Consider the following 144,179-nt stretch of genomic DNA (forward strand, 5'->3'; position numbering starts at 1 on the left):
ATATTTGATGCATGCAAAATCAATAAGTAATTTGTACACGCTTTGAAAGACTATTCTTCGTACTTTAAAGGTCATGTGTATAAGTTATGCTAAGATACCAGCACAATCTAGCGGAAGAAGTTCAATACGAGATTTGATGAATGCAAAATCAATAAGTAATGTGTACACGCTTTGAAACATGGCTATTCTTTGTACTTTAAGTTCATGTGTATAAGTTATGCTAAGATAGCAGCACAACCTAAAGGAAGGAGTTTAGTACGAGAATCAATGCATGCAAAATCGATAGGTAATGTGTACACGCTTTGAAACACGGCTATTCTTTGTACTTTAAATGTCATGTGTATAAGTTGTGCTAAGATACCAGCACAATCTAGCGGAGGAAGTTCAATACGAGATTTGATGAATGCAAAATCAATAAGTAATGTGTACACGCTTTGAAACATGGCTATTCTTTGTACTTTAAGTTCATGTGTATAAGTTATGCTAAGATAGCAGCACAACCTAGCGGAAGAAGTTTAGTACGATATTTGATGCATGCAAAATCGATAGGTGACGTGTACACGCTTTGAAACATGGCTATTCTTTGTACCTTAAGGTCATGCGTATAGGTTATGCTAAGATAGCAGCACAATCTAGCGGAAGAAGTTTAGTACGAGAGTCGATAAATGCAAAATCGATAGGTAATGTGTACACGCTTTGAGACATACAGTAGCTATTCTTTGTACTTTAAGTTCATGCGTCTTAGTTATGCTAAGATAGCAGCACAATCTACCTGCAGAAGTTTAGTACGAGACTCGATACATGCAAATTCGATAGTTGGTGTGTACACGCTTTGAAACATGACTATTCATTGTACTTTAAGTTCATGGGTATAGGTTATGCTAAGATAGCAGCACAATCTAGCGGAAGAAGTTCAGTACGAGATTCGATGCATGCAAAATCAATAAGTAATGTGTACACGCTTTGAAACATGGCTATTCTTTGTACTTTAAATTCATGGGTATAGGTTATGCTGAGATAGCAGCACAACCTATCGGAAGAAGTTTAGTACGATATTTGTTGCATGCAAAGTCGATAGGTAATGTGTACACGCTTTGAAACATGGCTATTCATTGTACTTTAAGGTCACGCGTATAGGTTATGCTAAGATAGCAGCACAATCTAGCGGAAGAAGTTTAGTACGAGAGTCGATGCATGCAAAATCGATAGGTAATGTGTACACGCTTTGAAACATGGCTATTCATTGTACTTTAATTTTGTGGGTATAGGTTATGCTAAGATAGCAGCACGATCTAGCGGATGAAGTTTAGTTCGATGGTCGATGCATGTAAAATCGATAGGTGATGTGTACACTCTTTGAAACATGGCTATTCATACTGCTGCTCTGTCCCCAAGACTTTTAAGCATAGCAAATCCTAATGCTGCTCTTAGCGACGCCGAGCTAAGGATTGATTACGTAACCGTGACGTCACGACCACGTGCTCTTGTTTGGTAAACATAGCCACGTGCTTTTTTGACAGCTGTCTTCTTGACGAACCCTAACCTCACTTTGAAGGACAATAGAGCGTCGCTAACCTCACTGCTGTCATCTTTATGGCGGTAAACCTCAAGGCTGCCACCTTATGCATGTTATAGCGTGGAATTTAAAATCCAACAACGGAACATTGTTAACCTCACTCTTGTCATCTTTACGGCAGTAAACCTCAAGGACTGCCACCTTATGCATGTTGTAGCGCGGAATTTATAATCCAACAACAGAACATTGCTAAACTCTCTGCTATCATCTTGAAAAGTTCAGTGTTCCAAACACTAGTTCGAAAAACGTAACTCATCGCACCTCGGGGATTTTATTAGGTAAGACGTAACCCCTAGGTTCCATTCCTTGTTCTGAACATGAAACCATTTACAAATAAAGATTAATTTTCTACACTTAACAAAGTACAAGCGTTCTTGCTGATAGCGATCGATGAGGTTGTTGCTCCTTTAGCCCTTTAGCCCATTAGCCCTTTAGCCCTTTTGCCCATTAGCCCTTAAGCCCATTAGCTCTTTAGCCAAGGAATGTGCGGTAAACTAATCTTCTTAGAACAAAGATATCCCCTGACATGTTGTATCGAGTACAGTGTTCGGTTCTACTTATTTAGTGTTCTAAACACTTCAATCAATGTTCCGATCACATGATAAAGTTAACGGCATAGAGTGCAGTTTTCGATTCCAGCCTTGTTACGTTTCTTCTGTGATTTGCAAGTCTAAACATGCTTAATGACGTCATCACTGCAGTACGTGCTTACTCTAGCTATTCCGATGCAGGTTTAAACTTGTTCGATAGAGCTATGCCTTGACATAAGAGGAGGCCTTAACAGCTTATGTATAGCCGCTATTGTCTAAAGATAGCCGCTGTGAAGAAAAAGCACGTCGAATTTTTCAAATTACCCGCCACCACATTTCAAAGGTATGAGGTTTAGTGCTGTAAAAATACCTGCACGATGCAAAGCTAGCTTTCTTCATCAGAGCAGCCACCATCTTGTGTAAGCACCTCTAGGCCGTATCATGAGCAGCTGTGTATAGTCATCGTCTTGTCGCTGCTACCTCCCGCAAGCACCCCTAGGGCGTCTCATAAGAGCAGCAGCCATCTTGTGCAAGCGCTCTTAAGCTGTCTCATAAGAAGCTATGTATAGCCGCCATCTTATAGAAATAGATAGCTGCCAATGCCAAAGGGCCTAAGTAGGAATCGAACCGTTGATCTCATCATTAGGCTACGTTTTTTTCTTGTTCCTGATACTGCAAACCTAGGTATCAGGTGGAAAAATTTTGTCCGTTTTCGAGATATTTAACATTTTGCATTTAAGCCCCAAATGTAATGAATCGAACCTGCACGGTACGTTATACTCTCTACCATAGTTAGACCTGATCATGTTACGAAGACTTGCTTCATTACAAGCTGAAACAGAGCTAATGCCAAAGGGCCTAAGTTAGAACCGAACCGTTGATCTCATCATTAGACTATGTTTTACTTGTTCCCCATACTGCTAACCGAGGTATTGGGTAGAAAACTTTTGTCCGTTTTGCTCTACGATGCACCGTTTTCGAGATATTTAACATTATGCATTTAAGCCCCAAATTTAATGAATCGAACTAGCACGACACGTTAGCCTCTAAGCTAAGAGCAGCAGCTATCTTGCGCAAGCACCCTTAAGGCGTCTCATAAGGAGTCGTGTATAGCCGCCATCTTGCGTCCGCCATCTTGCGTCCGCCATCTTGCGCAAGCATCCTTAGGGCGTCTCTAGTCATCTTGTGCAAGGACCCTTAAGCCGCCTCATAAGAGCAACCACCATCTTGCGCAAGCATCTCTAGGGCGTCTCATAAGGAGCCTTGTATAACCGCCATCTTGCGCAAGCATCCCAAGGGCATCTCATAAGAACCTATGTATAGCGGTCATCTTGCATAAGCACCTTTAAGGAGTCATGTATAGCCACCATCTTGTGCAATTAGCGTTGAGAGATGGCTGATGTAGAATTTTTCTTTTTAAATTATCCGCCACCATATTTCAAAGGTATGTACCTAAAGAGTGTAGCACTGAGCTCTATAGATTAAAGATGGCGGATGACAGCTGACAAAAAAGCGCGTGAGTTTGTTTACTAAACAAGAGCACGTGGAATTTTTCAATTTTCCGCCACCACATTTCAAAGGTATCTAGCCAACGATGGCAGCACGGTGCTCTCTTGATTAAAGATGGCGGATGACAGCTAACAGAACTTTTCAAATTGCCCGCTACTACAGAGAGCAGCACGGTGCTCTGTAGATTAAAGATGGCGGATGACAGCTGACGAAATTGCCCGCATGATAGCAGCACAGTGCTCTATTGATTAAAGATGGTGGATGACAGCTGTCAAGAAAAGCACGTGGCTTTGTTTACTAAACAAGCGCACATAGAATTTTTTCAAATTGCCGCCAGCACATTTCAAAGGTATCTAGCTAAAGAGCGCAGCACTGAGGTTTGTGATGAAAGATGGCGGATGACAGCTGTCAGAAAAAAGCACGTGAGTTTGTTTCCAAACAAGAGCATGTAGAATTTTTCATTTGCCGCCACCACATAGAGGGCAGCACGGTGCCCTCTTGATTAAAGATGGCTGCTGTCATGTGGAATTGCCTGCCACCGCAGGTATCTAGCTAAAGAGGGCAGCACGGTGCTCAAAGATGGCTGCTATCAAAAAGCATTTTTCAAATTATCCGCCACCACATTTCAAAGGTAAGTAGCTAAAGAGGGCACCACTGTGCTCTATGGATTAAAGATGGTGGATGACAGCTCCACGTGGATTTGTTTATCTCGCGCTAGTGAGGTTAAGTTGGTAGCACTAAGGTTTAGGCCCGTTAAGATGGCAGCACTGCGGATGACAGCTGTGACGAATTTACATCTACTACGATAAAGAGTGCAGCAATGTGCTCTATAGATTAAAGATGACGGATGTCAGCTGTCAAAAAAGCACATAGCTTTGTTTCCAAACAAGAGCACGTGGAATTTGCCGCCACCACATTTCAAAGGTAAGTAGCTAAAGAGGGCAGCACGGTGCTCTCTGGATTAAAGATGGCGGATGATAGCTGTCAAAAAAGCGCATGGGTTTGTTTCCAAACAAGAGAATGTAGAATTTTTCAAATTGCCGCCACCACATTTCAAAGGTATCTAGCTAAAGAGTGCAGCACTGAGGTTTGTGATGCAAGATGGCGGATGATAGCTGTCAGAAAAAAGCACGTGAGTTTGTTTAAGAGGGCAGCACGGTGCTCAAAGATGGCTGCTGTCAAAAAGCATTTTTCAAATTATCCGCCACCACATTTCAAAGGTAAGTAGCTAAAGAGAGCAGCACTGTGATTAAAGATGGCGGATGACAGCTGCACGTGGATTTGTTTATCTCACGCTAGTGAGGTTAAGTTGGTAGCACTAAGGTTTAGGCCCGCCAAGATGGCAGCACTGCCGATGACAGGTGACGAATTTTACATCTAAAGAGGGCAGCACAGTGCTCTGTAGTTTAAAGATGGCGGATGACAGCTGTCAAAAAAAGCACGTGGCTGTCAAAAAGCACGTGGCTTTGTTTACCTCGCGCTAGTGAGGTTACGTTGGTAGCACTAAGGTTTAGACCCGTCAAGATGGCAGCACTGCCGATGACAGGTGACGAAAGAGGGCAGCACAGTGCTCAAAGATGGCGGATGACAGCTGTCAAAAAAGGGCATAGGTTTGTAAAGCATTTAGAATTTGCCGCCACCACATAGAGGGCAGCACTGCTTAAAGATGGCGGATGACAGCTGTCAAAGGTAAGTAGCTAAAGAGGGCAGCACTGTGCTCAAAGATGGCGGATGACAGCTGTCAAAAAGCACGTAGCTTTGTTTACCTCATGCTAGTTAGGTTAAGTTGGTACCACTAAGGTTTAGGCCCGTCGAGATAGCAGTACTGAGGTTAGCGATGCGTTGTTGTCTGTCAAAAAGCACGTGGCTTTGTTTACAAATCTGTCAAAAAGCAGGTGGCTGTCAAAAAGCACGTGGCTTTGTTTACCTCATGCTAGTGAGGTTAAGTTGGCACTACTGAGGTTTAGGCCCGTCAAGATGGCAGTACTGAGGTTAGCGATGCGTTGTTGTCTGTCAAAAATCACGTGGATTTGTTTACCTCACGCTAGTTAGGTTAAGTTGGCACTAGTGAGGATTAGGCCCGTCAAGATGGCAGCAGTGAGGTTAGCGATGTGTTGTTGTCTGTCAAAAAGCACGTGGCTTTGTTTACCAATTCAAATCTCGCGCCAAAATTCAAATTTCCCGCGGGAGGAGGAGGAGGAGGCGGGCGGAGGCGGAGGCCGCCGAACCATCCAATTATACTACTGCCGAGAGATGACTTAGTCCAGCTGACGTTCTCATATTGACTCGTAATGCCGATGTATCTTAATTTAGGGAATAAAATAGTATGTTACATTGACTAATATTGTAAAAATGATTAATCCTAAAGGCTGCCTTCATTGATTTGTGCCAAAATAACTCCGTGAAATGAAACTGCGGAGGATGGAGTAGTCCAACTGACGTTCCTTAATTGTGAGGAATAATAGTAATCGTTTTTATTATCATGGCATTTAGATACATAGCAGAACATACCACAATTCTTTTGTCTTCTGGTGATACTGAGATTAAGTCATTGTTCAATTAGAGTTTTAAATTTCTTCAAGCGCTGCTCTCAGGAAAGGGGCTGGACAAAACATAAAAGTCTTACTTTTTCCATATTCGTTGTATGCACAACTACTATGAAAAGGACCCCAAGAGAGCAGATTGAGACCCACTTACAGTTGATGGAAGATGGCACCTGCATGGAAGCGGAAGTTATCCCTGCTGATGGCCGAAGCTAATACATATAATAAGTTGGCCACGTCTGTGACCCTTCATTCGGGAGATGGTAGATTTGACCTGCACTGTTGAAAGTCTTGAAGATGGTTTTCCATGGTTTCCCCAATTTCACCTTCTCATACTTGCCAGATGTTTGATATGTGTTCCTTAATCCTTTCAATGATAGTTTAAAATAATGTATTTGTACTCCCTCTGTGCTGGTTTTTATTCTTTTCTATTTTCAAGAATATGCAGTTATTTATAAATACAAGGCATATTTTTTAAGTAAAGGCCATTTGAAAATAACTACACAACGAAAGAATTTTCAAACACCACATTTATTTGCAGATTTTCCATACTTTACTCTATTTTTCAACATAGCCGCCAAGTTTACAACTAAGTTTTGAATACCCTCTTCATAGAAATTTGCCGCCTGCTCCGATAACCAAAACACGGGCGCCATGATCTTGCGCTAGGACAGAGTTGGTTTGGCCTCCACTTTTACAGAAGAATGTGTGTGTCTCCATTCCATGCTCTGTTGCTTCGATTCAAGTGTGATGTGTGAAATCCATGCTTTGTCTCCCATTACGATCTGCAAGTAGGTCTTCAGTTTATTTCCACTGTGTAGAGAGTTATTATTTAATATACAGTAATATACAGTCCCTGTAAAAATTAAGAGGGAAATTCCTCAAGGCCGCATTATTGGAGCTTTATGTTTTCTAATATATATCAATGATATGTGTAAAGAAGTGGAATCAGAGATAATGCTTTTCGCAGATGATGTTATTCTGTACAGAGTAATAAATAAGTTACAAGATTGTGAGCAACTCCAAAATGACCTCGATAATGTTGTGAGATGGACAGTAGGCAATGGTATGATGATAAACGGGGAAAGAAGTCAAGTTGTGAGTTTCATAAATAGGAAAAGTCCTCTCAGTTTTAATTACTGTGTTAATGGGGTGAAAGTTCCCTTTTGGGATCATTGTAAATACCTACGTATTAATATAAGGAAAGATCTTCTTTGGGGTAATCACATAAATGGAATGGTACCGGTAAATAAAGGGTACAGATCTCTGCACGTGGTTATTGAGTATTTAGGGGTTGTAGTAAGGATGTAAAGGAGAGAGCATATTTGACTCTGGTGAGACCCCAAATACAGTATGGTTAAAGTGTATGGGACCCTTACCAGGATTACTTGATTCAGGAACTGGAAAAAATCCAAAGAAAAGCAGCTCGATTTGTTCTGGGCGATTTCCGACAAAAGAGTAGCGTTACAAAAATGTTGCAAAGTTTGGGCTGGGAAGACTTGGGAGAGGGGAGACGAGCTGCTCGACTAAGTGGTATGTTCCGAGCTGTCAGTGGAGAGATGGCGTGGGAGGACATCAGTAGACGAATAAGTTTGGATGGTGTCTTTAAAAGTAGGAAAGATCACAATATGAAGATAAAGTTGGAATTCAAGAGGACAAACTGGGGCAAATATTCGTTTATAGGAAGGGGAGTTAGGGATTCGAATAACTTACCAAGGGAGATGTTCAATAAATTTCCAATTTCTTTGCATTCATTTAAGAAAAGGCTGCCGGGCTGAGTGGCTCAGACGGTTGAGGCGCTGGCCTTCTGACTCTAATGTAGCAGGTTCGATCCTGGCTCAGTCCGGTGGTATTTGAAGGTGCTCAAATACGTCAGCCTCGTGTCCGCAGATTTACTGGCACGTAAAAGAACTCCTGCGGGACTAAATTCCGACACCTCGGCGTCTCCGAAAACCATAAAAGAGTAGTTAGTGGGACGTAAAGCAAATAGCATTATTATTATTATTATTATAAGAAAAGGCTAGGAAAACAACAGATAGGGAATCTGCCACCTGGGTGACTGCCCTAAATGCAGATCAGTAGTGATTGATTGATTGATTGATTGATTGATTGATTGATTGATTGATTGATTGATTGATTGATTGATTGATTGATTGATTGATTGATTGATTGATAAATATTTTGACTCAAACATGTTTAAATTTTAATTTCAAATATATTGTACCGGTAACGGCGGTACGAAACTTAAGTCCCCGTAATGAAAATTTAAAAACTTACGTGTTACGCTCCAGACCGACAGCGAAAGACTGACTGAACCATAGAGTTAGTAAATTATACACTACAGGTAGCATTGGCGCCACCGTCTACGAGAGAATCACTGTAGCGAGCGGAGCATGTTGAAATCGCAGCTTTTTGACAAAAAGCTCACTCAGCTGTACTCATCAATGTAAATAAAGGACTTTTAAAACTGTGTGGATACAGATATGGTTTAAAATTCTTACAGGCAAACATTCTCAGATATTACAGTATACTTGCGATGCTTCTCTCCAGTAAAAAAAGAAAGCCCTAAAAGCATTAATACAGGAGAAATGCGTGATAAAAGAGCACGGCGTTCAGGTGCAGTTAAGAAACACAAAATCAATATACTGTTCATATTAAGTCTTCTAACAACATAGGTTTAGAAGGAGGGCACGTATATTTCGCTATCTTTTGTGTAAATGACCAGGACTTTGGTATGGTTCTGCCCAACGACCGAAAAAATCCTCTCTTGTACGAAGCGGATGAGCGAGTTTTTAGGCCTTAAAAGCGTTGTCGAGATTTGGGGGTAAAGTAAACAAAATATTGTTATCGCTGGTTTAGACGCTGGCTTTCTAAACCCAAGTTGGCAGGTTTGAGAATGGCTCAGTCCGATGATACTTGAAGATGCTCAAATATGTCAGCCTCTTGTAGATAAATTTACTGGCACATGAAAGAACTCCCGTGGGAAAAAATCTGACACCTCAGCGTCTCCGAAAACCGTGTAAGTAGGTAGTGGGACGTAAAGCCATTATTATTATTATTATTATTATTATTATTATTATTATTATTATTATTATTATTATTATTATTATTATTATTATTATTCGTTTTGGCCTACTAGGGACCACGGGGCTCGTCTTAACTCTTAGTTAAGGTCTTCTGCTTTTTCTTGGCCCAGTATGATTTCATTTTCTGATTATTATTATTATTATTATTATTATTATTATTATTATTATTATTATTATTATTATTATTATTATTATTATCGATGTTTTCTAAACGCAATTACAAGTGGAAATACGACACTCGGTTGTGGTTTCAGACTATTATGGCGTTTTTATTTAGTTTTTCCTGAAATGCATGATTGCTTTAAGATTTTAACTTATAAAATGATTTCCGTTAATGGAAAGGGAGAGTGGTAAATTATATGATTGAAGACAACTGAAAAAATACTTATAATAATTTTTACAATTTGTTTAACATCGCACCGACACAGATAGGCCTTATGGCGCCGATGGGATAGGAGTGGGAAGGAAGCGCCCGTGTGCTTAATTAAGGTACATCCCCGGCATTTACCTGGTGTGAAAATGGGAAGCCACGGAAAACCATCTTCGGGGCTGTCGACAGTGGGGTTTGAACCCACTATTTCCCGAAAGCAAGCTTACATCTGCGTGGCCCTAACCGCGCGGTAAACTCGCTTGGTCAATAATTTATTATGCTTATATCTCTATATGACATTTCAGGGAAAAATATTGACGAAAGTAAAGGACTCAGATGTTCACACGGTGCAGGACATCTATAATAGTCTCTATATTTTAAAATCTGGTAAGGTATGAATGGGGACTGCTACACGTATTGTAAAGCAACTAACTGTATATACAGAAAATATATTCAATAGCTTTTAATGCTATAAATACACACAGAAAGTGAAAAACGAAGCACAATTCCAGGCTATCATGTACATCTTTTCTTATTTTCTTTTTTGTACCAATTTGCTTTATGTCGCACCGACACACATAGGTCTTACGGCGACTATGGGACAAGAAAGGGCTGGGAGTGGGAAGGAAACGACTAATAATAATGTTATTTGCTTTATGTCCGACTAACTAATCTTTTACGGTTTTCGGAGACGCCGAGGTGCCGGAATTTAGTCACGCAGGAGTTATTTTACGTGCCAGTAAATCTACCGACACGAGGCTGACGTATTTGAGCACCTTCAAATACCACCGGACTGAGCCAGGATCGAATCTGCCAAGTAGGGGTCAGAAGGCCAGCGCCTTAACCGTCTGAGCCACTCAGCACGGCAAGTTGTCCGACTCGTTGGCTGAACGGTCAGCGTACTGGCCTTCGGTTCAGAGGGTCCCGGGTTCGATTCCCGGCCGGGTCGGGGATTTTAACCTTAATTGGTTAATTCCAATGGCACGGGGGCTGGGTGTACGTGCTGTCTTCATCATCATTTCATCCTCATCACGACGCGCAGGTCACCTACGGGTGTCGAATAGAAAAACCTGCACCTGGCGAGCCGAACTTGTCTTCGGACACTCCCGGCACTAAAAGCCATACGCCATTTCATTTTCAGCACGGCAAGAAACGACTGTGGCCTTAATTAGGGTACAGCCCCAGCATTTGCCTCGTGTAAAAATTGGGAACCATCTTCAGGGCTCCCGACAGTGGGGTTCAAACCCACTATCTCCTGAATGCAAGCTGACAGCTATGTGACCTAAAGCCTAAAGCCACTCGCTCGGTATCATGCACATGATTTTTCTGGATATTCGCTTTCAGTGAAAGGAAAATGTCATCCCTTATATTTCCTAAAACATTAATTTCAGTCTTCAAGCACGCCGACAGGGGAATCAGTCATTAAGTCAGCCCACGTAGGCCAATTCATATGACAATAAGTGTAACGCAAAGTATTATTTTATACGCACGGAAATGAATTTCAAGGAAACGTACCTGTGAAATGATACGCCACTGCCCTTTATGGACCTCTCTTATGCAGCCATAAGCTGCACAGGAGAGTGGCATTTTCCTTCAGAGAAGTATATACTTAAATTTAGCGGGAAGCTCCAGTAATGACAGTGCCAAACAATCCAGCTTTTGCCAAACAGCGCGCTCGTTCAACTTCGCCAAGGTCTGTCTAGGGAGGTCTGGTCACGCTACCACAATCCTTTGCGGTGACGGCCATATTGGGTCTTAAATATCGTTATGTGGGCGTGCCCGATGTAATGATGTGAGTTATTACTTGTATTTTGAAGGAAAATGGGATACTGTGCCGCACCAAATTGTCAAAATAAGACAACTGACGGAATTAGAGTGTTTCGCTTCCCGAGCGATAAGCAAAGGAGAGCACAGTGGGTACAAAACTGTAGGCGTGACAAATGGCCATCTACAGATAATTCCGTCTTGTGCGCAGTTAGTGAAGTTATACACTCGTATTATTCCTGAATAATAATATGTTTATATGAACGATGTTTTATATTTATAGGTCTTCTTATGTATTTTCTTCTAGCATAATTTTGAAGAATCGCAATTTGAACTAAAGAGGGCAGATGGACGGAGACTACTCAAGTGGAATTCCATCCCAACAATTTTCAACGTCCCTAATCCACCCAAGTCTTTGACATATGATAGGAAACCTCCCTAAAGGAAGGGAATTGTCTTTCAAAACAAGCAAGAAAAGTAACAGGAAATGTGTAATAGTAGTATTGATGTTAATGAAAATTTCCGTTTCATGAGTCCGGCTCCATGGCTAAATGGTTACCGTGCTGGCCTTTAGTCATAGGGGTCCCGGGTTCGATTTCCGGCAAGGTCGGGAGTTTTTGCTTTACGTCGCACCGACACAGATATGTCTTACGGCGACGATGGGATAGGGAAGGCCTAGGAATTGGAAGGAAGCGGCCGTGGCCTTAATTAAGGTACAGCCCCGGCATTTGCCTGGTGTGAAAATGGGAAACCGCGGAAAACCATCTTCAGGGTTGCCGACAGTGGGGCTCGAACCCACTATCTCCCGATTACTGAATACTGGCCGCACTTAAGCGACTGCAGCTATCGAGCTCGGTGGTCAGGAATTTTAGCCGTAATTGGTTAATTTCGCTGGCCTATCTCTTCAAACCAACAATTTGTGTCCAGCTTGCCATCATTACAACAATAATTGTTAGTAGCAGACTTATACGGTACTGTAGTTATTATTTACAGCTATATTTCATTAATCTTAAATGCCCTATAGAATACATTTTATGGCTGGACAAATACTTAAAGATCACAACACTCGCTCTAACGAAGTACTATAATTTAACGTACAGTAGCCTAACATAATATCCTAATGTAATACCTAAAATAGCCTAACCTACGTTAACTCAACTGAATGACTGAATTTCTATTTTTTTTTTTTTTTTTTTTTTTTTTTTTTTTTGCTATGGGCTTTACGTCGCACCGACACAGATAGGTCTTATGGCGACGATGGGTTAGGAAAGGCCTAGGATTTGGAAGGAAGCGGCCGTGGCCTTAATTAAGGTACAGCCCCAGCATTTGCCTGGTGTGAAAATGGGAAACCACGGAAAACCATTTTCAGGGCTGCCGATAGTGGGATTCGAACCTACTATCTCCCGGATGCAAGCTCACAGCCGCGCGCCTCTACGCGGAATTTCTATTTTTAAAGGAATCGTGTCTACCAATGGCTGTTATTTTCTTAACCATTATTATTATTATTATTATATGCATGAATGTTAGGACTCAGTTAAGAGCCCCGTGGTCGCCAACCTACGCTCCCTAGTTAGGAGCTCCTGACGCCCCTTTCAGTCACTTCTTATGACAGGCAGGGGATACCGTGGGTGTTGTTCTGTTGCCCCCACCCACAGGGAGAAATCAATTTGCGTTGTGACTACGAGGCCCTTAGCTGAGTCTTTATATTGTTTTCACTTACTTGTGTTAGGCTCTCACCTATTCTAGACCATCCGACCTCCCCTGGTCAACACTTGTTCTTTTCCGACCGCGACGGCATTAGCGCATTCGAGGCCTAGGAAGTTTTTCATTTCCAGCCACTTTGTGGCCTTCATCTTTCTTTTGCCGATAACTTCATTTTTCGAAGTGTTGGACCCCTTCCATTTGTTTTCTTCTGATTAGTGTTTATAGAGGATGGTTGCCCAGTTGTACTTCCTCTTAAAACAATAATCACCACCAACACTTGGTACTATATTGCTGCATGGGTTATCAAACTAGTTAAGAGTAGCTAAGAACATCACTCTTGTTGCACATGTGCAGACTATTTTTGCCTTTGAACCCAAAGAAATACCACATGAATGGATAACAACAGTTACCATACACAATTTAATGACTCAACTCAAGAGGCATTCAGTGTTTGTCAACTTACTGGGGTAACCTTTTAGAAACCCAGTATCGGTAATTACTTTCTTAATAAAGAAAACTTTGAAGGTAGTTTATTACAATTGTCTTTTAGTACTTTAAATACAGTACTTCAAGTTCAGTATTTCATGTATGGGTAATCATAATATGACACAGGTACTGTACAGATTTCTATGTTTCTGTCAATAAGATTACGTATTTGACAGATGATATTAATAAGAAACACAGTGAGACAAAGGTGTAAGGAAGTAAAAGAGCAGGACATGAGCTTTTCTGTTGATTCTTGTTTCTCAAAAAAAAAAAAAAATAATAATAAAATAAAAATAAAAAAATCAGGCTCTGTTAATTATCTTCCTATTCAAATAGCTGTGAATGTATTAATGTCATTTAAGTGTTATACAGTTATATATACATGAACAGTAGATGACTAATTAAATTCTTTATGAAAAATAGTTGGTATTTGGTTTTTATTTCAATGTACAGCACCGAAATCCTCTAAATTCGAATGCACTTGCCTTTAGTTACGCTCGCGTAAAGACCCAATATGGCGGCTCCATAAGAAGCATTCGTGACTTGACCTCCCTAGACAGACCTTGAACTTCGCACGCGACTGCAGCGCCAATGCTACCTCTAGTGTATTATTTACTAACTATGGACTGAACAGCGAGCAACAGCTGTGTGCGTGTGACGTAGAGAGCGGGTGACGTCACAGCATGCCTCACCACAACACAGAGCCTAGACTGGTGTGGAATGTTCCTCGAGCTTCTATGGATAATAACTTTCCCCGTAATAACAATTAGACAAATTTAACCATATCATCGTGCAGCCAGATCATTTATCTACATTCCTGCAAAGTTTCACGTAAATCCGACATGAGACAACGAAGTTATGGAACGAGATGTGAAGGCACGGATCGGATATAAATACAGTACTGTTTCGCTTAGTAGAACAACTAGTCAGGCAGCTGTACTTGTTAGTACATCTCCGAAAGAGCATTGTCTACTGTCTGTACTTTTAAGTACGCAGTACGAGCATTGCCAGGAAGCACTTTTTAGTGCTATTCTCTTTCAGATTTTTATTTCAGGAAGCGACAGGTACGATGGAACTTCGAGACGACCTACCAGAGAACTTCAATGATGCAGTAGGGGAGATTGTTCTCTGGGTCGACCACAGGACCGTCCCACTGAACCACGCCGCCCCTGCGCTGCTGGTGCAGTACCGACCTGGGGAGGACACCTACAAGGAGGCCTACCTCATCCTCGAGCTCCTCACGAGGCTCGAGGGGGCCACAAGGAAGGAGCTCTCCCCCGACGCCGTCGAGAACATCGAGACTTGGGCGATAATTATTCGCCCCACGGACCCAGGCCAGATCAGCTGCTACGAGAGGAGCTTCTCTGCTTACTTTCAGGTCACCCGAATACCAGGCAAGAGGAACCACACTACCGGCAACGGCAGCCAGGAGACTGCCAACAGACGGAGCCGAGGAATGAACAAGACGGCGCGACCCCAGTTGGAAAGCTGTACTTTACGAAGTATACGCAGACCAACAAGGCCGCCAACCAGGATCGCCGACCCAACCAAGATGAAGTGGACGCAGACGCAGGCCTACCAGGAAGGGCCTGTTACCCGGGCGCAAACCAGGATAGCGCTCGTCATGGTGGAAAGCAGCACAGCAGTGGAGAAGGACGCCCCTTGGTGTTCTGATGCTGCTGCCCAGGCACAGCCTGCCTGCATGTCTGTCGAGATGCAGACCTCGATGTGCGCCCCACAGGACAGGGAACGCAGTCGAGCGTTAGCATTGACCGACGCCGCCGCCGCCGCCAGTCAGGGAGAAGAGGCAGATGGCAACGCAGCGGTACCACCAGCCACCCCGGGGTCACCAGGACGGGAGGAGGGCCACCAGGACGAGGCCTCTTCCTCTGCCGAGAAGAAACCCCCGGGAAGAAGAAGAAGACGACGCCGGACCAGGAAGCAGAAGGCGACGCCGGCCCATCAGGAGAGGACCGCCCAGCCGCAACCCAGGACTGCTCCCAGGACAGCAGTCAACCGAGGAGCCAATCAGGAGAGGACCTCAGCGGGTAGCGGCAGTCAGGTGAGAGTCAAACGTCCCCCTCAGCAGCTCTTGCAGTGTTTCCGCTGTCTGAGGTGGGGCCACCGTCAAGTTAGCTGTGGACTCCAAGTGAAGTGCAACCGCTGTGGTGGTGATCACCACTACACGGCCTGCGCAACACTTAAGGAGGCGCCGGTGTGCGCCAATTGCGCGGGGGGCCACCCGGCCTCCCACCGCAGTTGCCCAGCCTACAGGGCCATGGCGCGGGCAGAGAGGAGGGAGGCCCGGCGCCATGACCCACCCCATTCCAGGAGGCCCCCGCCTCGGCGGGCTTGGCCTCATTCTCCGGGATTGGAGACTGGGTACGAGGGACCTCAAGGGGGTCGGGCGGTGCGGCGGGCCCTAGTGGCTATTGCCGCATGGCTCGGCAACCGGCACGTCCCGCGCTAGACACAGCAGTGCCCAGAAGGACTGATCCACTGAATAACTGGCATGGCGAGGAATAGGCTTATGACTGTGCATGATACCTATTCCCAACTAACATAATTACATGGACCTCTCCAGAACCACATCCTTGCATGTGCTATCTACAAAATGTCAGGTTTCACATGCAGGCATCTTTCTATTTCTGCCTATGTGGTTTTGTCCTGACCCTTACTACCTGATTACACCACTATTGATACCCACCACCACATCTGGCCTGGTAGCATGCTGAGCATGGGGACAGGCAGATACTCCCGTAGTATCACACTTCCACTCCTCCCTGCTATCTTTCTCTTCTTAGAACTAATAGCATGTCGGAGGCCATGTAGATTGAGTCGATGGTCACGCGGGGGGAGCGGACTTCGGGGGCCCCCCCGAAAGAAAAAAAAAAGCTTAGCAGAGCAGTGCGTGACCAGCGTGTGTATGTGCACACATGGCAGTGGAATTCGTGCAGTCGGTTCGCGAGGACCGCGATATAGCGTGAAGCGGCCGTCATACTTTGAGTCCGTGGACTTTAACTCAATCGCGACGAGTATGAACTTGAACGGATTTCTTTCAACTGTGAGTGATAAACTTCTGCTCCAACGGGGCGTGATATAAATTGTGCTTCATCTGAACATCATCAAGTGACTGTTTATTCTACACGAGTGTCTAAGACTTGTGAATATTTTTCAAGTACTCAAAGTTTACTGTTGTGCACAGGATTTGGAACAGTTCGCTCCTTACAAAGTAATGAATACTTCAGGTTAACGAGACTGTGCTTTAATTCAGAATTACTCAAACTGCAAGCATGACTACGCCACTAATTTACCATTTCATGAACTGTGTAAATATTTGTAGGTAATGAACTGTAGACTGCGTGCGTGAACCGTGCATTTCAATTCTAATAAGAACTGTACATTTCAATTCTACGAATATTCAGCTGTGCGTTTCGATTCAATGAACAGTCGAATCGAGGACTATTAATGCATGACTAATTTCGTTTTATTTTTTTATGTCATTACCAATGCGTGAACAAGTCTGAATTCACGAGTGAAACACCCTTATTTTTCCCAATCCAAGTGATTACATTGAACAATGCTTCAAACTAAGACCTAAGCCGTGTGGCGTAACTTCACATTATGCCAAGTGCTACAAACTTTAAGCGACTATTTCGAATTTCGATGAGTTTCGAGTGGACTTTCATTTTATGAATGTTAAACTTATATACTCATTCAAGTTTAATGACCTTTTTCATTTCAAATGATTGAGGATTTAACACGGGATAGATTTCTACCGTGTGATAGACCTTCAAACATACATTCTCTCGTGTCATGAACCTTGTTAAAACCAGTGATAAACCTTTCTCTCATCTGTGCAGAAGCAGTTTTTGCATTAACTCGCCCCAAGGCTTAACGGTGTTCATTCACGTAGTCTGTCTCAACGCCCTTCATCAGCACCGTATGGATCTTCTAGAACTTCCATCGAGGGACAAATGGTGGTCCACTGGTATGGAAGGGAGAGGAGCTGCCGGAATCCAAGGACGTCGCCAGCCCTAGGACGGGGATACTTCTACTATATCTGCTGTACAGAGGTGACATGGTTTTGAACTTATTAATAAATTCAGAAAAAAATTTGAAAGATTTTCTTCTAAACACACCCTCTCCCTCTGTGTGCACTTCAACAGATTGGTACACGCCCTGCGTTTCTCGTGCTCACCGAAGTACCACATTTACTGTTACAATATAGTTTCATATTACATTTCATTCATACCTTTCACTAGAATATTAAATACCGCGCCAGTTGACTGTGCCAAGTTCAGACAATAATTTTTACTTGAAATGCAGGACGGTGGAACAAGTTGGCCGCGCGGCGTGCAGCTGTGAGCAGATAGTGGGTTCGAAACCACTGTCAGCAGCCCTAGAGATGGTTTTCCGTGGTTTCCCATTTTCACATCAGGCTGCAAATTAGTTGAGGCCACGGCCGGTTCCTTCCCACTGCTAGCCCTTTCCTATTCCACCGGCGTCATAAGATCTATCTGTGTCGGTGTGACTTAAAACAAAGAGCAAAAAAGGAGAATAAGAATTTAAAAAAACAGTGAGAGAAAAGTACTTTGAGTAAATAAACTGTAAACTGTTCTCTGCTCGATGATGATGCTTGTTGTCTAAAGGGGCCTATCATCTAGGTCATAGGCCCCATTGCTCAGGTAATGACACTTCATACGTTGGCCTTACCGTCGTAGCAATAGTGATTCTTACTTGTCAATCTTTACATGTTAAAATTCAGATTATCTTGGATAAAAATGTGTTGTGTTGCTGTCATCTGGCAAATACGACACCGCCTAAAGGATTATTCTATGAAAGAAAATTCATGGGTAAAAATACGTGATTAGCCTGATTTGCTGCCACTCCCGGAGGCCCGGGTTCAATTCCTGGCCCTGCCACAAAATTTCAAAAGTGGTACGAAGGCCGGAACGGGGTCCACTCAGCCTTGGGAGGTCAACTGTGTAGAGGGGGGGGGGGGGGTATTGATTCGCATCTCGGACATCCTCGAAGTGGTTTTCTATAGTTTCCCACTTCTCCTCCAAGCAAATGCCGGGATGGTAACTAACTTAAGGCCACGTCTGCTTCCTTCCCTCTTCCTTGTCTATGCCTTCCAATCTTCCCATCCTCAACACAAGGCCCCTGTTCAGCATAGAGGTTGCGGCCGCCTGGGCGGGGTACTGGTCATCCTTCCCAGTTGTATCCCACGACCCGCAGTCTCATGCTCCAGGACACTACCCTTGAGGTGGAATCCCTCACTTGAGTCCGAGAGAAAAGCCAAGCCTGGTGCGGTAAACAGAGTAAGAAAGAAAGAAAGAAAGAAAGAAAGAAAGAAAGAAAGAACGAAGGTAAATACCACTCCGTAGTTTTGTCCTGGTCTACAGAGAATTCGTGAAATGATGGTGTCCCTTTGCTCTTGTTTTCCTGTTCGGAAGAAAAGCAAATCACCGCACCATTAAAAAATGAATTAGCACATAAATTAAAATCTTTTTCAGGACGAAATTACAGCGAGAAATCACTTTGTCCTTGTTTCCATGAAATTTCTGCTCAAAGTACGAAAAGGTGCACAAGAATGTCACAAATTCCAAGATTTGTAAACACAATTTAAAAAATATAATCACATTACACAATGAAAAATAAACTCATTAGCGCATAACTATCAGATCTCAATATCAAGCACCTCATTGCGAACACATTGCCAACATTTACGACAGCAAAACCGTATAAATAAAACTGGAAATGCGGTAATTCGCGGTATAGATCTTCCTGTCAGTGGGTAGTAGCCCAGCGCTCCAGCGGCATTATGCTGAAACTTTCCAATTACAGCTTTATGCTGGGCTTCACAAGCGAATGTCAAGGCCGGTATAAGGAGCCAAGGAGCTCAGCGAGGGATCCAGTCAGTCGTGGCATGTGAAGCCCAGCATAAAGCTGTAATTGGAAAGTTTCTCTATAATGCCGCTGGAGCGCTGGCCTCCTACTCACTGACAGGAAGCCGTATAGCACAAATTGCAATATTTCCAGTTCTATTTATATTATTTGCCTGTCGAAAATGTTGCAAATATGTTCCCAATAAGAGGCTTCTTGGCTTGATAATTTGAGCTGATAGTTATGCGCTAGTGAGTTCAACTTTTTATTATGAAGTGTGGTGATTATATTTTTTAAATTATGTTTACAGCTCTTGGAATTTGTGACTTTTTTTTGTACTTCGAGCAGAAATTTTCTGCAAATAAGAACAAATGTTATCAGTGGCTCAAACTGTTTTCTCGCTGTAACTTCGTCCTAAACAAGAATTTTAATTTATGCGCTAATTTTTTTAATGGGGTAGTGATTTGCTTTTTTTAACTGTGTTGGGAAATGTTTGAATATGTATTGCTATGTGCATTTTTGTACTTCGAACAGGAAAAAAGAGCAAAGGGACACTATCATTTCACGAATTCTCTGTAGACCAGGACAAAACTATGGACTGGCTCAGAGCAGTTAGCACTTTCATCTTAGTTTTCCGTTTCTATTTAGGGTATTTATCTTCTTTCTTTCTTAATATATTTACCCTTCCAGGGTTGGCTTTTTTCTCAGACTCAGCGAGGGATCCCATCTCTACCACCCCAAGGGTAGTGTCTTGGAGCGTGAGACTTCGGGTCGGGAGATTCAACTGGGAAGGATGACCAGTACGTCGTCCAGGCGACCGCAACTGCTATGCCGAAAAAGGGCCTTTGTTGGGGATGGGAAGATTGGAAGGGATAGACAAGGAAGAGGGAAGGAAGAGGCCTTGGCACTAAGTTAGGTACCATCCCTACATTTGCCTGGAGGAGAAGTGGGAAACTATGGAAAACTATATCAAGGATGGCCGAGGTGGGAATCAATTCCCCCCACCCCCTTCTACTCAGTTGACCTCTCAAGGCCGAGTGAACCCCGTTCCAGCCCTCATACCACTTTTGAAATTTCGTGGCAGGGCCAGAAATTGAACCCGGGCCTTCGGGGATGACAGCCTATCAAGCTATATGGGCATTTTTTACACCTAAATCTATATATATAAAATAAGAGTTTTGTCTGTACATTGCTCAGAATGTGAAAAGAATGGTATTTCTGTATCGATCATGTCCACAGTAACAAGAAAATGCGGTTTTCACTTTTCCGTAATTTCTTTCTGTCTGTCTGTCCGTCTGTATGTATGTACACGCATCACGAGAAAACGGCTGAAGAGAATTTAATAAAAATCGGCATGTAGAGTCCGGGGGTGAGCCGCTACAATCTAGGCTATAAATTATTTTATTCACGCTGAGTGAAATGGTAGTTTAGGGGAAGGCCTAAAATTCAATTCTCAAATATTTATATTATTAGTGGTCATATCGATAAATACTACATAACTAAAGTTGCCGGTATATATACATTTCTGATCATTTAGGTCTTATGCATTTTTACCGTACCAGCTATGATAACACAGATATTCATGAATTTGGATTTTTGTTGCTAAGTCCATATCAACGCCGAGCCCCGACAAAATGGGTAAACAGAATTTAATGAAAATCGGTATATAGAGTCGGGGAATAAGAAACTACAGTTTAAGCTATAAACAATGTTATTCACCCTGGGTGAAATGGTAGTTTAGGGGAAGGCACCTAAAATTTAATTTTTAAATACCTATGTTCTTGGCCCTATGGAAAAGTACTACATAACAAAACTTTTAGAGAATATAATTTCCGATCATTTATGTTTTATTCAGTTTTATCGTACCGGCTATGATAAGAGTGGTATTTCAGAACCGGAAGACAGTTAATAATGTGAAGGCCAACAATATCGAAAGCGCGTAACATAGATCAACAATAACATTAAACTGACCGTTGTTTGTTGTAGTGTTTTTTGTCTCTTATGCTGACATTCAACTCCGATAGATGGGATTACTGCTGCGTACCGAGTATAACAGCCTAACTGAATATTGGCGGGAAATAGCTGAGAATTTGGATAACTTTCTTCTTTAGCATGCCAATCCTCTGGTTCATACATTTTCTGATACTGCTGGTACGTAACACACTGGTTCATCATAGTATGCCAGCTATTCGATACCTACTCTGACGCGCTGTTTTGAATGAGCAGTGTACGCACTTCAGAGGCTCAGTTAGTAGTAGTATGAACTGGTCTGGAATTAAAATGTAGCCCTATTCCAAATTATAGTACCACAATTCACTAAATATCTCAAAATTCAACCCTGAAAAGAGCCGTTTCTTAGGAAAAGCTTCTTCCTCTTCACTTTCATTAAATCTACATTAATTTTATTCCAAATTACCAGCGAAGATGTGGTTTCTTCTCTGGCTTGGAGGAAAAATTGCCTCCACGTCAGGTAGTTCTTTCCCCCGCCAGTGTAGTGAATTGAGATTTTCCGACTCAACGGGTATTCTCAGGAAACAGATAAACGGGCATAGTTTTTGCCCTGGGACTATCCACTATTTGGAACCCCCCTCACCCCCGCCGAAAAAATGACGAAGTTTGTTCACGGATCACAGATGTCTGCGTCTTGGTCATTCCAGCTCTGTAGCTTTGGACTGTTAGTTCGGCAGCATAGTACTGTTCGTTAAAAGTGAGAAAATGTGTGGTTTTTCATTTGATCGAGTATTTCATTGCTTTTAATCGCGCCATTCCTACTGACGTCATTGTAATGACCCATGTTCATTTCAGTTGGGAAAACCACTAAGAGAGTCTTTCTGAGAATATATAAAGGCAGGCGGAGAGTGAGTGTCTGCCATTATAATGAAAACTCCCCAACCTGATTGTGACTGACGGTAGGCAAGCTGGCCTACCATTACAATGAAAATTCCCTAACCCAGTCTTCATATGAGAAAAGACGTTGGTGACTTGCCCGTCGTGCTTCTAGGGCAACTTTAAAAGCTATGCAACTTAATACAATCTTGCTCACAACGTTTACACTACCTAACCTAGAATTCTGTATAAAATTTAGAATTCCGTAGCGAAGCACGGGTACATCAGCTAGTTTTCTTTAATTGAATAATTCTTTAGGCGGAGTCGTATTTGCCATATGACAGCAACACAACACATTTTTATCCTAGATAATCTGAATCTTAACATTTAGACACACACAAGTAAGAACCATTACTATTATGACGGTAAAGCCAACATATTAAGTGTTGTTACCTGAGCAAATGAACTGTTTACAATGTATTTACTCAAAATACTTTTCTCTTACTGAATTTTTATTTAAAATTTTTCTTCTTCTTTTTCTTGCTATTTGTTTTACGTTGCACCGACACAGATAGGTCTTATGGCGACGGTGGGATAGGAAATGGCTAGAAAGTGGGAAGGAATCGGCCATGGCAACATAACGCACTATCCACTTCCGTACCGAACAAACAACTCAGCACAGGGTAGACGAGATAACCAGGACAGATAGAAAAAAAAAGGCAGGAGGCAAAATTAAGTTAGCAAGCCACAGCCAGGCATGGGAGATGATGGCTCCTTCGAAAGCCACTTTGTAGAAACTTTAATGGTGATTTTCTGAAAATAAACTCTGAAAAGACTGGAAATCCAAAATTCATTTGAAGAGATGTCTTCAAAATATCAACAGTCAGAATCTTTTATGTATGGTTTGAAAAATCTGGGCTGTGGCTTAATGTTACGAAGACTGTACACCGAAAATGTGGTGACCACATAAATAGAAAGATCCTAGTAGACAGAAACCCATTTTTTATCTTGGGTTCCTCATGACAACTAACAGTGACACACTCTTGGATCCCCGAGCATGTGTTAAGGTTGAAGTGGTGTTGGGTCACGGGTGTCTTCTGTCACAAGAAGATTTTGTTGTTCTTGCAATTCTAGGAATATCGCTCGGTTGTCTGTCAAGTAGCACTGTTTGGGGCAGAGAGTTGGCTTAAAACAAAAATGGCATAAGCAGATATTCCATGCAATGGGAATGGTATCTGGGAGTCACAAGGCTGGACCATATGAGAAATAAAAATGTCTGGAACCCTCGCATACCAGACAAGATCACAGAGATGAGGCTGTGCTGATACAACATGCATTCGTGCTCAGCCCTGAGGAACGATGACCTAGAAGATCAAAGCAGCAGTGGTAGGACTGAGAAGTGTAGGTGTCTGTTGTCCACCCAACCAAAGCCACACACCGAATGAAGTGGAAGGCAAGATCCTGCACCTTGGTGGGGAAATACGCTGAAGAAGAGGGGAATCTTTTGTATAAGGATATCTTCCTTCAGTGCATTTAAATATAATAATAATAATACAAGGTTATGAACAAACATTATAAAAATGGAACTTTGCTTGTTAAAATATTTTTCTAAAATGAAAATGCCAGTTAACAATATCCGATTTCTGTAACAACAGGTATTACGTTCTTCCTTCTCTAAAAATACAAAGAACCTGCTCCAAAAGTCTGTGGGAAGGAAACAATATTCAATTCATTTTTCTAAGAAAAATATATATTTATTCTTGAAAACCACACGTTAAAACCTTGATAATGCAAGATGATACCATAGTTCTCTCTTGCATTTCACTTCAACACAGGAATACATTTAATGAATACAAGATTTCTCTCAAATGGCAAGATATAATAATAAATATTGCTTATTCTACAAATACTACTGTAAACTTCATATCTGGACTGGATTGTAATTCTATCACAGTATAACAAGAAGAGTACCACAAGTATCCGTATAACATTGTCTGTCGAACTTGGAGCAGGGCCAACAAGCATTCAAGGAAAGAAAAGTACTATCATTCTTTCTTTGAACCTTTTCACTGCTGGATTCTCGGATGAGGTTATGCAACCCCCGTGTTGGATATCTTGATATGCCCTCAAATGCTCATGAATAAAATTTTGTTTCGTCCGTAACATTTGTTAAAAATATTCTGGTTCTGGGGGATTTTGGAGTCAAATTAATATTCAACATACCTGGGTTCAGCTCCTGGCACAAACTCACCATCGGATCATCTGAAAGGTACATCGACTTTATGATTACTTCTCTCTGAATTCCCTATATCTAACTCGCTTAAGGCCGAGAAGCAACTGGTATGGAAGAACATCAACTGTTCTCTTCCTTTTTCTTCCTCCTTCCCCACTGATCTGCCATCGTGTTAAGTTTCTGTCTTTCTATGTACAACTAGATAAACTCATTAAAATTCAGAAAAGTAAACATCCCAGTTTCTGACTTATGATGCTGGTCAAAACACCAGAGGTTATAAATATTCTACTTATCTTCAAAGAATCAAGAAATTTAAGACAGAGAATAGAAATCTCGGGTCAATGAATGACAGAGATTGTTGTTTTAAAGATTATATCCCACAGTTTATGGAAATGGAGAAATAAGGGTTCAAGAATCTCTTGTGGTCATCACTCCTTGAATTCAGCCATAGTGGACCCACAATCCAGGACAAGGATCAAACCCAAACATATCTATTGCACAACAACTTACTAAAAAGCTAACCACCGAAACACACTCGTCACAGATCTCCCTATAGGAGGGAGCGGTAAAATAACATCCACAGTCCCCCTGGCTGTTGTTAGAGGCAACTACAAGGAGAACCAGGAGGTTCTCAACTAAGGAGTCTGGATCGGAGACCACATAGGCTCTAGCTGAATTTGCATTGCTTCCACTTACTTGTGCCCATCTCTTTATTTGAATCTTTTCTATCCAACCTCCATTGATCAACTCTTGTTCTCTACCAACCCCGATGGTACTGTATTAGGTTTACGAGGTCTACAGTGTCTTTCATTTTCACGCCTTCCCTTTCTTTTCCCTGACACCTTTCTTCAAAGGATAAGAACTCCCACAGCAGCAGAAAGAGACAGCCACAAAATCCTGGAAGCAAGATCTACGCAAGTCTCGGCTGAGTGTTTCTGGTCAGAGAACATCAGTGTCACACTAGCAAAGTCGAGAGCGACAGGTAATGTACATACAGTAAACCTACTCGTGTTTTCCTTATGCGGACAATGACAGCTCAAGCTGCTCTGTAGGTCCAAAAATCATTACACGCACTCTTTGATACAGTGACTGGAAATTCGTTAAAATTAGGAGAGCAACATTTAAACACCAACTTAATCACCAAAATTGCTTGTAACTGAGTGGATTTTCATAACCCAACCCAACCCCATGGCACTACAACCCTGAAGGGCCTTGGCCTACCAAGCGACCATTGCTCAGCCCAAAAGCCTGCAAGATTATGAGGTGCCATGTGGTCAGCGCGACGAATCCTCTCGGCCGTTATATTTGGCTTTCCAGACCGGGGCCGCTACCTCACTGGCAGATAGCTCCTCAATTCTAATCACATAGGGTGAGTGGACCTCCAAACAGCCCTCAGATCCAGGTAAAAATCCCTGACCTGGCTGGGAATCGAACCTGGGTCCTCTAGGTAAGAGGCAGGCATGCTACCCCTACACCATGGGATTTTTACCAAGAGAAGAAAAAATACAGAGTATTCCAATGTGCTTAGTTTTTTTTTTTTAATCTCCCTCCCAACTTGATGGTCTTTCAACCTGGCAGAATGGAATGGCTGACTACTGGCATTGTTTCCACTCACTTTGTTAGGCTCCTCTGAAGTTCACCTGGCCTAGGGAGTCTCATTTTTACATCCTACAATGCCCTTTCCTTGTTCTGCCGATATCTTTGTTCTTTAAGATTTCTTCTTTTAATTACAGTGCCTGGACAACGAATTAGGAATTTTTAATTTTGATTCAGTTTCAGGACTTTTTATCAACTTTTTACTCACTTAGGTTATTTGTTCGGGTGGAAATGAATGTGAGGCTCTTCTCTTGGTTTGAATTTGGTAATAACTCAATTCTCCACCGCTAGATGTCTTAGAGTTCCAAGTTTTCCCAGTAGATAGTGTAAGTGCTGCCATTGTGAAAGTGTGTCTAGTTTTGTGCCTCTTAGTTTTTTTCAGAATATTGATAAAGGAAGATGTTTTTTTGAACTTAATTAGGTGGGTTAGCAATTGTCAAAGTTTTCCAAGTGAATATAATATTAATTTATTGTTATTCCTGAGATTAATAAGGAAAACATAACAATGGGTAAAAGAGGAGACCTGAGTCCAAGGAAGAAAAAGGAAATTGAGGTTATGTTGAAATGTTCAAACTTAAAATCATATGAAATTGCCAGAAAATGTAATGTTTCTCCACAAAGTGTTGGAAGAATTAAAAGAAAAGTGGACTTAGGTGAACCAGTTACACCAACAAAGCGGCAAAACTGTAGGGGACTGAGAAAGACCACGCCAAGGCAGGAAAGAATGCTTAGGAATCTTGCTTTGTGTAACCGAAAGATTACTGTTAAGAACATTAGAGATGCCTTGAGTGATGCAGGTTGTAATTTAAGCGCGAAGACAGTTCGTAGGCGACTTCACGAGTCCGGTTTACGATCTCGCCGTCCAACAAAAAAGCCAAAGTTAACACCAGCCATGATGAGAAAGCGCTTATCTTGGGCATTGAGGCATAAAGATTGGACTGCAAGTGATTGGTCAAAGGTAAGTTCATTTTTTCTATTGTTTTGTGAATTAATTCAGCCCTTTGACCACACTTTGTCGTCGGCTTTATCAAAATTTTATCAAATTTCAAAAAGAATTTGAGTCGCTGATTTTTTAATACTTTTTACTCCATACGTTTCCTTGTTGCAGGTTTGCTTCTCGGATGAGTCGACAGTAGAAATTATGCAAGATCGTCAGCAGCATGTGTGGAGACGACGTGGAGAGCAGTTGATGTCCGAGTGCATGAAGTAAACTGTTAAATACCCCGGTAAAATTATGGTATGGAGTGTGATATCTGTCCATGGCACTGGGCCATTGTATTTTGTTGAGGGTACTATGAGGAAGGAACAATACAAACATGTCCTGGATACTTGCCTAGTTCCTCAAATAAATGAGTGGTATCCAGAAAATGATGGAATTTTCATGCAGGATGGGGCACCCTGCCATACTTCAAAATTTGTCATGAATCATCTGCAGCAGGTAGGAATCAAAGTGTTGGACTGGCCAGGGAACAGCCCAGACCTGAACCCCATTGAAGGGATATGGAATATTATGAAAAATAAGGTCAGTAGTCCCATGTGTACTAAAATTCCTGAATTAAAACAGCGTCTGCAACAAGTATGGCAACATGATGCGGCTATTATTGAAATGGTGGCACGGAGTATTGAAAGCATGCCAAGGCGTGTTATGGCTGTTATTAAAGCTAAAGGTGGTACTACCAAGTACTGACTGTCTCAAATGATGTGAAAATAAGTGCATTAGTTATAAACTTATGAAACATGGTAAAAGCATTGTAAATATTGTACAAATTGAAATAAAGTTATAAAATATAAGAATTTTTGGAAATTCCTCATTCGTTGTCCACTGACTGTATTTCTAAACCGGGCGAGTTGGCCGTGCGGTAGGAGCGCGGCTCTGAGCTTGCATCCGGGAGATAGTGTGTTTGAATGCCACTGTCGGCAGCCCTGAAGATGGTTTTCTGTGGTTTCCCATTTTCACATCGGGCAAATGCTGGGGCCGTACTTTAATTAAGGCCACAGCCGCTTCCTTCCAACTCCTGGGCTTTTCCTATCCCACCATCGCTACGAGACCTATCTGTGTCGGTGAAACGTAAAACCACTAGCAAAATAAAATTATTTCTAAGAGAGGATGGTTGTCTATTTTCCTAACAATACTATTACCTTGGTGAGATCATTACCCCAATGGCAATGAAAAGGAAGCACTTGGTGAGAAAGCATAGATGGAATTGGCATTTGAAATGAATCATGGTACTTACAGATCCAAATCCATGTCTTAACAGGCTAAACGGAGGCACTACTGTGTACTAGTCAGACCGGCACGCCTTTACGCTGCAGAAACACGAGCAAAAATGGAAGATATGTCGATTGAGAAAGAGGAAAGAAAGTTCCTCAGACAGATTCTGGGACCTAAGAAAGTGTCCGAGGGTTTAATCTTCCACCTGAGGTCAAACCAGGAACTGTATGGATGAGTCAAAAAGATCACCACCGTTACGAAAAAAAACAGGTCATCTGAATAGAATGAACCCAGAGAGACTGCTGCACACATCACATTCCAGGAAAAATGGAAATGTCACCCCCACTGGCTGAAGGAGGTGCACAAAGACATGCAGGTAATTAATATAAAACCAGGGGGCATAACGGAAAGAACCGTCTTTAGGAAGAAAGGGACAATCCAGAGAAAGAACCTGCTAAACTGCAAAACATCTTGGTGGAAGAACAGCTGACAAGGAGCGCGAGGTTGAAAAACTTCTGGTTACAATACAAAAAAAAAAAAAAGTGCAAGCCTATGAAGGAGAGCTTTCGCAGACAATATAGCCTTACTAGCTGAGACGTGGGAGGAAGCCATGGAGCAGTCCATCAAACTGCTGAAGCAAGCAAAGAAGATAGGTCTCAAAATCGCCATTGGAAAGACCAAAATAGTAAACAACATTAAGAGTCACCCAAAATATTTGAAAGTGGGGGAACAAGAGATAGAGAGAGTGTCACAGATTTCAAATACCTTGGTGAACGAATCAGTTGGAATGGTAGCAGTGGAACAAATATTTACTGATTCCTCACTCTGAATTGTTCAATTTGAATAAAAATGACTGCAGGTATTTTATGGAATACAAAAATAAATGGCACATAATATTTCATGGAGTAGCCACCGTGGCTCAGATGGCAGAGCGCCAGCCTCTCACCGCTGGATACCGTGGTTCAAATACCGATCACTCCATGTGAGATTTGTGCTGGACAAAGCGGAGGTGGGACTGGCTTTTCTCCGGGTACTCCGGTTTTCCCTGTCATCTTTCATTCCAGCAACTCTCTCCAGTAACATTTCATTTCATTTGTCATTTATTAATCATTGCTCCAGGGGAGAGCGATAGGCTTCGGCAGCCGGCACAATTCCTCTCCTTGCCGCAAGATGGGGGCTTCATTCATACCATTCCTGACTCAGTCGAATGACTGGAAACAGGCTGTGGAATTTCATTTCATGGAAGCACAACAAAAGCGTAGCAATTTTCAAATATAGTATAAACACACACACACACATTATATAACATTCAGGAATAGATTAATTGAAAACAAATTAACTGCTATCTGAATAGTTCTAACATTCAAACAAACTACAAAAAACTTCACTTAAAAAAAAAAAAAATGAAAAACCATCCTAATCCAACAGTCACTTCCTGTTAACCACACAGTTAAGCTCTAGGAAAGACGCACAATGTTATATGGATACTTCTCTATACAAACTATCTACACTAATATTGAGATAATTACAGAAAGAACATGACAGAGAGCTGCTTTGTGTTCTCTCCTGATATTTTCTTAATTCATCCTTCAATTGAGGAAACCTATTCCATGTAAAAAAAAAAATTTAAATGCATACTTCCTTATCAGAAAGGATCTGGAATCACTGTGGACACGTCAACTTTGAGGAGTGTCACTGGCAAATAAGGACAGGTTTCTCCTGTAAAAAAACTATGCTTCACCGAGCGAGTTCACCATGCAGCTGTGAGCTTGCACTCCGGAGATAGTGGGTTCGAACACCACACTCGGCAGCCCTGAAGATGGTTTTCCCATTTTCACACCAGGCAAATGCTGGGGCTGTACCTTAAGGCCACGTCCACTTCCTTCCCACTCCTAGGCCTTTTCTATCCCATCGTCGCCATAACACCTATCTGTGTCAGTGCGATGTGTGTACTCTATATTAATGTACGCATCAAAGAAATTAAATTAATAATAAGTTCTGAGATTTGTTATAGTAACTTAAGTCACTCAAGAAGAGAACTTTGGTTCTTGAAACATGTTCGGTGTAATGAAATTGTAATAAATTTCATATTAGTGTTGACAAGGTGGATATTCATATTTAATTGACATTTTAATGTAATTTATTGGTTATCAATACAGATCAATGATAGGCACTTGTTCTCAGCACACAAAATAATACTTTCCATTTGCCTGGTGTGAAAATGGGAAACCACAGAAAACCACCTTCAGGGTTGCCGACAGTGGGATTCAAATCCACTATCTCCCGGATGCAAGCTCACAGCCGCGCGCCCCTAACCGCACGGCCAACTCGCCCGGTACGGATCAATTTACTATTGACCATTTTGGTTAAGATTATCACTTACGTGTCACTTTGTTAACAATGCTGGTGTGAGCAGTAGTGGACTCGCACAGAGAAAGAGTTAAGTACGCTGACAACTCCATCACAATGTGCATAAGATGGGGTGTACGCTGACAACTACATCACAATGTGCATAAGAGGGGGTTAAATCATACTCGGTTCTAAAAGATACGTAACACTGAGCTGCACTAACATTCCTAATGATTGTCCATCATGGAAAATAGAATTATGAACACTCCAATGAAAATTTAATAAGCAATTCCAGGTATTCTGAGAATTTCCTGTCTGTTCTCAGCTCTCTGTCACTTCCCTTTTAAAAATGTTGAAAGATGTTGATTGAGCTCAATAATACTTCAAATAGGCCTACTGCCCCAACAACAAGGAAGGGCTCTTATTTGGGTGGATTGCATATCTTACAAATAACAACATACTTCGATAATTATTCATACCTACATAATCTGCGACGGGAAGGTGGCTGGCGGGTCACATTCAAAGGCCAGCGATGTCAGGTGTTTGTGACAGAATGGCTGATGATAGGCACTTGTTCTCAGCACACAAAATAATACTTTCCATTTTTAACATTTAAAGCTTACACATAGAAACATACACACAGTACAATCCCATTGTAACACTGAGCCTACAAACCCACCTGCCTTTGCATGTGACTAGCATACCAGTAAAGATCAATTCTTCAGGCAATAAATAAATACAAATTATCTCTTAGGCTAGAATTAATACTCCAAGAATAAACTACCTGAGCAAGAGTACGGGTTGAACAAAACAATTCATCAACAGTTATGTGCCCACTAGTTATATCAACTCTTGTGCTTACTAAGGTGTAGATTTGCCTGGTCAGATAAAAAGTTACACTTCCTTGTCCAAAATATTCTACTCTTGACGGCATGATGGTCCGAGGTAATAAAGTGGAAGAAGTATAGAAGCAGCTGAATGCATGGACAGACACAATGATACAGTACGCGATGAAATTAATGAACATATGTTTTCGTGGCTCATTATAATTTATTTCATAAATATTAATTAATTAATAAATAATTATTTCCAGATTAAAGCCATGTATATTAACAAGTCCTTAACAAAAAAGCTGACTTTTCAGCCAAGTACCATTGGCTGTCATCATGGCAAAGCATATGAAGATCTGGTGGCCATTATCATTAAGGCATTGAAGTCTAAACGGTCTGACACAATGGTTAGCCGGTAAGAGTCCCGCTGGTTTAAAAAAAAAAAATTCACCACCAGAATGTTGGCCGGCAGGGTAGGAGAGGTGGTGGTATACAATTTCTAATCACCAGATTGCGTACCAAAAGCCTGGATTAAATTCCAAACCTCACCGCAGTGTTCATATGGAGTGAGGGCATATGACGCTGTTGATGGTGATTCGCCCCTTGGATGGGGACATTAAGCCTTGAGCAGACCCCTTGGTGCTATTCCACAGGAGTAGGCTATGTGCCGGCACAGGGTTTCAACCTCCCCCTTCCTACTATCATATATCACGGCCTTCATTTCATCTCATTAACTCCTCTGATGAGGTTGATGTCAGGAAGTGCATCCGGTCATAGAAACCCACCACAGCAGATTCATCTCACCTCATTATCGGCACACTTTATCTTGGTGCATTTACACCCTAGTGCTGAATCGGTTGACCTCGGCAATCTTCGAGATTCGTACTGGCAACCTTTGAAACACAAACTATGAATCGCTTAAGCATCGTTGTACGACATCTGGCGTACACTTTAGTACTAGTACTGTTATTGTTTAAACAGCAAAGCCAAACTATAGAATTCATGCTGGGAACAAGATTCACATCGAGAAATGTTATATAATGTTATATAATGTGTATGTGACATAGTTGTTGGCTTAAGATAATAACGGATTAGAAACTTCATATATCGATCGATCATATTCTCGATTCAATTCAGATTTCATTTTCATTCAGTTGGCACCACTATCCTAACCGGGACAGCTCCCTCCTTACTCCTCACCCCCGTACACAAATGCGCCAAGATAAAGTATGCCGATAATACCCGACCCTGTAGAAAAACGGGACAAGGGTTGAACAAACAAACAAAGCATATGAAGATCTGCTGCTGAAAGTATGCTTCGAGGAATGTGGAACTTGGTTCTGCGAATCACGAACACACATTCACAGCCCCCTACTGACTGGACTCTGGGATTGTCCTGCTGTGCTGTTCAGGAGAGAGTTTAATGACTCACCGCCCTCTGCCGACAGTTTCTCGAGTGCGTTGCGGTGTGCCATGGCGGTGTTATGTATGTATTTGTGGAGTACAGGTCTCATGCTTTCTCCTGATGAAACGTGGCTGAAAGCTTTGCATTTTTGTTCAAGGCTTGTTAATATACTGTATATGTAGCTTTAAACCAGAAATAATAATAATAATAATAATAATAATAATAATAATAATAATACTGTAATAATTACTTAATAAAATTATGGGATGAAGTTCAACATGAGAAAAAAAAAAAAAAAAAAAAGCGAATTTCTGGTGACTTATGTGGTTATAAGGAGAAACCCTTATGACCCTCTAACTAGAGATCTCAGAACTTTGCAAATGCAGCACTTTATAACGAGTACAAACTAGCAGACTACAGCAACTTGCTGGGGAAAAACCTTGAATGATAAACAAGTTTTTTTTTCTTTTTCTTTTCTTAAGAAGGACGTCCTACTTTCCAGTGTCAACTCAGTTCAGTGTAACTCAAGATGTACAGGGTGACCCAAAAGTCCGTTAACATTTGACGAGGCAGTACTTCACAGAATATTAGAGGTAGAGAGATAATAATTGACATACATGATCGGCATGATGCGGGGTTTTACTGACACCGAAATAAAGTATAGTACGCGAACCTTTTCTTGAGCCCTAGATCCCATTCAGCATTATGGAGCTCAGGGCTCAAGAAAAGTTTCGCGTACTATACACAAAATGACCAAGAGCTGGCGCTGGACAGCAACACATCAGGTACAAATGGCCACACCTGCATGACATGACATTGGGTTTTACTGACACCAACGATGAATGCACGAACAGGCTAACAGATGGCACCAGACAGCAATACATCAGTGATGCTGCATGAGAACTGCGTACGGTATAAAAGGAGCTGTCGTGAGAGAGAGCGTCAGATGCGCCTGCAATTGCAGCATGTTGACATTACCAAACCTCATGTCATGCCAATTATGTGTGTCACTCATTACCTCTCTAGCTCCAATATTCCGTTAAGTATTGCCTCGTCAAATGTTAACGGACTTTGGGGTTTTAGTGCTTCCATTTTCAGCAAGCACGTCATAGCACCGACAATGGCATCATTTAACAGAATTCATTGTCACCAGTTACAGCTTAAGACAACATTCTTTGCACTAAGGAATAACCAAATATACTGCTTATAATTATTCAGTTGTTGAAGCACTGAAAATTATTATAATACTGATATGGAATACAAACATATGACTGATGAGTTAGTGCTAGAAGAAACAAGAGCATGATAAAATGTAAGAGTTTTGTTCCTAACTATACTCTGCAAGAAGTTCCACAAACAGACACACCAAGCCATATAACAATTCATCACATGAACAAAAGTTACAGTACATGGAATGGTTTGATTATACTTGTTACAAAGCTCCCAGAATAGGGAGATTCAAAATGAGCAATGTCTCTGTTTAGCAACTATTCTAAAAAGTCCAGAAAACAAGCAATGTTATTAAATCAAGTAATATATAGAATATATAATAGGACAAACATAATAACATGCCAATATCTGAGGAGGTAGCAATAAAAAAATAATGCAAAAACAAACATAAAAACACAGTTTTAATTACTGTTCTGATGGCATGAGAGTAATTCATGAGGATCATTGTAAATACCTGTAAAGATCCTCACCATCAATCACCACTGATCTGCATTTAGGGCAGTTGCCCAGGTGGCAAATTCCCTGTCTTTTCTTAAACAATTGCAAAGAATTTGGAAATGTATTGAACATTTCCCTTGGTAAATTATTGCAATTCGTAACTGCAACTTGTCCTTTTGAATTCTGGCTTTATCTTTATACTGTGATCTTTACCACTTAAACCTATTTGTCTATTAATGTCATTCCATGCCATCTCCCCACCGACAGCTCGGAACTCATTCGGGACAAATATTCAGGTTCCCTATGGGAATCAACATCTATATCAATATACCACGTTGTCGAGCAGCTCGTCTCCTTTCTCCCAAGTCTTCCTAGCCCAAACTCTGGAACATTTTCGTAACGCTACTCTTGTCTGAAATCACCCAGAAAAAATTGAGCTGCTTTTCTTCGGATTTTTTCCAGTTCTTAAACCAAGTAATCCTGGTGAGGGTTCCATACATTGGAACCATACTCTAGTTGGGGGTTGGTTTTTTTTTTTTTTTTGCTAGGGGCTTTACGTCGCACCGACACAGATAGCTCTTATGGCGACGATGGGATAGGAAAGGCCTAGGAGTTGGAAGGAAGCGGCCGTGGCCTTAATTAAGGTACAGCCCCAGCATTTGCCTGGTGTGAAAATGGGAAACCACGGAAAACCATCTTCAGGGCTGCCGATAGTGGGATTTGAACCTACTATCTCCCGGATGCAAGCTCACAGCCGCGCGCCTCTACGCGCACGGTCAACTCGCCCGGTAGTTGGGGGTCTTATCGAGACTTATATGCCCTCTCCTTTAATGCTTACTACAACCCCTGAATACCCTTATAAGCATGTGCAGAGATCTGTTCCCTTTACTTACAATTCCGTATATGTGATTAACTCAATGATGCAGTAATTAAAACTAAGAAGACTTTTCCTATTTGTGAAACTCACAATCTGACTTTTAACCCATTTATCATCATATCACTGCCTACTGTCCATCTCACAACACTGCTGAGGTCTTTTTGCAGTTGCTCACAATCACATATCTTATTTATTACTCTATACAGTTTTGCGTTTTGCTGACACCACACTCATTTGAAGAAGACCAAACTCATGATCATTGATTGTGGAAATCAAGTGCACTTCACAGGTTGATTAAAGGGACTGGAGTTGGTTAATGACCTTGTGTACCTTGGGTCATGTATAAGTGACACAGGAAATTGCGAGAAAGATACAGAGGTGTATTGCCCTGGGATGCGCAGCAATGAGTAAACTAAGATCTGGCAGAACAGTGTAATATCCAAAATCACAAAGATTCGATTGGTTGAAGTGTTCTTTTACGGTTGAGAGACATGGACAGTCAAGGCTAAGGACAAGGACCACATTGATGCCTATGAGATGTGGTGTTGGCGTAGAGCTTGGACCGAAAGGAGAATATCATTAAAGAGCTGAAGATAGTGAACTACATCGTGGCCACCTCCAAGTGGGTCGAAGAGGTCAAGAGGGATGTGGAAGAAGTTAGAAATTACACTGCAGATGATCCACAATAGAATGTTCAGAAGAAGAGTCGACAGTCTAAAATCATCTGAAGAGAAACCACTAAAACGGAGGTTCGGACGGATCATTTCCGAAGAGGAGAGAAAGATGAGAAGCGAAAGAATGAAGAAGTTTTGTGAAGATAAGAGAAGAAAGGCCAAGAAGTTCTATGCAGTCCATAGATGGCCAAATTTGAGAAAAAAAATACTGCCTTGAGGAATTGCCCTTTTCAATGATTAAAGGATCAGATAATACTGCGCCTAATCTAATTCTCTTTCGTCTAGTCCAATTGCACTCATTTTTGCCAGTAGTCTCCCATGATCCAACCTATCAGATGCCTTAGATAGGTTAATCACAATACAGACCATTTGACCTCCTGAATTCAAGATATCTGCTATATCTTGCTGGAATTCTACAAGTCAAGCTTCAGTGGAATAACCTTTCCTAAACCTTTCTTTGACTAGGTAAACAACTGATATGGAACCTGTCATCTGAGCAACAGCTCTAAATGCAAATCAGTGGAGATTTTTGGACACAAAAGTATCAAAAAGATAGGCTCTCTCCTTATCATTCCCAGTTCTTTTAAATCCATCTCCTCTCTCTTCACAGCTGCATCAGAAGGGTTGGCATCAACTCTCATTGAAGGGCCATCGTGACAGATCTTCAGTCTTGACATCGGAAGTGTAAGATAAGAACAAAGCCGGATAAGTACAGGAAAAGGGAAGAAACATAAGCAAAGAAACGCACACGTGAGGAACACAGGACAAACATGAAAGAAGAAAAGCATCCCAAAGGCTGAGAAGAGATAGATGTAGATGAACTAGGGTGGTAAGAAATAACATGAACTGGATATATGAGCATTAGAGCGTTGGTCATACTGATCAATAATTTGAAATCATTATGTTGATATCTCTTGTCATTTTATGAGCTGCTGAACTTAACCAATCAGATCGCTTCACAGGAGACTTCAGATGGGCTTTGCGAGGCGGTGTTGCTAAATCTGCACATGGCTTATGACTGGCTTGAGAGTGCCAATAGAAGAAATAAGCTCCTCCAGGGGAGGGACTTGAACAAGGATCTGCCTGCTGATATGAGTCGGCCCGCAGCAAGCACGCTACGGTGGCACTGGTTGAAAACCACGATGTGTTAGTATTTGATGCTCATTTCTCTGCATGGCTCTCTAGATGATATAGATGTTGATTCCCATAGGGAACCTGAAATATTTGTCCGAATGAGTAAATTTATAATACCAATTTAAATAGTTCATAATTGGACATTATAAATTTTCCAGCTAACTCTATGGCTCTCTAGCCTGACCATGCCACAGAAAGATTTGCAACACCACCTCGCAAAGCCCATTTGAATTCGCCCGTGAAGCGATGTGATGGCTAACTTCACCAGCTTATAAAACGACAATGGCACGAGATATCGACACAATTTTTTCTCATTACTTATCAGTATGACCAACGCTGTAACGCTCATATTCTCGGTTGTTTCCAACTACACTGTATTTTTGTGTTTTCATGTCTTTCCTTGTCTGCTGTTTCTGCTTCTCCCTCTTCACACACTAACCTGTCATATTTTCTTTTCTTGTTCCATCTATCTAGCTTTGTATGACTTGATTCGACACTTGGTTTTCTTCCTTTCTAACCACATACAGTGAGTTTGATCATGTTTTTCACAATATCCCAATTGCTCACACTTTTGAGAGATGAAGAAAAGGGCAACCGAAAAACTCCAGCTGAGCCAGGCATTGCTTCACGGATTTTTTTCATTTTCTCATATGTTACAGCCCTAGGATTACTTTATCTGAAACTAATTGTTCATGGAGTCAAAACTTTTCCCCTTTCCTTCTGCTTTTACTGCTTCAAATGTTGCTATACAGGAAACGATGTTGTTGTTTTCTTCTTCTTTCTTTGGTATCCCAATATGGGATTTCGAATTTTACTTACAGTATCTATGCCACACCTTGTCACCATCAAGGAACTTCCAGTAACACTACACTAAGCAAGGTACATTAAAAATAGAGTTCAATTATACATTGGTGGTTTTTATCCACAATTTTGAAATCCTTAGGGATATCAATTAAGGTAATACAGGTAAACTTCTAGGCTTCTGCCGAGTATAGTGTGAAGAGAGAAAAAGTTTTACAGTGGTGGAACAAAAAATAAATATTATACATGTAAAGCTTTTGTCATGTAGACATCAACATTTTCTGGAGTGAGAGAATGCAAAAGGGAGCTAAGCAGCTAGTGGTAGCCAATAGCACATGCGCTTGCTGTCACAAGTTTTAGTGTTGACATCAAGTTACAGATGACTGCTTAGAGTCAGTGTGACTTAAACCCCAGACACTATTAGTAAACCTGAAACATAACAAGATATTCCATCTATATATATAAAATAAGAGTTTTGTCTGTACATTGTTCAGAATTCGAAAAGAATGGTATTTCTGTATCGGTCATGTCCACAGTAACCAGGAAATGCACTTTTTTTCTTTTCTGTAATTTCTGTCTGTATGTATGTACATGGATCACTAGAAAACGGCGAAAGAGAATTTAATGAAAATCGGTATGCAAAGTCGCTACAATCTAGGCCATAAATAATTGTATTCACGTTGAGTGAAATGGTAGTTTAGGGGAAGATGTAAATTTAATTTTCAAATATTTATGTTTTTAATAGTCCTATCTTCATAAAAATTGGTATTCAGAGTCGAGGAATATGTTGCTACAATCTAGCCTATGAATAACTTTATTCACGCCAAGGAAATGATAGTTTAGGGGAAGACCAAAAATTTTATTTTTAAATATTTACGTTATTAGTGGTCATATTTCATTGAAAATTGGTATGCAAAGTCGGCGAATGAGCCACTACAATTTAAGCTATAAGTAATTTTATTTATGCTGAGTGAAATGATAGTTTAGGGAAAGGCCTAAATGTAATTCTCAAATATTTATATTATTAGTTCTCGTATCGATAAATGCTACATAACCAAAGTTATAGAGAATTAAATTTCCAACCATTTATGTCTTATACATTTTTACTGTACCAGCTATGACAACACAGATATTCATGAATTTGTATTTTTGTTGCTAAGCCCATATCAACGCCGAGCCACGAGAAAATGGGTTAACAGAATTTAATGAAAATCGGTATATAGAGTCGGGAAATAAGAAAATACAGTGTAAGCTATAAACAATTTTATTCACCCTGGATGAAACTGTAGTTTAGGGGAAGGTGCTTAAAATGTAATTTTTAAATACCATTATTGGTCTTATCGAAAAGTACTATATAAAAAAGTTATAGAGAATACAATTTCCGATCATTTATCTTTTATTCAGTTTTACCGTACAGACTATGATAAGAGTGGTATTTAAGAGTCGGAAGAAAACGAAATGTGAAGGCCTATAATATCGAAAGTGCATAACATTGATCAACAAAAACATTACATTGACCATTATTTATAGTGATGTTCTTTGTCTCTTATGCTGCCTTTCAACTCCGATAGATGGGATTATGCTGCGTACCGAGTATAACAGCCTGACTGAATATTGGCGGGAAATAGCCGGGGAGTTAGAAAACTTTCTTCTTTAGCATGCCATTCCTCTGGTTCATACATTTTCTAATACAGCTGGTACGTAACACACTGGATCATCATAGTATTTCAGCTATTCGATCCCTACTCTGACGCGCTGTTTTGAATGGGCAGTGTGCATACTTAAGGCAGAGCCTCACTTAGTGGTAGTAAGTAGTAGTAGTAGTAGTAGTAGTAGTAGTAGTAGTAGTAGTAGTAGTAGTAGTAGTAGTAGTAGTAGTAGTAGTAATATGGCCTGGTCTAGAATAACAATTTAGGCCTTTTTCAAATTATAGCACCACAATATTCACTAAATAACTCGAAATTCAACTCTGAAAAGAGCCATTTCTTAAGAAAAGCTTCTTTCCCTTCACTTTTATTAAATTCTACATTCAATTTACCAAACTAGCAGTGAAGAGGGAGTTTCTCTTCTAGCTTGGAGGAAAAATTTTCCTTCAAGTCAGATAGATTTTTCCGCCGCCAGTGTAGTGTACTCATTGGGTACTCCTAGGAAACAGAATAGTAACTGGGCATAGCTTTTGCCCTGGGAGTCTCCACTATTAGACCCTCTCCCTGTCGAAGAAAGCCGAAGTGTGTTCACCTATCACGACTGTCTGCGGTTTGGTCATTCCAGGTCTGGAACTTTGGACTGTTAGACTGTTCGTTAAAAGTGACAAAATGTGTGGTGTTTCATTTGAACGAGTATTTCGTAATATGAAAGCATTGCTTTTAATCTTACTCTTGACGTCATTGTATGTTCATTTCAGTTGGGAAAACCACTAAAGACAGTCATTCTGAGGATGTAAAAAGGCATTATAATGAAAACATCCCAACCTGATCGTGGCTCATGGTGTGAAATTGGGTCTGCCATTAACAGTGAAAATTCCCTCAGTCTTCATATGAGAAAATATGTTTGGTGACCTCCCGTCGCATTTCTAGGGTAACGTTAAGAGCTATACAATTTAAAACAATCTTGCTCACAACGCGTACACTACCTAACCTAGAATTCTCTATACAATGTAGAATTCCGTAGCAAAGCACAGGTACATCAGCTAGTGTTGAACTAAATCTGAACCTAATCTGAAACTAACAAGTAATTGATAAAAATTTGACTGTTATAAAAGTAACCGATTTTTCAAATAAATAATGAATATTAGAAGACTATTTTAATTTTCCTATCTTTTTTGACTATAAATAATTGTTTATGAACCAAAAATGTGACTGTATTTGGGCTCAATTTCATGCAATAAGGTCAAAAGCAAAACATCTCAGTTCCATGGCTGTGTAGGTTAGCTCCCTCTCGCATTCTAGCACTTAACTATAAAACCATAAAAGAGATTTTTTTTTTTACATACACTGAATATGGCTCATGCGTGTCTCAAGTAATTCATTCATCCCTATATTAAATAAAGTTCCTTTCCTGAGAAAAAGATACACAAGGGATTATCACACGTAAAAATGTTGTCGCTAGTGATAACAATATTGGCTTGCACTACAGGTTCTCACTACAACCTATTTCATGCTAGTATCAATAATTATCAAAATACATCATATAAAAATGAAACAATGTTCATGTAACAATATCACAATATCACTTTAAAATACTTTTAAAGAGTGGAGGGATTTGTGGCTATTGCTACAAGAAATACTAGAATAATGCATTTATTTAAATCCCACTTCTTTTAGAAATCAAAACTCTTCCTTCTAATACATTTTGAAGGTGACTTGAACAAGGCAGTTCTACGATGTGGTAAAGCTTAGCCCTGGAATGATGGCATCAACACCGGTAGATTTACATGAAGTATGGACACAAGTACCTGGCACTGTCAGTTGTGTGAACATAGGAGGAGAGAGAGAACACTGTTTTGGGCAAAAAAAGTGGATTAAGACAAGGAAGTGCTCTGTTACCTTTGCTCTTTATTGTAATAATGGATGAGTTAATGACAAAAGTGGCAAGGAAAATTGGGGAAGGAAAAATGAAAGTGACGAGGTTTGCAGATGACCTGTTAATATGGGGAGAAAAGGAAGAGGATATCCAGGAACAGATGCATGGGAAGATGAGGTGGAACAATATGGAATGAAATTTAATGCCAAAAAGAGCAAGATCGCGATTACAACTAGAAAGAAGGAGATTCCAATGAGAGGGATAATGCTTGGAGGGGAACAGCTTAGGAAGGTAGAGAGTTTCAAATACCTGGAAAGTATCATACAGGAAAATGGAAGAAATAATCGAGCATCGAAGACAAGCAGGAGTGTTCCTGAAAAGTGTAAGAAGCCTGGTTTGGAGCAAGGATGTCCCTCAGAGAAGCAAAAGAGTGATATACAGGACACACTATGAACCTATTCTGATGTATGCAGCACAAACTTGGGTAACGAGGCAGAGATCTGCGACCAGGATACAGTCAGGTGAAATTAAACTTCTGAGAAGCAGGATAGGAGTAACAAGAATGGATAAGATGAGAAACGAGAAGGTTGGAGATATAGTAAAATAAGAGCCACTACAGAACAGGACAGGTATGGACAAATGAAGAGAATAATAGAGGAAAAGATACCCAGAAGGATGCACAAAATGGAGATAAAAGGAAAATGACCAAGAGGAAGACCAAGAGACCCAGTTGTTTCCAAATGTCCCACTACAGCTAGCATCGTGCCTTTCTTAGGAGGATGGCGCACACAATACTCTCTCTTGAGAGTGCCCTTTGGATGGCTATGATGGACTTTGTAATACAATAATTTTTCACTAAAAACATACGCTGAGGCAATGTGAACTGTATCGTGAATGTTGTTGTTGTCATCGTTCGCTGCAACTTGTATCCAAGTAAACATATTTTTCAGAGTTTACATTTTCACACTCACAATGCTGTGTGAATGACTTGGGATGAAATGTACGTCCATTACAGATCGCATGGAATTGCTGGGGGACATTACATGTAATAAATATCATTTTTGGTCCGTATTGATGATATTAGATTGAAATAATAACATTAAGTTATTTATTAGACCACCTAATCAATACAAAATCGTCTTGGATGATTTACATAAATTTGTTAGCTAATAGTGGGACATGTTTCGCCTTCTCTGAAGGCATCATCAGCCATAGTCTTAACCTTAAATTAAAAATAAGTGTCTAAATAACATGTAGTAATGAAATGAATTTTAAAAATCTTGAAGAGATTTGAAGTAAAATAACATTAAAAATAACAATGATGGTTTGAAAATACAATGTGATGAGATACAATAGTGGAAGTATTAACAAAATTAACATTACAAGGCTGCTAAAATAAGTACAATGGATAAAACAACAGATTGTTATACAACAAGTAGTAAGATTACATAAAAGTAAAGTTGATAGTCATGGCGGTTATAATTAGACGATGGCGAAAAATCTTATATAATCAAAGTAAAGAGGAGAGAATAAAAGTCAAAGTTAGTCGAGAGATCCAAAGTTCATCATGATCTTGAAGATAAAAGACGAAAGTCAGATGCATATAGTGAAGTTGTAGAATACGTTGAGGATATGAAGTTGGTGAATAGAAGTTGAAGAACAGTTTCAAATAGGATCACTATGGACCATCTCAAAATTTGAAGTGATGTTCAAATGTTGTAAATTGTGAGATTGTAGATATTCTAGTTGAAAAAGCATATAAAAGTGGAATCATTTGACGGTGACAAAGATAGCTTGTAATATTATGAGTTAGAAGAATTTGCAACCGTAGACTTCTTGCTACGTGTGTTAACGTAGCAAGAAGTCTACGGTTGCAAATTCTTCTAACTCATAATATTACAAGCTATCTTTGTCACCGTCAAATGATTCCACTTTTATATGCTTTTTCAACTAGAATATCTACAATCTCACAATTTACAACATTTGAACATCACTTCAAATTTTGAGATGGTCCATAGTGATCCTATTTGAAACTGTTCTTCAACTTCTATTCACCAACTTCATATCCTCAACGTATTCTACAACTTCACTATATGCATCTGACTTTCGTCTTTTATCTTCAAGATCATGATGAACTTTGGATCTCTCGACTAACTTTGACTTTTATTCTCTCCTCTTTACTTTGATTATATAAGATTTTTCGCCATCGTCTAATTATAACCGCCATGACTATCAACTTTACTTTTATGTAATCTTACTACTTGTTGTATAACAATCTGTTGTTTTATCCATTGTACTTATTTTAGCAGCCTTGTAATGTTAATTTTGTTAATACTTCCACTATTGTATCTCATCACATTGTATTTTCAAACCATCATTGTTATTTTTAATGTTATTTTACTTCAAATCTCTTCAAGATTTTTAAAATTCATTTCATTACTACATGTTATTTAGACACTTATTTTTAATTTAAGGTTAAGACTATGGCTGATGATGCCTTCAGAGAAGGCGAAACATGTCCCACTATTAGCTAACAAATTTATGTAAATCATCCAAGACGATTTTGTATTGATTAGGTGGTCTAATAAATAACTTAATGTTATTATTTCAATCTTGCTGGGGGACGTCGGGGTTGTTCTTGACGGAGCTTCTGTGCTTGTCATTTATCCTCTTTACGTCGTTGTCGTTCCTCTTTAAATACCGTAACTGTTAGTGAAAGAGGGTGGCGCCAAAGTGTACGATTCTCAGCAAACATATCCCAGGATTGAGGGTTAATTCCAGCTCTTTTCACAGCATGCTTTAGCTGATCCTTGAAATGCTTCTAAAGGGCTCCAAGAAGTCTTGTGCCGGAGCAGAGTTCACCATACAGGAGTTGACGAAGCCTGATTTCACTCATGCGACGGTCGTGCCCTATCCATCTGAGACTGTGGCCAATGATGGTAGCCTCTATGCTTATAGCATGTACTTTCTCAAGAACTGCAAGGTTGGTGACACAGTCCTCCCATTTGATGTTCAAGATGGATATATGTTTTTGCAGACCGAAACGCTCTCGCTTTTTGATAGCCTGATCGTAAAGAGTCCAAGTTTCACAACCGTAAAGCACTGTTAATATGACAACAGCATGGTTCACCATGATCTTGGTATGCATTGTAAGGTCCTTATTCACGAAGGCATGATGGGGTAAATGTTCAAATGCTGAGTGGGCAGCACCAATTCTCCTATCCACATCTTGTGAGCAGTTAGCATTTGTTGAGATGATAATAATAATAATAATAATAATAATAATAATAATAATAATAATAATAATAATAATAATAATAATAATAATCGTATGGCCTCAGCTACCGTTTGCAGACATTTCGATTTGACGCCATCTGGCTGTCTGCTCGTCAATTTCGACGTTCCGGCTTACTATGTCTGCCATCTAGCGGACCTAGAGTAAACCGGATCTCTCTTGGGCGTCTATGGCTGAGATTTAATTAATTTTGTCGGGTAAATACCAAATGTATCACCAGAGATCTTTTACATGCCGACATCGTACGACATGGAGTGTCGAATGGACTTTTTTCCGCCCTTCAAAAATCCGACTACCTCTGCCGGGTTTGAACCCGCTATCTTGGGATCCGGAGGCCGACATTCTACCACGGATCCACAGAGGCAGCTGAGATGATACTTCCTAGATATAAAAAGTGGTCAAACTGCTCTAGTGGAGTATCTGCAATGGTGATATTGAAAGCTGGGAGGTTCGTTCCATGTGCGAGTGGTTTTCTGAACATTAATGAGGAGACCAAAATGATCACAAGCACTCTTGAAATGACTGACTGTTGCAGCTCTTCAGGTGTGAGAGCAGGTGCGGCAGCGTCATCTGCATTTTGCAATTCCGTAACAGAGAAATCTTAGCAAGGTTTTGGGAGCGAAGTCTAGCCAGCTTGAACAGTCCCCCTTGAAGCGATATCTGACCTTTGCACCTTGGTTGATCTTGAACGAATGTATAGTAAAACAAGAAGCAAGCCAGCAACGGGCAAAACTGAGGGAACAATTGATGCCTAATAAAGAATAACTTGCATATTATTATTAAATGCTGGTAAGTAAATCTCCCCGAATTTCTTCACATTTAGAAAGCAATCCCGTCTTCCCATCCACTATCGGACAGCTATGGGCTCATTTCGAAAACCACCCAATTTACATAACTCATCCTGTATAATTAATTAATGGAAGAAGAGGAACACAGGACTGTCACGCTGGAGTTCACTCTCAGAAGAATACAGAATTACTTCATGAAGGCATAACAGTTTGTAAGGAAATGCAGTGCCTGATCTAGGGATTTCTCTCAAACATTTAAAATATATTCAAAAGAGCTAATAACGTGAGTGACCTGCTACAAAAAAAAAACTACTAACAGGTGACAAGCAAATTAGGCTTGGCCAGAAGGGTGGTGAAAAGCAGCTATTTGCTGATGCCATCTTTCTCAGGCAAAGCTCAATTTTCCTCACTAATTTGTAACGACAAGCTCAATATAAAGTGGGGATAGGAACAGACACAGGTCCAGTACATAAAATCACTGCCTTAGGTACGATATACAATCCTACAAGAATTCATCAGAACAGGACAATAACGCACACATTTTACGTATCTTTCGCACCTAGTTTTCCACTACATACCTTTAATCTTTATTAATACAGTAAAACCCCGATTAACCAAACTTCGTTTTACCGAAACCTGGCTTAACCGGAATGCTCTGGCAAATTTGTATTTTAATATTTTGTTTTTATCCTCTCGTTCTTAGCCATCGCTATTAGTAATTCTCTTGCTGTAAGTGCTGAGTGCTACTAGGCAAAACGTATTTTTATATTATGACTTATCCCACAATGCATGTGTAGCACATAAAAAAACTGCTTCTTACCCCCTAGTTCGTTCCACGATATATTTTTTCTTGATCAAGCAGGAATTATTATTACTGTATTATTATTATTGTATTATTCGTCATGAAGATTATGCAGACGACTCAGACCTTGACAATAGCAGTTCTGAGAATCAAGTTACAGCAGATGATGGATTTAATGCAATTGAGGTAAGATTGATTTCGAATTTTTATATAAAATGCATTACCACATGATTTAATTGCAGTACTGTAATAAAATTACTGCATACAGTATTCAGTTCAGAAGACACAAAAAAATTGTTTCATTATTTCAGATTGCTTTGCGCTTTGTTGAACAGAACAAAGAATCTACACCACCTGATGTATTGTAGATTAAATGGTGGCGCGACATAGCTGCACGACAGCGCTGCACCAAGAAAATTAAGAAGAAAATCACTGATTTTTAGACAATGACATTATGTTAACATTTTAATGTTAATATAGAGTATGCACCTTTGCTTAACAGAGTTTGTGCATTTTTATTTCGACATTTAACTTCCGAAAGTGTTTACCATGTGTCATCCGAACTGGCTCCGCCCACTTTATTTTGGATAAACAGGGTTAAACTGTAGCTAATATTTCCACTGTTTTAATTAATTACTATTACCGATTTGGAATAGATTCCACAAGCTCCAAGTGTATCATCATGATTTTGCACTCGAATTAAACAGTCTCCTTCTGCAAATAGCCTACATTTTCCATGGGATTAATGTCAAGGGAGATCTCTAGGCACTCTAGCACCTGAATGTCTGAAGAAAATGAAGGGAAAAGTTCTGAATCATCTGTAACATTTCCCTGCAGCTCACAAATAATTCCCCTTTCCTGTACTGGTCACTTTTCATCATGCCATCCATTGGCCTTAAAGGTCACAGGCCTTCACATGGGTGAAAAATCCCTAAAATAACATCTTCATAGGATGTTTCCATTAAACTAGGCTTCTGCTGAGTATAGTGTGAAGAGCTAAAAACTTTACAGTGGTGGAACAAAGAAAGAAATTAACATTATACATGCAGTACATGCAGTGGCCTATACTATATGCATTAGCCATGTGTCTGGATAGGTGTGCTAGTTACCAAGTGATGAACCCAAACTGGCACACTAAGGCGAAATGCTGGTAACCAAGAATGAGTTAGCTGGAAAATTTATACTTTCCAATAACGGACCATTTATAATAGAATTATGAATTTACTCATTCAGGACAAATATTTCAAGCTCCCCATGGGACTGCCTGGCCGAGGCGGTAAAGGCGTACTCGGTTCACCCGGAAGGACATGGGTTTGACTCCCCATCAGGAAGTCGAAAAATTTAATAACTTAGATTTCCACTTCCGGAGGTGGACATGGCCCTGAGGTTCACTCAGCCTACTCCAAAAGTGAGAACCAAGTTAATTCCTTGGAACAAAGGCAGCCGAGCATAGACCTAACCACTCTACCGAGGTTACGGATGGTAGAAGCCTTTACCTTCCACCCTCCCAGGGCCTTCATGGCCTGTACGAAGATGACTTTGCTCTGCATGGGAATCAAAATCTACATCAACTAAAGGGATAAGTTTATGTTCCTCCTTTCTAAATTCAGTCCAAGCATAATGTAAAAGATCACTATCCTTGGCTGTAGCAAAAATAATTCTTTCCTGTGCATTTCTCCTGTTTCAAGGCCACTACTGCTTCCTTCCCTCTCCTAGCCCTTTCCTATCCCATCATCGCCTAAGACCCATCTGTATAGGTGTGATGTAAAGCAAATTGTAAAAAAAAGTCTGGTCAAAAGGCATTTCTTAGCAGGTCTATACAAGTTTTCTTTCAACCTGCTAGAAGTCTACGATGAACATTCACTCACCAGTTGCACAATTCCACAGCGGTGGGCTTTGAGTTTAATTTGGTTCTTCTAAAGAGAAAAGCAATCATCAGTTGATGCAGTTTTCTTTTTCTTCCCTGCCTCATTTTCCCTTTTCCTTGGGTGAAATTGAGCCAGTCTGTTTGTGCTGCTGAATAATTTGGAATAACTTACCAAGCGAGATGTTCAATAAATTTCCAATTTCTTTGCATTCATTTAAAAAAAAGCTAGGAAAACCACAGATAGGGAATCTGCCACCTGGACGACTGCCCTAAATGCAGATCAGTAGTGACTGACTGATTGTTAATTTACAACACCTACAACAACACAGAATTTATTAGCTACCTCATTTTTTATCGTAAGAAGTTCTCTGTAATAACGCTACAATTGCACTGTTCTTCCTGGGAGTCGTACCCTTTGAAGAGAGATACAACAGATCCCACATAGGTAACCTAAAAATTCTTTAAAAGTACTACACATGCAAATAAATGTACTTTTAACCTAATGCAATCATCACACAGAGCAATTACTATTGAATCAATGAATAAACAATGCATAGAAAGAGCAAGATGTAGGAATAAGCAATGTGGAGCATATTTTTGCTATCGTTGAGGAAGTTACAAAAAAGAAACTTTGTTCTGATTAATTCCCACAGGACTGTACAACACATCATAGTACCTACATCACTCTACGTGATGACAATTATACAGTAAGATTAAAACTTTCCAAGGACAACATAAAAGCAAGAACACAAGGCAGAAGTCCTCTTAACACAACAAGAACTTCTTTTACAAAATTTGACATTACAATATGCAAATAAAAACATCATCAGAATAGACCTTCTGAGTTCAGAGGTGTAAGTAAGCAATGAAACTTAATACTGTTTAAAAAATAGACACGCCCAAACAATTGCATTGCTAACAATAAAAACACTGCACTGTCCGATCATCTTAAAGGTCTTAAACAAAATAAAAGTAGTTCTGAAATATATAGCCTAGGAGCAGCCATTTACTTTTACAATAAATGTTTGCCACAGCAAACAACACAGTATTTAAGGGGATAAGTACATGTTACAACCTCCTCTCAAATATATTTTTTAAAAATTTATATCCCAACTATAATAGTACACTCCGGAGAAAAAATTTGCCAGTATCTGCATTAGTTTTGATGTTAAAAATTACAAAGTAACATATCACATTTTAGCAGTTGGTGAAAGGTTAACAGATGTCTGAGAGAACTTTATAACTCATTTCCTGTAACTATAGTTTTCCCTTATAACTTCTGAACTACATGGTATTTATCAACTTGGTTTTTTTCCCTCCACTATTCTTAGATATGGTGTCTACAAAAATTACCAGAATCATCAACCTAGGATTGATAGTTCTTCAGATAAAAATATTTGCATGCCGAAAACCGACCAGAATACTCAATAAATCCACAAGTTGCTATACCTCTCAATCATTTAATCATTTCCAGTTCTACATTTTACATGCCTTAATGTTCGTAAAAGGTAGTGCTGTTGTTCTTTCTTAATTTTATATACAAATGTATTACAGTCGAACGTCGATATCTCGAACCTCCATTACTCGAATTTTCAGTATCTCGAAGTAACTTAAATTTCCCAGGCGTCTGTCCTATCCTTCACATGTATTTATTTCTCTATTACTTGAAATTCGGTTATACGAACTTCTCGATTTATGGAAGCAAACATTTCCTCCCTTGAAACAAAACATACTCTGTAACTTAAATTTTATGCAACATTAACTGTGCAATACAGCATTTTTTGTTTGTGAGGAAGAGTTAACAAGTAAAGAAAGGGTTACAATGATGCTGGGAGCTAATATGACGGGAACCGAAAAACTAAAACTTCTAGTGATCAGAAAATCAGCGAAGCCTCGCGGTTTTTCATGTGTGAACTAACCCTAGATGGGGCGCGCTGGTGGTTTTTGTCAGAATTGTCAGTCTTTCATCACCTCGCAACTAATACCTTTGCTTTCACTCTTGTCCTTCAGTTAAGTCGAGTTTCGACAACAGTGGAAGCGATACATGTGTAATTATTTCAAGCGAACTCTTGGAACCCGAAGCTGACTGATGATGGTCTCTGGTAAGACTGAAACTAGTTTCAATAAATATATGCAACTTTTTTAAGGTTACAACAAACAGTACTGAAGAAGTGGAAACCTTTAGCTTTTGTTTTACACTATAATCCATATATCTCAGTTTGTTTGGGATACGTTTCATTTTTATGTAGATATGGTCAAAAAAATTATTATTTTGATTTTAGGAATTACATTTTTTGAACAGGTCCATTTTTCTAGTCAAAACATTTATGCAATTTCGTGTCAATACAATAATTCTCAGTGAACTCTAGGGATATACAGTATATAAAACTTTATACATTCATTTCATAATTCGCAGATATTTTGTATTTTATTTCGACAAGTAAAAGCTGCCACCACACGATTTAACACTGCCAGTTCTACAGTTAATATTATACGCATGTCCAAATGTAATTTTGTTACCTTTTCTGATGCAGTTAAACTTTGTTCTTGCGGCAGTCCAGAGTGTCTGGAAAATCATTTAGTTTCTCAACACAGGAACATAATTAAACTACCAAATTTGGAAAAATATATTTTGGAAAGGGTCAGTTGTGTATCTGTGATTTTGAAAAGCACAATTTAAAAAAACCACGCAAATATATTAATAAAGGGTCCGATTATGAATTATGAATGAAGCAGTGAATTTCTACATGTAAACAGCCATTATTTTGAAGAATTAATTATGAATTTGATAATGTTTATGATTTCCAAACATGTGATTCTATCCTAAACATATTAATATGTTTCAATAAGAAAGTTTCAAGGCCTTAGATGTAGTAGGGGCTGAGATAAAACTATTTAAAATGACAAATTTCTGGAGGTTGTAACATGTACCACACCTCTTAAACAATGTGAATCTTTTCAGATGTTGAAAGATTCTCTGTAAGTGGATAAGAAAGCATTGTACATATATATCCGATTATTAATTTTAAGATTACTGCAAGTCGAATGGCAGATTTTTCACTCGGAGTAATTTTTCCTATAAAAATAACTTACTTTAGGAATTCTGGTTATGGTAGAATACACAAATAAATTTAAAATTACATCTCTGAAGACCAGTATAATTGAAAACTCTAAAAGAAAATGTTCGTAAAAGAGATTAATAAGCATCAGCTCTTATATACATCTAAAAATTAGAGGAACCATTCTGGAACAGAAGTGGATTAAAATAAATACTTTTAGGGAAATATGAAAGAGCATCTAAAATACGTGTGGATGTCGGGGAGACTTCGAGCGGCGGCTTTTTGGAAGAACAATGATATGTTTCATTTTCTCAGCTATTTTATCTAACTCGCAATTAATTTCGCTTTCTCTACCTCTACACTCCTTTTCTAGGTTCTGCAACAGCAGCTCCGAGGACTGCAGCCACCTCTCCACCTCGGTAGTCTCCTTCCCTTTCTTCTGCACCCGAAGGAACCTTGGTACTCCGGGGTAGGAAGCTGAGGACTTGTTTTGAAATTCCAATACTGGCTGAATGGTGGATTCCTCGGATGATGCTGCATTGGTATCTTCAGTCTTGGTGTTGGCACTATGGAGGAACAAATTTAGCTTCCTGCACAGGACGTTCAGGAACCGTATCAGTTCCTGTTTCTGCTCACCATCGATTTTTATCGACTTTTTGCTCTCTTCCTTCTTAACTAGCACTGTTTCCTGGCAAGAGACAAATGACATCATGAAAGAGTTGGGACAAAAATTTGGTATGAACATTATAATTTGTCAAAACAGTGATCCAAAAGAAGTAGCCAAACTGCTTCAGGAACTCAGAACAATGTCAAAATCTATTGGGCTGTGCGAAAAACTTACAAAAACAAAAGTAATAGGCTCAGGTCATACCCGATTTACTGTCTACGGTAACCTTATTAAATCCGTTGGATGATGATGACTGCTGTTTAAAGGGGCCTAACAGATAGGTCACTGGCCCCTCATGGTACGAGGTGCAACGAAATGAAACTATAATTAAAACTTCAAAATGTATCCAAAGACTAAAATATAAAACGAATGATGATGAAAAAATGACCATGAATCCAAAACAATCAGTGGATCCATTTACAATGCCTTCTTTTCTGAGATGATTATCATCAACTGAAACAGTTTTCAACCATAGACTGGGTCTGCTTGGAACATACGTAAGCCTCTCCATCGTTTTCTGTCCATCCACCACTTCTCTTCTCTCACTCTAGTCCAGTTCCTTCCTCTTGCCTCGATGCTCTTCTTTACATCCTTCAGCCACCTGTCTCTCAGTCCTTTTCTAGGTCTCCTTCTCTTAATCTCCATTTGTAACATCTTTCTTGGTATCCTTTCTTCTCCCATTCTCTTAACATGTCCATACCACCGCAGTCTTGATGCTGAGATGATGCTCGTTATAAAAGGGGTCCAAAATCCAGGTCACTGGCCCCTTGTAATAGTACTAATCACTGATAAAGCAGAACCATGACGTTCCTCCTATAGTGGTACTAATCACAGGTAACGTAAACTCATGGTGTTCGTCACATAAGGGCACCACTCGCAAGCAACGCAGACCGATAGTGTTCCTCGCATAGTGGGACTAATCCTTGTTGCTTGTTGTTTTAAGGGGCCTAACATTGAAGGTCATCGGCCTGGGACTAATCATGGGCGCCGCCTCACATACTGGAACTAATCACAGGCCATGTGTGTACTCTTGGTGCCGCTCACCTAGTGGTAATAATCATAGGCAATGCAACCCCATGGCGTATCACACATTATGGTACCACCCACAGACAACACAAACCCACGGTATTCCTCAGGCAATGCAGACCCATGGTTTTACTCAGAATGGTACCAATCACAGGCAAGGTTAATGAGTCACCATCTACTTCATCATGTCATTTCATAAACAATTTAGTACCAAGCTCGATAGCTGCAGTCGCTTAAGTGCGGCCAGAATCCAGTAATCGGGAGATAGTGGGTTCGAACCCCACTGCCGGCAGCCTTGAAGATGGTTTTCCGTGGTTTCCCATTTTCACACCAGGCAAATGCTGGTGCTGTACCTTAATTAAGGCCATGGCTGCTTCCTTCCCATTCCTAGGCCTCTCCTATTCCATCATCGCCGTAAGACCTACCTGTGTCGGTGCGATGTAAAGCAAATAGCAACAATTTAGTACTGATAAAAGTCACATTACATAGCACGTGTTATCACACCAAACAAAAAAATACAACTTATGCCTGAATACTGAATAGAAGATTACATTAAATTAACAGTCAAGAGGCATATCCAACTGAAAATAAAAACAGTACAAGAGTGCACATACCAAAATCCAACTCACTGATACAGAAAATAAAAAGCACAAGTAACACCTTCATACCAGAAAATATCAGATCACACGCCAAGATCATCCTCCAATGAACAACATACAACCACACAATAAATTCACACGAACACTCCAGAAAGATGACCCCAAATCAAGAAGTACCAACAGAAGAAAAAGGCAAAACATAACCTTCAATACTACTAGACTTCCTCACACTACACGAGACTACCCTAGGACCAGTATCGTACTCCCAGGAGGGCGATAAACCCTCAGCACCTTAAGTCCTAAGTCTCACTTCACTTGCCTTCCCAAGGCACCCAGGATAAATACAAATGACATCACCACATTTACAAAAATATTGATGGACAGATATGACAAGGCTCGGTACTGAATTAAAAATGCCTGCTTCCTCCAGCAAGTCAGTGCTTGTTCTACATCAGACAGAGATTTACTTCTTTTCTGGGGTCCTAAGTGAACTTAAAGACATCATACCATGACAAGAAGATCATAACCACACAAATTTTGTTGTTATATGTAATTTAATGTTATAATTATCCCTGCAACATTGTATTTGTCTGTTATACATATGTTTTAGTTATCACATAATCTGTTTAATTTTTATTTGGCTGAATATGCCAACTAAGTGGCTGAAACTAGTCCCAAGACAGATGAATATCACTTACTTGATATATTGTATTGAAAAGGTAGACCTCTTGTCAATTTATTTCTTATAATTGCATTTCAATACGGAACAAAAATGAAATTTATAGCTTATAAATCAACGATGTTCCTCATATAATCACACAAGTAGTCTCATGGTTCTAATTTCATCATCACTTGGTTGTCCCTTTTAATTGCCTCTTATGACAGGCAGGGAATACTGTGGGTGAATTCTTTGTCTGCGTCCCCCACCCACAGGGGGTAAATCCATTGAAAAATATGTCTGCTTGGGCCACACTTTAAAGCTGGGTCAACAAAACTGAACAACTGAACTCAAACGCAAAATTGGGTTGAGTTGCGCAGGCTTTGGCAAACTCAGCAACGTTCTGAAAAACCCAAAGTTACAATCAACTTGAAGCTTAAGGTTTATGAGACATGCATACTTGCCAGTTGCAACTAACTGTTTAGAAACTGTCATATTGAGAAGTTGATACATTAATAAAAACCAACTTTACAATTCATAGTACAGTAATCCTTTATATTTAGGATAAAACCATTAACAGATATTAAAATTAGGACATGTTTCGCTCAAACTCTGCGAGCATCATCAGCTAGAATAACCTAATTTAAGGTACGTCAGGGCCCTGATCCCAGTACATATAATGTAAAAAACATCTAATAATACAATGATAAAACTAATTACAACGATTTAAAAATGATCAGTAAAAATATAGTATGTCTATAAAAACATTTAGTGACCATTAAAATAGCTTGAAGTGTAGGTGAATGATAAGAAATGTTATTGGTTCGTTGCTGTGAATGATTATTCTTACGGAACGATGAACGCAATCCTCGCACGATGGCATTAAACTGTTTATAGTTGTGAACTCTTTACACCATAAGAGTGAACTATTGTAGACTGCTATCTTGTTACAGATGTCTTAAAATCGCATGTGTTGGTTGAAAAACGAATTTTATGGATGGATAAAACATCACTTGGTTAGCGTAATATGGCTTTAAGAGACTCCCTCATGTTATATTTCGTATTAGTATTGTCAAAAAACAGTGCTGAGAACTGTGTGTCAGCCATAGAACTATGAAAAGGGCAACGATGGGTATCAGCTTAACCCAACAGCATGGAGTGACGTGTCTGACACGCATTCTGCCACATCTGTATTATCGCTCCATCTCATGAGTTTCGTTCAAACTATGCCCGAAGTCTCTTTACAGCCATCTAGATGAAGTTCTGTCTTTTGTACAGTATATCTACTGATCTATTTTAACGATTTTTCACCTCGCTATTGATGTGTAAAATTCACAGACGATTTGTTTGTGTACTTTACCCACAATGACATTGGTAAACAAGGATAATTTTTCTAGCGATGCTATAGAAGGCATATTAAATCAGTGTTTTAGTGAATCCAAGGACAGTAATTGTAATTTTAGTGATAATTCTGATGACAGTGGTGTTCATGTTGCCAAATTAGACCATGATGAGGATGAAATGATACAGGGGAGACTGTTGTTGCAGACACTATTCATGCTGGAGGTGGTACAGATGCTCGCAATTTTTACTGGGAAGACAAACATAATTATGTAAGAAATAAGCAATATTTTAAGATGTTTGGGCCCCTTAGGTTTAGTTCTAAATGTTGTGGAACCAAGAGGCTTGCAAACTGTTTTTTAATACTTGAACTTGTCCAGTTAATTGTGGCAGAAACAAATCTGCTGTGCTGAGTAGTCCATAAAGTCGCAAGGCATTTTATTTCCGATTCGATCCAGGGTAAGGGAATGAATTCCAGTCACTGAAAATGAGATGTATGATGTAGCCCTCGTCATGCTGATGGGAATAGAGCAGAAATCAACTTTTTCTCTTACTTTCTCGAAAAATTGTACCACTGTCACGCCCCTTTCGTAATCATTGCATACTATAAACTTCATAATGTTTCTGTATTGTCACTGTAAAGCTTATGAGAGAGTTAACAGAAATCCCACCTTACAATACAAACTTCAATTTAATTAAAGTCAACTAGTACATGTTTTGTCTTTGTACGTGGACATCATCAGCTTAACACTTAAAACTAAAAAATAAAGGTATCACATAACAAGAAATGGGTAAAATAATATGAAGGATAAAATATCAAGTCCTTGTTGTTCAAAAGTCTTTCGGTGACTATAAAATAAGGCAGAAACGTGGGCTCTTCTTAAAATGGAAAATGAAATGGAAATGGAAAAATGACACAAGACAGGGACACAAAATTTTCGGTTGCAACCTTCGTCAGTGGAGGATAGAATAATAATGGCAGTGGTCATTGCTCCGGGGAGGTAAAGGGAGTCGAGAGTCAGATAAGACAAAAGAATGAAAAAAAGGTGCGATTATCTAAGTTAAAGCCAAGTGCTTCCCTAGTCCTGAGTACCAGTTTGTTGATATATAGCTTTGGAATCTCTAAGGGCGGGACGGTGGGAAGTTGGAGGCAGATGTTTAAGGACTTCAACTGAGAAACAATCATCAAACATGGTTTGATGGTGGCGAGTGTGCATGGGGCAAAAAGCTCCACGCTAAGGGTTTTGCAGGCACTATGGTGGCTTCTCGCTCTTTCTCCTGTGAACACATCTGCTGTAAGAACTACTGTTTCCATACACCAAGCACCACTCTCACCTGCAGCATCACCAACTAGTCTTACCCCATACAAGGTCATCATGACCAGGGTTGCCACATACCTGAAATCAAAATCCAGGACAGATGTGCGATCGAGGAAATCAACAGGCTCCTATTCTACAGTTATAAACTTTGTTTCAAAATGATATGCTTATTATTATGTTGACATCATAGTGCAGTTTATTAATGCATAACTTAACACAAACAAACTTACAGTATCGAGCAAGTTTGCCACGCGGTTCGGGTCATGTAGCTATGAGCTTGTGTTCGGGAGACGATGGATTTGAGCCCCGCTGTCGGCAGCCCTTAAGACAGTTTTCCATGATTTCCCATTTTACACCAGCCAAATGCTGGGGCTGTAGCCTGTCTTAAGGCCACGGTCGATTCCAATCCTAGCCTTTTTCTATCCCATCATCACCTTAAGACCTGCCTCTGTCGGCGCAATGTAAAACAAATGGGAAAATACTAATTTTATTTAATGATTCATACCAGTTCTTTCAGTTTCAATATATTTTCATTTCTCCGAAGTGCTGTTAACAGATTTTTGTCATTATTAGCAATTTCATTAAAATCTCTGCATGAAGTTGAAGAAAAATGTATAGAAATGAACAGCTCAGACCTAATCAAGTCATCAGAACATATTTCTCACAGCTGACAATTTCACACGAACATGCAGTGGACTCGGACTACCTCAGGAGAATTTCAAACAGAATAAAAACAATTTTAAAAATCTACAAACTCACACCAGATAAAGAAACAACGGAGTGAAGAAATCTATCCTCTTTGAAGGAAAGAAGAATAACTCTTGGTACTTATCAGAGGTGGAAACACTGGCGTATTTCTCTCGAGTTTCAAAATATGGGACAATCGCCGTCCCGGATAGGAACTGCCCCAGACACGGAATATGTGAATACAATACTGTTCCGTAAAATCTGGCAACCCTGGTCCTGACTGCACTTCATCCAACATCTACCAGCTTCAGTGGAGACTCTGCCCAACTTTTTACACTAAATTAACTACTAATACTCTAGCCAAACTAATATGCAACTACTGCAGTACTTGCAAAAACCCCTAGATGAGTCCTCCTGTCCCCATTCACACTTGGCACCATCAAACCACATTTGATGATTGTTTCGCAGTTCAATATAATTTATTAAACACATTGTGTACGAGGTATTCATTAATTAAACAAAATTAGTTCATATGGAACTACCTCACATACTCGAATCTGAAGCGATTAGAGGGAATTAAAACACCCTACCTGAAAAGAATGTTCTGCATCTCAAAATACACGGAAAACAGAATAAAATATATCCTGGCAGACAACCTTCTTTATAGAAGATCTGATGAAAGCTCATAATCTGATACAAACACCACAAAGCACCCGATTCCTAGAAGACAGGCGACAGAAAGCGAGGAACATCAATCCTGGACTCCTCACCACCCCAGCGATGACAAGCAACAAATGGAAAAGGGCCAATTACCAACTGCGCCATTTATATACGAGTCTGGCAGCCCATGGACTACATCGCCGAATATGTTGAACCAAGGGATACCACAACCCCACCGACAGATGTCAGTGTACCATATGTGGAGGACCATGCTACACATATATCATTGAGTGCAAAGACAGGACACTGACTTTGTCACACTATGCAAATGATTGTTTCACAGTTAAAGTCCTTAAGCATTTACCACCAACTTCCTGCCCTGTTGCCCTTAAAGATTCCTAAGATGGTCATCATATTGTGCTCAGGGCTAGGGAAGCACTCTTCTTAACATTAGATAACTGCTTCTTTCTTCCATTTTTTTGTCTGTCTCTCTCCTCATTCCCTTCACCTTAAATTTCTTTTTACAATTTGCTTTACGTAAAACCGACACAGATAGGTCTTATGGCGATGATGTGATAGGAAAGGCCGAGGAGTGGGAAGGAAGCGATCGTGGCCTTAATCGGGGTACAGCCCCAGCATTTGCCTGGTGTGAAAACGGGAAACCACCTTCAGGGCTGGCGACAATGGGGTTCGAATTCACTATCTTTACCTTACAAAGAATCTGTCAACAGGGGAAGTCGCCTATTTGTTTCCTAGATGTATACATTACTTCGAGCTAGCTTTCTTACCTGAACATTTTAGAAAGAAAGATGAAGTGAAGGCAAGTGAAAAAAAAAAAGAGCCTTTCTTACCATCCACTTCCAGAAGACATGGTTCTTTTTCCGCCAGTACTTGTGAGTGTGGAAGAGTTCAGCATCCTTCTTAAGCCTGTCTAGTGAAGACGACAGTAACTGAGTGTCGTGCACTAGCCTGGTGTCTGCCACAGAGAGGTGCGGCAAACCACACGAGTTGAGACTATCCTTATGTACCTGGGCATAATAAAAGACAAGAAAGTTAATCACAATCCAGTTCCAATGTTTATCATCTTCCCAACCCCCAAAAAATGTTAATCGTTACAAATTTCATTGTAATCCTTACTGACAGTTATCAGTTACAAAATAAATTTTTAATTAAGGTCAACCTAATCAACACTTGTCTTACTTGTGATAAGTTATAATTGTCGGTACATGCTTCGGCTTGTTTCAAGCCATCATCAGCAGACAAACAATGGTAAAGAAAAATAAATTATTTATGAACTAAAAGACATACTGTATATAAAATACACATTAAAAACATTTGAACCTTCATGAGGCTCCTTTAAAATGAATGTCTCTTGAAAACAGTGGAATGTCATGTTCTTTAAACCCCAGTGAAGTAATGCAAATAAGTACGCTAACTTTGTTTATCGTGGTGCACAGTGAGTCACCATGGACGTCTCCGTGATGTTTTGGCGCTGATTCGACTAAGTTCTCCTGTAAGCTGAGAAGGACCCTTCAACATCACTGGAAGCCACCGGTGCATATTTTAAAAGATAAAACTAATCTTGCAAACAAATAGAGAGACTGAATATCCAGAATTTAATTTCAAAACAGCATGAAGTTTGTTACAAACTCTGACCATGAAAGGCACCTAGCCACTTCAGATTTTGAGGAAGGATTAGTGCTGTTTCATGCACCTGAAGCACTCGGACGTACTGGTTTTCACAGACAAAGGATTAGAAATTCCCATTTGAAATGAACTGTAAAAGCAACTTTACCAACTGAAATATATTCTATATGTGACTAAATTCGCCAGTTAGTTTACTAGGCTACAGTTTCAACATTAAACGAGCTGTCACAATGTTTAAGTTTTTAAATAATTACCTAAATATGTACAAAAATGTTACATATAATATGTTAGAACCACAATTCGTCAACATTTTTAATTTTCAGTTGTCTACAAGCAAAGGAATGGAACATGTAATACATAAGAATCCGGATCCCATCAATAATAATAATAAGAAGAAGAACAACAACAACAACAGCAGCAGCACTGACTACTGGACATACCTGAGCAGTAAGTCTGATACGCTCTTGATCTGCCTCAGCGATCTCTCTCATGTTAAGTTTTAACTTGCCTGCAAGCCAAAGAATGTAGTTGAGATCTTTCTGCTTTGAATTACTGTGTGATGATGTACTCTGAACCTGAAAGACATCAGAAAGATTTGCCATTTATTTTGAGAGACTGGGAAGGCTAGAAAATTTTGTAACATCTGAAAGTACTATAGGATAACTGAAGGGTAAAACACAAGAGAGTAGAAATACAGTATGTGCAGCAGAAGTTTTATAGCATTATAACGGATTTGAAATAGTACAAATCTCATGTAGAATAGCTTGCAGATAGATGTGTTCACTGCGACAGCCAGACACCCATCCACCATTCCCGTGAAATGACATTTTCTTTTATAACCTAATTTAATTTAGCACACGCCATTATTAATTGCTCAAGCATGCTGTAGAACTTCCATTGGCTGAGATACAATCAGATATGTCATCATTTCCACCACTCAAGGGAAATGCATTCCATTACCAACCCACGCACAACAGAAACACAACTAAATGTAACAATGTACAATACAGAATAAATTAATTATCCGTTTGTCATTAGCTGCATGTAACGAACAGCCATGTCAGCGTCAGCTTTTCACCACTGTCCAACATAGAATGTGCTGCTATCGCCATACGGAATGCTAGAGGCTTAACAGCCACTTTGTAGCCCTAACCTGGGGGCTTATGCCCCCACACGCCCTTTGCTTGATCAAAGTCCAGTGGTTTTGTCACAAACCAAGCCTAACCAATCCTTACCAACGGTTTTGTCACTAGCTAGATCTAACCAAACCAGATCAATGGTTTTGTCACTAGCCGGGGTGATAAATTAATTCAGCTTTTCACCTCTGTCCAACATAAAATGCACTGCCATCACCGTATGGAATGCTAGAGGCCTAACAGCCGCTTTGCAACCCTAACCTGGGGGCTTATGCCCCCACACGCCCTTTGCTTTATCACAGTCCAATGGTTTTGTCACAAACCAGGCCTAATCAATCCTTACCAACGGTTTTGTCACTAGCCACTGTCCAATATGGAATACACTGCTATCGCCGTACGGAATGCTAGAGGCTTAACAGCCGCTTTGTGGACCTCACTTGGGGGCTTACACTCCCAGACCTCCCTTTGCTTGATCGCAGTCCAAACCAATCCACTAGTTCATAAGTAGAACTGCCGCTCCAAACAATGTACCACTAGTTCTTAAGGTTAAGAGTTGGCAGCCTTGTGTACCGCACGATCACGCCCACCGCGAGGAATCAGCGAGAAAGAAACAAATGACAGTGCAATCGCATCTAGATGTCTGCGCTGAAAAACTGTTGTAGTAACTGTACTTTTGCAAACAGGAGCATTCAAATTCCAAACCAGAAGACCTGATCATTTTTTCCCTTCTTGAATATCCAATATAAGTAACATAGATATTGTATTTATAAAAGAAACACCTCAGCAGTAGTTTCAATCTTGGGGTCTATGTTCACCAAGGCTTAGCAATGAAAAAAACGAAACCCCATGACACTACAGCCCTTGAAGGGCCATGGCCTACCAAGTGACCGCTGCTCAGCCCGAAGGCCTGCAGATTGCAAGGTGTCATGTGGTCAGCATGATGAATCCTCTTGGCCATTATTCTTGGCTTTCTAGACCGAGGCCACTATCTCACCGTCAGATAGCTCCTCAATTCTAATCACGCAGGCTGAGTGGACCTCAAACCAGCCCTCAGGTCTAGGTAAAAATCCCTGACCCGGCCAGGAATCGAACTCGGGGCCTCCGGGTAAGAGGCAGGCGCGCTAACACTACACCACGGGACTGGCGGCTTAGCAATGAGTCCACTTATTTAACTTTACCAATAATATTTCACAAAGACATCCTGAGGCCAACACCTTGGAATATCCTATGTGCAGAAGACATTTTGTTGATGTCTAAGAAACTAAGATTTACAAGAAATGCTGGACAAAAGTTACCTTTACAGCCAAACCCTTACCAGACAAAACAGCAGAAACCCAACTGTGCTAATATAGGCATGTTGTGAAGATGCCAGAACATAAGAATGTGCAAGGCTCCTGACATCCCACGGGGAAGAAGTAGACTCCCAATCATAAACCAAGCATAATTTTTAAAAAAGCAAGAGGCCTGGAAAATGCCCAGATATATCCAAACTATGGTGCAAGACCACGAGCTGTAGAGACTGTGTACTAGGAGAGCTGACCCCAAATGAAGGAGGCTAGGACAATAATGACGTAAGACATTCCTCTTCACTACTGCAACAGACAAAGTAATCGAAACAGTTAAGAACCCATTACTGTACTGATACTATGCGTAAGAGGCAGCTGGGATTCTTTGGACATATAATAAGCATGCAGTTCTGAAGCAACTGGTACAGTATAATTCAGACTCAAAAAATACCACAACAGGCTGCAGATGGATCAGAGAAATAAGAGAGGATCTGAAGAAAATTGGCTTCACACTAGAAGACACTTCAGATGAGATAAAATTAAATAAATAAATAAATAAATAAAAAATCAGGACACAAACATCCACTTCACACTCACAAGAAAGAAACTCACAACACAAATATTTTCAACACCAGAGAAGGAACAAAAATCAGAACACACATGAAACTACTGGGAGGACTGCCAAGGCCTGAGCAGTCCTTTTGAAAAGACTTGGGTTGTTCTTTCTTTATTCGAATCAGAAGTACAATAGAATAATACTACATTTAAAAGAAACAAACTATATACACAAATATATACAAGTAAAAGGTCTACAACAATATATGTCATACAGATTCGGCCCAAAATTTGGCCACTTCAAGGGCATTTGGATTAGCCAACACCAAGTCTTCCAGATGGACACAAGGGACAACATAGCAGGTGTTCAGTTGTCTGAAGTTCACCACAGTCACAAAAGGCCGTATCGATGGGGAAGTTCCATTTCTGTAGAGTCACTCTGGTTCTACCCACTCCAGATCTAAGTCTGTTTAAGGACCTCCATGTCAACTAGTCCTAGGTGTGACCGGGAGGCAAAACTTCCCGTGGTTCCATCCATTTCAAAAGGCCGGGGGTCTTTTGTTTCCATTTGGTAATCCTGACTTTGTCCGATGATCCTTCCAGGTGTTCTGAAGATGTTAAAAATGCTTTCCTGGACTTAGCGTCTTCGTTGGGCAGGTTGGTATCCAAAGAGTGGATGTGAAGGCATTCAATTTGTTTTAAGCCTTTCGTTGTTAGCAGCAACCTCTCTCCTGATGTCACAAGGAGCAATATCAGCAAGGTAATTGATTTTCTCGAGAGGAGTTGGCTTCAGGACACCAGTAATTATTCTACAGCTTTCATTGAGTGCCACATCAATCTGTTTGGCGTGGGCAGATTTGTACCACGCTGGACAGGCATATTCACCGGCGGAGTAACATAAGGCTAGTGCAGTAGTTCTAACAGTTTGTGGGTGTGTGCTCCAAGTAGATCCAACAAGTTTTCTAAGTAGTGTGTTCCTGGAAGAGACCTTTTGTTTTACATTCATACAGTAAACCTTGAAGGTGAGACTGCGATCGAGAGTGACGTCCAAGTATTTGGGATGGAAGCAGTGGTCCAGCGTAGCTCCATTCCATGTCACAACGGGTTTCCTGTTGGCTTGTCGGTGTTGTAAATGGAATGCACAAACTTGCGTTTTGCTCAGGTTTGGTACAAGTTGGTTTTGATCATAGTAGTTGCCGAGTTCTTCTAGGGCAGCTTTCAGGGTGCATTATATCTCTTCAAAACTATCTGACTGGATAGCGAGAGCAAGGTCATCAGACTTGGGTAATGGACTGAATAAAGTGATCCTACGGTCACAAAATTGGAAGAAGAGTGCAATTAGCATGCAGGGCACACACAAAAAAAAAAAAAAACCCACAAGAGTTCCCAGATGTGTGAGAGAACAGTGTTTGATCAGATTTGAGCACATATTTTAGGCATTTTCAAATTTTCCATTCGGAATTGCTAGGCGGGCAATAATTCCATTGTGGAGATTTATCTCCCGTATGTAGTTATCGGACTGTGCCTCTTATATAGGCTTTTGATAAGCTCACCTGCATACACCCAGCGTCGTGGGTAGGGTCTGACACATCCCACTCTGACGAGTCTAGTGTCAGACCTAAAACGAAACGCTGGTTAATAGAGCAAACGCCTGAAAAGCCTTACATCTGATATGTTTTTTCAGGCATTTTGCCAAAAGATGGCATATCATGTTATACACCATTCAAAATAGGAAGAATTGCTCCTTCTCACGAAGAAAATTGTATCCAACTCTGGTGCACATTCTATTTGACATTAAATGTGGATCCCCATTGCATGTCTCTCCATCCAACCCAAGGTCAGGAGCAGTTATCATGTCTCATAGAAGGTGGTTGTTAGCAAACGGTGATATTGATGGAATTTTGAACACTAGGGGACTCGTGCGAGAAATCTTGCATATTCACGAAGTATGTGGTGGAGTAACCCCCTGGTAAACTAAGAAATATACAAATCAGTACAATATTAGACAGTCTTACTTACCACTTAATGTAATCTTTGATTTTTTAACATTTATGGTACCCATTTGAATGGAAGCAAATGCAAGTGTATTATTATACCGACAAATGTTTCAAAAGTAATTTTTGGTTTTACTATCATTCTTTTCTTAACTGATAATTACAGCATATTATAATGACATAAAACAGGCATCCCAGCAGCCAAAATGTGAAGTAACTAAGGTTATGTTACAAGGAGATTCCCACCTTCCAATACTTGTCAATTTCTTATAGCGAGTTTATTATTTACATAACATAATCCAGCTTAATCTCTGAGTATAATACTAAATAGAACATGTTTCGCTCCAATCTTCAGCTAAAAGATTTAATAAAGTTTGACAAGACAAATAAAACACTTGTGATGATTATGATAATGATGAGCTAAAATGCTCATTCATGTTAATTTGAACACTGACTTGTTGAAAAAAATTTAACCCTACATAACCTTAGTTGTGTTGAGAAAATACAGGATAAAATATGAGATTTATAAGCTGCAAAATGTGAAGTGGACAGCAATGATGGCACATATTTTCCTACAGCAACAGCATTTGCATATCGCAAACTTCATAAATTTTTTTAACTCATTTAAAAAAAGAAATTATTGATATTTATGAAATGAAAGTGCAATTCGTCACTGCTAATGTCTATTCTCTTTCTTTTGAATGCTCATTTGTCACGATCGGTTACTTGTGAGCGCTGCAGAAGGGATCTATACTACTGAAGTGTTAGATTGTGAAGAATTGTTTAGTGGTAACAGTGATAGATGAAAGAAAAGTGACCGTGAATAAGACATTCCTGAAAGCGATGAATGCAACACTGCATGGCTGGGTTTGAATGAAAACGGAGAAATGAACAGCAGAAATGGACAACGACGACAGGAGGCAAACCACTAAAACTTAATTTTCTGGGACTAGTGGTACAGCTCCAATATTACTCAGGCAATTCTACGGCCATAAAAGCCCCTTATTAAGCCAATGTGTATGTGATAAATATCATGTGGCTTTGTACATTCTTTTGTCAGCTTCAGAATTTTCCACACCATGAAAACCTACTAAAATGCCAACAAAAGGGGTAGCATTTTACTAGCAGGCATGCATGTTTAGGAAGGAAAAAATCATGCAAAAATAATGTGAGACAAGATCTAACCAATTCAGACCAATGGTCCTGTCACTAGCCACTACTGTCGGAGGAGGTACTGGGGGCCAGTGGTCCACTTTGCGGCTCTAACCTGTGGGCTTATACTCCCAGACCAATGATCTAACCAACATGGACCAATGGTCCTGTCACTAGCCATTCCTAAGTTGTCAGCCTAGTGAGACGTATTATGACATGCAAGTCGCAGCATGTTGGATTTCTAACCTGTCCTTTGCAGCCCCATTAGTACGGTTTTATCTCATTTTACCCATTTTATAAATTTAAGTTTCCATGAGACCTTACAAACAGATATAACTAAAAAATTAAGGTATGCATGAGAACCTATGAATACCTATAATCACCAAGGCTTAACTGTAGTATCTGCCCCGCAATATCAGTAGCAAAAGGCACCACTATGAGGCGGACACAGAGCCACGGCTTGACTGTGCTTTGTTTAATACTCAGGTTTTCCACCTGTAGCACTAAGATGGACTGAACTGTACTGTTGCTAACTACTGGTTACCAGATTCTTTGTTGGTTTGTTATCGTTCTGTACAGAGGGTGCGAAGTAAAGTTAACACAATTTGCCTTGATTTTAAGGATGACAATCGTAATTTAATAGAGTTATTGAAACGCCATAACTTAATTACAAGTACCAGCATTTGACATAAGTGTGGACACAACATGAAATTGAGTTCCGAAGGAAAACTAATTCTTTTTAGGTCCTGTCACCGTCTTGATGGTGGGAAAGAATATGGAAGGTATGTGAGTGCTAGAGAGAATACCATTATTAATCCTGTAAAGCAAAGAGGGTGTGGAGGCATAAGGCCCCAGAGTAAACAAGCAAAGGGCATCTAGGGAGAAACTGAGAAAGAGTAGAGTTACCATCCAATACCACGACAGTTTCAAACTTTGTGGGCCTCTTCAACATTTTTTATTCTGCTGTGGTTGGTAATGAAATCTGTCTTTTCATTTGTGGGTATGACATTTTAATCTATAATATTTCAGCCAATGCCAGTGGTACTAGGCCCAGAAGCACTAGATAATGGTGCGAGCACCATTACATTGGGTTATGAAAGTAAACGTACTTCTGCAAAGAGGAGGATTGGTGCCTGGCAAGTGTAATGAACACATCTCTCCTCTGCAATGATTACCACGTAAAAATAGCAGCAATGAACTTAAATATTATGTTATGAACCTTGTGGGGCGGATACTAAATAATAAATTGGGCGTATGAATGACTTGAAAATTAGTGTTTTTTTTAGGAGCAGCTTTACACTGCACCAACACAGAGAGGTCTTATGGTGACGATGGGATAGGAAAGGGCTGAGAGTGGGAAGAAAATGACCATGGCTTTAATTAAGGTACAGCCATTACTGGAAGGGAACTTTCCCCACACAGTGGATCTGGTCAACTTGTTACTTGGTCAAGCTTGGAGTACCGAGCTCGATAGCTGCAGTCACTTAAGTGCAGCCAGTATCCAGTAATCGGGAGATAGTGGGTTCGAGCCCCAATGTCGGCAGCCCGGAAGATGGTTTTCCTTGGATTCCCATTTTGCCTGGTGTGAAAATGGGAAACCACGGAAAACCATCTTCAGGGCTGCCGACAGTGGGCTTCGAGAAAATGAGTGTGCTAATGGGTTGAGTGCATTTCGAAGAGAAAAGATTATCAAGCAAAGAGGAATTGCTATGAGTAGGAGGAAAATGAATAAGCAACTTGCCTGATCAGACATTCCCGATCCAAATTCCATACTAAGAGGAGATTCTATTGTTCTTTTTTGTGTTAGTTTGTGTAAAACATCCTGTGTAGCCATCAACCATCCAAGAGCAAGGAGGAGTTCCCTGCTGCCATTCGACATATCAACAGGTAAACAGTAAAACTCGAGACTCTCGTACTTGAGGAAACAGAAGTGGAGCTTTACCATGGTGACCACGTCATCTGGAAACAAAAAGATATCTAATCAGGAAAGCTGGTCAAATCAGCTTTCAATCCAGAATACAAATTCATAAGATGCCAGCACAGATTTCAATCATATGCTGTAAGTTTCATTTTTTATTTGTATTGACACCAATTACATATGATTTGGATTCAAGGGAACTTTCCCCACACAGTGGATCTGGTCAACTTGTTACTCGGTCAAGCTTGGAGTACCGAGCTCGATAGCTGCAGTCACTTAAGTGCAGCCAGTATCCAGTAATCGGGAGATAGTGGGTTCGAGCCCCAATGTCGGCAGCCCGGAAGATGGTTTTCCTTGGATTCCCATTTTCATACCAGACAAATCCCGGGGCTGTACCTTAATTAAGGCCACGGCCACTTCTAATTCCTATAGGCCTTTCCTATCCCATTGTCGCCATAAGACCTATCTGTGTCGGTGCGACGTAAACTAAATAGAAAAAAAAAAAAGCTTGGAGTAGATAACCGAGCCAGATATGGCAGACGTGACGAAGGGGAAGCAGTGAGAGGTAGGAGGTCCAGTGAGGAGCTGATAGGGGCAGCTCCTACACTGTTATGATCCGGTTTTTGTTTTCTATATTCCGGTATAATAGGATGTTAGGCTTCTCTGTAATTTCATTATAGCTTGGTATAAATAAAACGAAGTCACTGCTTGCTATTGTAAGCAAATGCTTATAATTTTTTTGAGGTATCTCATTTGTTGAGGTATTGAATAAGTGGATCACTTAAAACCAAATCATACATATTTCACTGGTTCACGAGTATTTTGCATCTATGCCATAATGACACAGCTCAAAACTCTCAAATTCTAAGCAACTGCGAGGTTGCATACAAATAAAATCCACTTGACTCAATGCCCTTGCCCTGCTCGCTGAACTGCTGCTCGAGATTTGGTATAAATAAACTAAGCCACTGCTTGCTACTGTAAGCAAATTCTTATTATTTTTTGAGGTACCTGATATGTTTAGTTGGCTAACTCAGGTGCTGTTTGCTAAATGCAATGCTAGAGTATTTGTATGGCTGTACTCAAATTGAGAAATAAATTTTACACACAACACACAGGGTCTCAAACATATACAAGAAAAAATCTCCAAAAATTTGGAAAAAGAAATTGTAGAATGGCTTGCACAACATTTACTGAAACAACAGGTCAGATTTTTATTTTTTTTATTTTTAAACAATTTGCTTTACAATCACTGACACAGATAGGTCATATGGCAACGATGGTGTAGGAAAGGGCTAGGAGTGGGGGAAAGAAGTGGCTATAGCCTTAACATTGCAATGGAGCCATCCCTTTTGTAGACATTGTGAGAGCCATCTGGTCTCTGAGACTGGTACATTTTCCGGTTCGTTTTGGCCTACTAGTGACCACGGGGCTCTTAACTCTTAGCTACAGTCTTCTGCTTTTTCTTGCCCCAGTAAGCTTTCATTTTCTGGCTGTGTCCCTGCTTCCTTCCATCCGTCCACTTAGAGACCGGTATTTTATATATTTAAAAAATAATCATCTGTTTCTATATCCCTTTCAGACCGTGTACGCACAATTGTGCGGGTTCGTATTTTATTTATGTTTGAGCTTATTTGAAGTTTTCTTGGCGCTAGACCGGACTGCAGTGCTTTTGCGGGACACGTAGCATGTACTTCAGCTGATTTTATTTAGTACTTAACCACCAGGGGGGCAGGAAGAAGAGTTTAAAAATACAGTTCATTAGGAATATGGCGGGAATCAGTAATGCCTAAAGTAAGTATTTATTTATTTATTGCATTCATATTAATCTAGAAGCTTTACTGAATATCAGAATATAATCAATGAAGTGTGTAGATTGTGCAGCAAACGTAAATTGTGAACTTACAACATCGTACGTAATACCATGAGGTTTTGAATGTTGATACGCACAAATGTGTGGGCTAGGTTTCCTTACAGCCAGTGCATGCAGGAGTGCCGGGTGCTGTCACAAAAAGGACTGTGAAAGAAAAACTCGTACTCTACATGAGAAATGTAATGTATAAGATTTTAATTGTTTAAAATTGTTCCACACTGTAAAATAGAACATTTGATCATGTACACGAGTTGAATTTTTTTAATTTTTTGCAAGTAGTGAATGAAGTCCTGACACGCACAATTGTGTGGGTTCTGTTTTTCAGCCGATAGTTCTTATTTTGTAAAATAAACGGTAAAAACATATATTTGAGAGCATTTTAGTAAGTTTTTGACGTTTAGACACCTCCAGAATTCCTTCAGGTCTGGCGACAAGCTGCTGCTGCCAAAAGGGCAGTAATAGCAAAACTCCTCCTCAATGTGGAAAATGTAACGTTTACTTGTGTTTAACGAAGATTTAATTGTTTTAAATTATTCCCCATTGTAAAATAGAACATTTGATCATGTACATATGTATATTCACATGCACTAAGGTAATTTTTCTTTTTTGTAAGTAGTGAAGTAAGTCCTGACACGCACAATTGTGAGGGTGCTTTTTTTTTTTCAGATGTTAATTTTTATTTTGTAGAATAAACTAAAAATATATGTATTTAAGAGCATTTTAGGCAGTTTTTGACGTACAAACAAAAATTCACACTGCCAGTTTTCTTTCAGGTCTGAAAGGGATATAATGTAGTCTACGTATGTTTTAGAGGCTGCATAGCCGAGACGTTAAACGTGTGCTCCGTTCACCCAGAAGGGCGTAGGTTCGATTCCCCATTAGGAAGCCAAAAACTTTAAGAAACGAGATTTCCACTTCCGGAGGTGCATATGGTCCTGGGGTTCACTCAACCTGAACCAAAACTGAGTACCTGGGGGAAAAGGCGGCCGGGCGTAGAGCTAACTACTCTACCCCATCAAGTGCCGAGGTTACAGATAGTGGAAGCCTTTACCTTCCACTTCGTGGCCTGTACGGAGATGACTTTGCTTGCATGCATGTTTTAAAATAAAATATAATTACTATAATTACAGACGATGTAAAATATAACCACAGAAACTTTCTTTTAGAAATATTATTCATGACAACATTGAGCTCTCTTTTTTTTTTTTTTTTTTTTTACAGTAATAGATGTCCCTCATACTTATATAAATATCTTACATACTTTTAATTCTCACACAGAAAAAAACGAACTATGCAAGTGTGACTCCTGTACAGAGACCTTTTTAACCTGCTGATATTTAAAATGTTATCAATCCATGTCAGACACTATAGTAAAATGTTGATATAATGAACAATAACTGCATGTTACTAGAGCTATCCAGTATGCGAGACCGGGACGTTTTTATCTATACGTATGTTGCTGCTGAACGATTTACCCCAAACTAGCAAAGCCGAGCATTTGGAGGAGGAGTTGAGGAGGAGCGAAGGTACTGTGCAGGAGAGCAGCCTTGACCAAATAGGTTAGCCACTGTAGAAATATAAAATTCACTTCTGGTCTCACAGACCGGTGGATCCATTAAAGTGTTAATTATGGTACAGCCCCCAGCATTTGCCTCATGTGAAGAGAAACAACAGAAATGTGCAGTAGAGCCCTAAGTAATGCTGAAAAGAAAAGTTTTTTCAAGGTATGTAGAAGATCCTGGCTTTCAAGTTGGTGTTGCAAAAGGTGTTATAAACAGGATAAGTGTTCCTAGCATTAATCTACAGGTTGCTAGTGGCAAGAAAAAGGCTTACTGCTGTTAGTACCAGATTGCACAACTCCCAAATTTGGAACAATTCTTATGAGTAAGGAGTTCTGTTAAAGAAATTATTGGATTACCTACTGACGCCCCAAATGCAACGATTTACGCACCATGCTATCTTAGAGAACTTGGAATTGTCAAAGCTCAATGGGAGGCTTTCATTCAGTATATAAATATTTGCAAAAGGCTGATTCGTGTGAGAAGCCCATACATCAAAGATCCTAGAGAGCTCCGTACTGAAATCGCCCACTGCCTTGAACGCCTGCCGCTTAGCAACGAACAAGATGAACATCTTGAAAACCCTCTTCCCAAGTTCATCCGAAAAGTACTCCGCAAAAATTCCTTTAAAAGTTGGTGCACATTACCATCCAAGGGTAAGGGAGTGATATTCTTTTCCCATTGGAAGAAAGGAAATGTGGACAAAGGACGTAAGGAATTAAAATGAACTGTAATATCATCTCAGTTCAATCTCTCCCTGGAAAGGGTCTTAATTCACCCCATTACCTCATGTATTAGGGTTCTGTCGTAAGGGAGAGCTGATGAGAATCCATCGGCACAATAAAGTTCGCACACTGACTGCTGGAAACCTCCGTAAACAACATCATTTGGAGATCCATGAAGAAGTAATATGTCTTTCCACAAATGGATCCACAGGACGAGCTGATATTATCAATGACCAGGCGAAAGGTACGGGTATGGTGATTGATCCCACTGTAAGATTCAAGGAAAATGAACAGCAGCCTTGATTAGTGTGTGAGGAGAAAAAGGCCATACATGAACCATGCCTTGAGATCTCTGAAAGAAGTATGAAATTACAAAATGGAAAGTCATTGACCATATGATTGGCACTAGAGAGACAATTCCTAAGGATACGCTGAACTTCTTAAGATTAAACAAAATCCCGGACACTATTATGCAGACCACAGCAGACTCGGCGTTAAAAAATTTTTTTGCTAGCGGCTTTAAGTCGCACCGACACAGATAGGTCTTATGGCGACGATGGGATAGGAAAGGCCTAGGAGTTAGAAGGAAGCGGCCGTGGCCTTAATTAAGGTACAGCCCCAGCATTTGCCTGGTGTGAAAACGGGAAACCACGGAAAACCATCTTCAGGGCTGCCGATAGTGGGATTCGAACCTACTATCTCCCGGATGCAAGCTCACAGCAGCGCGCCTCTACGCGCACGGCGTTAAAAAATTAATTGGCGATTGTTACACAGTACTTGTACTCCCTAACTTGAAGAACCATGTATTGGATTTTCTTTTTCAAATAAAATCTGAGAGACAACCTGCCTGATGGTGGCACTCAAGCCCTGCTTAATCCAAACATCATATAAAATATTATTCATATGAACCGATTAGGAGGCCGTTCTTTTGATTCCCTAACAAGGGCGGCCATTAGGTGGATTATCTCTCTGGTAATAAGCTATTGCAAACTGTACTTCTACTTGAAGACTAGGGTTACATGACATCACCCCTCCGCCACCAAGTAAACATGGTCGCCATGTGCTCTTCCAGTCCTATACAATGTCATTTTCAGTGTTCTATATGGCGGGTAACAGTACCACCTACAAGTGAACTGGAGATAGCGTGAACGTGTACCATAACCGCTTTAGTCAATTCTTGCGTTCAATTATTGACTGAACAAAACTCTGAAGCAGTAGCTTGATGCGAAGGGGATATTTTCATTTACATTAAACTAATGACACACTGCTTGTCAGCTTACTCATGATCAATTACTCATGAGCAAGTGCTCACTTTTATTTATATGTCCCAATAATGTTCTTTTTGTATTAATGTTCCTTTTATTTACGTCCCGCTAACTACTTGTACGGTTTTCAGAGACGCCGAGGTGCCAGAATTTCGTCCCGCAGAGTTCTTTCACGTGCCAGTAAATCTAATGACATGAGGCTGACATATTTGAGCACCTTCAAATACCACCAGAGCCAGGATCATACCTGCCAAGTTGGGGTCAGAAGGCCAGCGCCTCAACCATCTGAGCCACTCAGCCCAGCTATATGTGCCAATATTGTGAAAGGAAGAAAGGTGACAGAATAAACTCCAGATCAATTGTGAGATAAAAAGGAAGGAGTTCCTTTTTTGGTACTTGATATAACACAATATATTTCCTGACACTTTACAAAGTTATTAACATTTGAAGTACAACATTAAGGGTGGAGCTTATTATCCCCAATGACAACATTCACTACCAATTGTCCTAAACACTGCTCGACACTTTGCTAACATAACAGAACTATGCAAATTTATTGGCAAAGAGTAGCCTATATTGAACAATACACACTTTTTCTTGTTCTATTACGTTATAACAGTGAAAAGCCACATTTAGGTCAATTTGTAGCACATATCCTCATCCAAGAACCATTGAGGTTATAGGCAAAATGTAGGTAAACCTCTGCGCATTAACCAGCCAAGACATCTCTACGATAATGTGTTCCAACCTTTATGCTGTGCTTAAATTCTTGCAACTTGTATATTTGCAGCCGATCTAGTTATGTGTCAAGAAGTGAACATTGCATTCATAATATTTTAATCTTTTGTTGGCAATAAATGAAAAACTACAGTAACTTTATATAAGGCCTACTCTTTATTTTAATGATATTAAGATTGCAAAAATGCTCTTTCCGACAATGTACACAAGAATTTGGCTGCAATGGATAACCTCTCATTCAATACGAAGGTATTTTAATGCGTACACCTCAAGCACTTCACTGGAATTGAAAGATTTTTACAACTGCCCCAGTTTGTAAATGTCTACAAACAATTTACGTTTGAATCTAAATTATAAAATGTAAGCATATACCCGTTTACATTGTCGAAACTACTGAACCCAGGATAATTGTTCAAACTTATAGCATACCTTCATAACAAATAACAGAATTTTCCACTTCCTTGCAAATTTTATATAGTATGTCCCAGAAGACGGTGGTGACCTGTAAAGAGAGCGAGAGGGTGACAGAAAAGAGAACTGTTATTCATATAATTCTCAGAATTGGGTGTTTATAGGCTAAGTGATGGAAAGACTTAATATTTGCACCCGGTGTCATACAAAAAACAAAAGCAAAAAAAAAAACAAAAACAAAGCACGACAATTTTCTCAGATATTGTTTTTAATGCAGAATAAACATATTCATTGGCGTTCCTTTCCAAGTATACTTACACAACTGTCTTCAGCATTACTAAACTTCGCACATCTAAAATGATCTGCATCGACGTTTACGTCCAACAACAGTTTTAGATATTTACATAATAATTCAATAACAGCCTTGTTTGTTACTTGGTTTGACATTTCCTCATACAGTTCCCTTGCGCTATATATACACGACAAATTTACAAATATATACACATTTAATTAATTATATCCCGCCTGTTGTTTTCAATCCATGTTGTCAAATATTGTTCCGTGAATCTAACGCTAACTTCCATCTAAAAATTATATGAAAATAAGAAAAAAGTGCTCCTCCCCTCATCCTAATTTTATCACGTGCATGCAGTCGTGCAGTGCACCGCATTGCAAACCAAAGAGAGGTTGCAAACCAACTGCATGCTCATGCTGCACCAGAGGAAATCACGGAGTAAAACCTCCCACTGCTCGGAACCTCAGAGTAAGCATAAATACATAGCCGGAATCGAGAACAAATGTAAACCGTCTATTTTACTGTAATGTAAGCACTATAAGACCTCCTTTATTGTTTAACGTAGCTACCTATGATGTGGTCCAAGCGATAAAAGAGGTGACAAACGAAGTAACCACGTATTTATATGCCGATGATATGGTTCTAGGATCACACGATGTTAAAGAGCTACAAAAAGCACTGGATGCACTGGAGAAGTGGGCAGATATAAATGAATTGCAGGTAAACATCGAAAAGACTGTCTACATGATTTTCAGGAAGGGTGGACGAACATCCTCAAGTGACAAAGTGACGTACAAAGCAGAAACATTAAACGACGTGAACAGTTTTAAATATCTGGGCTTGACGATGCAGACGACAGCAAACTCCTTTAGACTTCATATTAGACTACGTGCTGCGGCAGCTATGAAAGCGATATTTGACATCAAGAATCTAAACAGACTATCTCTCAAGACGGCCATTACCCTGTTTGACGCAAAAATAATCCCTATTTTAACATATGGGCTGGAAATCATTTGGGATAAGCTAACAAAGAATGACCTACACATTCTAGAAAAAGTCAAAGCCCGATTCTTAAAGACAACCCTGTGTGTGTCTAGATTCACTAGATCAAGACTGGTTTATGAACTCGCAAAGGAGCCTTTCCTAATTGAAGACTTGAGATTCAAGCTTGCTCTACCTTATACAGACCAATGGAAGAAACTCCTGGACGAAAGAGTGGCCAAAAGGAATGATATTTGTCCCGAATTCTATACGACTGAAGCAATGACGAACAGAACATGGACCAATACAAACCAGGACCTCCGACATTTTATCAATTCTATGGCAATTCATGGATACCACTACAAACTCTGCAAAACCAGGATCTTTCATGAACCGGACGAGAGTTGTGTGTGTAAACTGTGTAATTTGACTTGTTCTCGTTACCATGTCGTGGAATGCTCTAAGAGAAATAGGCCTATAATTGACTTATGTTTGAATGACATGTAATCGCTTTATATACACAAATTGTGTGCTATTAAATTATATATATAAGACCTCGTGCGCATGGATGTTGCTGCGCTCTGGCGGCAAGTTGCTCAAATAGTTCATGTGACTTCACCGCCGTCTCGATCCTCCTATACTGCCTGCTCTATGCCACTAGTTTAATACAGGAAGGCGCGACTACCGATATTTCTCCAAGTCGCCGTAAGAGTACAGCAGTAGACGCACAATCTTTGCTGTCAGTGGGTGTAGCACTGTGTTATTGGTGTATGAATGTGTGTGAAAACCTGAGTTATTTCGTACAATGAGTAAACGTGTCTGGTCACTTTCGTTAGTACAAGAGATATTTTGAATAGAACTGTGAAATGAATTAATCATGTTATGCTTATAGATATTTCAAAAGTGATTTTAAGGTGTTGGTACTTGCTCCTTTCCGTTTGTGTAAGTTATATTTTTCGTAGAACTGAAACTTTGGATTCTTTCCCCAAAATATTCAACTGTTGTGTACCATTTTGCCAATCTCGGCAAGGTGGTTCGCAGCCAGAAAAGATACGACTCCATGAAATACTGTCTAGAAGGGAATGAAGAGAAAAACGGCTGTCGGCTTTATCTAGGCAAGGACCTAATAAAGGAAGAAATTAGATATCCTCAGATTACTCTCGCATCTGTGCCTTTACACCTTATTCCAGAAGGTGATGGAGCCTCCGCGGCTTAGGCGGCAGTGCGCTGGCCTCTCACCGCTGAGTTCAGTGGTTCAAATCCCGGTCACTCCATGTGAGATTTGTGCTGGACAAAGCGGAGGCGGGACAGGTTTTTCTCCGGATACTCTGGTTTTCCCTGTCACATTTCATTCCAGCACCACTTTCGAATATCATTTTATTTCATCTGCCATTCATTAATCATTGCCCAGGAGGAGTGCGACAGGCTTCGGCAGCCGAAACAATTCCTATCTTCGCTGCTAGGTGGGGGCTTTATTCATTCCATTCCTGACCCGGTCGAATGACTGGAAACAGGCTACGGATTCAGAAGGTGATTAAAGCCGTGAAGATAGTAGATTCCTTGTGATAAGAACTGTGACGGACAATCACAAAACAAACGTCTTCATGTTTAGACATTTTGGACAACCTCAGATATCCAGTCGGTAATATTCCAGTCAAACTAGAAACAGGAAATCAAATCCTAATTCGCTGGTACTAGGTTCGTGTTGTTGAAGAGAGGATGGACTGTGACATTTGTGTCAGCAACATCTCACTGCCCAGACCTTCGACACCGCTAAATGGAACTGATTATGCATCAGGGCAGAGGAGGAGTTCGATACCCAAAACCTAGTTTTGTTGCTCTGGTGAAGCATCTGCAGGAGTTCGCTTAAGCTGTTGTGCCCTATTGTCGATGTCCTTCAAACGTACGAGCGTAATACGAGGACTTGCGACGTCTTCGCTTTTAGAATACCGGGCGAGTTGGCCGTGCAGTTAGGAACGCGCAGCTGTGAGCCTTCGTCCGGGAGATAGTGGGTTCGAATCCCACTGTCGGCAGCCCTGAAGATGGTTTTCCGTGGTTTCCCATTTTCACACCAGGCACATTCTGAGGCTGTACCTTAATTAAGGCCACGGCCGCTTCCTTCCCATTCTTAGGCCTTTCTATCCCATCGCCGCCATAAGACCTATCTGGGTCGGTGCGACGTAAAACAACCAGCAAGAAAAGAAAACCTTTCAGGATGCGTTTTGTTACAGTGTGAGGTCAAAGAACATCAGCAAACTGTTAGTGATATTATTCTAACCAAGTTCATAAGACATCTAATTTTTTATATTGCGTTGGCAAGAACACAAAAAGTACGGTACCACTCCAAGCCTTCGTCCAGGAAAATCTTTAAATTGTGCATGAAGAGGCCAACTGCGATTTCATACAGGTAATTTTGCCGATATTTAATATTACTGATGTAATTTACGAGCTTCAGTGGACATATGACCATACTGCATAGTGTTTTGTAGGCTGTCGTCATTAGAATAAGATTAGAACATTGTGCGTCTATGTCTGCCATCTAGCGGAGAAATTACGTCGCAGCGTAGTCGCAAAATGGCTCGCATAGAGCAGGCAGTATAGGAGAATCGAGACGGCGGTGTGTGACTTGCTCTCGTCAGTGAAGTGAAGCAACGCGATTATCAGGCTGCGTTTGTTGAGATACGAAATCAAGTTCGAGATGGAAGAAAGTTCTACAAAGAGTAGAACAAATTGTTCTGTGGTTGGATGTAACTATTTCTATAGAAATTGTTCGCCTGGGACGAAGTTCTTCGTATTCCCAAACAATAATAATAATAAGAAGAAGAAATTGCGCACAAATGTGCATTACATTTTAGAGTAATCCAATAAGGAAACTGTTCTCTTACTGCATTCACTAAAATGGTACCGATCACATCGTCTGTCACATAACACGCACACGCACTGCACAGATGGGTCATGAAAACCAGGTCGTACGCACAGTTTGTGATGGAAACCATGTATGGCCAATCTGTTCAGAGCACTCCTCAGTTCATTGTTCGGCCCAGTCCAGCTTCGATTAATCATTGCGTCCGTCCGGTAGAATTCTAAGTCAATTTCCGCTCGTTTTCTTAGTCTAATATGAAGTAGTTTTTGTTCTTGTCGTGTGGAGGGTAATTGTAGTCTCATTCTTATGTCTTCCATAAGGAAGGTTTCTCTGGATAGCTCATAAGCAAGTCTTGATTGTGACATTTTGGAAATACCTAAAATTCTTTTCAAGAATATAGCCTTGACATTCTCAATAACTCTAAGGTCAGATAGAGTTAGATGTTCCCAAATTAGCTCCAAACCGTATGTCAGGGCAGGTAGAACCTTTTGCATGGAACAGTGTCATGGCTGTATTTAGAGACAGTTTAGTGGGTTCTATTCCCAAACAATAAGCAACACATCTGATGACTAGTATCTTTATTGAATTGTTCATGCTTACATCAATTTAGTTCACTGGTTTTTTTAATTTTTTTTAACTTCTAACTCGAGTAGAAATTATATCATGTTTGAAATGTCTCAATAATGGTAAAACATGTAACACCATAATAATAATACATTAGCGGAAGGTAAAGCTCGAAATAAAACCTCTCTTCCGTGAGAATAATATTCGAAAGGAATTCTTCATTTTTGAAGACACCCACTTTCACACTTTTCTTTGGAGAATATACAAAAAAGTCACAGGAGTTGAGGTTCAAAATATACAATGATGCCTATACCTGGGTGTAATATACGTGAGTTCACTTTAACTTGATATCACCATAAATGTCAATATACAAATATGGAACATTACACATGTTCTCATCAATCACGGACTTTTCCCAACAAAAGAAAGAGTCAGTCCTGACCTAGCACTATCCCATCCGGGCTACAAGGGTTCCTCTTCTTTTCGTAACAAACCCAGCTGTGACACGCAACATTGGGACGATAAACAGAACTCCTGAAGTGCCCTCTGCTCATTATCTCTGTCGTATCTCACTGCAGGACTGTTTATGTCTTTAGAAATACGGAGCTGAGTTGCCAGTTTATTAAAATCTCCACTCTACAGTGTCACTGCCTTCGTGATATACAGGCCGTACTGTAGCTCTGATGACGTCACGCTTTGGGTGGAACTTAAAGGCGATACGCATCCGCTCCACTTGAATAACACACTCGTTTAAATTACTTAAGAAACTGTTAACACCTTATAAAATCAAAAACTATTCATAAATATTTGTTAATTCTGACATACAATGCATATCCTTCCCCGTAACGATCTCTTTCTCGCGTATATCCGTTCGTTTCCGTGAGTACAGGCTAACACTTTGAGACATATTCTTACGAATTCTATCCATTTTTTAGTCAACTCGAACATTCATATTATCATACACACAGATAGAAAACGAGCAACCAATTACCAGTACATTACACCGTACTACAAATGTAAATTATTTCTGTCCCACCAATTCAGTACCTACAAGAAAGATTACGAGTAAGCTAACCTCCAACAATAACAAAACATTTACTGTCACTGTCATGAAATTCAGTTATTGTTTAAAAATGTAGATTTTTAAATAGCAAATAATGCCTATACAATTATTTTCATATTCAATTTTCATGGAATAACCCTGTTCCATTGCCTATGATGTGAAATTTGATGGGGAAAATCTCAGCAGTGATATTTCACAATACATTTCTACCTAAAATGGTAAAATGCGTGAATTGGACTTGAATTTTCAAATAAGCCGTAAGTCTGATTACATAAAAATATATCTAATGTTACCCATGTTTTTGACATAATAAGAAATTTTAACTCACCATCTGGACGAGACACTCTTATTTCCCTCAGGATTTAGTCTTCAGGAAAGTGGTTAATACACACAACTCTGCGGTGATTAACTATTAATAATTTATACCTAGGAATAGCCTTCTTCGATAACCTGACTCTTTCTTCATCAGAAGGAAACACAAATATCGGAGTGTACTCTTCTCGTACATAATATGGCTTTGCAGCCTAGCACACATTAACTCTTAACATGGTGATTTCTCTCACTGATAACCTTAATTCAATTATATAGGCCTACACATTGTGGTTGATAATAAAACGCTGAAGGCACTAACTCAATTCATTTTACACTATGGATATAACATTACACAAATAAACTACAAAATTAAAGCACTGCAGAGCGATATTCTTAACCTGTAGCCTCACGTGTATATACGCTCACACTAAGTTTTCTTCACTAACTGAGGACTTTTCACTTAACAATGCAGTCGATAACGACTCAGACTGATATATATCTGAGTAAACAAGCGGCCAACATTAAAAATTTCAATAAAACGGTGAAGAATTCAGATGTAACTCTACTAACTCACGTGCTAAACTTCCCCCCTAACGATCAGCTGATTGCTTTCCCGCGCAGGGGGGTGACACTTCATAGGGAGCGTCCGAAGCAGTTCTGAGATGGGCCAATCGATCTCCGCCAACTAATGAAAACTAAAATTCTCTTTTAGAGGGTTAATTTAGAAGGCAGAGGTTGGCATTATACACTCAGTTGCGTGGTACAGCAAATTCAAAACACAACACCGTTATTGTTGCGCGCGAAGGGACCTTGGTCGTACGGTATGTAATAGTGCTTGTTCGACGAAAATTTGTTGAGATTCTTTCTCATTGAACGAGATTTTTGATCCAGTTTTTTGAGAGTATGGTGTGAAATTATAATTATGCGCGTTCTTAGTGTGAAGAAATAGTATTATGATCATGAACGTACTTCACATTGAACTACCTAGCTGTTGCGAGTAAACGTCTGTGTGATTGTGCTTCTTACCTGCTGTTTGGAATAAATAAATTCAAAATATAAACTGTGTGCATTATGCTGTGTTTTATTTTCATCCTTTCTTTCTCGTGTTTTCCATTCCCATACATAAAAGTCGTGGGAAGGGTTCAACGAACGAACGAAAGAATGAGGTTATGTTAGATCGTGATTTAGGCAAGTATGGGCGTTTTGGGGTTTTATATGAATTGCATTAACATTTTCAGTAATTTATCACTTAATAGATGTAAATTTGCATTAAAATGCGAACGGTGAAACAACGATACAAGCTAGCGTTATAACAGTATTGCCAACATACAAATACGGTAATTGCAATTTACTTTTCAAGTAAAAGATACGAGGGAAGCTTTAGACACAACTTTCCTACCGAAATACAATCATTATCTCTATCACAATTAAAATGTTAACAAAGTAACAACTATCATCATCGTGTTTACTACGAGGTACTATCGTGGGATTTATTTCCTTATGTTGGCAGAGAGAAAGTGGCCACTGTAGCTTCCATGACCTGTTTTCTCAGCCAACTTTATTATACAGGAGTGACGGATCTATTTCTCTTATATGATCCTTGTTCCCGCGCTTGCTGCAGTACGGCCTGTACTTCACGAAGGCAGCGACAGTGTCATGATCGTTTGTACACTCTGGCTGGCAGATATGTGTAATTTTATTTGATGGAACCACGCAGGATTTTTAGACCGAGCCCTAGTCTCAATCACAATAGCATACGTCTACGATTTTGTGACATACGTTGTCATAATAAAAATTCAGGATGTCACTTGGCAACGTACACTCATAATAATTGTTTGGCACTATTGATATCTTGCCACCTAGCAAGTAATTTATTCCATAGGATCTAAAGAGTAATTAACGTTCTGAAGGGCTAGTTGCTGAAGACACTGAAGTAAAAGTGTTGTTTCGTTCTGTTCTACAGCATCATCCACTATAGCTTCAACAATGGAATTGAAATGATCTCCTTGTCTTTACTGAAGTAAATTTTGTAATGATTGATGATAGCCAAATTTGAGCAGGAAATACAAATTCTCTGTCCATTTCTTTATGTGTAGCTGAAATCGGCTTCATTACTATTCTATAGTGAATAGCCTACACAATATAATCGTAATACCTTCTTCTTCCTCTTCTTCTTCTTCTTCTTCTTCTTCTTATTATTATTAGACTGCCGATCCGTTATCGGATGTTGGCCGTCCACACTGCAGTTTTGCTTTTGTTGATTGCAGTTTGAAGTAGTTTTGTCGATGAGTATTGTACCAAGTAGCCTATTGTAACAGTGGGGTAGGCAGAGGGTGGGTGGGGGAGTTTCATCCGGCTGAAGCCCTCTCCATTCTTAAAGAAATATTTTCAAGTTTTACTAAAATTTAAATTATAAAAAACAATCCATCTCTGGTGTTTCTCCCGACAATGACCTCACTCAAGTGTCCATTAACAATCATTAAACGTATTCGTGCGGGTACATATGTTCTATTTCGGACATTTTTGGCCGGCAGTATACATACATACATACATACATACATACATACATACATACATACATACATACATACATACATGCATACATACATACATACATACATACATACATACATACATACATACATACATACATACATACATACATACATACGTCATCTTTATAGACCGTTATGCCTTTCAGCGTTCAAGCCTCTGTGAATGTACTAAACGTCACCACAAGCCTCTATCTGCAACTAGTGCGGTGGCCTCATTTAGTTCTGTACCTCTTATCCTTAAATCGTCAGAAACTTAGTATAACCATCGTCGTCTTGGTCTACCTCTACTTCTCTTACCCTCCATAACAGAGTCCATTACCCTTAGCTAACCTATCCCCGCCATTCGCCTCAAATGACCCCACCTCCGAAGTCGGTTTATGCGTACAGCTTCACCTATCGAATTCATTCCTAACTTAGCCTTTATCTCCTCATTCCGAGTACCCTCCTGCCATTTTCCCCACCTGTTTATACCAGTTTTCATAGCCTTTTCTTAACTAATTGCAAAGAAGTTGGAAATTTATTGAATATCTCCCTTAGTAAGTTATTCAAATTTGTCCTCTTCTAACTTATGAATAAGATATCCTGAGTCCAACCAGCTTTCACTCCCGTAAAGCAAAGTTGATCTGAAAACAGACCGGTGTAAAGATAATTTCTTTCGGGAGCTCGAGGGAGGGAATATTAACTATTAAAATGTGATGACTTCTGTAAAATAATGTTTGGTGCATATTGTGAAATTAGAAACACTAAATTAACACTTTCAAAGTAACGCAATTATTTAATTAAGATTCATTTGTAGGGGAAGATGGGGAAATTGTGCCACCTTAAGGAGAATGTCACTTCGTGTTACTATAGTTTAATGTAGTAACAAAATACAGAATATAGTTCCTTATTATAACAGTTCGTGCAGTACTAAGTATGATTAGTTGTTATACATAATTTATAAGTAATTAGTGTGTTTTTGTGAAATAGTGAATATGGCGGTATTGCCCATGCCACGAGGGCAATTCCACCATACCTACATACCGATAGTCTTGGATGTCAAACGCACAATTACGATAGACGCTACATATCTAATCACACAAACACAAATCACAAACCTAGTTTTCAGGAGAATTTTGACCACTGCATTCTGCATGGGGCAACCCTGCATGAGCCCACTTACAGCAATATGTGCATTTATACCATAATTCCTTGTTTCTCCATATTCATCACATATAATACATAGATTTTTTGATACTTCAAATATGGCTTTCATAGGTGCAGATGTAAGGAATTCTCTTTAAAAAAACCATAAACCCAAACTGGACCAGCCACCTTTGTTGTCCGCTTGAAATTATGAGCAATCCCATATTCTTCTGCCAGCTCAAATGCCAAACGAAGTTCTACGATGGGAAAGCCATAAAACATATCTGATAAGAGCAACAGATGATCACGAATTTCTTTCTCTTGTTCTTCAGAAAATAAAGGTTTTCACTCCAATGTAGATTTTTCTAATTTACTGTCTTTGGGCCTATCTCCTAATGTTGTTCTTGATATGTTGAATATCTTAGACACCTTTCAACAGACTGACCGTCATTCACTGCTTTAATACATTTCAGCAAATCCTCCACAGCCCATTTAGCCTTTTCTGTTCTTCTCAATCTATTTTGAGACAGCTGAAAATAAAATAATATAACTGCGCCCACTGAAATTTTGCATGGGGGAATACCGCCGGGAGCACCCCGTTAGCACATGGCTATCTTTGGATAGAAATGCTGCCTAACCAACAAATCGAACAAAACAAAAGGTTATTATAAAATACTTAATACTGATCATAATTTTATAAAAGATAATCGTAATTTGACGATCGCTAATTTAAACTACCCTTACCTCAGTTTAATTGATGTCACAAAATAAGATGATAAAGGATGATTTAAGATTTTTAATCTCCGAGTAGAAACACGTTTACTTACAGGAAACCAAATACTGTAGAGACAATACGCGAAACTTACGGATTTAGCCTTGTTAAAATGGGAGACAATTCGACGGTGGCACTCCTAGTGACTTGATGAAAAGTCGCGCTAAATTCAAATATCAATGGAAAAGCATACACGAAAATGGATAAATAAATTACGTCTAGAAAGAGAGTATTATTGAGATATTAACTTAGAAGTTGCTAAACCCATTCTGGATAAATGAATGAAGAATTATTTGAAAGGTTATTATTTAAAGACTGAAATTAGACATATAAACAAGATGTGAAATGGACTGCTGTGAAATAGCTTGATCTTTCATTTATGCATTACTTTTTTTTTACTTTAGCATTCCTGCCTGAAATTTTACAGTTGGATTTTTCTTTTTTCTCATTTAAAAAACATTGTATCATCACATTAAGACACTTGTCAATAAAAATATTGGCACATTCCTTACACACATGATGCAATGATTTAACATTTAAAAGCTGGATAATTTTCCTCTTAACATGAAGCCTACTAACAGAAAGAAAATCTATAAAATCCCGGCTTTAATCTGAGAAGAGGGATAAAAGAAAGAAAAATATGAAAATGTTGTCGATAGTGATGCTTTGAGGAATACTTACGTACAATTAGAGTAAAAATGTAACATACCCTTGGCTATATAGTCGAGGATTTCTAAAGTCGCTGGCCTTGAAATGATCTGAACAAATCTTATAATTCTTATATAAGCGTAACGTCCCTTCTTTCTTGTACACCTTATCCAAATCACTTCTGTGACATTTCAAAACCCACAGATCACACCTACAACAACACATCGGTATTGAAGGTTAACTCCTGCACTATACAATAAAATATGCGTATTATATTTTAAGCCAGTTAAACTATGGGTCGAGCAGATCAGAAAATTATGAAGTAGGTATTATAAAAATCTCTTTTTCACTGGAAGAATATATACACAAATACGATATTACTTACATTTTCTTGTCACGAGGGAAGCGAAAGAAAGACCGCGCATTCTTCCCTACTTCATAGTTACTGCAGCCAAACACAGCACATACCTTTCTCCTCATGTTGAGAGGTGATATCAAGGAATGACACACACTACTATTTAATTATGTCAACTCACTGAAAACGCATAAATAACACCAAAAACTTCACACACAAATACACGTGCTTTTATGACAGAATCAGTAGTTTTCAGGTCTACCCGCTAGAGAGAGCTCTAATAGCTGTCCCACGACATCTCGCTGAGTGTCGCGTATTGTCTACTGTATTTGAGGAAACTGACATACCTTGCCGTGTTTCAGTAGTCATCCGCTAGAGATCACGCTTATTCGAGCACATGTTCGGCGCGCGGTTATTCAAATTTAACTGGTGGCGGCCCACGGTGGCGGAATTCCCCCCACCTTCCATTATCCATGTTGATTACAATACCAGATGTCTCCTGTTTTTTTTTGGGGGGGGGCCAGCTCATAGATAATATTTTTCAAGGTCACATGTCCTAACCTATTCAATCTTTCCTGTGCAATCACATTATGCAAATATCCATATAAAATTTTTATATCTTTCCGCAGAAACCTACATCACTAGTCCACTTTTCAAGGCGTACTCTCTGGTACCTGACTCTCTCCGTCTGAAGTTCTGAACTGGTCACATCACAAATATTTTACTTGTTCGTGTCATCCATTGCTCACAAAGCCCTGTGCTGTGGGTCATTCAAGTTCCGAGTTAAATGCTCCCTTTCTCCACAAATCTACATTTTCTTTCAGTCAACTCTTTGGCGATAAAGGTAAGAGTAAAACCCACTCATTTAAAAACAAAAGGCTGCGCAGATGTCTTATAACGCTTTCCATCTTTTACTAATGACGTATGGGAATTGCCTCCGAACTGCGATGTCTTAACAATTAGAGAAGACAACACAGACTGAAGGTTAAATGCCACATCAAGCTCAAGCTCACTGTAATATTTATGAATGGAAGCATCAGCATAAATTTGGCAAATGCGTTATTCAAATAGGCAAGTATGTTTGATTAACGGGGTTAAAAGTCAGGTTGTGAGTTTCACAAATAGGAAAAGTCATGTCAGTTTTAATTACTGCGTCGATGGGATGAATGTTCCTTTTGGAGATCACTGTAAGTACCTAGGTGTTGATATAAGGAAAGATCTTCTTTGGGGTAATCACATAAATGGGATTGTAAATAAAGGCTTATGAGGTTTTTTCTTTCTGCTGGCTTTACGTCGCACCGACACAGATAGATCTTATGGCGACGATGGGACAGGAAAGGGCTAGGACTGGGAAACCTCGGAAAACCATCTTCAGGGCTGCCGACAGTGGGGTTCGAACCGACTATCTCGGAATACTGGATACTGGCCGCACTTAAGCGACTGCAGCTATCGAGCTCGGTATGAGGGTATTTAGGGGTTGTAGTAAGGATGCAAAGGAGGGGGCATATAGTCTCTGTTAAGACCCCAACTAGAGTGTAGTTCCAGTGAATGGGACCCTCGCCAGGATTACTTGACTCAAGAACCGGAAAAAATTCCAAAGAGAAAAGCAGCTCGATTTGTTTTGGGTGAAATGTTGCAAAGTTTGAGCTGGGAAGACTTGGGAGAAAGGAGACGAGTTGCTCGACTAACTGGTATGTTCCGAGCTGTCAGTGGCAGTCAGAGATGGCATATAATGACATTAGCAGACGAATAAGTTTGAGAGGCGTCTTTAGAAGTAGGACAGATCAGAATATGAAGATAAGGTTGGAATTCAAGAGGACAAACTGGGGCAAATATTCGTTTATAGGAAGAGGAGTTAGGGATCGGAATAACTTACCAAGGGAGATGTTCAATAAATTTCCAATAACTTTGCGATTAGATAAGAAAAGGCTAGGACAACATAAGATACGGAATCTGCCACCTGGGTATCTGCTCTAAATGCAGATCAGCATTGATTGATTGATTGATTGATTGATTGATTGATTGATGATTGATTGATTGATTGATTGACCGCTTGATTGACTGAAAAGAAAAAACAATGAAACACCTAAAATTTTCATTTCTAAACTTCTAAATTTCGTGGGGGATCATTCCTCCTCCCTAACCCCACCCCCTGCGGGTGGGGGCGGTAGAATTAACACCCACGGTATCTCCTGCCTGTCTTACGAGGCGACGTTAGCCCCTAATAAGGGGCCCCAGGTGCTCTGAACTTGGGAGCGTGGGTTGGCGATTACGGGGCCCTTAGCTGAGTCCTGGAATTGTTTTCACTTACTTGTGCCAGGCTCCTCACTTTCATCTATTTTGTTCGACCTCACTTGGTCAACTCTTGTTCTTTTCCTACCCCGGCGGTAGGCTAGGGAGTCTTTCAGTTTCATGACCTTCGTGACCCTTATCTTTCTTTGGCCGATACCTTCATTTTTCAAAGTGTCGGATCCCTTCCATTTTTTCTCTGATTAGTGTTATATAGAGGATGGTTGTCTAGTTGTACTTCCTCTTAAAACAATAATCACTACCACTATCTCCCTGCGTACGCCGCTGCGTGGAACGTACCCATGATCGGGTTCGGCACAATTTTCAGGAATTACATCTACCTGGTTTGGATTGCTCATGATAATCGATAATATTCAACGACTGCAATGCGTGTGGACGAAATACTGATTTAATTTTTGGAAGTGGAAATAGCATCTTTGACGAGACACTCCTCATGTGTGTGTGCCAGGTTCGGCTCCTTGGCTGAATTAGTCTTCGGTTCAGAGGACCGGATCGAGGATTTTAACTGCATATGATTAATTCCACTAGTACGGGGACGGGCTTTTGTGTTTGTCTTAATAGAACTCTCTTCATCTGCACACAATTCACAACCCTACAAACACCTAAGAAACACGCAAGAGTGAATACATTCCTCCACATAGCGGTGTAGTCAGGAATAGCATTCGGCCGAAAAACTGGGCCAGTGGCATAATCATCATCATCATCATCATAATAATAATAATAATTTCACACACATAGAATTAGTAAATAATACACTAGAGGTAGCACTGGCGCTGTAGTCGCGTGCGAAGTTGAACGAGCGCGCTGTTTGGTAAAAGCTGGATTCTCTTAAGGAAAATGTCAAGTCTCCTGGGCAGCTTATGGCTGCACAGGGAGGTTCGTAAAGGGCAAAGGCGTATGTATCATTTCGCAGGTATGTTTATTGAAATTCATTTTCGTGCGAATAAAATAATAATTTGTGTGACACTTATCGCCATGTGGATTGGCCTACTTGCGCTGACTTCGCGGTTGCTTTCCCAGTCTACGTGAATGAGATTCTTTGGACGTTACAATGAAAACTGAAATTAATGTTTTTCTTTCACTGAATGACCATGTCTTTGAAAGCGAATGTCCAGAAAATCCAGTGAAAGAGTATACGAATATAGACCTACTAGCAAGATACCCGAGCTTCGCTACGGTGTAATACTGAAATTTATAATTGAATGCTTAACATTTTATATATAATCCTCCAAAATGCACGATCTGACGGCAAAGTTCCTCCTATTTTTCAATCTTTCTTTCTAGCAATTGATTTCGTACTTCCCGGGCTATATCCAGGTATTCCACCCATCAGTTGCGTCCCTAAACCTTTGCCATCGTTTCCTATAAGCATTTTTAATATGGATCAAATCCTTGAGGAGATGCGGCGTGGTGTCGCCTTGGGTGCCTTGGCGGTACTGAACCCGCGGCCGGACTGCATTCGTAATCATTACCCGGCCAGGACCCGTTTTCAGCGCGGTTCGCACATATTGATGACGGTCCAAAACATTATTATTATTATTATTATTATTATTATTATTATTATTATTATTATTATTATTATTATTATTATTATTATTATTATTATTATTATTAGAGTGGGTGATATTATTTGAATTTAGGTTATTATTTCAAAAATTAACAAATAACATGACAGGTACAATTAGCAATTTTGAAACAAGACTTGGAAAAATCCCAGATTCAGAACTTTAACAATTTTGGGCTTCAAGCCCCTAGTTTTACAATTCCTGAGGTCCCAGCTCAAATTTACAATTCAAAATGAGGAATAATTTAGTCAAGGGCAGACATCCCCTTAATTCAAGAGCACTTGCTCCCTAAATTACAATATCTAGCCTTCCAGAGGCACTCTTCATTATTACAAAACCTTGAAAAGAGCAAACAGGCTCTCAGTTTCTTCCAGCCTACACGAGGCAACGTTACATCAAAATCTAACACTCTCTGGCATCTCAAGGCACGAATTACAAATAGAAATAGTATTACACAGAGGTATCTAGTACCCAACCTACAGGGCCTTTGCGGAAAAGAACAGGTTAAATAAATGGCCCGAACACAAACTGAACGGAGGCGTACACAGCGCTCCCAGATAATGAAAAATTAAAACCTACAGGGCTCTCGGCCGATGAAACTGGGGCTAGTCCCATACAACCGAGGTGGCTCGACTGGAAATAACTGTAATTCATTACAGGAAAGAAAGGTTGCGAAAACGGAGTCACCTCAAACCAAGATGAAGGGGAGCTCGAGAGGGTAACTCACAATCTATCCCCGATTTACAATTAAAGATTTTATGAAGTTTTTACATTAGCCGAAAGAAAAGTTACATTTTAGAAGGGAAGGTTCGAGAGGATTCTGGGCTAAATCGTACACACCCTCTCAATTTTATTGGTTAAACTCAAAAGTCACACTCAAAATCGAACAAGAAGCCTGTGATAGATTGAAAATTAATTACAGAAATGTTTTACTGTCCAGATTCAAGACTGGCGGAATGAGACAGAAGTGTTGCAAACCTAGAAATACAAAAAAAAAGGAAGAAAGAAAGTTGAGAAAAACCTATAAACACAAAATTTCTTTCAATAACAACTTCCTTTACTTTGCACCAGAGTGCATGATCATAGTTTTTTGGTAGTGTCATCTGTGAAAAAATGTCCAAACTTCCTGATGTATAGCAAAACAAGGAGAAATTCAATCAGTTTAGGAAACTTCACAATAACACAATTATTTAATATTTCAGTGGTGACATCTTCTGATTAAATTTCTACCTTCATATAGTATCTTGTTGCTTGCTTGTTGTTTAAAGGGGCCTAACATCGAAGGTCATTGGCCCTCATATAGTATCAGTTTCACCTTTTGATCGATAGAGGAGTTTATTAAGGCGCTGATTTTGAATGAGCGGAGTGGAGGTGTACCTCCCGGTACAATTATTATTATTTTTTCTTCTTTCTTCGTTTCGGCCTGCTGTGGACCACGTTATTTCAACCGTTTGCATTCTTGAGCTTTAATTCTTCCCCAGTACTCACGCATCTCGTTCTGTGAGCCTCCTTTCTTTCATCAGTCCACTTCTTGCCTGTTTTCAACTTTGGCCTTTCTTGGAACCTCTTGTATCCCTGGAGCTTTTTCTGGAGAGGAGCACGTTTCTGGATGTCTTCGAGTGTGATTCCTATTTCTTGAAGGTCTTTTTCAACTTCGATAAACCATGGTCCCTTGGTTTTCTTGTTAAGAAAGTAGGAAAAGATCCTATTATTATTATTATTATTATTATTATTATTATTATTGTTGTTGTTGTTGTTGTTGTTGTTGTTGTTGTTGTTGTTGTTCTGGACCCCGCAACAAGATACAAGACCGCTACTTGGCGTTAAATTACATCTGCTGCCATTATCATTGTTGACAATGTGACCAACACCATTGTTGCCCGTACGCGAGTGCGCGGGATTTCTGGCGATACGAATGATATACTTCCGTGTATTATTGAGCTTATTAATAGATGTGAACAATTGCACGGTCAACATCATTCTTATCATTTATTTCAAATGTGTTTAAATTTTTATTTATATGCCAGGAGAATCTACTGTAATCTAACTTTAAGTTCTCCAAAGGAAAAGATGGCTCTTAAAACCGAACCCAGGAAAGATTAAAAATGATCCTTTTATGATCAGAATCAAGTACATTATGAACAGTAAAATCAATTGGTCTCAACTCCTTTTTCTACCACCGCCGTTAAGTTGATCCCCCCACCCCCACAAAAAAGAAGGCGTGTTTCTTTATGTTTAAAGGAGATTCCAAATACCAATGTTCACGTCTGTTACCTTCAGTTTTGAGATATAAGTATCCCCATAAAAAGAAGTAACTGTTTTCACTTCCTATCATGCCCCCCCCCCCCTTAACTGAATTTTCCGGGAAAAAGTACTTGTTTCTTTATTAGTAGAAGATCTTCTAAATACCAATTATCACGACTGTAACATCTTCAGTTATTGAAATATGTGTCCTCATAAAAAGAATTCAACTAATTTTCACCCCCGCCCCACAATATGATTTTCCTCCAAAAATGCGTTTTTCTTTGTTTTAAAGGAGAGCCAAATACCAATTTTCACTTCTGTAACAACTTTAGTTTGTATTAGATGTAAAAATCCTCATACAATTAATTCAATTCATTTTTCAATTCTTTCACCGCCCCCCCCCCTCCCTTCATTGGATTTTGCGAAATCAAAGGAATACGTGTTTCTTTATTTTTAAAGCAGATTCCAAATACCAATTTTCACGTCTGCAACATCTTTCGTTATTGACATAATAGTATCTTTATACAAATAATTCAAATAATGTTTCAATTCCCCCACCACCACCACTTTCAGTGGATTTCCAAAGTCCCGCTACTCCACATGACCAATAGCTCGGCGCCTCATATCACGTGATTGGTTGTGGCGGGACTCTACCCTTTTGCTCGTGGTTTTGGAGTGTGCAAACACAACCTGCTGAAAACATGTAGGAAATGGTTCTTTCTTGAAGGGGAACAAGAGCCATTGGGCGATGTATTGAAAGAAGACAAAGTCAAGGATATTAAAAGCCTCCTCGAAAAACTGGGTGTACGTGAAGGAAATCCTACCATGGCATTTTATGTTACAGCGCTCTCTTCAACTGCTGAATATTAAATCCACAAGGATAAGCATTACGTCCTTCAATTCAAATGTAATAACGATTTTTTTAAATTTACTTTGTGAGTTAAACATGCGAAGTGTATGGACCAATAGGTCCTTCCAAAAATTTCCCCCCGAAAAATTGTGAGTTCAAACATACGAGACAATCATCTTTATGTTTGTTTTCAGTCATATGTTAAGCTTTGCTAAATTAAATTTATATTTATTTTACATTGTAGGCATTTCTATGGATATTATATGCATGAAATTCTAAAATTGTGAATAAATACTGCATTTTTGAAGTATTAAGCATTATATCTTGAATATTTGAGCACCTACGAGAAAATCTAATAGAATACAGCGTTCTTCATAATTCGTATTTCGAACCAGTCTACATTTCCAAAGTGACGTAAATCCAAGATCCCTAGTTCATTTTTATGGGATTCTTTGCATTGAGAGTTGAGCCACCATGGCAAGTGATGATGCTACATATAAAAAGTGAAGTCTCTATCTGATTAGGAAATCAAGTAATTAAAAATGGTGTTACCGGGCGAGTTGGCCGTGCGCGTAGAGGCGCGCGGCTGTGAGCTTGCATCCGGGAGATAGTAGGTTCGAATCCCACTATCGGCAGCCCTGAAGATGGTTTTCCGTGGTTTCCCATTTTCACACCAGGCAAATGCTGGGGCTGTACCTTAATTAAGGCCACGGCCGCTTCCTTCCAACTCCTAGGCCTTTCCTATCCGATCGTCGCCATAAGACCTATCTGTGTCGGTGCGACGTAAAGCCCCTAGCAAAAAAAAAAAAATGGTGTTTCCCGAAAATTATGTTTCTTGGAGATACGTCACTTTAGAAACAACCTCTTCAATTGTGCCAAAAGTTGAAGGGCTAAAGGGCCCGGAAAGGTTTCAAATTGTGAGTCTTGGATAGCTCTATCAAACTAAAAAACAAATGTCGAAAATCATTTCCGGCCTAAATGTAGTTCCGGAAAACAGCCTAAAATCGCTTGCTTAATTACTCGTTTTCTTGTTTATTCACATCCTGGCCAAATTAACTTATTTATATAACTTTTTTTGAAACGTGTTCCTTGGTTCAATACCCTCAAGCGGATTTTGATTTTTGAAAAATGTCCACACTGAATAATATTCCGCATTGACTCACATTAGCACTCGTAGTGGTAGAAAAAGGCAAACTGCTAATCTAATCGACCGGATAACGATGGATAAGAAAAAGACTGTAATTTTTAGGAACAAATAAAAATATATAACCTCATACTTTATTATATTTTATTTACCTAAAACTCATAGCTCATATCCCCAGGATGTATTCAACATTGATTTGCTTGCCTGAAAATCTAGAACTGCGGATTTTTAAAACTTTTTAACCCATTCGACGAATTTCTTTCTAGGAAGGTCCAAACTTAATTGGCAGAATAAGAATAGTATAGTATTTTAAGAACGCTGCCCATCGGTAGCATAGCGCTCCAAGACCGTCAGATATTAAGAGACATGTCAACTCTCACGCATTCCAACATTAACTCACGCTAACAATCTGCAAACTCACGCATTTTGATAAAAAGGAAACAAAGGTCTGCATATGAAACGCGCAGGCGCGCAGCAGAGCCAATATGAATAAGAACTTTCAAGTTTTCGAAGACTGAAAAACAAAGAACACAGCTTCCGAGTTGTACAACGATGAACACAAATGGAACGTATCTACCGGTAGCCAGTAAAAATAACGATTTTCAGTTTACTTTATTTAAATAATTAGTTAATTATTCAATGTCTACTAAGGTTTTTCTAGCGTATAGTTTAACTGGATTCTGAATTGTTATTTAATTTCTTTTCTTACCTTAAAGTTGAACTACCGGTGTTTTAGTCTTATTTCAATACCTATCAACGTAGTGGCACATGAGAGTACGCTGAAGATGGTTGAATTGATCATAAACTTTTCAATAACTTTAAAAGCGGTTAGCCATTCTTTACGGGGGGGGGGGGGGGAAATTTTAAATTAAAAAATAAAGTAACTTATTTGCAAAAAAATAAATGAACGGAGGGATATATTGTCTGGGATAGTACACAACAATAAGGTAATTAATATACGACTACACTACAATACTACTTAGTCGTGCTCTATTTTTTTATCCTACAATGTTTGGGTTGGGAAGAATTGAGAGAAAGAAGAAGAGCTGCTCGACTAAGTGGTATGTTCCGAGCTGTCAGCGGAGAGATGGCGTGGAATGACATTAGTAGACGAATAGGTTTGAATGGCGTTTATAAAAGTAGGAAAGATCACAATATGAAGATAAAGTTGGAATTCAAGAGGACGAACTGGGGCAAATATTCATTTATAGGAAGGGGAGTTAGGGATTGGAATAACTTACCAGGGGAGATGTTCGATAGATTTCCAATTTCTTTGACATCATTTCGGAAGAGGCTAGGAAGGCAGCAGATAGGGAATCTGCCACCTGGGCGACTGCCCTAAATGCAGATCAGTATTGATTGATTGATTGATTGATTGATTGATTGATTGATTGATTGATTGATTGATTGATTGATTGATTGATTGATTGATTGATTGATTGATTGATTGATTGATTGATTTGAGCTTAGTTAGGACCTTCTCTTCGTCTTGTCGAGGCCCGCCTTCCACCTGGTGGATGCCTGGGCCCTGATGCTGCCGTACAAGAGAGCACATCTCGGTGGTCAAGCTTAGTCGCCGTAGTTCCTCATGATATTAGCAAGAGAAGTACTCAAGCTGCTTGGGATGCTCCTCCTATCAGTCATCTCCACTCTCTTCTGCAGCAGCCAACTACAGTAGTAGTCTTCAAGATAAAGCCCGTCTCCTCGCTGCTTCTTCTTCTCCTGAATCTGGTTCATGGCTCCTTCGCTTTCTCTTGGTCTTCATCTTTCCAATGAGAGTTTCCGTATCGCTGTGGCTTTACGTTTGGGAGCAGCCGTCTACGAACCTCACCGATGCTCAGCTTGTGGTGCCTATGTTGACCAACGTGGCCTCCATGACCTTTCCTGTGTGTAAAGTAAAGGCAGACACATCTGCCACTCCACTGTAAACGACGTCATCTTGCGGGCTCTGATTTCAGCAGTAGTTCCTTCCGTACGAGAGCCCACTGGCTGCTGCCGTTCAGACGGTAAAAGGCCAGACGGGATGACACCTGTGCCATGGAAAAGGAGTAAATATCTCTTGTGGGATTTTACCTGTGCCGGCACGTTCGCCCAGTCCAACCTTCCCATTTCGTCGTTGAGTGCTGGAGGTGCAGTCGCGAATAGGAAAAATACTAAAAGAACATACAGCGATTTGTTGGACAAATTATTCTTCGTGCCAATAGCTATTGAATCAAGTGGTACCTGTGGTTATGAGGGCCTCAGTTTTATCAAAGAGGTTGACCAATGGATTGCGTGGATTTTCGGCGATAAGCGATCAACTGGTTATCTTATTCAGTCCTTTTTTTTTTTTTTTTTTTTTTTTGCTATTTGCTTTACGTCGCACCGACACAGATAATTATGTCTTATGGCGACGATGGGATAGGAAAGGCTTAGGAATGGGAAGGAAGCGTCCGTGGCCTTAATTAAAATACAGCCCCAGCATTTGCCTGGTGTGAAAATGGGAAACCACGGAAAACCATCTTCAGGGCTGCAGACAGTGGGGCTCGAACCCACTATCTCCCGATTACTGGATACTGGCCGCACTTAAGCGACTGCAGCTATCGAGCTCGGTTATTCAGTTCTAATGCGTGGTAATGTCACATCCATTTTCGGGACACTACCACCTGGTAAACAGCTGGATGAAGTTTTTCTTCTTTACTACATGACTTTCTATTTTATGGATATTCAGGATGTATTAGATTACTAGTTTAATAATTCTTTGCATAACTTATTGTGCGCATTAAATAAATTGTTGTCTTTTATTCTGGAAACTAAAATTACTTGTTAACGTTATCTGTGCTTGTTTTCATAGTACTTTTGCGACAATAAAACGTCTGCGTTGGAACTCATTGGCATATTTACCGTTTCTCACGTATTTTTCCCTTCCAGGTTGACAAACCTCTCGCAGTTGCACTTCTCTAGGTTGACAAGTCTGATATTAGAATAAGTAAATATTTAAGCGTTTGCAATCTTATGATCCATTCTCTTCTTTTACACTGTTACCGGTACGTCAATTGTTCCTTGTTATCGCTGACACGAAAAATAAATGAAAATAAGAGTGCACGCAAATGATTTCAATTCTATTCCACTGAATGTTAATGAAGCTAGACTATATTCATAATAGGGTACATTTACTGTAACAAGAACCTCCCTTAGTCATGCTGTCGAAATCGAGGAAAAAAATTGTGGCAGACGACAAGGTAAAGCAGAGATACCGAAACGAAATGCTTTATCATTACATTTTCATAGGTAAGATACGTAATAGTTTACTGTAGTAATGATAGAATTCCTTTGTGTATAAACTAAAATAAGATAGCATTGTACTTTGTTTCCGCGCTTTGGTGGAGTACCGGTAACTTTTGCAAGGAAGTGTGGTTTTGAGGTTAGAAATGAGACTAGCTCGTCGTTGACGAGACAGTCACTCAGTACGTGCATGCCTGCATTTGTTCGACTATTATTGAGCATTCTTCATCAAAAATGGAATTTAGAATAATAGTAATAAGGATCACTCGAAAGAGTATAAAGTGTATCTAAGATCAGTCATGCTATACTGAGTCACAGATTTCGTTCTGTTTTTTGCACTTAATGAGGTGATATTGTTCACATCTGTTCCCACACAAAGAGCACACACAGTCTTTATTCGGGAAGTTAAAAATATTCGTTGTGCAAATCTTATGATGGAAACCGTGAATTGCATATCAGGTTGTCACATGTCTTTGTTCCTGAAGCTCCTTCGTCCAATTTCGATCTATCATCGCGTCCGTAGCAAAATACTCGGAGTCGATTTCCTTTGATTTCTCTGGCAGTATCCGATGCGCTTCCTTATATTGGTGGGTAGCTGGTAGTAGTAGGCTGAGACGTATGTCCTCAATGAAGAAGGTCTCCTTTGTAAGCTGGTATACCAATCTTGATAGAGATGAAATCCTCACCCCTGTAGCTCTTTTGAGATATCTCGCCTTCACTTTGTAGGTCATTTGTTGTTAATTTCTCCCATACGATGTCAATTCCATAGGCGGCGATAGGGGTAATCACAGTCCGAAAAAGTGCCATTGCTGTTTCGACTGATAAGCTTCTTATACATTTTATATTGTACATGGATTTGATTGCTGCTGATGTTCTATCTTGAATATGATTGTTGAAGCAACATGGGCGCCCATAGGATAGTTTGTAGGGGGAGGGGCGGGCTAGACTTGGGGGTATGTAGTATTTTTAATATTTTGGAAGATGAATGTCGACTTATATTCCACAGTAGAACACCACACACGGTATCCCCTACCACTTCTACGTAATACTGATTTTTAAACCATTTACTTGAAAGTAAAACAGCTGAATATATTAGATTTCTCCCTTTCCCTGAGAGCTGGGGGGGGGGGGTGGGCGTCCCCACCTTGCCCCCGGGTATGGGCGCCCATGTGAAGCAAGTCATTGTTGGTTGGAGTACGATTCCCAGATATTTAAATTTGTTCACAATTTCTAGCAATTCGTTCCCTAATTTTAAGCTGCGTCTTTAGCCACTTTTCCTCCTCTTCTGAAAACCATTTGCGCAGTTTTCTTTTGGTTTATCATTATCATAATAATGGTTTAATGTCTTCATACTTCGAGATTACGTTCATTTTGGTAGGTTCAGTAAATACTCCGGCTGAATAGAATAACTCTCTAACTTAAACAGAAAACCTTCAACAGGTTTACACAGTAAAACGGTGGGTTTTGAGTGGTTCAGCTGTGGCTACAATATAACACTTTTAACTACAATTACGTGGTTCTTTGTGGTTATTTGAAGTTCGTATCGACCAAAACCTTTCCAAAAACCCGTAAGTATGCGGTACTGAAATGGATTTCGTAGAGGAAGCATTGCTGTGGCTTTTATTACGTCGTCATCGGAATACAGTTTATTGGATTCATCCTAATATATAAAACAGGAGATTTTGCCTTTTCTATTCTGTTGCTATAAGGAGCGGTTGTAGCCTACAGTCCCAAATGTTTGGTAAGTTGCGTACCTCCTCAATAAACAATTCCGTATAATGGGCATCACTTTCGTTCGACATTTTGCAGCAGCACTAGTATCATCGGCTACAAAAGAAGGGTAGGCCTATATAACTGAAGTGAGTGGGTCTGTGTGGAGTTCGCAGCACTATCACTTGAGTGTGTTGGCGTGTCGCCCGTGTGAATTGCGTTCGACCACTGCCAGCGACGTTTTTACCGCCCACAGCCAACCACTGTTGTGTAGTTGTGCTGTGGTCGCAAAGTGGTACGTGGTCAGCCCCTTCAAGGTTAACCTATGTTCTAACCAAAGAGGACTGCTTCATTGACGATATCAAAACATAGTTTTGTCTACCAAACACCAAGCCCTACGAGAATGCACGCCAAACTTTAAACGAGAAACGAAATGCTATTTGGTCCGACTTCTATTCCACGGACGCCATAATGACGGAAGAGTGGAAGCAAGCAAATTACGAGCTACGGCACGTAATTACACGTTACGCCACTCATGGATTTCACCACAGATTCTGCCAAACCAAAAACTTCCACCAGCCGAACAAAGACTGTATATGTAACCTGTGCAACGATCGTTGTGAAAGATACCATGCACAAAACTGCAAAATGAGGACAAGCTCAATAATAAGAATGGCATTAGCATAGTTGACCATCTGTACAAAAACTGTTTTTGCACACTGTGCGCTTTTCATTTAATAATAATAAAGTGGTACGTGTGAAGGCAGCCTTAGAATGAAGTGACTCAGGCTGGAAGTTGGATCAGTGTTGCCAATGAGTTAGGTTAAACATCTCACCCAAGCCAGTCCAATGCCTTTCGAAAGAAAGAAAGAAAGAAAGAAAGAAAGAAAGAAAGAAAGAAAGAAAGAAAGAAAGAAATTTAAATAAATAAATAAATAAATAAATAAATAAATAAATAAATAAATAAATAAATAAATAAATTTAAATAAATCAATAAATAAATCAATAAATGAATAAATAAATAAATAAATAAATAAATAATAATAATAATAATAATAATAATAATTTATTATTATTATTATTATTATTATTATTATTATTATTATTATTATTATTATTATTACGTCCGCCTCCGTAGCGTAACGGTTAGTGTGATTAGCTGCCGTCCTCGGGGGCCCGGGTTCGATTCCAGGTACTGTCAGAAATTTAAGAATGGCAGGAGGGCTGGTATGTGGTTCAAATGGTACACGCAGCTCACCTCCAATGGGGGTGTGCCTGAAAAGAGCTGCACCACCTCGGGATGAGGACACGAGTTTACTTTTTATTTATTATTATTATTATTATTATTATTATTATTATTATTATTATTATTATTATTATTATTATTATTATTATTATTATTATTATTATTATTACGTCCGCCTCCGTAGCGTAACGGTTAGTGTGATTAGCTGCCGTCCTCGGGGGCCCGGGTTCGATTCCAGGTACTGTCAGAAATTTAAGAATGGCAGGAGGGCTGGTATGTGGTTCAAATGGTACACGCAGCTCACCTCCAATGGGGGTGTGCCTGAAAAGAGCTGCACCACCTCGGGATGAGGACACGAGTTTACTTTTTATTTTTATTATTATTATTATTATTATTATTATTATTATTATTATTATTATTATTATTATTATTATTATTATTATTATTATTATTATTATTATTATTATTATTATTATTATTATTATTACGTCCGCCTCCGTAGCGTAACGGTTAGTGTGATTAGCTGCCGTCCTCGGGGGCCCGGGTTCGATTCCAGGTACTGTCAGAAATTTAAGAATGGCAGGAGGGCTGGTATGTGGTTCAAATGGTACACGCAGCTCACCTCCAATGGGGGTGTGCCTGAAAAGAGCTGCACCACCTCGGGATGAGGACACGAGTTTACTTTTTTTATTATTATTATTATTATTATTATTATTATTATTATTATTATTATTATTATTATTATTATTATTATTATTATTAATTTATTTATTATTCGCTAATCGGCCAGCTAGGGACCACGATAAGTATCATTATATATTCTGGCGTTTACTCAGTTTTCTATTGATCCAGTAGGTTTTCACGAGCTCGCTGTGTTGAGCACTTTGCACCAGTTGTCCACTTCACATCCCGGAAAGTCCCAAAAGTCACGATGTTTGTTCTGATAAGGTCTCGTTTGTGCTCGTCACTTGGTCGTAGGCCCATTTCTTCGAGGTCTTTCTTGATGTTAATGCACCAGGGGATTGTTGTTTTCGATTTTGGGTCAAAATTATTAAAAATACGTTTCTTCCATCGAAAGCCGTCCATACGTCGAAGGAGACCGTAGAAGCGAACCTGCGTTTGAGCATTGTGTCCGTGATCTTCTCTATCTTAGAGTAGATGTCTTATCTGTATTTTCTTATGTATATGCCGTTTTTGTAGTTTGGGCCAAAAACGTTGCAGAGAATCTTTCTCTCTTTTCGCTCCAACTTAGCGAGCACACATTTCTGAGAGAAGAAACGGCATCCTGTCGCATAGATACATACCGACTTGATGACTATAATGGGGAATTTTAGTACTTATAGAAAAGGACCTTTTGTTATATATGTGACGGGTGGTTTGGAAACCTACCTCCATTTTGTTTTGCCCTTGGAGCTAAGATCTCTGTATCTAGTCCATTTGATTGGATCCACTCACCAAGGTATTTAAACTTATCCACATTGTGTATTGGTCCATATTCATCATCATCATCGTTATCAATGTCCCACTCCAGTCGCCCGGGTGTGGTTAACAAGCCTCCTCCACTTCTTTCTGTCCTTCCACTTTTCCTGCTCCATTACTTCCGCCGCATCCAATCCAGCTTCTCTAATGTCCTACCAAATCTGTTCTATCCACCTTCTTCTCGGTTTTCCAACTGGTCTCTTTCCCTTAACTTCTCTTTCCAATTCCCTTCTTGCTATCCGTTTTTTCCCATTCTTTTTTCATGTCCGAACCATCTCAGTCTTGCTTTCTGTATCTTCTGTACTACCGGTAACGGTTCTATATTTATCTCTTCTCTGATTTGAATTATATCTCTTCGTTTCATTTCTACTGCTTGGATCTTACTATCTTGTCTCTTATTAGTTGCCAGTGTTTCTAGTCCGTATGTTACAACTGGTATAAAATACTACTTATATAATGTTAATTTCGTTCTCTTGTGTACTTTGTCATCCCATAAGAGGTCTCTGACTTGATGATAAAATGTCGTACCTTTACTTAGTCTGTTATTAATTTCAGGGTTGATTTCATTACCTCCACTAATAATGCTACCCAGATTTCTACATACTCTAACCGTTCTCCGTCTATGTTCACTTGGCTTCTCTTTTTCTCTTTTCCACAGTGCACGACTAAAATTTTCTTTTTACTAATTACCATTCCAAACTCCTTCAGATTTTCATTCCAAATGTCCAGTCTCGTTTGTACTTCCTTATCTCCCTTTCCGCAAATCACCACATCATCTGCAAATACCGAAGCATTCACTTTATCTCTTCTGATAATCTGTTTTACACGTTTTATCCATCAATATAATAAACAATAATGGTGACAGTGCACTTCCTTGCTTGAGACCTTTTTCTTTTGTATAAAATGTTTCATAGTCACCACTCCCCACTTGTACACTGCTTTTACTCTCATGATACAGAATTTTAATTTTGTTAATTAATGATTTTGGCACATTCCTTTTCGGTAGGCATTCCCATATATGGTTTCTCTTAACTGTATCATAAGCTTTTTCTAAATCCAAAAATACGAAGATAATTTTCTTGTTCCTTTCCAGATGTTTTTCCATTATCGTTCGCACTGTATATATCAAGTCTATTGTTGATCTATTTGGTCTAAAGCCATATTGTTCTTCCTCTAACTGTGTTTCTATTATATCCCTCAGTCTCTCGTCTGTGACTTTCTCCATTATTTTTAGCCCATGTGAGGGTTATTCCTCTATAATTTTCACGTTTCTTCCTATTTCCTTTTTTGAATAATGGTTCAATGCTTCATTGTTGCCAACCTTCAGGCATCCTTCCATATGGCATTGAGGGCTAGGTATAGTCACTGTTCCTTATTATTATTATTATTATTATTATTATTATTATTATTATTATTATTATTATTATTATTATTATTATTATTATTTATTCGCTGGGGCCATCGAGGATCACGTTAAGTATTGTTACATTTCGCAGTGAATTTTGGTTTCTTCTGAGCCCAGAATTCCTTCATTCTTTCTTCTTTTCGGTTGTTCGGCTCACTTTAGCCCGTTCGTCACTATCTTGTTTCAGAAAAGTTCTTTGTCAAAGGCGTCTTCCCGTTTGATCGGTAGCACTTGAAGGTCTTCTTCGGTGTTTCTAAACCAGGGCATCGTGGTTTTAGTTTTTGAATCATAGGTGAAAGATCTGTTTGGTCAACCTGTTTCCGTCCATTTGTTTGAGTCAGGGGAGGGAGCAGGTTACTGAGGGTTTAGAACCCTAATGGATTTTTTACAAAAAGAAAGTAAACAGAAACAGGCAATAAATAATAAACTAAATAAACATTCAGAGACATCATTATTGTAGAACCAACAGATTTGTAATTCACTTGTATCAGTGTTCTTAAAGCGACAAGTCATGCAAGCACCTTCATTGTGCTCTGGCATCATATGGGTAACTACCCCGTTCCCCCGTTATCGCTAATGGTTTGATGTGACCGCAAAATCGTGTGCGTCTTTTGCGGAGCGTGTCTGTAATTTTCTCTATTTTGTTGTAGACTTTCTTATTGGGTCGTTTTATGGTGGATGCCATGATTCCCCTAATTATTCTGCGCTCTTTTTCTCTCTCCAGGTCTTCGAGGAGTCCTTTACTGGCATTTAGGGATAGGGTTTCGGATGCATACATAACTACTGGCTTCAGAACAGTTTCATAGTGACGTATCTTACGATTTTGGGAAAGGCATTTTTTGATGTAGATCGTGCGTGACGTTTGGTAGGCTATTTCAAGTTTGTGTATTCTTTCCGTAAGTGCTTACTTGTCCAGTCCATTTTTCATGACGATCTCACCCAGCTAGTTATTTATTTATTTATTTATTTATTTATTTATTTATTTTACATTTTATGGCCTACGTTAGAGCACTCTACTCCATTATATATAATTATATAGAGGATTATTTTCCTTTTCTACCAGCCCAATATTTCTTCATTCTGAGAGATGCTGCCTTCCTGTTTTCAATTGAAAATGCCCTCCCATGACACCTTTTATTAATCTTGGTTTGAAGCCTGGAGTGTGTTTCTGTGTGTGTTGAAGTATCTTAATTTTTTATGTTTTGTTCTTAAAATAATAATAATAATAATAATAATAATAATAATAATAATAATAATAATAATAATAATAATAATAATAATAATAATAATAATCGTATGACCTCAACTAACGTCTGCAGACATTTTGATTTCACGCCATCTGGCTGTCTGCTCGTCAATTTTACGTTCCGTTTTACTCTAGGCCCATTAGATGGCAGACAGAGTAAACCGAAACTCTCTTGGGCTTCTGTGGCTGAGATTTCATTAATTTTGTCGGGTAAACACCAAATATGTCACCAGAGATCTTTTACATGGCGAGATCGTATAACATGCAGTGTCGAATATCCTTTTTTTTTTTCAAAAACAAAAACAACAAAACCAAACCAAACCAAACCCCACGGCACTTAACAACCTTGAAAGAGCCTTGGCCTGCCCAGCGACCGCTGTTCAGCCCTAAGGCCTGCAGATTACGAGGGGTCGTGTGATTAGCACGACGCATCCTCTTGGCCATTATTCTGGGCTTTCGAGAACGGGGCCGTCATCTCACCGTCAGATAGCTCCTCAATAATCACGTAGACTGAGTGGACCTCGAACCAGCCCTCAGGTCGAGAGAAAAATCCTTGACCTGGCCGGGAATCGAACCCGGGGCCGCCGGGCGAGAGACAGGCACGCTACCCCTACACCACGGGGCCGGCTCATATACTGTTTTCCGCCTTTCAAAAATCCGACTATCTCTGCCGGGTTCGAACCCGCTATCTTGGGATCCAGAGACCGACACTGCCAGTTATCCTCAGAGACAGCTATTGTAAATATGGTGCCAGAAAATTTCAGAAAACTTGTAGTAGAATAGAATTTATTGCATGTATTGTTACACATGCCTTAACGGAACCCTACAATTACAACATATATCTGATTGAATTGAATGAGTCACTGAATGCCTACATGGTGGATGCATGATTCCACAATAATTGTGTTCTTACACGAATGAATGAATGAATGAATGAATGAAGGAAGGAAGGAAGGAAGGAAGGAAGGAAGGAAGGAAGGAAGGAAGGAAGGAAGGAAGGAAGGAATGAACACTCTTCTCAGCCAGTCATGGATAGCCACCAGCTGGGGAGAGAGCATTCATTAATGAATTAGTGATTAATTGGATGAATGAGTGATGAATAATATTAATTAAATGCGTGCTCTCAGCTTAGCGCTGCGGAACCCGGTCATACGGGAGAGAACATTCCAATCTGTATGACTGACTGACTGACTGACTGACTAAGTGGATGAATGAATGTACTGAATTAAAAGAAGAAAAACAGAAAATCCATCTTCCCTAGTTACGGATAACCACAAACTTGGGAGTGAGAAGAAACTTGTAGTGGGAACGTGATCATGGGGTTCGTCGTTACTGTTTTCCTTTCCGATATTTGTTTTTCCCCTCCAGAGGAACTCGCTACATGCTTCCTCATCCATCCTTAAAATTCAAATAGGTCTATATCCGAAGATTGTAATCATAAACATGAGTGTGTATCCTGCTTTAACAGCTTCTCGGCAAATCATGAAGTCTGGGCGTGTGTAGACAGCCGCGTACTTCCGACTTGCCTCGCGGAGACAGAGCAGTACAGGCAAGTCTCACAGAAATCTGCACCCTTTAGGTTTCTTCTCTAATAACATTAATTTAGTTTTGGAAATGCTGATTTTCATATCATTCTCTCTTGTCAAAAAACAATATATTAAACTAGCAAGATACCCGTGCTTCGCTACGGTATTGTACGGAAATTTATAATTGAATGATTATTGTTTTAGATATGTACTCCGGCGAAATTCGCGATCTGACGCGTTTCCTAATAGATTACGGCAAGTTTCCTCCCATTTTTCAATCTTTCTTTCCAGCAATCGATTTCGTACTTCCCGGGCTAGGTCCAGGTATTCCACCCGGCCAGTTGGGTCCCTAAATCTTTGCCATCTTTTCCTATAAGCATTTTTAATATGGATCAAATCCGTCAGGAGATCCGGCGTGGTGTTGTCTTGGGTGCCTTAGCGGTACTGAACACGTGGCCGGACCTTATTATTATTATTATTATTATTATTATTATTATTATTATTATTATTATTATTATTATTATTATTATTATTATTATTATTATTATTATTATTATTATTATCATAGAGGTGAACAATTTGACGGTCAATCTCATTCCTATCGTTTATTTCAAATGTGTTTACATTTTTATTTATATGTCAGGAGAATCTACTGTAATCTAAGAACGTTCCCCGAAGGAATAGATAGCTGTTGAAAACGAGCCCAGGAAAGATTGAAAATGATCGGTTTAAGATCAGAATAAGTACATCGAAAATCTACAGCCCGTTTCCAGTCATTCGATAGGGTCAGGAATGGAATGAATAAAGCCCCATCTAGCGGCGACAATAGGAATAGTGCCGGCTGCCGAAGGACTCCTCTGGGGCAATGATCGATGAATGACAAATGAAATGAAATATTGGACAGTGTTGCTGGAATGAATGATGACAGGGAAAACCGGAGCATCCGGAGAAAAACCTGTCCCCCCTCCATTTTGTCCAGCACGAATGTCACATGGAGTGACCGGGATTTGAACCACGGAACCCAGCTCTGAGAGGCCGGCGCGCTGCCGCGTGAGCAACGGAGGCTCCTTATAAGAACATTATGAACAGTTTTACACCCCACCACCGTTATGTTTATTTACCCCCGCCCCCCTAAAAAATCAAAAGAAGGCGTGTTTCTTTATGTTTAAAGGAGATTCCAAATACAAATGTTCACGTCTATTAGCTTCAGTTTTGAGATATAAATATTCCCATTTAAAAAATTCAATTTTTTCACTTCCTTTCACACTCCTCAACCCCAAGTGAATTTTCCAGCGAAAAATTCTTGTTTTTTTTTATATAGTAAAGGATCTTCTAAATACCAATTATCACTACTCTAACTTCTTCAGTTTCTGATCTATGTGTCCTTATGAAAGGAAATCAACTCCTTTTCACTCCCGCCACCCAAGATGTTCCCCCCCCCCCACCCCCCCAAACGCGCTTGTCTTTGTTTTTAAAGGAGATCAAAATACCAATGTTCACGTCTGTAACAACTTTAGTTTTTATTAGATGTATGTATTCTCATACAATTAAGTCAATTAATTTTTTAATTCTTTCAACCCCCCCCCCCCTTTCATTGGATTTTCCGAGAATACGTGTTTCTTTACTTTTAAAGAAGATTCCAAATATCAAATTTCACGTCTGTAACATCTTCATTTATGAGATATCAGTAGCCTAATTAAAATAATTTAACACCATTTTCAGTCGCTTTTACCCCCCTCCACCCAAGTGGTATTTCCGAAAACTAAAAATTACACGTTTCTTTATTTTTAATAGAGGAAAAAAATACAATTTTTCACTTCCGTAACATGTTAAGTTTTTTGAGATATACTGTAGAAATTCTCATTTTAAAATTTCACCCCTTTTTAATTCCCCTTAAGTGGAGTTTCCAAAAACAAATCACCTATGTTTCTTTACATTTACAGGAGATTCCAAATACCCTCTTTTTACGTCTGTAACATTTTATGTTTCTCAGATATTCTGTAGATATAGTCTTTCAAATAGTTCACCCCAATTTGTCACTCCTGTTTAACCGCCATTAATTGGATTTTCCAAAAGCAAAAAAATATACGTGTTTCTTTATTTTTAAAAGAGATTCCATATAGAAATTGTCAGTTCTGTAATATCTTCAGTTTCTGAGATATATGTATCCTCATTAAAGGCATTCAACCCGTTATTCACCCTTTTACATCCTCCTATTGGAATTTACAGAAAACAAAAAAATACATGTTCCTTCATTTTTAAGGGGGATTCTAAAAACCAATTTTTAAATCTGTAAACTTTTAAGGTTTTAAGATGTAGACACACTCATTTTAAAAATTAACCCACCTTTTCACCCCCCATTATTTGGATTTTCAAAAAATGAAAAAATACATATTTCTTTATTTTTAAAGTAGATCCCAAATACCAATTTTCAGGCCTGTAATATCTTCAGGTTCTGAAATATAAGTAGCCTCATTAAAGGCATTCAACCTCTTTTTCACCCTTTTCCACCCTTCCTATTGGGATTTTTGTTTAACAATCTTTACATCTATAAACTTTAAAAGTTTTGAGATATAGGTACACTTTTAAAAATCCGCCCCCTTTTAACCCCTTCCCCCCATTAATTGGATTTTCCAAAAACAAAAAAATACGTGTTTCTTTATTTTTAAAGGAGATCCCAAACACCAATTTTCAGGTCTGTAATATCTTCAGGTTCTGAAATATAATTAGCCACATTAAAGGCATTCAACTCCTTTTTCATCCTTTTCCACCCTTCCTATTGGGATTTTCCGAAAACAAAAAAAAAAAATAATGTTTCTTTATTTTTAAAGGAGATTCTAAATACCACTTTTTGCATCTATAAACTTGAAACGTTTTGAGATATAGATACACTCATTTTAAAAATTCACCCCCTTTTCACATGCCCCCATTAATTGGATTTTCCAAAAACAAAAAAAGTATTGTTTCTTTATTTCTAAAGGAGATCCCAAACACTCATTTTCAGGTCTGTAATATCTTCAGTTTCTGAGATATAAGTATTCTCTTTACAGGCATTCAACCCATTTTTCACCCCTTTTCACCCCACCTATTGGGATTTTCCGAAAACAAAAAAATTCGTGTTTCTTTATTTTTTATGAAGATTCTAAATACCAATTTTCACATCTATAAACTTTAAAAGTATTGAGATATAGATGCACTCATTTTAAAAATTCACCCCCTTTTCACCCTCCCATTAATTGGACTTTCCAAAAACAAAAAAATACGTGTTTCTTTATTTTTAAAAGCGATCAAAAGTACCAATTTTCAGGTCTGTAATATCTTCAGTTTCTGAGATATAAGTACCGGTATCCTGATTAAAGGCATTCAACCCCTTTTTCGCCCTTTTCACCCCTCCTATTGGGATTTTCTGAAAACAAAAAAATACGTGTTTCCTTATTTTAAAGATGATTCTAAATACCAATTTTCACATCTGTAAACGTTTAAAGTTTTGAGATATAGATACCCTCATTTTAAAATTTCACCCCGCTGTTCACCTCCTTAGCGACAGAATATCTAAAAATCCTCTCTTAGCGAGCACCTACATCTTAATATGAATATATCCCCAAAATTTCATTTCTTTATGTCCAGTAGTTTTGGCTCGGCGATGAGTCAATCAGTCAGTCAGTCGGTCGGTCGGTCGGTCGGTCGGTCGGTCGGTCGGTCGGTCGGTCGGTCGGTCGGTCGGTCGGTCGGTCGGTCGGTCGGTCGGTCGGTCGGTCAGGACAAGTTATTTTATATATATAAGTAGTATAATATACGGGTTCTGCCGCCACCTCCACCTCAGACTCCCAGTGGCCACCTCCACCTCCACCTCAGCCAGAGGCCTCCCAGTGGCCACCTCCACCTCCACCTCAGCCAGAGGCCTCCCAGTGGCCACCTCCACCTCCACCTCAGCCAGAGGCCTCCCAGATGCCTCCTCCACCTCCCGCGGGAAATTTGAATTTGTAAACAAAGCCACGTGCTTTTTGACAGACAACAACGCATCGCAAACCTCAGTACTGCCATCTTGACGGGCCTAAACCTCAGTAGTGCCAACTTAACCTAACTAGCGCGAGGTAAACAAAGCCACGTGCTTTTTGACAGCCACGTGCTTTTTGACAGATTTGTAAACAAAGCCACGTGCTTTTTGACAGTTCTCATCAACAACAACACATCGCAAACCTCAGTACTACCATCTTGACGGGCCTAAACCTTAGTGGTACCAACTTAACCTAACTAGCATGAGGTAAACAAAGCCACGTGTTTTTTTGACAGCCACGTGCTTTTCGACAGATTTGTAAACAAAGCCACGTGCTTTTTGACAGACAACAACGCATCGCTAACCCCAGTACTGCCATCTTTACGGGCCTAAACCTCAGTAGTACCAACTTAACCTAACTAGCGCGAGATAAACAAAGCCACGTGCTTTTTGACAGCCACGTGCTTTTTTGACAGCTGTCATCCGCCATCTTTAAACCACAGAGCACTGTGCTGCCCTCTTGCGTCACCTGTCATCGGCAGTGCTGCCATCTTGACGGGCCTAAACCTTAGTGCTACCAACTTAACCTCACTAGCTCGAGATAAACAAATCCACGTGCTTTTTGACAGCCACGTGCTTTTTTGATAGCTGTCATCCACCATCTTTAATCTATAGAGCACAGTGCTGCCCTCTTTAGCTACTTACCTTTGAAATGTGGTGGCGGATAATTTGAAAAATGCTTTTCGACAAGCAGCCATCTTTAATCCAGAGAGAACAGTGCTGCCCTCTATGTGGTGGCGGCAAATTGAAAAATTCCACGTGCTCTTGTTTGAAAACAAACTCACGTGCTTTTTTGACAGCTGTCATCTGCCATCTTTAATCTATAGAGCACAGTGCTGCCCTCTTTAGTTTGAAACGTGGTGGCGGTAAATTCCACGTGCTCTTGTTTGGAAACAAAGCCATGTGCAGCTGTCATCCGCCATCTTTAATCAACAGAGCACCGTGCTGCTATCATGCGGGCAATTTCATCACCTGTCATCCGCCATCTTTAATCCACAGAACACCGTGCTGCCCTCTTTATGGCTACTACCTTAAGCATGTAGTAGCGGGCAATTTGAAAAGTTCTGTTAGCTATCATCCACCATCTTTAATCAAGAGAGCACCGTGCTGCCATCTTTAGTTGAAATGTGGTGGCGGCAAATTCCACGTGCTCTTGTTTGGAAACAAAGCTATGTGCTTTTCTGACAGCTGTCATCCACCATCTTTAATCAACAGAGCACCGTGCTGCTATCATGCGGGCAATTTCATCACCTATCACCCGCCATCTTTAATCTACAGAACACCGTGCTGCCCTCTTTATGGCTACTACCTTAAGCATGTAGTAGCGGGCAATTTGAAAAGTTCTGTTAGCTATCATCTACCATCTTTAATCAAGAGAGCACCGTGCTGCCATCTTTAGCTAGATACCTTTGAAATGTGGTGGCGGCAAATTGAAAAATTCCACGTGCTCTTGTTTGGAAACAAACTCACGTGCTTTTTTGTCAGCTACCATCCGCCATCTTTAATCAACAGAGCATAGTGCTGCCCTCTTTAGTTTGAAATGTGGTGGCGGCAAATTCCACATGCTCTTGTTTGGTAAACATAGCTACGTGCTTTTTTGACAGCTATCATCCGCCATCTTTGAGCACCGTGCTGCCCTCTTTATCGCAGTAGATGTAAATTCGTCACCTGTCATACGCAGTGCTGCTATCTTTAGCTAGATACCTTTGAAATGTGGTGGTGGATAATTTAAAAAGAAAAATTCTACAGCAGTCCTCTCTCAACGCTAATTGCATAAGATGGCGGCTATACATGACTCCTTAAGGGTGCTTACGCAAGATGGCTGCTATACACAGGTTCTTATGAGACGCCCTTGGGATGCTTGCGCAAGATGGTGGTTATACAAGGCTCCTTATGAGACGCCCTAGTGATGCTTGTGCAAGATGGCGGTTGCTCTTATGAGGCGGCTTAAGGGTCCTTGCACAAGATGGCTAGAGACGCCCTAAGGATACTTGCGCAAGATGGCGGACACAAGATGGCGGCTATACACGTCTCCTTATGAGACGCCTTAAGGGTGCTTGCGCAAGATGGCTGCTGCTCTTAGCTTAGAGACTAACGTGTCGTGCTAGTTCGATTCATTAAATTTAGGGCTTAAATGCAAAATGTTAAATATCTCGAAAGCAGTGCATCGTAGAGCAAAACGGACAAAAAATTTTCCGCCCAATACCTCGGTTCGCAGTACGAGGATCAAGTAAAACATAGTCTAATGATGAGATCAACGGTTCGGTTCCTACTTAGGCCCTTTGGCATTCACTCTGTTTTAGCTTGTATTGAAGTAAGTCTTCGTAACATGATCAGGTCTAGCTATGGTAGAGAGTATAACGTGCCGTGCAGGTTCGATTCATTAAATTTGGGGCTTAAATGCAAAATGTTAAATATCTCGAAAACGGATAAAATTTTTCTACCTGATACCTAGGTTTGCAGTATCAGGAACATGAAAAAAACATAGTCTAATGATGAGATCGACGGTTCGATCCTTACTTAAGCCCTTTGGCATTGGCAGCTATCTATTTCTACAAGATGGTGACTATACATAGCTTCTTATGAGACAGCTTAAGAGCGCTTGCACAAGATGGCTGCTACTCTTATGAGACGCCCTAGGGGTGCTTGCGGGAGGTAGCAGCGACAAGACGGTGACTATACACAGCTGCTTATGATACGGCCTAGAGGTGCTCACACAAGATGGTGGCTGCTCTGATGAAGAAAGTTAGCTTTGCATCGTGCAGGTATCTTTACAGCACTAAACCTCATACCTTTGAAATGTGGTAGCAGGTAATTTGAAAAATTCGACGTGCTTTTTCTTCACAGCAGCTATCTTTAAACAATAGCGGCTATACATAAGCTGTTAAGGCCTCCTCTTATGTCAAGGTATAGCTCTATCGAACAAGTTTAAACCTGCATCGGGATAGCTAGAGTAAGCATGCGCTGCAGTGATGACGTCATTATGCATGTTTAGACTTGCAAATCACTAAAGAAACATAACAAGACTAGAATCGAACACCGCACTCTATGCCGTTAACTTTATCATGTGATCGGAACATTGATTGAAGTGTTTAGAACACTAAATAAGTGATCAAGACTATAATAGAACACTGTACTCGATACAACATGTGTTTAGAACATGTCAGGGGATACCTTTGTTCTAAGAAGATTAGATTACCGCACATTCCTTGGCTAAAGGGCTAATGGGCTAAAGGGCTAATGGGCTAAAGGGCTAAAGGGCTAAAGGGCTAATGGGCTAATGGGCTAAAGGGCTAGGGTGCCTCTCCTCTCTTTATCCGGGCTTGAGACCGGCTCTACAACTAGAGGCGGAGTTAACACCCTAAGGAAGGGAGAATGTTGGGAAATAATCTATACGAATATAGCTACTCGATCGACTATATACTACAGATGGATGACTTAGGTGAGGGTAAGCGCTTACTTAATAATACCAACACGACGTAATTCATGCTCTATTTCAAAAATATCTTCTTTGTACTGTGTGTAACCAGCATCATGATAGGCTCTTAGCAGTTGTAAACGTTTTACCAGTACGTTGGGGTCTTTACAGTAGCTTATATCTACATAGGGTAACAGAGGCTTGTTGTGAACTTTGAGTCTATATGCAGACAGTTGATGTGCAGGGACTTGTTTTGATATAATACGTGCTTCAGCAGTAGCGTTTCTAGGTACAAACATAACTTGTTTCGATAGCGATGAAGCGTTGAAATTTCCTTCTTCTTTACCTTGCATCTCTTCTTGAGATGTTTGCACTTCGACAGAACGTGTAGTAGGCTTAGGAAATGAAGTAAAATCATCAAGCTGTAATGGCAATGAATTTTCTTCTTCTTCTACTTTCCCTTTACTACTGTTTTGATCAACATCATTATCCTTATTATCATAATCATGATCTTGCCTCTCTTTATCTTGAAGTTTGTGCTCAGTAACAGAACTTGCAGCAGGCCTAGACAGCAAGGGAGAATTAAAAATCTCTCGCAGAGGTGTACTTTTTAAACATAAATCAGTGTTCGCTGGAATATGGTTGAGCTCTTTGTATTTTGTTCCCGATGAAGCTACATTACACGCGGCTTCATGACGTTGAGCGTTGTATGCGTTCTTGAACTCTCTTCTACAATGTTTGCATTGAAAAATCATCCTACATGATATCTCATGACGTCTCCTGTGATAGCTTCGGGAAAATGCTTTTCCACACTCTTCGCAAATATACCTAGAAATAGGTTTTTCCATGACGGACTTTTATCTTCTGCTAACAGATTCTTCTTTAAATCTACTCGACACTTGTTACTCTCTACTTCGATGATGCGAACAGCTTAGCGATTAATAGTAAACTAACACAAAAGCGTATAACCAAGGTAGCAACAGTAAGGTTTAAGCCCATCAAGATGGCAAGAGTGAGGTTAGCGACGTTCTGCTGTTGGATTTTAAATTCCGCGCTGTAACATGCATAAGGTGGCAGCCTTGAGGTTTACTGCCGTAAAGATGGCAGCAGTGAGGTTAGCGACGCTCTATTGTCCTTCAAAGTGAGGTTAGGGTTCGTCAAGAAGACAGCTGTCAAAAAAGCACGTGGTTATGTTTACCAAACAAGAGCACGTGGTCGTGACGTCACGGTCACGTAGTATGCTGCTTCAGCATGCAATGTTCAATGTCTACACCTACGTAGTAAACACTCTGCTATGTTCACAAAATTTTTACTCACAACTATTTTTTATGCTTTAAGTTCGTGCACATAGGTTATGTTAAGATAGCAGCACACGTACAAGTGATGGTCACGTGCTCTAGTAGAAGATGCATGCATTATCAAAAGGTGATACGTACACGCTTTTAAACCTTGCTATTCTTACTGCTACTATGTTCGCAAGATTTTCAAAGATCACTATTCTTTGTGCTTTAAGTTCGTTCGCATAGGTCATGCTAAAGTGGCAGAGCAAACACATGCGAACGTTGTACATTCTAGCGGAATGTGTTTAGTACGATAGTTGATGCATGCAAAATCGATAGGTGTTGTGTACACGCTTTGAAACTTAACTATTCTTCGTGCTTTAAATCCGTGCACATAGGTTATGCTAAGATAGCAGCACACTCTAGCGGGAGAAGTTTAGTACTCTAGTTGATGCATGTATAATCGATAGGCAATGCGTACACGCTTTTAAAACATTGCTATTCTTACTGCTGCTGCTATGTTCACAAGAATTTTATACATCGCTATTCTTTATGCTTTAAGTTCATGCGTATAAGTTATACTAAGTTAGCAGCATACTTATAAGGTTGTTGCACGCTCTAGTGGAAAAGTTTAGTAAGAAAGACGATGCATGCAAAATCGATAGGTGATGTGTACACGCTTTGAACTTGGGTATTTTTTGTGCTTTAACTTCGTGCACATAGGTTATGTTAAGATTGCAGCACACACAAGCGATGATCGCACGCTGTTGTGACAGAAGTTTAGTACAAGAGTTAATGCGGGCAAAATTGACTCGTGTTGTGTACACGCTATTCTTTGTGCTTTAAGTTCACGCACATAGGTAGCAGCGCACAATTGCGAACGTTGTACACTCTAGCGGTAGAAGTTTAGTACGATAGTTGATGCATGCAAAATTGATAGGTGATGTGTACACGCTTTGGAGCATAGCTATTCTTTGTGCTTTAACTTTATACACATACGTTAGCAATACACATATGCGATCGTTGTACACTCTGGCGGTAAAAAATAGTCGATTAATGCAAAATCAATAGGTGATGTGTACACGCTGTTAAACATCGTTATTTTTGTGCTTTAAGTTCGTGCGTATAGGCTATGCTAAGATAGGAGTACAATCTAGCGGAAGAAGTTCAGGGTGATCTGTACACGCTTTGAAACATGATTATTCTTTGTACTTTAAGTTCATGCACATAGGTTATGCTAAGATAGCAGCACAATCTAGAGGAAGAAGTTTAGTACGAGAGTCGATGCTTGCAAAATCGATAAGTAATATGTACACGCTTTGAAACATGGCTATTCTTTGTACTTTAAGTTCATGGGTATAGGTTATGCTAAAATAGCAGCGCAATCTAGCGCAAGAAGTTTAGTACGAGACTCGATGAATGCGAAATCGATAGGTGTTGTGTACACGCTTTGAAACATGGCTATTCTTTGTACTTTAAGTTCATGCTAAGATACCTGCACAATCTACCTGAAGAAGTTCAGTACGAGATTCGATACATGCAAAATCGATAGTTGATGCGTACACGCTTTGAAACATGACTATTCATTGTACTTTAAGGTCATGCGTATAGGTTATGCTAAGATAGCAGCACGATCCAGCGGAAGAAGTTTAGTACGAGAGTCGATGCATGTAAAATCGATAGGTGATGTCTACACGCTTTAAAACATGGCTATTCATACTGCTGCTCTGTTCCTATGATTTTTAAACATAGCTAATCCTAATGCTGCTCTTAACGACGTAGAGCTAAGGATTGATGAAGTGACCGTGACGTCACGACCACGTGCTCTTGTTTGGTAAACATAACCACGTGCTTTTTTGACAGCTGTCTTCTTGACGAACCCTAACCTCACTTTGAAGGACAATAGAGCGTCGCTAACCTCACTGCTGCCATCTTTACGGCAGTAAACCTCAAGGCTGCCACCTTATGCATGTTACAGCGCGGAATTTAAAATCCAACAGCAGAACGTCGCTAACCTCACTCTTGCCATCTCGATGGGCTTAAACCTTACTGTTGCTACCTTGGTTATACGCTTTTGTGTTAGTTTACTATTAATCGCTAAGCTGTTCGCATCATCGAAGTAGAGAGTAACAAATGTCGAGTAGATTTAAAGAAGAATCTGTTAGCAGAAGATAAAAGTCCGTCATGGAAAAACCTATTTCTAGGTATATTTGCGAAGAGTGTGGAAAAGCATTTTCCCGAAGCTATCACAGGAGACGTCATGAGATATCATGTAGGATGATTTTTCAATGCAAACATTGTAGAAGAGAGTTCAAGAACGCATACAACGCTCAACGTCATGAAGCCGCGTGTAATGTAGCTTCATCGGGAACAAAATACAAAGAGCTCAACCATATTCCAGCGAACACTGATTTATGTTTAAAAAGTACACCTCTGCGAGAGATTTTTAATTCTCCCTTGCTGTCTAGGCCTGCTGCAAGTTCTGTTACTGAGCACAAACTTCAAGATAAAGAGAGGCAAGATCATGATTATGATAATAAGGATAATGATGTTGATCAAAACAGTAGTAAAGGGAAAGTAGAAGAAGAAGAAAATTCATTGCCATTACAGCTTGATGATTTTACTTCATTTCCTAAGCCTACTACACGTTCTGTCGAAGTGCAAACATCTCAAGAAGAGATGCAAGGTAAAGAAGAAGGAAATTTCAACGCTTCATCGCTATCGAAACAAGTTATGTTTGTACCTAGAAACGCTACTGCTGAAGCACGTATTATATCAAAACAAGTCCCTGCACATCAACTGTCTGCATATAGACTCAAAGTTCACAACAAGCCTCTGTTACCCTATGTAGATATAAGCTACTGTAAAGACCCCAACGTACTGGTAAAACGTTTACAACTGCTAAGAGCCTATCATGATGCTGGTTACACACAGTACAAAGAAGATATTTTTGAAATAGAGCATGAATTACGTCGTGTTGGTATTATTAAGTAAGCGCTTACCCTCACCTAAGTCATCCATCTGTAGTATATAGTCGATCGAGTAGCTATATTCGTATAGATTATTTCCCAACATTCTCCCTTCCTTAGGGTGTTAACTCCGCCTCTAGTTGTAGAGCCGGTCTCAAGCCCGGATAAAGAGAGGAGAGGCGCCCTAGCCCTTTAGCCCATTAGCCCATTAGCCCTTTAGCCCTTTAGCCCTTTAGCCCATTAGCCCTTTAGCCCATTAGCCCTTTAGCCAAGGAATGTGCGGTAATCTAATCTTCTTAGAACAAAGGTATCCCCTGACATGTTCTAAACACATGTTGTATCGAGTACAGTGTTCTATTATAGTCTTGATCACTTATTTAGTGTTCTAAACACTTCAATCAATGTTCCGATCACATGATAAAGTTAACGGCATAGAGTGCGGTGTTCGATTCTAGTCTTGTTATGTTTCTTTAGTGATTTGCAAGTCTAAACATGCATAATGACGTCATCACTGCAGCACATGCTTACTCTAGCTATCCCGATGCAGGTTTAAACTTGTTCGATAGAGCTATACCTTGACATAAGAGGAGGCCTTAACAGCTTATGTATAGCCGCTATTGTTTAAAGATAGCTGCTGTGAAGAAAAAGCACGTCGAATTTTTCAAATTACCTGCTACCACATTTCAAAGGTATGAGGTTTAGTGCTGTAAAGATACCTGCACGATGCAAAGCTAACTTTCTTCATCAGAGCAGCCACCATCTTGTGTGAGCACCTCTAGGCCGTATCATAAGCAGCTGTGTATAGTCACCGTCTTGTCGCTGCTACCTCCCGCAAGCACCCCTAGGGCGTCTCATAAGAGTAGCAGCCATCTTGTGCAAGCGCTCTTAAGCTGTCTCATAAGAAGCTATGTATAGTCACCATCTTGTAGAAATAGATAGCTGCCAATGCCAAAGGGCCTAAGTAAGGATCGAACCGTCGATCTCATCATTAGACTATGTTTTTTTCATGTTCCTGATACTGCAAACCTAGGTATGAGGTAGAAAAATTTTATCCGTTTTCGAGATATTTAACATTTTGCATTTAAGCCCCAAATTTAATGAATCGAACCTGCACGGCACGTTATACTCTCTACCATAGCTAGACCTGATCATGTTACGAAGACTTACTTCAATACAAGCTAAAACAGAGTGAATGCCAAAGGGCCTAAGTAGGAACCGAACCGTTGATCTCATCATTAGACTATGTTTTACTTAATCCTCGTACTGCGAACCGAGGTATTGGGCGGAAAATTTTTTGTCCGTTTTGCTCTACGATGCACTGCTTTCGAGATATTTAACATTTTGCATTTAAGCCCTAAATTTAATGAATCGAACTAGCACGACACGTTAGTCTCTAAGCTAAGAGCAGCAGCCATCTTGCGCAAGCACCCTTAAGGCGTCTCATAAGGAGACGTGTATAGCCGCCATCTTGTGTCCGCCATCTTGCGCAAGTATCCTTAGGGCGTCTCTAGCCATCTTGTGCAAGGACCCTTAAGCCGCCTCATAAGAGCAACCGCCATCTTGCACAAGCATCACTAGGGCGTCTCATAAGGAGCCTTGTATAACCACCATCTTGCGCAAGCATCCCAAGGGCGTCTCATAAGAACCTGTGTATAGCAGCCATCTTGCGTAAGCACCCTTAAGGAGTCATGTATAGCCGCCATCTTATGCAATTAGCGTTGAGAGAGGACTGCTGTAGAATTTTTCTTTTTAAATTATCCACCACCACATTTCAAAGGTATCTAGCTAAAGATAGCAGCACTGCGTATGACAGGTGACGAATTTACATCTACTGCGATAAAGAGGGCAGCACGGTGCTCAAAGATGGCGGATGATAGCTGTCAAAAAAGCACGTAGCTATGTTTACCAAACAAGAGCATGTGGAATTTGCCGCCACCACATTTCAAACTAAAGAGGGCAGCACTATGCTCTGTTGATTAAAGATGGCGGATGGTAGCTGACAAAAAAGCACGTGAGTTTGTTTCCAAACAAGAGCACGTGGAATTTTTCAATTTGCCGCCACCACATTTCAAAGGTATCTAGCTAAAGATGGCAGCACGGTGCTCTCTTGATTAAAGATGGTAGATGATAGCTAACAGAACTTTTCAAATTGCCCACTACTACATGCTTAAGGTAGTAGCCATAAAGAGGGCAGCACGGTGTTCTGTAGATTAAAGATGGCGGGTGATAGGTGATGAAATTGCCCGCATGATAGCAGCACGGTGCTCTGTTGATTAAAGATGGTGGATGACAGCTGTCAGAAAAGCACATAGCTTTGTTTCCAAACAAGAGCACGTGGAATTTGCCGCCACCACATTTCAACTAAAGATGGCAGCACGGTGCTCTCTTGATTAAAGATGGTGGATGATAGCTAACAGAACTTTTCAAATTGCCCGCTACTACATGCTTAAGGTAGTAGCCATAAAGAGGGCAGCACGGTGTTCTGTGGATTAAAGATGGCGGATGACAGGTGATGAAATTGCCCGCATGATAGCAGCACGGTGCTCTGTTGATTAAAGATGGCGGATGACAGCTGCACATGGCTTTGTTTCCAAACAAGAGCACGTGGAATTTACCGCCACCACGTTTCAAACTAAAGAGGGCAGCACTGTGCTCTATAGATTAAAGATGGCAGATGACAGCTGTCAAAAAAGCACGTGAGTTTGTTTTCAAACAAGAGCACGTGGAATTTTTCAATTTGCCGCCACCACATAGAGGGCAGCACTGTTCTCTCTGGATTAAAGATGGCTGCTTGTCGAAAAGCATTTTTCAAATTATCCGCCACCACATTTCAAAGGTAAGTAGCTAAAGAGGGCAGCACTGTGCTCTATAGATTAAAGATGGTGGATGACAGCTATCAAAAAAGCACGTGGCTGTCAAAAAGCACGTGGATTTGTTTATCTCGAGCTAGTGAGGTTAAGTTGGTAGCACTAAGGTTTAGGCCCGTCAAGATGGCAGCACTGCCGATGACAGGTGACGCAAGAGGGCAGCACAGTGCTCTGTGGTTTAAAGATGGCGGATGACAGCTGTCAAAAAAGCACGTGGCTGTCAAAAAGCACGTGGCTTTGTTTATCTCGCGCTAGTTAGGTTAAGTTGGTACTACTGAGGTTTAGGCCCGTCAAGATGGCAGTACTGGGGTTAGCGATGCGTTGTTGTCTGTCAAAAAGCACGTGGCTTTGTTTACAAATCTGTCGAAAAGCACGTGGCTGTCAAAAAAACACGTGGCTTTGTTTACCTCATGCTAGTTAGGTTAAGTTGGTACCACTAAGGTTTAGGCCCGTCAAGATGGTAGTACTGAGGTTTGCGATGCGTTGTTGTTGATGAGAGCTGTCAAAAAGCACGTGGCTTTGTTTACAAATCTGTCAAAAAGCACGTGGCTGTCAAAAAGCACGTGGCTTTGTTTACCTCGCGCTAGTTAGGTTAAGTTGGCACTACTGAGGTTTAGGCCCGTCAAGATGGCAGTACTGAGGTTTGCGATGCGTTGTTGTCTGTCAAAAAGCACGTGGCTTTGTTTACAAATTCAAATTTCCCGCGGGAGGTGGAGGAGGCATCTGGGAGGCCTCTGGCTGAGGTGGAGGTGGAGGTGGCCACTGGGAGGCCTCTGGCTGAGGTGGAGGTGGAGGTGGCCACTGGGAGGCCTCTGGCTGAGGTGGAGGTGGAGGTGGCCACTGGGAGCCTGAGGTGGAGGTGGCGGCAGAACCCGTATATTATACTACTTATATAGATTGCTGGCTTTCTGCAAAGTCTGTCATTAAGACAAAACCGTCGGCACACGTTAAAATCCTTACTAAACTTCCACGAAACTGAAAGTCTCCCCTCCATTTTATGCATTATGCACGAAAATAAGGGTGAGTGAATAGAGCCTTGTCCAAATCCTGTAACGAATTCAATTAATATCTGACTTGTTTCGAATGAAAAGTAGATGGAATCAAACACCGACATGATTTATTAGTAAGTTAGCGATACGGGGATATGAAAATTCCAGTAATGTGGGTAATTTTAATGCAACTTTAGTAATGTTTAGATCAACAAAAGAGACTCCTCGCCAGGAATACCTAATAAAAGAAATAGATGGTGTGCAGAGGAGAGCAGCAAGATTTGTAACAGGGGATTTCAGGAGAAAAAGTAGTGGATCAGAAGTGTTAGAGAAACTTGGGAGATAACTGGACTTATAGGATTATATAGAGCCTATACAGGAGAGGAAGCATGGGGAAATCTGTGAGAGGCTTCAGTTGGATAATAATTACATCGGCACGGCTGACCACAAGTATAAAATTAGAAGGGATTTTAGCAGAAGCGATTGAGGTAAATTTCCATTCATTGGGAAGGGTGTGAAGGATTGGATCAGTTTACCAGGGGAAGTGTTTGATCCTTTCCCAAAATCTGTACAGATAATCAAGAAAAGAATAAACAGGAACAGAGAAGAGAAATGTTGGAGGGCATTCGACCTGTGCAGGTTATTGTAAATAAAGAATTTGTGTGAATAAATGAATTCTATCCCCTAGTCTATGGAGATTGGGCAGCCGAAGTAGGGGACTGCCTGTAGGGATGAAGTACAGTGGGGACTTCGGGGGCTCTGGGACCGCTACGTTAGCCGTGAAGGCCCTTCAGGAACTCTTAAAAGCGGTGGAAAAATGGGCTCTGGTTAAGACGAAGCAGGTCGTTATACAAGTTAGGTATCAAAATGGGTTAAAAATACAATACCAATTTATATCTTATAGCAGTTGTATAGTATATTTTGAAGTGATTCCACATATGAGTTTATAATATGTGTAAGTACAGAAGATATTATGAGTAGAATTTTGTAGATAATATAAATTTATTAACGATGAGCTGTGTGTTTAATAGAAAAATTGTTAGTATGAATTGCATAATACTGTATTTTAGTAAAATGTCTTCCTCTCTTTTTAATTTAAAATTTAGTGCTGGATACTAATGTATTTTTGTGTATCATTTGCCACCGAAGCAGACAAGTGATTTTGATTTGATTTGACTCTGGTAAAAAAAAAAAAAAAAAAAAAAAAAAAAAACATGTATGAAGAGTCAATTCATGACTTTCAATCCACAGATCGAGGAGTTGTGTCAAGAATTTATTCTCTCAGATGTACAAGTGGAACGGGTGATGGCAACTTTTATACATGATATCACCCTGGGACTGAGTAAAAGAACTCATCGTGCAGCGCCAGTGAAGAGTTACGTCACTTACCTTCAGGATATTCCAAGCGGCAATGGTGAGTGTCAATCCAGCAAAGGCTCGTTCTAAATCTCTCTCCAGTTCTAAGGTAACACGACGGTGTGCTGTTTTATACAGAGCGTTAGAAAAGACTCTCCGCAGCAAGCAGTGCAGGTGCGGCCTATCCGAATGCACAGTTCGGGCAGCAGCAGTGTCTGCTTAAATTCAGATGCGAGCGGACAGCTCGAGAGACTGCGCAACACAGTGATTCGAGAGTTTAAAAGAGCAAGGGTTCTGTAATAGCTAGGGCCCGGATGTTTTTGATCTGAACATTTTAGAAATATGCAGGCATTTATGACCTGAAAAGTATTAAAATATGACAATATGACTTAATATTTTTTGCTTACATTTTCTAAATTTTCTAAATCTTGCCACTGTTTTAATTAACATTTCACTATATTGAAAATATACTTTTACATTCTAGCACATTCAATAATAATAAATACGTAATATTACTTTTTATTGTTATTATTATTGTTGTGCTTTTACGCCCGCATTGAACCACTGTAGTCAATTTCTGTCCGGTCTTCTATGTTTTATGTTTTTTCTTTTCTTCCAGTATTTCTTCATTCTCTCTGATCTTCGTTATCGCTCTTCTTCTGAAAATACCCTTTTAGTTGTTTCTCTTTTATCACATTTTGGTAGGAATCTAACTTTACTATTCTTCAATTTATTTACTTTGTTTGATTTATTCTTTAAATCCTCCAGTGTTATGTCTAATTTTTTCATGACTTCTTTTAGTTCTTTTATCCAGACAGGTTGTTGCTTTTGTTTCCAAAGCTTTTTCCAAAATTCTGCGTATTAACCTGTCTTGAGGTGTTCTCAACAGATGGCCAAAGAATGATATTCTCTTCTTTCTCATGAACACCGTTATAGGTTCTATTTCCTGATATACTGCTGCAGTTGGGATGATGCGCCATTCTCCTTCTTCTTGGTCCTTCTTATTAATGCATGTTCTTACTATTCTCAAAGGAGAGTGCATATAAGTCTGGTAAGACCCCCAACTAGAGTATGGTTCCAGTGTATGGGAACCTCACCAGGATTACCTGATTCAAGAACTGGAAAAAATCCAAAGAAAAGCAGCTCGATTTGTTCTGGGTGATTTCCGACAAAAGAGTAGCGTTACAAAAATGTTGCAATGTTTGGGTTGGGAAGAATTGAGAGAAAGAAGAAGAGCTGCTCGACTAAGTGGTATGTTCCGAGCTGTCAGCGGAGAGATGGCGTGGAATGACATTAGTAGACGAATAGGTTTGAATGGCGTTTATAAAAGTAGGAAAGATCACAATATGAAGATAAAGTTGGAATTCAAGAGGACAAACTGGGGCAAATATTCATTTATAGGAAGGGGAGTTAGGGATTGGAATAACTTACCAAGGGAGATGTTCAATAAATTTCCAGTTTCTTTGAAATCATTTCGGAAAAGGCTAGGAAAGCAACAGATAGGGAATCTGCCACCTGGGCGACTGCCCTAAATGCAGATCAGTATTAATTGATTGATTGATATTTTTAAAAAATGTCTATCAGTCTTATAATGTTTCAATTTTGTATTTATTGACAAACATTTCTTGTTGTATGTATTTCTGGTTACTTTTTGGGCTCTGGATAATTTATTCGTTCTCTCTGTCCAAGAAATTTTTTCATTTAAATTGTATGTTATAGTTTCTCCAAGGTATTTAAAGTGTTTTACAATTTTATTTTTTTATTTTCACATATCAGAACACTGCTTATTAAAAGCGAATCTATTGCCATTATTTTAGTTTTTTCAAATGAAAATGTTGATCCCATTTTTCCAGCAATAGTTTGGAGACTTGTGATTTGATTCCGAGCTTCATTAAGGTTATTAGCTAGTAGTGCCAGATCATCTGCAAATCCTAAGCAATTTAGGTTAATTTCATCTTTAGTGTGTCCAATTTTTATATTTTTGTTATTTTCTTTATATGTTTTGAATTTATTTAATTCCTCAATCCAGAAGTAACTCTCTGCACAAAATGAAATAAATGTCACATTTTGATGGGCGATCAGAAAGAATTACAATAGTAAATTACATACGTTTTAAAGTTTTCAAGTAGGAACGATATTCTATTTTCACGCAACATTGACTTACAACTGGAAAAAGACCGCTCAACATCGCAGGATGTTATTGGGTCGTATTTGAAATTCGCCAAATCATTACAGTTCAGCTGAGGCTCATCTCTCTACGCATTCGTCTCTTTCTGTACAGAAACGGTTCTTTAGTTACGAGAAGAGCATTACACTTAAGTCCTGAGGGCCGCACACCACGAGGGCGATCAAAGAAGCGCTGGCTCGACACTCTGCGGGAGGACATGCATGTGACAATAGTCTCTCCTAAAGATGCACGAGACCGCATCAAGTGGAAAAGAAAGCGCACAACAGCAGATCCTGCAATTAAGGGGGATAAATGCTAAGAAGAAGAAGAATTCATTATTACCCCATTCGTTGTGATTAAACTATGTTTTAGCGCTTTCTAGAGATATCCAAATTAAAGCGTGGGACTAGCAGTAAGGAAACAACTTTCGAATCAGCATTAATGAGGTTTATTGATATTTTCTAATTCCTCACTGCCTAAACCTTTGACTGTTATTTTGGAACAATTATTCGGAGCACAGTAGTAGCCTCCGTGGCTCAGGCGGCAGCGCGTCCGCCTCTCTCCTGCTGGTTTTCGTGGTTCAAATCCCGGTACTCCATATGAGATTTGTGCTGGACAAAGCGGAGGCGAGGCAGATTTTTCTCCGGGTACTCCGGTTTTCCCTGTCATCTTTCATTCCAGCAACACTCTCCAATAAGATTTCATTTAATCTGTCAATCATTAATCATTGCCCCAGGGGAGTGCGATAGGCTTCGGCAGCCGGCACAATTCCTATCCTCGCCACAGAGACAGAGCTTCATTCATTCCATCCCTGACTCGGTCACTGACTGTAAAACAGGTTGTAAGTTCTCATTCATTCATATTCGGAACACAGTATATTTTTGGAACGGGAACAACCAGAAATGTTCCAGAAAAGGAACAACTTCACTCATCTCTAATTTGTAATCACCGTGTACCATACGAGGGTCGAGTCATAAGTCATGGCAACTATTTTTTTTTCTTGCGAACAGGAGACGACAGGGAAAATCTAAGTTATTAATTTGGAAATATAGGGCATGTACTTATGCATAGTGCTTAGACACATTCTGACTTCAGGAGATTCTGTTAGGAAAGTGACAGAACACAGGCCATCGGTAAACGCTGTTTCATTATTGTATAAACAGCAAATGCACAAGACTACGTACAAAGGACAAGTTTCCACTGATTACAGACCTTCGAAATAATCACCCAAGGTTTCCACTGTGCGTTGCCAGCGGTGGGGCAGGCGCTGAATACCATTCGCTGCATGTGACACCTCTCTAAGACATGCTGTTACGATGTACTCTTTGTTAGCAAACCGTTGTCCACGTAATGGCTTTTTGACTTTGGGGATTAGATCATAGTCACATCCCTAATGCTTCCCGCAGTTCTGTATGGCATTGGCGTGCATTTCTGCCGCGGAGAACTGCTATTTTAATATACGATCGTTGCTCCTGCTTGTTGACTTCTATTTTGTGACGCTCTCATTCACACACTGAACTTGGGGGTATGCTTAGTTAGAGTGGCGTTTATAAAAGTAGGAAAGATCACAATATGAAGATAAAGTTGGAATTCAAGAGGACAAACTGGGGCAAATATTCATTTATAGGAAGGGAAGTTAGGGATTGGAATAACTTACCAAGGGAGACGTTCAATAAATTTCCAATTTCTTTGAAATCATTTAGGAAAAGGCTAGAAAAGCAACAGATAGGGAATCTGCCACCTGGGCGACTGCCCTAAATACAGATCAATATTCATTGATTGATTGATTTAGACCCACATTGTTGTTTAGATACAGCAGCTAGTGGCATCATACGCAAGTACGTACCGTACATTTCCAAATGCATATCTTAGATTTTCCGTGTTGTCTCCTGTTCGCGAGAAAAAAAATAGTTGCCATGACTTATGACTCGATCTCCGTATAATTACTTCCAAAGGTTGCCATAAGCAATGAAGTAAAATAAAAGGCAATTATTGTTAGGGGCTTAACACGCTGAACTCTTCTATGAACAATTATGAAGCAGAATAATGCTGAATACTATGCCGCTTATACATCGCTCCTGTAGCAAAACGTTTAGAAACTTAAACAAAATATCAGACTAAATTTATGTCAGCAAAAAAGATTCTGAAAAATTACTATAAAACAGTCATGGCAAAGAAAAAATCAGCAGAAACCAAATTATGGAAGGATATGGGTGCTAAATGGGATCAGTATAAAATAAAACCAAGAAGAGAAGCTGTAGCCTTCTTCAGACTTAACACTGGCAACGACTGTCTTGCAGCTCACCTGAGATCCGAAAAAAATGCACACTTTACCATGACCCTGGAAGCAAAATGGTTAAGGAACACCTGCTACATTGCAACAAACTTGATGTGACAGCCAGAACTTCAGGAAATCTCTCACAACTATACTGGAACGCAAGAAAGCTGATGGATTGGAATCCGAACTAGCCATAAGATACAACAACAACATCTCTTCAAGCAATCGTGTTGATACAGAAGTACACAAACACAAACACGCACTAACAAATTAACATGTCAATCCTAACGCCACAGCTTATGCAGCTGAATGTTTTAGACCAAAACAGGTACCTGGAGCCTGTCAGCGGTAGACGTGCACGCACATCCATGAGTCAGCAAATTGGGGAAGCGTGCACAGGTATTTCTAGCACGCGTTTACACTGGACAAGCTTTAACACCCGTGCATTAGAGTATGCTCAAGATCGTTTTGGCAAACCATGTCACCAACAAGAAGAGGTAAATTATGCGAAGTTTTAACCATCGCAGAATTCTGGAAAGCAGCCTGTTTCGTCACATCTTCGGAAATGATAAATACAGCCTGATATACAAGAGATCATAGAATGGAAACATGAAATTGGGCAGAGGATATTACCATAAACGCAGAGCCTCCAACAGAGATGCGGGAACCACAGAATAGGAGAACCTATTCCATGATGGTCTCCAACCTTCTGTGAGGAGACGGCTCCAGAAGATGATGAAGAAAATCTGAAATATTTGCATCCAGCAAGCAGATAGCTATTCATTGATGATGGCGAATATGCAACAACCGTTCGTTGGAAAGGTTCTCGGGGTTCGCATTAACCATCATAAGAACAACAAAAATTCTAGAGTGGTAAAGCTAATGGAGGTTACCGTCAAAATTGACGATAATTAAGATAACCAAAGAAATGAGAATGAATGAGTTTACAATGGAGCTGGAAATGAAAGACTTCCTTGACGTTGGATATCTTATATCGCCGAGCCAGATGAAAACTAAATGTTGTGGCCTACAATGTCCTGTTCGACAATAACGTTACACTGTGCGCGCTCCCTCTCTCTTTTCGGCTGCCACTCATCCCAACTAGACGACATTTCCGCTGCAATTGTATTTTTTACAAAGACGTCAAAAACAGGTTTAGCAGTTACTTCATAATAAATCAGGGCCATTGCTTCAATAGTCAACGAGTAACGTTCATTAAGGAAGTCCTGTCTAGTCACTGACTGCATTTTGAGGTAATGTAAATAACTGTTCTGTTCTTTTCCAGAGTTTGGCAAATTCCTGGCCCTTGATTTTGGCGATATCAATTTCCGCGTTGTCCTCGTCCATTTGGGCGATAGGCGTTTCGATACGATGGCGAAAATGTACGCAGTACCACATGCTATTGCATCAAGTAATAGCACAGAGGTAAGTCTAGAACTGTCTCGAACAATATGTACCAATTACAGTTTCCTCTTGTCCAAGCTTGCGAATTCTTTCAGCTGTTTGATCATGTTGCTGGATGTCTTGCCAATTTCCTGAAGGAATTCGACCTGTTGTCCGAAGACATGAGTTTGGGATTCACCTTCAATTTTCCGGTTATGCAGAAAAGTTTGAGAATTGGCATCCTCGAGCGATGGGCAAAGAGTTACAACTGTAGTGGAACAGTTGGGAAGGATGTGGTCGAACTCCTGGAGGAGGCCATTGCAAGAAAGGTAAGAACAACTTTCGCCTTACAACCATAGCATGGTGACAACTTGAGGCTATAATTGCCATCAGGGACGTAGCTAAAACAAGTCGAAAGGGAATGCATGCTTACAAAACAAGAAATCCCAGCCTTTCTTGATAAGTAATATAGGATATTAATTCTGCGATAAATACATGAAATACATAGCTACAGAATATCATTCATTTGCTTTGGAGCTAGTTTTACAGCTCTGATAATGAGGGGAGACTGATGTACCTTGACCGTAGTGTACCTTGGGATATGTTATGTTCTGATTTTTGCTGCTATCTAACGAGTTCAAACTCAATCAAACTGTAAAAAAACAAAAAACACTAGTAAGTAGCACTGATAGTTGCACTAATATGTTTTGCTATTATACCTTGATACTGAAGATAAAACATCTTTAGCATCAAAAGTAAATATTTATCTGGTTTTTGTACGCCTTGTAACAAGGAAATACTATTATTCTTGTTGCTATAACCACCTACTGTGTGTTTCGCACCATCTGATAACTAAGTGCATATGCTGAATTCAGTGATTTATTGTAAGCTTCAACTTAAGGGGCCATATTTGTTGAAACGTGCATCATATATTACCGTGGAACACACAGCATCGTGAATAGAATCTGTGTTTTAGAAATCCACCGTCGCTTTGAATCCCATACGCGACGGTGGGTTGCTGCAAGTATCAGTATTAACGGAGGACATTTTGATCATTCATGTAAGAACGAGTGTCATGTGGTTCAGTTCCTGCGAGTTTCCCATAACTCATGTATTATGTAGATTTGTAGAAAATTAGTACTAACATGGAAAAAAAAGCGTTTCCAGTCCCATGCCCATATAACATATTTTCTCCTATGTGTGAGGAATATGTCCTGAAAATTCGGCCAACCCTTACTGTCATACCCTATATACAAGGTCTTATTCTTCTTCCTCCTCTTCTTCTTATCCTTCTTCTTTCGTCAATGGACCATGTTAATTCGAATTCGTCATCTGTTCCAGGGCTTGTCCAGTTCTCCTTCATTCCTTCACGCTGCAATCTCCTCCTCTCTTCTGTCCATGGCACTTGGGTATCCTTGAAACCTCTTGGTGGCCTTGATCCTAGAATTGCAAGCATCCCTGTTGCTGATGTCCTTTCCTTGTATTCCTATTTCTTTCAGGACTTTCTTCACCTCCTGATACCAGCGCACCGTAGTTGACCTGATTGGTCAGTCTTCACGGGTTCATTCAGTAGATATGTCCGAAGAAAATAGCTTTCCCCTTCCCAGATGGTATCTGAGATCTTTTCAGTCTTGAGATATAATTCTTGGATTCATTTCTTTCTGTATGATCCATCCTCTGTTCTTTAGCGTCCCAGTATGTTCCTCAGAATCTCTCTCTCCATCAGTTCCAACTTCTTGACCAATCCTGTTTGTTTTAAATCAGGTTCACACATTCAGCTGCATATAAAGCCTCCGGGCGGATGACTGTCTGGTAGTGTCTGAGTTTTGCATTGATTGAGATCTTCTTGTGTATGTGTTCATAGTTAGTTTATATGCCAAGTTCAACTTGTTGATTCTCGATAACAGTGGCTCTCTTTCTGACAGATTATTGTCAATCCACTCTCCCAAATATTTGAACTTCTCAACTTTCTGAATCCTTTCTCTCTCAATTGCCATCATTCTTGGTGTTGTTTCGATGATGGTGTCTTCTCGAAGGAGATCCGGTGACCTGTCCTACTTGGTTCTTCCTGGAATTGGACGGGCTACAACAGAAACAGTGATGTACCTAGATAGTGTTTCGCGGTGGCGTTGTAAAGCAGTGTGTCAACACACGGCGCACTTCCGTCTCGGACTACAAAAGAAGTAATGTTTCGCGATGGCGTGGTGAAACATGAACCACGCTTCATAGCTAAGTTCAGTTCACCGAATAAAATGTTGCACATTCTCTTAATGATAAAATATGAGATTCATAAAATACTTAATGAGCAAATGTACAAAATACAGTATGATAAATAGATGATGTTCAGTGTAAGTACCAGCATATAGTCATAAACTGCATTTGCTTCTGTACTACGCGTTTACAATGACACTAAAAGGGATCAGTTTTACAGTTAAAAGCACACTAAAGCATTAACTTGTTTGAATAATTATAACATGTTTAATGAAATTTTCGAAGAATTCAAAATAGGTATTCTGTGCACAACAACTAACTTAAACTGATCCATTTACAAAAGCGTAGTAACATAGCAGTCTAAGTAAATGAACTAACTTGAATAATTATAAAATGAGTAACGAATTCTAAGAAAGATTCCGAAATCAGAATATAACGTGATTGAATGGGTGGTTATATTTCTAGAAAATAGAACTCGGAGAACTAGAGATAATTAAGAGGGGAATTCCTCAAGGCAGTATTATTGGACCTTTACGTTTATATATATATGATATGAATAACCAGGTTGAATCATAGATAAGGCTCTTTGCATATGATATTATTCTGTATAGAGTAATAAATAAGTTACAAGATTGTGAGCAGCTGCAAAAAGACCTCGACAGTATTGTGAGATGGACAGCAGGCAATGGTATGATGATGAACGGGGTTAAATGTCAGGTTGTGAGTTTCAGTAATGGAAAAGGTCTCTCAGTCTTAATTACTGCGTTGAAGGTTTTAAAGTTCCTTATGGAATCATTGTAAGTACTCAGGAGTTAATATAAGGAAATATCTTCATTGGGGTTATCACATCTCTGCACATGGTTATGAGGGTATTTAAGGGTTGTAGTAAGAACGTAAAGGAGAGGGCTTATAAGTCTCTGGTAAGAACCCAACTAGAGAATGGTTCCAGTGTATGGAACCCTCACCAGGATTTGTTCTGGGTGATTTCCACCAAAAGAGTATCGTTACGAAAATGTTGCAAAGTTTGGGCTGGGAAGACTTTGGAGAGAGGAGAAGAGCTGTTCGACTACGTGGTATGTTCCAAGCTGTCAGTGGAGAGATGGCGTAGACGAATAAGATTAAGTGGTGTCTTTAAAAGTAGGATAATCGCATTCCGGAGATAGTGGGTTCAAATCCCACTCTCGGCAGCCATGAAGATGGTTTTCCGTTGTTTCCCATTTTCACACCAGGCAAATGCTGGGGCTGTACCTTATTTAAGGCCACGGCCGCTTCCTTCCCATTCCTAGGCCTATCCTGTCCCATCATCGCCATAAGACCTATCTGTGTCGGTGCGACGTAAAGCAAAATAGCAGCAAGAAAAGTAGGATAGATCACAGTATGAAGATAAAGTTGGAATTCAAGAGAACAAATTAGGGCAAATATTCGTTTATAGGAAGGGGAGTTAGGGATTGGAATATTTTACAAAGGGTAATGTTCACTAAATTTCCAAATTCTTTGCAATAATTTAAGAAAAGTCTTGGAAACAACAGAGAGGGAATCTGTCACCTGAGCGACTGCCCTAAATGCAAATCAAGATTGATTGATTGATTGATTGATTGATTGATTGATTGATTGATTGATTGATTGATTGATTGATTGATTGACTAGTTATTTCAGATGAGCACTTTAGATGACATACCGTATAATATAAAAAATCAACAACAAAAGATTTGAAACCCAGATAATAATTTTAATGACTGGTAAATGCACATCATTTTGTCCATATTACATAACAAGAGCAGCAAAAAGATACACTTTCTCGCAAAAAAATAAGGTTTTCAAGTACTAATTTCATGATTATGATGTTATTGTCCAAATAATTTTGTTAAATGGCACTGAGCTTTTGACAGTTTCTACGATAGGCCTATTCTTGTTTTTGTTTTTTTAGAATAAAATTAAATTTTACTTGTTTAACGCTAATACTAGATATTCACGCCAGCATCAATATTAAAGAATCACTTATGAGTATTTTACGTGATAGAGAAATATAATTAATTTCCTTATTAATTGAACAAATTAATACATTAATAATCTATTGACTTTAATCTGCAGAAGCTTAAGGTGAAGGTTGAAGCCATCCTAAACGGCACAACGGGGCAGCTTCTGGTGTGTGCATGGCAGTTTCCAGATACGAAGATGAGCGTCGTCATGGGTGAGTGAATTAAAACTGAAAATATGAGACCTAGAGAGATTGATTGATTGATTGATTGATTGATTGATTGATTGATTGATTGATTGATTGATTGATTGATTGATTGATTGATTGATTGATTAAAGAAGATATTAGGGACTACATCCTATATGTAGTACTATGACGCCCTATTTAATGTACATAATCTGCTCTCAAATTATAGGTGGTAAAACATTAGGCAGTGCATTGTCAACATTACTATTCGTCACCGAAACTGATGAAATCATGAACAGGGTGAAACAACAGAATTTCAGAAATAATTTTAAGGCTTTTGCAGACGATCCAGTAATATGGGGTTGCACAGGTGATGAAGTACAGCAGAAACTAAACACCTCAAAATACCATTTTAAGAAGTTTGGCCTCAAAATCAGTTCTATAAAAACAGAAGCAATGAAAGTTAATTGGGCAAGGAGGACATACGAACATTATGCTGGAAGGAAAGAAATTAGGAGAAGTCGATCATTTCCAATACCTACCTTGGCAGCATTGTAACTTAAGACGTCCGACATTCCATTGAAATCGCAAACAGAGTTCGGAAAGACCATTTTTACCACCAAGCCAAGAACCTCCTTTGGGACAGTCAAGTACCTTTGATCAGGGGCGGTTTCTCCATAAGGTTGCAGGTTTGCGCTACCCCCATTAATGTTTTATGTTTATTTTAGGTAAGTTTTATCATTTGGATTACTCAACTACTGTATTTTCATTCAACAAGACCAACCTTTCAAGAGCTTGAAAGAGCAAATACTGACTACAGGAGGCTTTACAAGCCGGTACTTTTAGATGTTCACTGTAGGAGTCGCAAAGTTTGCAGCAGAGAGTCAACCTGAGGTAGGATGAAACCTCGGCTGCCAGATTGGTGCGCGGGACTGATTGAGAGGTGCTTTTAGGCTGCTAGAGGGGTGCGCGGGGAGAGGTGGCTTCTTAGGCCTGTTAGGTCATCAGGCCAGCGGCTGGTTGAATCCTCAAATAGCACCACCAAAGGCTATGCAGTTATAGGGAAACTGCAAAAACGAATGGCAGAGCCCAAATGAGGCGTAATAGGCAAGATGAGGAGTGAGATAGTTTGCCATTGCTTTCCTCACTGGACCAGAAGGTGCCACTGCAGCACGACTGATCCTATGAGCAACACCTTTCATAACACTCAGACACTAGTTGTGTCCCAAATGTCATTACTCATCACTACCCATACCCCAGCAGCTTCCATATTATCACAGCGATGGATGAGACTGGGACTTCGGTGGAAGCTACACTTTGCTCTGGCCTGTGACAAGAGACGGATACAAAAATACTGCATTCATCAAGAAATGGCAACAGGCGGGTGGCTTCTTATGCATTGCTTAAATGGAGGTTTATCAACCTGGCTCCTCCTACCACGGCCGACTTTATGCGTCGCTCTAGCTAGCTCCTTGAAGCGCAGCGAGGGATCCAGTCGGCCGTGCTTCTACGTAACCAAATACTAGCAAAGTGGCTAGAGACCGTTGGCGCTCAATGTGAGAGTCTGTTATAGAACACGGATGTCACTTACAGTAGCGACATTGGATGGAAGTTCATCTGCTGGATATATAATTAATGGCTTTAAAATTGAAAATAAAAACCGCTATTTCCTTCAGTATAGTTGTGAACTTTGTTATGTGCGTACAAGCTAAGCAGCTTACTGATTTCACCGTGTAAACATTCGTGTCAGCGTGTGTTTTTATTATTGTACATTTTTATCAGTTAGTGGTATTTTGCCAGATCATGAATTCGGTGCAGTCTTTAATGTCTGGGCCGTTTCCGCAACGGACTGCCGAAGAAAAATCCGAGGTGAAACGACGTTTAATTTCGAAACCAGATGCAATATCGGAACTAGGCTACCTCAAAGTGTTTCATTTCAATATGGTAAAAGGATTCTTAAATGAAAAAAGAAAGTTACTGGGTTGTAGTAATATTCCTGAAAATAGAAATGTAAAATGTTTGTTTTATAGTATTGCTGATGTACCTGGATTTGAAAATTAGCCTGTGATCATATTATATCAATGGTAAAAATTGTGCACCACTGAACCTTTAAACCACAGCCGCCACTGCCTTTGATATCTAAGAAGATTCTGTATCATACCTACTTCGTACCACTAACAACATACGGTCCGCGAACTTGCTTCATCAACAGAGAGGATAATAGCAGATTCCAGAAATCAAGACGAGATAAGATCAGAAATGAAATGATCCGAAAAGACGTCCAAATGGAACGAGTTTGTGAAACTCTAGCAACACCACGGCTGAAATGGTTTGGTCACTTTAAGAGAAAGGATCCAAAGACAGTAGCAAGGGAATGGTTTGAAAGGGACCTGGAGGGCAAGCGACCTAGAGGCAGGCCAAGGAAGAAGCACAGAATAGTGAAGAGCTGAAGAGGAAGGAATGTTCCCGTGCAGATCGAAATGGAAAGCGTTCTTACACCAAATCCTGGAAAGTGGAGATGGTGACATGATGATGTTGATGATGATGATGATGACAACATTATGCATCACAATATAATACAATATAGTACAACATAAGTAGCAGAATACGATGCAGTATAGCGTGACATAACATTCTTGAGTGCAGCAAAACAGCCTGAATATAAGGATGATGTACAATCGAAACCGTTTATGCGACATCGCTTTTAACGAAGTATCGGATATAATGGCGACATCTAACGGACTGTCTAAATCCTATATAAACACTGTATTTAAAACATCGTTTAGGACGACACATCGGAGAAATGTACCGGATATATCGCCCAATGTTGATTTTTGTTTGGGGACTGGTGACAACACTGTAAAGCTTATTTTCTAACTCCTGTTGTCAGTAGATTGTAGATTCATAGGCAAGACAAGCATCGCTGTAAAGAAGTCACATAAGAAATGGAAAGTGTTTAATATCGAAGAATATGTGTAATTCCTTGTTTATTCTTATCGTCTATCTTGTGTCCTATATATTTCCTCTAAATGTGTACATGTCCAACCCTTGTCCCCTATCCCTACGGGGTTTGTGTATGAAGTGAGATGAATCTTCATAGCGAGTTTTTACGACCGGATATCTTCCATGACGTCAACCTAACCAGATGAGTTCATGAGATGAAATGAATGACACGATATATGATGGTAAGAATGAAGAGGATGAAACCCGGCGCCGGCACATAGCCCACTCCTCTCGAATAACTCAAGAATTTACGTCCCCATCCGACGGACGAATAATCATCAACAGCGTCACATGCCCTCACACCATATAAGACCAAAAACGGCTTCCAACGCCTTGGACGTAAAATGGCTCCTTGAATTGTGTTCTCTACCTACCTTATGTACGTTGCCTAGCGACACTGACTCTATGCATATAATCTTGGTGACAGCACATTGGATTATCATATCCCAATACACGTTTTCCGATGGTTTTTCGATCATAACTCACCAACGAAAGCAAAAAATGAAAATTCCGGCTTCGAGGTGCATTCGGACCCCCTTCCATCTACCTATGTTCAAACTTTCAGATCTCTGCGTGCTGTAGATTTTGCTGGGCATTGCGCACAGACAACCAGACAAAATCTTCCTTTTATTATTATATAGAAGACCGTGTGCGACATCACTGATCAATTTACATTATTACTACTTCTTTCCTCGCTTATTATTTTATGTTGACACATTATTGCTGTACGTACAGTGTAAACATTCCTCTCAGTCACACTCCACAAGTACAGTACTTACTTCACTTCACTTCTGGTTTTTTTTTTTTTTTTTTTTAAGTTTTAACTTTCTTATGTTAATTAACCATACGTGTGTGCAACAAGAAAAACGGTTTCTGCGTCCATCACCTTTTTTTGTCTATTTGCTTTACGTCGCACCGACACAGATTGGTCTTACGGCGACGATGGGATTGGGAAGGAAGCGGCCGTGGCCTTAATTAAGGTACAGTCCTAGCATTTGCCCGGTGTGAAAATGGGAAAGCACGGAAAACCATCTTCTGGACTACCGACAGTGGGATTCGAACCCACTATCTCCCAGATGCAAGCTCATAGCTGCGCGACTCTAACCGCACGGCCAGCTCGCCCGGTCCATCACCTATAAGGACCATAAATCAGCAGTCCCTTCGTAGTCGTTATAATCGGTTTCGACTGTACTTTAACTAGCTTAGTAAATAATTTACATCGAAATATAAATGGAAAATGGAGAAACAATTGTTTCATCGCTCTAACTGAATTCTAGGATGAGCCAACAAGTACACTAGTAACGTATGCTGGGATCAGGACGTGGACCACCACTAGACTTACGTTACCCCTTTTCCATGATTGGTTTAGTGAACGTCAAGCCTTCAGCGTTTTGAGCTGCAGCCAATAGCCAACGGAGAAGCCTGCTGTGTTGTCAAGGCTGCTTCACAAGCTACTACCCTGGCTTCTGCCACTGCCAATGCTCAACCCCTGATCAGTGGGGATGGTAGCCTAAGGTTTAGCCAATTAAAGTCCAGCTTTGTGGCTAAATGGATAGAATGTTTGCCTTTGGCCCGATGACCCCGGTTCAGTTTTCATAATCAACCCCCTGATACTGTTCATTCCCCTGGCTTGGGGACTGGGTGTTTATGACATCTTCGCCATTCATTTTATCCTCATTAAGTCATCACCAAGCTTATACTGATACCATGTACCGTTATCATCATTATTGTTGAATTTTACAGCGGTCGTACCCATCGTTCATCGGTTAATTAGCTTCCTCGGGAAAAACAGTGGTGGTGTCCGACCTATGATCATGGGAACGATTCCAGCCAACAAAAGAGAACACTAAACCTGAAAGACTGCATTTCATTTTAACAGATCTACCAATAAAATGAAAACTATATTGCTCGCATAACATCAGCCCTGTAGTGTCTTCTTACAAGGATGTAGAACACGAGATACGGGAATGAAATACCAGCACACTATTATCTGTATAACTGCGTCAGAAGTATGAGGTGAGGAAGTATATACGATGAGTAATGCATGGTTGATACGTTGATACCATAGCACGTCTATCACCCCGGTACCCGCTCCTGACCGATATACAGCAGCATGGCGCGTTAGGGGAGTCGAGGGGAGAGGTGCGAGAGTCTGGGCTGCAATATCAACTCCGATGCCCTGCTCTCAGAAATACGTGCGACGTCTTTTCTCACTGCTTTCAAGTTTTTTTTTAAACAATGGAACAATGTGTCAGATGCGTACATCATAATGTGCTTTAGACTTCCATCATTCTCAATTGAGGTTTGGGCTTCACTGATAGACTTGATATCCCTCAGTATATGCCACTGAAGTACACACATACACATATTTACATACACATATTATTCTGTTCAACCATGAATGTATAGACTCCACTAAGTTAATTGCTGTACGGTTACAAGTCTCTCACTGCAGGACTCCAGCAGGGCAGTCTTTACTTGGACGGGTAATAATCCTTATTGACAGGCTGCCTTACACTTTCGCTCTGCATGTCTACAGTCCACAGTACGAGTGCTTTGTCAGACACGATGACAACACATCAGTTACTTGTAAAAACGAAGTAGTAAAACAGATTATCCCAAAATAAGTAGATTAACTAAATAAAAAAGGGAGGACATTCCGAGACTTTTAAATAATACACCGGACCTCGGAAAATGGTCTGAAAAGGAGAACAAGCCCGGATAAAAGAGGTCGTCTGGTCATCCTACCTATGGAGCTGTCCATCTCCATGGCTAAATGGTTAGCGTTCTGGCCTTTGGTTAAAGGGTTTCCGGGTTCGATTCCCGACAGGTTCCGGAATTTTAACCATCACTGGTTAATTTCGCTGGCACGTGGACTGGGTGTATATGTCGTCATCATCATCATTTCATCCTCAACACAACGCGCAAGTCGCCTACGGGAATCAAATCAAAGACCTACACCTGGCTAGCCGAACAGGCCCCAGGGGCTCAGAATTTTGGAGCGTGGGTTGGCGACCACGTGGCCCTTAGCTGAGTCATGACATTGCTCCCACTTACTTATGCCAGGCTCCTCACTATCATCTATCCTATCCGACCTCACTTGGTCAACTCTTGTTCCTTTCCGACCCCGACGGTATTACGTACGGAGGCCTAAGGAGTCTTCCATTTGCACGCCCTTCGTGGCCCTTGTCATCCTTTAGCCGATACCTTCATTTTTCGAAGTGTCGGATCCCTTCCATTTTTTCTCTCTGATGGTTGCCCAGTTGTACTTCCTCTTAAAACAATAAGCACCACCACCGAGCCGAACATGTCCACGGACACTCCCGCCACTAAAAGCCATACGCCATTTCATTTCATTTCATTTCCTATGGACCTTAACAGCCACCTTAAAGCTACTCTGTTTCCATTTAACTTTTTGAAATCCACAACATCCTTGTGCAGCCTGCAAATTTCGTAGGAAAATGTCTCATTCATCATCGCCGAGGAAAAACTACTGGCTATAAAGAAATGAAACTTCGGGGATACATGTATATTTACATTTACACATTTATATTTTTATTAGAGTGTAGGTGCTCCCTAAGGGATGATTTTTGGATATTCCGTCACTAACGGGTGAAAATAGTGTGTGTGTGTGTGTGTGTGTGTGTGTGTGTGTGTGTGTGTGTGTGTGTGTGTGTGTGTGTGTGTGTGTGTGTGTGTGTGTGTGTGTGTGTGTGTTTGGCGGGGGATGGAATGTTCAAATGATGATATCTATATCTCAAAAACTTAAAATTTTACAATCGTATTATTGGTATTTAAATCTCCTTTAAAAGATTTTTTTCGGAAAATTTCATTGGGGCGGGGGCGAAAAGAGGCGGGAAAAGGTTGAATACCTTTTATGAGGATAAGTACGAGAGTTCTGATAGTTCAGAAACAATGGATGCTGCATCAACGTTTTCCCACGAGGTCATTGACCCCGGCCAAGGTCATTGACTCCATCACGTCATGACCACGTGACCGTCACATTGTTTGTAAACAAAGCCACGTGCTTTTGACTGCTGTCATCTTGATGGACCCTAACCTCACTATTTCGGACAAGTGAGCATCGCTAACCTGCCATCTTAACACACCCTAACCTCATTGTTGTCACCTTATGCACGCGGTGGCGCGCAATTTGAAATCCACGTGCTTTTGAAAGCTGTCAAGATGACAGGTCCTAACCACGTGGGCGCGGAATTTAAAATCCACGTGCTTTTTGACAGTTGCCATCTTGACACGTCCTAACCACGTGGGCGCGGAATTTAAACATTTGAACGTGGCTAACCTCACTGCTTTATGACAAGGTGCCCTTCCCGACGCGGATTTTACATGAGATAATGCCTAACCTCACAGTCGCCATCTTGGAGGGGTCTAACCTCAGTTTTACAGGCAGATGCCCTTCCCGACGTGGACAGCCGCAATCTGGAATGGGCCAAACATCAGTTTTGCGGCAGATGCCCCTCTTAACGTGGCTGTCGCCATCTGGGAGGGGTCTAACCTTAAAAGACCTAGTTTTACGGCTGGATGTCCTTCCCGACGTAGACAGCCGCCATCTTGGAGGGGCCTAACCGCAGTTTTACAGGCAGATGCCCTTCCCGACGTGGACAGTTGCTATATTGGAGGGACCTAACCTCCCTTTTCCTCCTCAGCAGGCTGCCCTTCCCGACGTGCTGCGGAAATTTTGAAAAATTGAACGGGACATAGCCAGGGGGCCTAACTTTAGAGTTTTAAAGCAAACTCTCCTTCTCGATATGACCCTTCCCCCGACACGATTTTGGAGAGAGGATTATAGTTTTAAAGCAAGCTGCCCTTCTCGACATTGTCCCTTCCCGACACTATTTTTGGAAAGAGGATTATAGTTTTAAAGCAAGCTGCCCTTCTCGATATTAGAAATTACGGTATAATTTTGTGAATAATACAATTAAAGAGCTAACTGATGACGATATCCTAGTCTAGTTTGCAAAGAATAACGGATAAGAGGATTAGTCAAATATTTATCGTTAATATTACCTTTTACCATATATACTTACGTTTTGGTATTCAACTGGAAAGCATGGTGTAGCGTTGTCCTCTTGTTATTTTCACCTCCTAATATAATGTAACGCATAACTTTACCCTTTTTACTCTTTTCGATTGAGGAAGGAGCGGTAGGAGGAGGAGGATGCGGTAAGGAGAAGGTAATACTTTTTATCCTCTTCAATTTATATATATATATATATATATATATATATATATTCATATTTTTCCTTTTCGATTGTAATCAGCACGCACGCAAAAATATAGAATTGAATGAAGGGCAAGCAAATGCTGTATGTCTCCATCCGACAAGACAAAACATGATGACTGCCTGTACAGGTTCAATCCTGTTACAGAGGACATAGAACATACTGTTGTTATCTTACAGTAAAGATTAGAATTCGAACTCGCTTCCCTTTCTATTCAGCATTAGAAAAAATCTCTAATACATGCATTATGGGATTCGAACACTAATCTCTCTGTTTAAAACAGGCTATACATCATAATAAAACGCACTTCTTAAAGTTATATATGCAATCAGCACGCACGCAAAATATAGAATTGAATGAGGGACAAGAAAATGCTGTATGTCTCCATCTGACAAGGCAAAACATGATGACTATCTGTACAGGTTCAATCCCGTTACATAAGACATAGAACATACTGGTGTTATGTTACAGTAGAGATTTGAATAGACAGCATACATTTCCTATTGTGTTCTGAACAGAAAACTTAACTTGATTATAACGCAAACATAATAACTTATATACCGTAAAAGAATAAAATATCGTACGGATTCGAACTCTGCTCCTTTTCTATTCAGCATTAGAAAAATCTCTTAATACGTGCATTATGGATTCGAACACTAATCTATTTGTTTAAAACAGGCTATACATGATAACAAACGCACTTCTTTAAGTTATATATGCAATCAGCACCCACGCAAAAATATAGAATTGAAAGGACAAGCAAATGCTGTATGTCTCCATCTGACAAGACAAAACATGATGATATCTGTACAGGCTCAATCCTGTTGCGGAAGACATAGAACATACTGTTGTCATCTTACAGTAAAGATTTGAATAGACAGCATACATTTCCCATTGTGTTCTGAACAGAAAACTTACCTCGATTATAGGTAACGCAAATACGATAGTTACCGTAACAGAATTAAAAAATCGTGGGATTCTAACTCTGTTCCCTTTCTATTCAGCTTTAGAAAAATCTCTAATATATGCATTATGGGACTCAAACACTAATCTCTTTGTTTAAAACAGGCTATACATCATAACAAACGCACTTCTTTAAGATATATATGCAATCAGCACGCACGCACGCAAAAATATAGAATTGAAAGAAGGACAAGCAAATGCTGTATGTCTCCATCCGACAAGACAAAACATGATGATTATCTATATAGGTCCAATCCCGTTATAGAATGCAATTAGCATACACGCAAGAATATAGATTTGAATGTAGGACAAGCAAATACTGTATGTCTCCATCCGACAAGACGAAACACGTTGACCATCTGTACAGATTCAATCTTATTACAGAGGACAGTTGTTATCTTACAGTAAAGATTTGAATAGACAGCACACATTTCCTATCGTGTTCTGAACAGAAAACTTACCTTGATTATATGATAGGAGGAGGAGGACGCACGGTATCTTGTTGATTGATGGGATCAGTTGGTAGAGTGTCGGCCTCCGGATCCTAAGATAGCGGGTTCAAACCCGGCAGAGGTAGTCAGATTTTTGAAGGGCGGAAAAAAGTCCATGAGACACTCCATGTCGTACGATGTCGGCATGTAAAAGATCTCTGGCGACACATTTGGTGTTTACCCGACAAAATTCATTAAATCTCAGCCATAGACGCCCAAGAGAGTTTCGGTTTACTCGGTCTGCCATCTAGTGGGCCTAGAGTAAAACGGAACGTCGAAATTGACGAGCAGACAGCCAGATGGCGTCAAATTGAAATGTCTGCACAAGGTAGCTGAGGCCATACGATTGTTATTATTATTATTATTATTATTATTATTATTATTATTATTTTATAACTTAATCATAATCTAGTTTTACATAAAAAGAAGGAAAATGGAGAGGAATAGAAATGTGATTAGTGTACAATTGTACTTCCTCTTAAAATAAAAATCACTACCACTATGCAGATAAAATAATTTTACGCTTTTAGTTACTACTTAGCAGGAGATACCATAAAAATCTTTGTCCTACCTATAATTCTATATCGTATTGCGTTAAGGAGATGAAATTGCGGGGATCCGAACACTGACACTTGCAACAACAAAAAATCTGTATTACAGATATAGATTCGAACTTTGATCTCTTACTTAGTCACCGTAAAATAAGGAATCCCTAGGCCTGGCCAGGAATGAGCTGCCATATTGCGCATTACTCCCTAGCCCGTCAAAGTAGAAAAATACATTTTGAGTACGCTAGGATCGAATATGCTAAGTTGTAGACAGATAACATTGTGGTCACGGAATTTTGCTCGAAAGTGAACACACAACACAGTACTTACTTAAAAACGTAACTTAAATGATATATTATAAGAATGTTAAAAAACGGAAAAATACACACACATTTAGTTACACATTACTAACCGTGCGGCTAATTCGCTCGGTATAGGTGTGTTGCATCGGCATTATCACATAATGCTACCCGTGGTTTTACATTTTTCACTCCAGGCGAATCGAACCCCGGGACCTGCAAAGCATTCGATAATAGCATACGCTACTTATTCGATTCCCGACAGTGTCTAGAATTTTAACAAAACTACACAACACAAAAAAGAACACATTGTAATCGTAGATTATATTGAAGAAAATATACATTAACTTACCTTTGAAT

The 144,179-nt window shown here is 39.9% G+C and overlaps 1 protein-coding gene across 5 annotated transcripts; it reads right to left on the reverse strand.

Moving 5' to 3' along the window:
• Positions 1 to 6,769: 6,769 nt before the first annotated feature.
• On the reverse strand, positions 6,770 to 75,285 carry LOC136884521 (tubulin epsilon and delta complex protein 1). Of its 5 annotated transcripts, none has more exons than XM_068229779.1 (6): positions 74,930 to 75,285; positions 74,630 to 74,702; positions 67,864 to 68,081; positions 60,440 to 60,574; positions 59,204 to 59,380; positions 6,770 to 6,943 (listed from the first exon to the last, which is right to left on the reverse strand). In XM_068229779.1, exons 1-6 carry the CDS (start codon positions 75,056 to 75,058, stop codon positions 6,824 to 6,826), a joined length of 852 nt encoding a protein of 283 aa, XP_068085880.1. In that variant the 5' UTR covers positions 75,059 to 75,285; the 3' UTR covers positions 6,770 to 6,823. The 5 variants fall into 5 exon arrangements, with proteins under 5 accessions (XP_068085880.1, XP_067012859.2, XP_067012856.2 ...); XM_067156758.2 differs by lacking the exon at positions 6,770 to 6,943 and adding an exon at positions 35,118 to 36,796; XM_067156755.2 differs by lacking the exon at positions 6,770 to 6,943 and adding an exon at positions 48,869 to 52,083.
• Positions 75,286 to 144,179: the final 68,894 nt, after the last annotated feature.

Source organism: Anabrus simplex, chromosome 12, assembly GCF_040414725.1.
Source record: "Anabrus simplex isolate iqAnaSimp1 chromosome 12, ASM4041472v1, whole genome shotgun sequence".
Taxonomy (NCBI): domain Eukaryota; kingdom Metazoa; phylum Arthropoda; class Insecta; order Orthoptera; family Tettigoniidae; genus Anabrus; species Anabrus simplex.

Coding starts and splice junctions, on each gene's coding strand:
- LOC136884521 (XM_067156755.2), bottom strand. CDS start 75,058: ATGTCAAACCAAGTAACAAACAAGGCTGTTATTGAATTATTATGTAAA. Junction 59,381..60,439: donor GTATCAGACTTACTGCTCAG/GTATGTCCAGTA, acceptor TATTATGCCCAG/GTACATAAGGATAGTCTCAA. Junction 52,084..59,203: donor ATGTCTTCTGGAAGTGGATG/GTAAGAAAGGCT, acceptor GTCTCTTGCCAG/GAAACAGTGCTAGTTAAGAA.